Source organism: Perognathus longimembris, chromosome 3 (genome assembly GCF_023159225.1).
Source record: "Perognathus longimembris pacificus isolate PPM17 chromosome 3, ASM2315922v1, whole genome shotgun sequence".
Classification (NCBI taxonomy): Eukaryota; Metazoa; Chordata; class Mammalia; order Rodentia; family Heteromyidae; genus Perognathus; species Perognathus longimembris.
This window is the reverse complement of record NC_063163.1, coordinates 37283868-37399184: the sequence shown is the minus strand read 5'-3', so window position 1 is coordinate 37399184 and position 115317 is coordinate 37283868. Positions and strand designations below refer to the sequence as shown.

The 115317-nt window shown below is 38.7% G+C and overlaps 2 protein-coding genes, 1 long non-coding RNA gene and 1 other non-coding gene across 7 annotated transcripts; 2 read left to right on the top strand and 2 right to left on the bottom strand.

Annotated features, from left to right (window-relative positions):
- Positions 1 to 9657: 9657 nt before the first annotated feature.
- On the bottom strand, positions 9658 to 27605 carry Wbp4 (WW domain binding protein 4). 2 transcript variants are annotated; one of them, XM_048341277.1, is made up of 10 exons: positions 27461 to 27605; positions 26060 to 26132; positions 23764 to 23826; positions 23558 to 23681; positions 22829 to 23002; positions 21283 to 21329; positions 20673 to 20748; positions 18487 to 18677; positions 14651 to 14811; positions 9658 to 9992 (listed from the first exon to the last, which is right to left on the bottom strand). In XM_048341277.1, the coding sequence occupies exons 4-10, from the start codon at positions 23616 to 23618 to the stop codon at positions 9782 to 9784; spliced, it is 921 nt and encodes a 306-aa protein (XP_048197234.1). In that variant the 5' UTR covers positions 23619 to 23681; positions 23764 to 23826; positions 26060 to 26132; positions 27461 to 27605; the 3' UTR covers positions 9658 to 9781. The 2 variants fall into 2 exon arrangements, with proteins under 2 accessions (XP_048197234.1, XP_048197233.1); XM_048341276.1 differs by lacking the exon at positions 27461 to 27605 and adding an exon at positions 27053 to 27204.
- Positions 12153 to 12744, bottom strand: LOC125348227. Its single transcript, XR_007210329.1, has 2 exons — positions 12342 to 12744; positions 12153 to 12307 (listed from the first exon to the last, which is right to left on the bottom strand). It is a non-coding gene; the product is annotated as an uncharacterized LOC125348227 (long non-coding RNA).
- A 158-nt stretch (positions 27606 to 27763) lies between the features above and the next one.
- Positions 27764 to 113053, top strand: Elf1 (E74 like ETS transcription factor 1). Of its 3 annotated transcripts, none has more exons than XM_048341275.1 (9): positions 27764 to 27932; positions 79576 to 79870; positions 93751 to 93949; positions 98219 to 98323; positions 101001 to 101165; positions 104612 to 104695; positions 105953 to 106145; positions 107165 to 107617; positions 110967 to 113053. In XM_048341275.1, exons 2-9 carry the CDS (start codon positions 79799 to 79801, stop codon positions 111559 to 111561), a joined length of 1866 nt encoding a protein of 621 aa, XP_048197232.1. In that variant the 5' UTR covers positions 27764 to 27932; positions 79576 to 79798; the 3' UTR covers positions 111562 to 113053. The 3 variants fall into 3 exon arrangements, with proteins under 3 accessions (XP_048197232.1, XP_048197231.1, XP_048197230.1); XM_048341274.1 differs by lacking the exon at positions 27764 to 27932 and adding an exon at positions 51771 to 52542; XM_048341273.1 differs by lacking the exon at positions 27764 to 27932 and having other exon boundaries at positions 79571 to 79870.
- On the top strand, positions 27963 to 28034 carry Trnae-uuc. The gene has a single exon. It is a non-coding gene; the product is annotated as a tRNA-Glu (tRNA).
- Positions 113054 to 115317: the final 2264 nt, after the last annotated feature.

Sequence of the window (115317 nt, the reverse complement as noted above, 5' to 3'; positions counted from 1 at the left end):
TTTCTCAACCTGATACATCCTTTCTTGACTCAGAAGCAATCCTTTTCCACTGCACATAATTGTGTTAACTGTTGCCTTAAAGTTTATGTAATTTCTAAATTTTGGCTGTGTAGTTTTGATGTTTGTAGAGGATTCTTCAGAAAGTAACATTCTTGTTGTTTTGGGTTTTGTTTTTTTTTTGGTTTTTTTTTTGCCAGGCTTGGGACTCAGGGCCTGAGCACTGTCCCTGGCTACTTTTTGCTCAAGGCTAGCACTCTACCACTTGAGCCACAGCACCACTTCTGGTGCTTTTTCTGTTTATGTGGTGCTGAGGAATTGAACCCAGGGCTTCATGCATGCTAGGCAAACATTCTATCACTAAGCCACATTCCCAGCCCCTATGTCTTGGTTTTTATTGCTGCTGTCTGTGGACTTTTTTTTATTTTTGACATAAGGTCTTGCTATGTTGCTCGCCTAAAACTCTTAGGCTCAAGTGATCTTACCTCAGCCTAGTTGTAAATGTGGTATGCACTACTATATCCAGATAGGATTTTTTTTTTTTTACTGTTACATGAGGTAAAACTGTTTGTTAAAATACTTGTAAAGCTAAAAACACTATTTTATTGAGATCAGTATTCATATTTCTTAACCATAAAATCAAGTGGTATAGAACTTTAGCATTGTCTTATTATGTGTTTTTGAGACTGTACTCCAGACTGGCCTTGGAACTCATAATCCTGTCTTTGCCTCCTGAATGAATGCTGGTATTATAGGCATGTCACACCGTGGTTGGCTTTTCTTAACTTTTTTTTTTTTTTTTTTTTTGCCAGTCCTGGGCTTAGACTCAGGGCCTGAGCACTGTCCCTGGCTTCTTTTTGCTCAAGGCTAGCACTCTGCCACTTGAGTCACAGCGTCACTTCTGGCCGTTTTCTATATATGTGGTGCTGGGGAATCGAACTCAGGGCTTCATGTATGCGAGGCAAGCACTCTTGCCACTAGGCCATATTCCCAGCCCCTTAACTTTTTTTTTTTTTTTGCCAGTTCTGGGGCTTAAACTCAGGTCCTGAGCACTGTCCCTGGCTTCTTTTTGCTCAAGGCTAGCATAGCACTTTGCCCCTTGAGCCACAGCGCCACTTCTAGCCGTTTTCTATATATGTGGTGCTAGGGAATTGAAGCCAGGGCTTCATGTATATGAGTCAAACACACTTGCCACTAGGCCATATCCCCAGCCCTTTTCTTAACTTTTTATTTAAGTGGTTAATGTTCTCCATTATCAGCTTAACAGTATTTTTGTATTAAAAGTGAACAGTTGAAGAACATAAGTGAATGATGGCATTTGGGGCCAGTAGTAAAAATATTTCCTCTAAAATACTTTTCTAGTAGTAATATAAATGTCTGTTTTACTATGGTATTTGTATATGTCCCTTGTTTCTTTGTGAATTACATTCGGTGTTTCTCTAAGAGGTTTTTATTTTTCTGTTACTATAAGGGAAAGTCTAGAGATACTAAAATCTTATAAAACTGACATTGTTTAGATGGAAGAAAGTGTTTTAAGGGTTTATTACAGAATTCTTTCATGTTACTTGTACATGGTAAGTGTCCAGATGTTTATGAAGTAAACATTTTCTATTCCCAGCTAGTGTTATTTTCCTAATCTTTGTTGAATAATATGCTAACACCTCTTTAGTGTTTATTCTGTAGTTACATCTTGACAGAGTTCAGAGGAATTTTTTTTTTTTTTTGCCAGTCCTGGGGCTTGGACTCAGGGCCTGAGCACTGTCCCTGGCTTCTTTTTGCTCAAGGCTAGCACTCTGCCACTTGAGCCACAGTGCCACTTCTGGCTTTTTCTGTATATGTGGTGCTGAGGAATTGAACTTAGGGCTTCATGTATATGACGCAAGCACTCTTGTCACTAGGCCATATCCCCAGCCCCTGATGGTATAACATAGAAAACTGTTTCTCAATTGTGTTATTGTGAGACCAACTTTTTTTCATTCTTTTTCGTGTGTGTGAGTGTATGTGAGCGAGAGAGCGAGAGAGAGAGAGAGAGAGATAGCTATTGAGATTAAAAATGGCCTCAGGTGTGCCCTACTACTGAGTTGCATTTCTAGTCCAGCTTTTTTTCTTTTTCAGTATGGTTGAAAAGGAAAATGTGAATTCGTTTCAACCAGATTACTCCTGTCTACAATTAAAGACTGTACCTTATGTGTAAGAGAAATTCTCCAATTTGTCATTCTCAACCTTTGAGTTGGAGCCTAGGATAATACAAGTAATCTCTGTGTTTACAATGAGGTTTTCTTGGGGATAGTTTGTTTTGTGATATATTTGTGAATTAGGGAATAGGTGTTAGCAATTTTTTATTGATAAGTGATTTGTATGTGGTTAGTTATGAATAAAACTGGTACCGATACTCAGATTTCCTGACTTTTAATTCAGCAATTCTGTTAAATATGTGTAAATTGTGCAGTGCAATGACACGTTTTGAAATCCTTGATTGTGCAGTGACATAGTAAGTTGAAATCCTCTTTGGACAAGAAAGTTGTCTTATGTCCATTTTCCAAGTTATATATATAAATTTAGGATGATCTTCATTAACTTTTAATTGTGTACCTGTTGTCTGAAGAGTTCAAAGAACCCAAATTATTGCAAGTTCAAATACTAAGTGTCATAAAGGGCTCCAAAAGGGTAAAGAAGAAACTAAGGTATTAGCTTGTGTAAATGTGAGGATGAGATTGAAATTAGGTTACAATGATGCTGTTTTAAAATCATTTTACTTGAGCAGGGATTTTTATTTTTTTGTATGTGTGTCTTATTAAGGATTTGGGAAGAACACTGCATATATTCATAATTTTTAATGTTTGACACTTTTGAAATTCATCTGGGTCTTTTCTTCACATACTGTATTTAACTGCAACTTCCATTTCATTATTGAAGAGAGCTTTAAAAAAATCATATAAGCCAATTATTTTAGTTAAAATTTTTCTCTTTTAAGTTGTACAGAGGAATTGCCATTTAAGAAAGTAGTCACCCCTTTCAACATTCTCACCTATCTTTCCCCTTCCCTCACTCTTAGTTTTGTAGGCTATACATTGGATTCTTTTTTTTTTTCACCAGTATAACCATGTTTATTGCAGCACTATTCACCATAGCTAAGGCATGGACTCAGTCCAGATGCCTCTCAATGGACTAATGGATTTTTTTCTTAATGTGGCATATGTACACAGTGGAATTTTTCTCATCTGTTAGAATAATATTATACCATTTGTAAAGAAATGGAAGACCTGGAAGAAATAATATTAAGTGAGGTAAGACAGGCTCAGAGAAATAAAGGATGTATATTTTCCCTTATATGTAGAATCTATCTTTTTCCTTTCACATTGTATTCTTTAAAATTTTTAAAAAAAATTATTGTCAAAGTGATGTACAGAGAGGTTACAGTTTCATACGTTAGGCCTTGGGTACATTTCTTGTACTGTTTGTTACCTTCTCCCTCATTTCCCCTCTCCCCCTTTACTTTTCCCTTCATAAGTTGTTCAGTTGGTTTACACCAAATGGTTTTGCAAGTATTGCTTTTGGAGTCATTTGTCTCTTTATCCTTTGTCTCTCGATTTTGATATTCCCTTTCCCTTCCCTAGTTCTAATACAAGTATATACAGTATCCAGTGTACTCAGATAAGATACAGTGATAGTGTGGGTACAACCACAAGAAGGGGATACAAGAGGTACATTGGATTCTTAACTGCATTCTTCCCCTCTTCTCTTCTTTGTCCACTCCTTTCCCCTTGACCCCAACCCACCCCTTTTGTGTACCAGCTTCTTGGTGTTTTCTTTTGCTGAACTTTGATTCTGCCTTTCTAAGGAATTACACTGAGATCTCCCTTGAATCTACCATATTTCAGTTAATGTTTTTATACACTTGTATAACAATGTATTTATGAGTTTGAAAACAAAATCTAGAAGCTTACAAACATAAAAGGGAAACCGTACATCCTTTGTCTCTCTGGGCCTGACAACATAATTTTTTCCAAGTCTTCCCATTTCTTTTCAAATGGTACAATATCATTCTTTCTAATGGATGAGTATACCACATTTTCTTATTCCATTCATCTACTGAGGGGCATTTGGGCTGATGCCATACTTTAGTGAATAGTACAGCAATAAACATGGTTGTACTGATGTCTTTACTGTATCCTGGCTTGTAATCTTTTGGGTAATTACCCCAGGAGTGGAATTCTGGAACACAGGGTAAACAGTTTCTGAGGAAACTCTTAACTGCTTTCTAGAGTGATTGAATAGTTTACATTCCCACCAACAGTGTATTAGGGTTCCTTTTGAGCTGTATCCTTGCCAGCATCTGTTATTGTTAGTTTTCTTAGTGGCATTCTAATTGGTGTGAAGTAGAATCTCAGTATCTCAGTGTTGTTTTGGTCCACATCAGTGGGAGGGAGGGGTCAGGTAAGACAATTGGGTAAAATGTTATTAATCATGAACATGTTGAAGATGAGGTTATTCTACCAGAAATAAAAATATGCTTTAAAACATACTATAAAAACAAAATAATTAATAAACACTGAGAAAGAAACTAGGTTACACATAAATTGGCCTACACTCTCACTATATAGCAATCCACTTTTTGTGGCTTCACTGTATCACGAGTTTAAAAATAAAATCTAATTCTGTGTCACTGAGTTTTCTCTATATCGTGGGATTTTGCTATATATAGGTATTTATATAATTATGATTTTAATCATTTTTTCCTAAAAATTTAAAACAAAAATATAAAAAGTTAATTCAAACACATTAAAAGAATAACTCAAAATACAGTATATATTTCATCAGCAGATTAATACCATACTGTACACAATGGAAATGTAGTATGCCATTACTGCTGTGCAAGTTTGCCAATGTGAGATTGTATACAACACACTATTAGCTGGTGGAATGGGAGGTGACCAACCACAGCACCGTGTTCTGTTTCCTAGGGGCTGATTGGCTCAGTGTAACACATAGCTGTGGAACACTCATCACTCATTCAGCCCATGGATCAAGACACTATTTGGTGCTCTACATGTGAAATGCCCTGCAAAACTTGGTTGAAGCTACAGACTCAGATGCAAATTTCTTGCTAAAGGTGTAGAAGCATTACTACAATATTGTATCGTGTCTCCTAAATATTCAGAGGGCCATAAAGGAGATGAAGATTCAAACAGTAAATGACAGCTGGAAAAAAATTGTGGCAGAAGTGGTCCACAAGGGTTCATCACTCTGGTAGCTAAGGCCATGAAGTTGGTAAAACTACTGGGAGGAGGCTTCACTGATACAACTCCTGAGGATGTGTATGATCTATTGATGTCCATTCATAACCGTTGATGAATACCTGAGGGAGATGATGAAGTCAGCAAATGAAGATGAGGATGAGAAACAAGATGAACAATGGGTTGGAGAAGAGGAGAAGGTTGGCCTAACACTCAATTTTCTTGCAACTATGTTCAGAATGGCCAAAGAACTTCAGTGGCTGAAGAATGAGACCCCGAGGTGCACTTTGTAAATACAATTGAGAGTGGCATGTCAGTTTATAAAGTCTTACTCAGAAGAGAAAGCAGCGCCAGAAACTCTCCATAATTATGTTTATCACTCAGACCAAGAGACCAGTTAAACCTATGCCTTTAGCAGAAATAGAAGTTATGGCCCAGGGTGAATGAAGATACTGCACCACCTGATGAAGCGCCTGGTGCTTTAGAATAGCTGTAATGCTGTGCTTGGCAGTGCAGCACATTCATCTCATCATCATCATCACCTTCATTGCCATCAATACTGCACAACTACAGAATTCATGATCTTCATCATCCAAGTTGTATTGTAGTATACTTTACTGGTGAGTACCCATATAGAATCTTATATGTTGTTAAAATTACATAGGTTTAAGATTGTAGAAAGTGCTTAAGAGCATATGGAATGTTTATGAGTATGGGAAAGGTTAATAGGTTTATGAAGCCATATATATGCATATATATATATATAATGCTACTTCACGGATTTTCACCTATCACTGGGGGCTCTGGAAGGTAACTTCCACAATACATGAGGGATCACTGTACATATAAGTAATCATATTACACAGTTACATAACCACATTATACAGCTATATATATAAAAGTTATATTTACATTATCATTACTTAACATAAATACCAGTGTTGTTTCCTAGTATCATTTGCAGAATTTGTTGTATTAGGAAAAACAACGCCCCCCCCTTTTTTTTTGCCAGTCCTAGGGTTTGAACTCAGGGCCTGTGAACTGTTCCTGGCTTCTTTTTGCTCAAGGCTAGCTAGCACTCTGCCAACTCTGGCTTTTTGTATATATGTGGTGCTGAGGAATCGAACCTAGGGCTTCATGTACAATGAGGCAAGCACTCTTGCCACTAGGCCATATTCCCAGCCCTCCCAAACCCTTTTTTATAGGTGTTTTATTCTGTATTTTCTCTACTTTTTATTCTATGACAGATGTTTTCTTTGTTAACTTATATTTGCTCATAGGCTAAAACAAAACTTTTGACTAGACCATTCTTTTTTTGTATGATTTCATCAGAGTGTACCTCATGGACCCAAGTGTCATTGAAAGTTAATTACATACAAGCTGGGTGCAGGTGGCTCACGCCTGTAATGTTAGCTACTTACGAGGCTGAGCAGAGGATCACCGTTCAAAGCCAGCCCCAGCAGTCTGTGAGAACTCTTTATCTACAATTAATCACACACACACACACACACACACACACACACACACACACACACACACACACCCCAAAGAAAAAAAAGCTGTGGCTCAGATGGTAGAGCACTAGCTTTGCACTGAAAAAGCTCAGAAACAGTGCCCACTCCCTGAGTTCAAGCCTAGGACAGGTAGAAAGGAAGGAGGGAGAGAGGAAGGAAAGAGGAAAAAAACCATCTACATCCAGTTTTCACATGAGGGTAAAAACAAACTCCACAGTACTCATAGGGGAGGGACCAGAGATTTCTGTGTTTATGGGTGTGTGTGTGTGTGTGTGTGTGTGTGTGTGTGTGTATTTGTGTACCAGTACTGGAACTAGAACACAGAGTCTCACACCCTCAGTTGACTTTTCACCCAAGCAATACCTCTACTTCTGGCTTTTTGCTGGTTAATTGGAGATGAGTCTAACTTTTCTGCTTGGGCTGGATTCAAACCTCTATCCTGATTTCAGTCCTTTGAGTAGCAAGGATTACAGGAATGTGCTAAAGGTGGTCGGCTAGTTTTATTTTTAGTACGCTAGCCTTGAGCTAAAGAGCTCAGGGGCAGCAGCCAGGTCCAGAGTTCAAGCCCTATGACTGACCAAAAAAAAAAAAAAAAATTACATATAATTTGCCAGCACATGTACAAACTGTTTATATAAAATAATAAGCCAGGCACTGGTGGGTCACATTTGTAATCTTACTCAGGAGGCTAACATTTAGAAGAGAAACTGGGTGCTAGTGTCTCATGCCTATAATCCGCTAGAGCTGAGGATAAAGGTTAGAAACCAGCCCAGGCAGGAAAATCTGTAAGACTCATCTCTGACTGACCACCAAAAAGCCAGGTGGCTCAAGTGGTAGGTTGCCAGCTTTGAGCTAAGGCCTGGAGTTCAAGCCCCAGTACCAGCACAGAAAAAAGAGAAGACTTAAGAGGATAGAGGTTCATAGCCAGCCTGGGTAGAATAGACAGAGACTCCTTCTGCAGGTGAAGCCCCAGCAGAGTATGCATGTGTGCACACACAGCTCTAGGATTGATTCCTACCTAGCCCTGCAGATACAATGCTCCCACCCAAAGAAACAAAAAACAGTAGCAATTATCTTGAGGCCCAGCTCTGGTGGCTCACACCTGTAATCCTAGCTACTCAGGTGGCTGAGATAGGAAGATCATGGTTTGAAACCACCCAGGAAGGAAAGGCTGTGAGACTCATCTCCAATTAACCACCTAAAAACCAGAGTGGAGGTGTGGCTGAAAGCACTAGCCTTGAGCAAAAAAGCACAGAGATGGCACCCAGCCCCTGAGTTCAAAGCCCCATGACTGGGAAAAAAACCAATCTTGATATCCTATACTTCTCACAAAATCCATGTAAATCAAAAGCTGATATTCTTTCTACATTTTCAAAGCTCTGTCAGGCTAAATACTACTTTCATGACTTTATATACAAAATTTTGGTGTTTAACAATAAATCTTCTTTGGTAATCCTTAAAATCAGATTCAGTTTAAGATTTACCTTGAAGTTAATGAGAAAACTAGTTACAAAGGTACTGGAGCTTGTTAAAAAAATACTATCAGAAGCCTGTGGATATAGCTCAGTGATAAGTTCTTGCCTTGAATGCACAAGGCCTTGGATTTTCCAGCAGCACTGATAAAGGAGAGGGGAGAAAAGATACAAGTAGACAAGCATTTCTCTTATAATCTTTTAAACTGAGAAATGTCAAGGACCCATTGTGTACTTCAGTTACATGAGAAATGATCAACCACAAACTATACAATACTCAGGTATAGTGGTGTGTGCTACTAGCATTTGGGAGGCTATGGAAGGAGGACCTTGAGTTTGAGGCCAGCCAAGAATACAGAGCCTATCTCAAAACAAAGCAAAACCAACTTATAAAATACTTTTTAATAAAAAAGTTTAGGCTTTCCTTCATAAAATACTCAAGTGATTAAACAAATGCAAAGACAAAGACAGATCTCCAAATACCATGCTGCTAATGCTAATTGACTGATCAGTATCAGAAGAAAAAAAACCCCAGTATTTCACTTTCATGAAGTTTTTAATAAACTACTGTTGTCTTACATATACACTAGTAATCATAAAAAGACAAATATTTTCTACCAAAATTTAAATACTGTGCAATTTGTGAAAAATATCATTTTAAGAATATGCAAAAATAAAGTGAGATATCTACCTCAAATAGATTAAAGTTCTACTTTTTAAGAAATTTTACCAGTAATAGGGAAATTTCTAAACTTAAATACTGAAAACTTGCACTGAAGTTAGAGACCTTACTATTTTAGTTCAAGCTTTTATCTAAATACATTTAAATAAACCTTACAAGGATCTTCCACTAATATAAGGCTGTTAAAGAGTGAATGACAAGGGAACTGTGAACTGCTGGGTAACAGGGATGTTTCTTTCACCTTTATATCCCTAATTCCTACTATGACACCTGGCTCAAAAACTAAAATGCTTAAAGCAATGCTTTGTTGCTTTCCAGATTGACTAGGGAAAATCAACACTTCAGCCTTTGGTCCAGTGGTTGCTCCATTTTAAGCTTTGCATCTGAAGTACCTGAGCTGCTCTTGGTTCTGGCCTTTGATTGTAAATTAAGTAAGATAAACCAGTATATACACATTTTCTACCTTAACCCGATAGGATTCTCAAGTCCTGTCACCAGGGCTGTAAGTCTGCTCTAGCCTGATTTTTCCTTCTCATATCACAGTTAATAGTTATGTGCAAAAGTAATGCATTTTCAATGCAAGATAAATAGGTTTATATGCATAAGAGTGGAATAAAGGTCTAATTTTCCCATGTTTTAAAATAACAGATACATAGCATCTTAAATTATTACATAATTAGCAATTTTTAGACATTGAACAATACACTGTATTACAATGCAATGCGATAGGTTTCCATTTTAGGAACAAAAAATAATTTCACATGAAAAAAAGATTTATTTTAATCCACAAAAAATACATTTAGAACAAATCTAAATTTTTAGCATCCAAGTTTTTAGAAGTAAACACAGAGAGAAACTTTGAGGTTTTAGCCTTTAGAACTACTGATCATCATCACCTCTCTGCCTTAAGTTTCTAGATTTTCCATTTTCTAATTTTCTCTTTTTGAAGACTGGGGCTACTCCATCTGCTGCAACTCCAAGTGAAGTAACTGTTTTCTCTTTAAATACTACTTTGGGTTCCACAACATCAGCTTCTGAAGTTGATACATATTCATTTTCAGTGCTTGGAAGTTCTAAATCTACCTCCTCACTGGAATACAAGGCAAAGATAAAAACCATTACTTGACAGAATAGAACAAATATTCTCATATGATCCATAACCCATCTAAGCCTCAAGATCATCTTTTTCACAATAATGGTATAAAGTTAGAAAGTGGTCATTCTGGAGCAGAAAATGATGTTAAGTACTGATTTTTTAAGTTTTAAGATTTTTGAACTCAGTGAGGAGCAAGTATGGTCCTCAGTGCTCAGAAGGCTGTGATCTTAGAATCATGGTTGGAAGCCAGCCCTGGCAGAAAAGCCTGGGCAGACAAATCAAAGAAATTCATATCTCCAACTATAGCTGAAAGGAAATGTGGTTTAAGCAGTAGAGTGCCAGCTTTAAGTGAAAAAAGCACGAGGCCCTGAGTTCAAGCCTCAGTACAAGCACACACACAAAAAGAACTTTTAGTAAGATGGTCACACATAAGGAAAAGCCTTATTCTTTTATGTCTGTTGTACAAAGTACACATCATCTTAGAAAATGTGTTTATATATAAACAACAGAAGTACAAATAAGGAAGAATGTTTAGAAACTGATTTTGTCATGGACTGACGGTTCTGATGATCACCTAACGTAAGATAGAATCTTGACACACCTGTAATCCTAGCTACTCTGGAGGTTGAGATCTGAGGGTCATAGTTGGAAGCCAGTCCAGGCAGAAAAGTCCCCATAAGATTCTTATTTCCAATTAACCACTCAAAAACCAGAAAGGGAGCTGTGGCTTAACGCAGTAGAGTGCTAGCCTTGAGTAAAGGAGCTCAGCAATAGTGCCTAGTTCAAGCCCCACAATTGACACACGAACGGATGGATGGATGGATGGATGGACACATGGACACATACACACCATGGTTATGTAGAAGACAACACAGCTGATGTATGTAATCTTTCAACATACACATGGTTCTTTATAAATAATCCACGACTAGTCTTAAAACCAGTAGTTGATTAATATGAACCTATCATAGGATTGTACCCACTCATCAGGGATGGGGAATGTTTGGCCTGCAGGCTGTAAAAGGCCATCAAAATCATTTGCTACTTAATGGGGCAGACTCTGACTCTTGTACTGAAAATTATATATGGCCTGTGATTGACCCTTGGAAGAGGAAAGATTTCCCATTCTTGCTTAGGGAGTTATGAGGAAGGCTCATTACACCACCCATCGATCCCAGACAGATTTTTGAAGAGAGCAGAATGATCATGGTGTTTTATTTTCCTTCAGCAGCTGAGAATATGTAAACCTATCAGGAACCAGATAGCATCAATTTGGAAATAGGTGTTTTGCAGAGGAAGAGAAGTGGGCATGCAGAAAAAAACACATAGAAGATAATTTTTTTTGAAATCAAATAGTTTCTAGAACTTTTCATAGTTGTGTTGAAATAAGTATTGTCATTTCGTTTTACAGCCCTGTTTTTCTTTATGACTGCTAGCAATCCTGTCTTTGTGTGCGTGCATGTGTATCCTGGTACTGAGGCTTGAATTCAGGACCTTGAGCTCTTTTTTTTCTGCTTAAACACTGGAGCTTTACCACTTGAACCACACCTTCGTTTCCACTTTTTGGTGGTTTACTGAAGGTAAAAGTCACGTGGAATTTTCTGTTTCAGCTGGCTTCAAACCAGGTTCCTCAGATCTCAGCCTCCTGGGTAGCTAGGATCACAGGAGTGACCCTGGCTCTCTTGTCTGGCAATGCTGCTTTTGTTTTGGTGGTTATGAGGTTTGAATGCAGAGTCTTTATTTCCTAGGCAGATGTACCTGAGCCATATTGCCTGCCTTTTTGCTTTAGATTTGTTTGTTGTTGTTGCTGTTGTTTTTTGCTCTGGCAAGTCTAGACCATAATACTCCTACTTGAGAAGATAAGGCTAGTCTTGCTTTTTTCCCCACAGTCTTGTATATTCCCCAGGCTCATCTCAAGCACAAGATTCTCCTGCCCCAGCTTCCTATGTGCTTTTGTTTGGTGCTGGTTTGGGGGCTTGAACTCAAGACCTGGGTGCTATCCTTTAGCTTTTCAGCTCAAGGCTGGTATTCTACCACTTGAGCCAGCTCCATTTCTGGATTTTTGGTGGTTAATTGGAGAATCTCAGGACCTTCCTGCCCTGGCTGGCTATAAATATGATCCTTAGATCTCAGGCATTCAGCTGAACAAGATACTTTTTACCAAATTAGGCAGTATTTAAAAGCTCAATAATAATTAATGCTGGGAGTAAGTGTTTAATGAGATATTAAATTTTATAAACTGCTGAGGGAAAATCAGCTGGCATGCTTTCTGGAAAGTAACCAGATACTGTTATATTAAGATCTTAAGCCTAGCACAGTGGCACACATTTGAAATCCTAGCACTTGGGAGTGATGGAAGCAAGAGGTCAGGACTAGCCTGGTCTATAAAGTGAGACCATGTTTCAAAAAAACAAAAGAAAACAATGCCAAAAACCAAAAAGAATGGCTTTTCTGGTTAACTAGATATAATAGTCTCATGGACCTGCCTTGTCTGGGTTGGTTCTAAAATGTGATCTTCAGATTTCAGATTCCTGAGTAGAATTACAGTGTAAGCCATTAGCACCCACGTTATAACGTTTTCATAGTTGTCTCTAGTATGTTATGTTAATACCTAAAGAATCCTAATTAGACTAGTGCATAGACTATTCAACACTTTCATTACTCCCAAGTTCTTCTTAGTACTTAGTTTTCATGTAAGGTGCATTTTGGGTGACATGGCCATAGAACAATACTTGTATGTCATGAGAAAATATGTCCTTTTCTTTCTTTCTTTCTTTTTTTGGCCAGTCCTGGGGCTTTAACTCAGGGCCTGAGACTGTCCCTGGCTTCTTTTTACTCAAGGCTAGCACTCTACCACTTGAGCCACAGCGCCACTTCTGGCTTTTTCTATATATGTGGTACTGAGGAATTAAACCTAGGGCTTCATGTATACGAACGAGGCAAGCACTCTTGCCACTAGGCCATATTCCCAGCCCCATCCTTTTCTTTAATGAACAGTATTATGAAGTAATTTGCTAGGCTGGGGATATAGCCTAGTGGCAAGAGTGCCTGCCTCGGATACACGAGGCCCTAGGTTCGATTCCCCAGCACCACATATACAGAAAATGGCCAGAAGCGGCGCTGTGGCTCAAGTGGCAGAGTGCTAGCCTTGAGCGGGAAGAAGCCAGGGACAGTGCTCAGGCCCTGAGTCCAAGGCCCAGGACTGGCCAAAAAAAAAGAAGTAATTTGCTGTAAAAACATACACAAAGCAAGCATTTTATGTTATCATTTGAAATCACTAATGTTTTGGAGAATAGCTGCTTTACGCATGTCTTTTTTGTTTTTATTAAAACAAAGTTTGTTTAAGCATTGAAGAAACATGGAGCTAGGGGCTGGTGGCTCATGCCTATAATCCTAGCTACTCAGGAGGCTGAGATCTGAGGCTGAGATCAAAGCCAGCCCAGGTAGGAAAGGCCATGAGACTCTTACCTCTAATTAACCACCAGAAAACCAGAAGTGGCACTGTGGCTCAGAATGGTAAGAGTGCTAGCATTGAGCAAAAGAGCCTAGGGACAGTGCTTAGGCCCCTAGTTCAAACCCCATGATCACCGCCAACACAAAAAGCAACATGGAGATATAAAACATGGAGTGTCTTTCCTTTCATGGTATAAATGTTTCTAAGAACTAAATTGAACAAATAAATAATATAAATCACGTTATATTATTAACACAACTTTAACTGTTAACAAACATGTTTTGTGAATATTGGCTTAAAAACTCTGAAGTGTAGAATTTTCAAAAGAACAGTGCAAAAGCATTTATCTGAAAGTGCACATTTATTTTTGAGAATAATGAGCTCTGGGAACATAAATATGTGAGTGTGTGTTGTCATCAAAAATATGTTTTGGCAATGAAACATGTGTTAAGAAGGGAGGGAGCTAAAAAAGAGGAATTGGGGAATTTAATTGAAATATATTTTTGTTGGTTTTTTTTGCCAGTTCTGGGGCTTGAACTCAGGGCCTGAGCACTGTCCCTGGCTTCTTTCTGCTCAAGGCTAGCACTCTACCACTTGAGCCACAGTGCCACTTCCTGCTTTTTCTGTATATGTGGTACTGATGACTCAAACACAGGGCTTCATGCATGCTAAGCAAGCACTCTACCACTAGGCTAGATTCCCAGCCCCTTTAAATATATTTGTACATGTTTGGAAATGTCACAATGAAACACCTCTCTACTAATGTATGCTAGTAAATAAAAAAGAAGTATAATGTTTTGGTAGGAACTAAAGCTTAGTTTTACTACTACCTTGCATTTAAAAATAGTTAGAAAAAAATAAAAAAAAATCTAGAATTAAAAGAAACGAATTATACTTTATTATTTAGTGCCAGTCCTGGGGCTTGATCTCAGGGCCTAGCTGTTGTCTCTTAGCTTTTTTGTTCAAGGATGGTGCTCTACCACTTTTGACTTTTTGGTAGTTAATTGGAAATAGTCTCATGGACTTTCCAGCCCAGGCTGGCTTTGTACCTCCATCCTGATCTCAGCCTCCTGAATAGCTAGGATTATGAGTGAGCCATTGGCACTTGGCTGGTGAGATATACTCCTAACCGAATTACAGAAATACTGGAATGTATAGTACTTGTAATAATGGTGGTATTGAAGTTTCAGGTACTTACTGAGATTCAACCTCTTGTTTAATTTCTTGCCATTCTCCATATGGGTTTGGTTTTTTAGGAGGTTTGGATTTTTCTTCCTTTGGACTTGAATTCTGTTTGGGGGTAGTTTTTTCTTTCTTTGTTTCTGGCTCTGTTCTTTTGTCACTGCTTTTATTTTTTTCCTGAAATGTAAAAGCCAAAAAGTAATACATGACAAAAACAAATTTCTTCCTTTTTTGCGGGGAGGGAGTACAGGTAATATGGCTTAAACTCAAGATCTCAAACTCTTGCTTGGCTTTCTTGCTCTTTACCTCCATTTCCAGCTCTCTGCTGGTTCTGCCTAAGCTGGCTTCAAATTGAGATTTTTAGACCTCAGCCTCCTGAGTAGCTATGATTATAGGAGTTGAATTACTAATGTCTAACACAAAACATTTTTAGGTTCTTAGAAATGTTTTGTTACAGATTTATAAATGATACAGTTTACAGTTACAAATAACAATAAATGTAAACAAGCTTTAACAAACAATCAGTTTTTTCCTTATTTAAGTTTTAAATTTTTATTCACTATTTATTTTGTGCTGGTTCTCTGGCACTTGAACTCAGGGCATGGGCTTTTTTGCTCAAGGCTGGTACTCTACCACTTGAGCTGCAGCTCCACTTCTGGTGTTTTGGTGGTTAGAGAAACGTCTCATGGACTTTCCTTCTTGGGGCTCACTTTGAACCATGATCCTCAGATCTCAGTCTTCTGAGTACCTAGGATGACATGAGCCACCAACATCTGGCTTCTGCTTCTTTATAAAGAGGCTTACAGGTAGGTGTAAGTCACTGGTACCTGGCCCATGACTTTCCTAATAGAACATTTTTAGAGAGGTCCAATTGGTTATGAACTTTCTACTTTTGATTTGTATGCAATGAAGATCCCTTCCCCTGGAGGATCATATCACTTCTAACCATTCTTCCTTGTATAATCCAATGGCCTCTGGCCACTACTCTACTGATTCACTCATCACTCTGGCAACTAAGGCACCATCTGTACTTAAATTCTTGTAGTTGTTGTAAAAATCTTAAGAATACTCTGGCTTTTTTGGTGACTCCCAGCTCTTAATTTCTTTCTTTTTTTTTTTTTTTTTGCCAGTCCTGGGGCTTAAACTCAGGGCCTGAGCACTGTCCCTGGCTTCATTTTGTTCAAGGCTAGCACTCTACCTCTTGAGCCACAGTGCCACTTCTGGCTTTTTCTGTATATGTGGTGCTGAGGAATTGAACCCAGGGCTTCATGCATGCTAGGCAAGCACTCTACCACTAGGCCACATTCCCAGCCCCCAGCTCTTAATTTCTTTATGAATAAGAAAACTGAGGCTAAAAGGCATGATTGTTTCAATTTTCTTTCTGATACCAACTTTTAATCATAGATTCTCACAGAAAATAAATACCCTACTTTCTTATAAAAATAAATTCACTTCTAGTTTAAAACCAACCTATCCATCCACTCTGATTGATATTCTTGTTTCTTTCCTTTAAAGTCCGTCATAAGAAAAAAACTCATTATGATTCAATACCTGGTCACTATCCTATTATATGATTTTTACATATTTCTTTCTCTCTTTTTGGAGGGGGTTGGGGCCATAAACTCATAAATCTACTGTGTTAGCTTACCAACTGATAGGATTACAGACATGCATCATCAAATCTATAGACCTATTTTAAATTTCATGTCCAAGCTACATACTGTAAATTACCCTTTTTTTTTTTTACCATCTATAATCAGTTTCGCCACCCAAAAATCTAGAGAAACTTCTAAAATACTTCCTGTCAATCCAGTGGATGTATTTCCTTTTCTTGAGTTAGTTAATCCTCATTATACTTTGAGACATTAAGATACTTTTGAGAAATAGAAGAGTGGCTCAAGTGGCAAGTGCCAGCCTTGAGCTTAAAAGCTAAGTGTGAGAATGATGCCCTGAATTCAGGCCTTACTGCTAGCATACATACAAGAAAATGCTGTGTGAGCCACCAAGCTCAGGCTTATAATCCTAGTTGCTCATAAGGCTGAAATCTGATGATAACAATTCAAAATCAGATTGGTCAGGAAAGTCCATAAGAATCCTTCTCTTTAAGAAATGAACAAAAAGTTGGAAGTGGAGCTGTGGCTCAAAGTGGTTGAATGCAAAACCAAGCGACAACTACCAGCCCCAGGACTGGTACAAAAATAGTAATTTCTTTTTGCCGGGCGCTGGTGGCTTATGCCTGTAACCTTAGATACTCAGAAGGCTGAGATCTGAGGATCACGGTTCGAAGCCAGCCTGGGCAGGAAAGGTTCTGAGATTCTTTTCTCCTCCAATTAGCCACCAGAAAACTGAAAGTGGCACAAGTGGTAGAGTGCTAGCCTTGAGCTGAAGAGCTCAGGGACAGAGCCCAGGCTCAGAGTTCAAGCATTACGACTGACAAAAAAAAAGAAAAAGTAATTTTGTTTTTCTGCATACTTCTGATCACTCTTTCCCCTTCTACCTTGCTCCTTTTCTGCTTAGTAAAAGCTATGTCCCTCATAGTTCTCTAAATTTAATCTCCTAGGCTATGTCATCTCTTCTGAAAATTAAAGTACCACTAGTGGGCCAATGATAAGCAAATTTGTATTTCTTGTCCAGATGTGCAGAGTGGCCTTTGTTGACAACTCTCTACTAAAGCCTTCTCAAATTTAGGACTAAAACTGAAGTGCCTTTCTCTCAAGTAGATAAGCAAATGGTACAACCATTTGTCCAGCTGTAAGAATACAGTACTCTTTCCCCTTTATCTTTGGTGATTATGTCTCAGGATTCATGGTGGATGCCTGAAACCATCAAGAGAACTAAACTCTATGTATATTTTTTATATATACATTCCTGTTTAACTTACAAAATAGTCACAGTGCCAAGTGTGGGTGGCCATGTCTATAATCCTACTCAGAACTCTGACATCAGGATTGCAGTTCAAAGCCAGCCCCAGCAGACAAATTTGAGAGATTCTTATCAATAAATAATCAGCAAAAAGCTGGAAATGGAGTTGTGGCTCAAGTGGTAGTGTCAGCCAAGAGGGAAAAAACCCAGCAAGAGCATGAGGCTCCCTATGTTCAAGCCCCAATACTGGCAAAACAAATTAAATAAACAAAAAAAATAAGGCAAAGTAAAAAACAAAAACAACAAAGTAATAAAATGTAACAAGTATAAAAGACTTCAAGCCAGGTACCAGTGACTCACACTTGTACTCCTACCCAAGAGGCTGAAACCATAAAGATCTTGGTTAAAAGCTAGTCCAGGGGCTGGGAATGTGGCTTAGTGGTACAGTGCTTGCCTAGCATGCATAAAGCCCTGGGGGTTTGATTCCTCAGCACCACATAAACAGAAAAGGCCAGAAGTGGTGCTGAGGCTCAAGAGGTAGAGCAAAAGGAAGCCAAGGACAGCACTCAGGCCCTGAGTCCCAAGCCCGAAGGATATGCCCCCGCCACGCCAAAGAAAAAAAAAAAAAAAAGCTAGTCCAGGCAGAAAAGCTGAGAAGAGGAACAATAGGCATGGTTCAAGCGGAATAATGCCAGATGTGAGGGACAAAGCTGAGTGTGAGGCCTCAAGTACTGGCTAAGAAAAAAAGACTTCAACATGACACTCAGAATAGCACAGAATTTACAACTTATAAATTATTATTTCTAGAATTTTCCATTTAATATTTTCAGACCTTGTGTGACTACAAATAATCAAGAGCAAAGAAAACAAAACTAATAACTATGCAATACAAATTTGTCTTAACTTTACTTCTGTTTTATTACAAAAGACTGAGAAAGTGCTACCAAGTTTTCTGGATAAAATTACATGAAAAGTAAATCAAGAACCTACCTTAAATGTTATTTTTAGCTTTTCTCTTTCTGTTGGGATCTCTCCTTCGGCTTCTTGTTCTCCAGTGGAGTCATTATGTGAAGCTGAGGATTTGGATTCTTCTAGGGAGTTGACCGACTTTTCATCGACTGTACTAGAAAGCACATCACCAGCATGTGGAATAAAGTCATCAGGTTTTTCCCATTTGGATTCTGCCCAACATATTTTAATGTCATGTTATTCAGTTAGTAATTCTACTTAAGAAGTAATTTCTATGTAACAGTCATTTGCAATTATTAATCAATAATACCTCATCTATTTTATACCATTATTTGCCAAGATTAATAAGATTTTCCAAGTTTCTTAATTTTGTTTCTTTCAGAAATGGATTTCAAACATCCTAGATTTACTGATTGTATAAACAACAACTCTAGTGGGAAGACAGACTTGAGAACTGAGTGATACTGTTAAGGACAATCACAATTTATCTGACAACAAATTCAGCAAAATTACTAATAATGCCCATACATAGATTTGACATTTACAATGGGGGTAAATCTTAGTTGATTGAACTCTACTGCCATCTAGTGTTTCACTGGGTTTTTAGTAAAATAAAACCATTTCTAATTATTCCCTATTTTTAGTTTAATGAAAACGAGAGATACCATGACATTTATTGTGCAACTGAGATAAGTTTTAATAGTGAATTGGCTATTAAAAATTTTATTTGTCCAGGCATCAACTGAAATCATTCAGGGTCAATCAGTATACAGAGTCCCTTAATTAATACATGTAGGCACTAATGAAAAATATTACTTTTCCTTATCTATATTTCATACAAGTTGGGGTGAAGATAAAGTTGCAGAGTATCTGCATATCAAGTTATGAGGCCTTAAGTAGCACTACTAAAAATGTATTCATATAAGTTATAAAAAGCATTTTCAAGATATAACTTATTAAGCCATACTATGTACCAGACACTTTTCTGGGGATGTTACTGATATCTAGCCCTCAAGACAATACAGGCTACATGTAACCATCTCTCTCTCTCTCTCTCTCTCTTTTTATTGAAGATAGATTATATATTCAGACTTCACTGGTAAAGAAATGCTGTAAACTGTGATTCTAAAGCCCTATTAGAATTTTTTTTTACATTTATAATCATTCAGCACTTCAATTTTACTGAGATAGAACTACTGCTGTTACTGGTAAAGATACGAATCTACATGGAAATTAAAAAGTCAACTGGAACCACTTAGGGAGATGTCTCAACACTCTCCCATAAAAAAAAACACAAAAACCCAACAATAAAAATAAAAGTTCAAGGAGCTAGGGAGAGTTCAATGAGAGTGTCTAAGTATGTGTGAGGACCTGGGTTTGAAATCCAAACCAACAAAAAAGTTTAAGTGATCTACAAGGTATCTTTGAACAAAATGATTATTACATCTCTAAAATTATCCTAATAAAAACTAAATTATTGCCAGGCACCGGTGGCTCATGCCTCTAACTCTAGCTACTCAGGAGGCTAAGATCAGAGGATCATGGTTTGAAGCCAGCCCAGGCAGGAAAGGCCTTGAGACTCTTATCTCCAATTAACCACCAGAAAACCAGAAGTGATGCTGTGGCTCAAAGCTGTAGATTGCTAGCCTTGTATGAAAAAGCTTGGGGGCAGTGTCCCAGCCCTGAGTTCAAGCCCCATGACTAGCAACCCCCCCCACCTCCAAAAATCCAAACCCAACCAACCAAAAACTAAGTTATTTTAGCAAAAGTTAAAGATGCAATGCAAGTATTTGTAAATGCTTTATTGAACACAGCATTGATTACATGTAGGAATCATTTTTTTGCTTTTCCACTTTATTAATGTTTTTAAATTACAAAAGAATGTTTGCCAAGGAAGTGTATTTTACAGTGATGTTCCCAAGTTCAGATGCTACCTTTCAGTTTCAGTACAATTTAGACAGTTAAGAATCAAAGGGGCTGGGGATATAGCCTAGTGGCAAGAGTGCCTGCCTCGGATACACGAGGCCCTAGGTTCGATTCCCCAGCACCACATATACAGAAAACGGCCAGAAGCGGCGCTGTGGCTCAAGTGGCAGAGTGCTAGCAGCCTTGAGCGGGAAGAAGCCAGGGACAGTGCTCAGGCCCTGAGTCCAAGGCCCAGGACTGGCCAAAAAAAAAAAAAAAAAAGAATCAAAAGCAATCCTTACCTCCTGTCTCTGTATTGTAGTAATAGGTATAACCATCTTCACTTAAACCTTCTACCCAAATGGCCTTTGTTGCTGCCTAGTGGAGGAAAAAACAAAGCAAACATGACACATCCTCAAAAAGGAAACCTAGTAACTGAAAATATTGAGACTGGCTATAGTAAATGACTAAGATAGATTAGATCTAGCCACCCTTTCTTTTCCATTTGACACCTGGGAATTAGGGGTGGTAGTATGGATCATGGCCAGGCAGAGACTTTTGCAATCAGGTGCCAACTTTCAAGTTGAGAATTCACCCTTGAAAGCCAAGAATTTCATCCAGATGGTGAGGGATGAGTTGCCACACAAAGGATTACAAACCAAGTAATAATATTTACCCCGAACAGAATTTTTGGATGTAATCACTGCTTCATCCCTGCCCTGACTTTGTTATTTTCCTACCCAGCCTTTTAACATGAGGATTACAGACAGGAAGAAAGGAATAAAGATGGGATAAATAAGGGGAAGATTCTTCCAAATGGAAGAAGAAAATTTTAACAAAATACCATAAAACCACCACAGTTTGACCACTTTAAAAAATAAAGCAAAAAGCACACAAATGTGCTTCAGTTACCTTTTTTAAGTTTCCTTCAAATCCTTCTGGCTTCTCCCACTGAGAGGCTTAAAAAAAATTATTGCATTTATGAAACGTTTTTGCTTAAAAAAAACTCCAACAATTTTTTCCAAAATTTCTAAGACAATCATTGTGCGTTTTATTGAAACTGATATCTGACACTAATACAAAGAAAGAACTTCATGGTTTCACAAAAAAAAAAAGTTTCTGAGGCTGGTGTTGTAGAACACCCTTATAATTCTAGCATTCACGAGCTTGTGGCTAGTCTGAACAACAAAGCATGAACCTGCTTTCAAGAAACCAAATCAAAACAAACCAAACAAGTAAGACTGGAGGTGTAACTCAAATGGTAGAGTGTTTGCCTAGTAAGCTTGAGGCCCTGAGTTCAAAACTCAATATTGCAAAAGCAAACAATCTCAAAACAACAAAAGACAGTTTCTGGCTCTCAGATCACTTCTGTACAGAGAAATCTTTCACAGAGCACTTGATTTCAAGAATACTTAAAATATCTCAGGAAGTTTTGAAAAATCTCATTTCAAATTAGGCTTGGTGGTGCATGCTTATACTCCCAGCACTCTGGGAAGCAGGAGAATCATGAGTTCTATTCAGGCTAGTCTGTGTTACAAGTCTCTGACTCAACCTTCCTCTCTAATGTCTTATTTTCATGTAAAATGTTTTGTTTTTGTGTAGTTGATACTTACAGAAGATTTTACTGGGAAAAGAAAGCTTGCCTTTGTAAGAAGTTCATTAATAAGACTAAAGTATGACAGACATATTAAGGACACTACTTCCCCCCCCCATATTATTAGCATCAACTAATTATACAAGATTTCGTTTTGACACATCCATACATGCATACAAAGTACCTTGATCACTGTCCCTCAAACCCTACTCTTCTGACCCCTACCCTGCTCCCTACCAATTTCCAACAAGCTTCATTGTTCCATTTTCATACATGACAGGTATTTTTTTTTTTTTTTTGGCCAGTCCTGGGCCTTGGACTCAGGGCCTGAGCACTGTCCCTGGCTTCTTCCCACTCAAGGCTAGCACTCTGCCACCTGAGCCACAGCGCCCCTTCTGGCCGTTTTCCATATATGTGATGCTGGGGAATCGAACTGAGAGCTTCATGTGTAGGAGGCAAGCACTCTTGCCACTAGGCCATATTCCCAGCCCAGGTATTCTTTTTTTTTTTTGGTCAGTCCTGGGCCTTGGACTCAGGGCCTGAGCACTGTCCCTGGCTTCCTTTTTTTTGCTCAAGGCTAGCACTCTGCCACTTGAGCCACAGCGCCACTTCTGGCCGTTTTCTAGATATGTGGTGCTGGAGATTCGAACCTAGGGCTTCATGTATACAAGTCGAGCTCTCTTGCCACTAGGCCATATTCCCAGCCCCCCAGATATTCTTTTTTAAAGGCAAAATGACTTAAGTTTTATGGCAAAATAGGCAAAGTAACAGGTTTGCATTGCTTAAATATAAGTTAAAAATCCTAACAGAAACTGTTTTACTATTGAAAATATTCTCTACTAGTTCTATGAATAAATGACTTACCTCCTGTGATGAGATCATAATAGTAATGGTAACCCTCAGAAGTTATACCTTCTACCCATCTACCCTTTGGAGGGTCTTTCTTCTTCTTTTTCTTCTTCTTTTCTTTCTGTTGATTTGATGAAGAGATGGGTGGGGTAGTGCTGGTTACTGGTGATATGCTTGGCTCTGGAATTTCTAGAAAAAAGGTGAGAGACATCTGAAGCAGGGCTGGGGATATGAGTTAGTGGTAGATTGCTTGCCTTGCATGCAAGAAGCCCTGGGTTTGATTCCTCAGCACTACATAAACAGAAAAAGCCAGAAGTGACGCTGTAGCTCAAGTGGTAGAGTGCTAGCCTTGAGCAAAAACGAAGCCAGGGGCAGTGCTCAGGCCCTGGGTCCAAGCCCCAGGACTGGCAAAAAACAAAACAAAACAACAACAAAAAACCCCAAGACTTAAGTAGCTAAAATAACTTTTCTTTTTATATGTTGTCAGAGAATTCCATTTTAGTCAGGATCCTCATAATGCCCAAAGCAGTGGGGCACACTTGTAATCCCAGCTACTCAGAAGGCATATGAGGATGATTTTTAATTTGAGACCAGACTGGGCAACAGTGAAATCCTGTTTTTTTAATTTATTTTTTAAATTAAAAAAAAAATTCCAACTGATCACTGGTGGCTCATATCTGTAATCCTAACTACTCAGGAGACTGAGACCTCAGGATTCAGGTTCAAAGCTAGTTGCCTTTTTACCTGATTCTAAGCCCAGTCTTTTCAAATCCTCCTGGTATGCTTTCAGGGCAGCTGCCTCCATTGCAGCAAACTCCTTTGATGCTTTTTCTTCTTCTTTTGCCTTATCCAGGCTTTTCTGTTTAATCTGTGTAAGACATATAAAAGTGAAAGTGAGATAAAGGACTGGAATTAGTCAAAAGTTAATGAAGAACCAATTTAAATTTTACCTCGCTGATCCTTTTTGCCACATTTTCCTTATGATTCTTTCCTCTTTCATGAAATTCGATACTCTTGAAAATAGAAAAAGTAGCATTAAAAACCACAGCAAAATAATACAGTAATATATGAGAATGGAACATAAGAGAATTAAAATGGAAATACTCGCAGAAATTACTTTAATGCAAGTTGGCTATTTTTACCACATGATGGTAAGGAACTGAACTACAGCCTCTTATTAGATTTCTTTTAGTTCTTAAACCACAATGATCATGTTAATAGGGTAAAAGCACAAGGTTTTTTTTATGCCTAATCTGGTAAATATGATTAACAAGGATTCAAGATGCAAAGATCAAATTTCTTGAAATTACTATTAAGTTGTTGTACAAAGGGTTTGCAATCCCATAAGTCAGGTTATAAACACAATGCTTCTTGGGAAATTTATTTCCCAGGCCCGGGACTTGGACTCAGGGTCAGAGCACTATGCCTGACTTCTTTCTGCTCAAGGCTAGCATTCTACTACTTGAGCCACAGCTCCACTTCTGGCTTTTTCTGTTTATGTGGTGCTGAGGAATTGAACCTAGGGCTTCATGTATGCTAGGTAAGCACTCTACTGCTAAGCCACATTCCCAGTCTGGAAAATTTATTTTTAAATCAACAACTGTGAAGATAAAATGTCAAACCATTTCTAGCTACTCTACAGTGATTGGGAAAATCCTGCTTAAGGTCAGCCTAGGCAAAAAGTGAAGAGACTTTTTCTGAAAAATAAAACAAACAAAAAAAAAAGGTTTAAGGCATGGCTTAAGTTTTCAGTAGTAGAAAATAAATAGTAGGAGGTCATGAGTTGAATCGCCATTACTGCCCAAATCCCCACATTTCCAGTTCAGTTTCTAAAAACTGTGGTGCAAAAGAGACTATCAATATACTAGGTCCTATATCTATATACACGTGGAAATGACAGGAGGGTAGACAATGAAAAAAAAAGCTAACATATATAGGACAGTTTCATGGCAGATAGGGTATAGGCAAGTGAGCATTATTACCTATTGAAGCCATCATAAATTCTCTCTAAATTATAATATCTAGCTATCAGAAGCAAGAAATTCCTGGAAAGCTCTGCAAAATAAGTTCTGTCAATCAAATCTTATATGATGCATTAACTGAGCTATTCTAAAATACTGTGAATTCCACTTTGAAGTATAGCTTTGTAAAAGGGATAATCATCTCTATTTCTCATATATTAGGTTTCTAAAGTTACAGTTGCACAAAGATTACAATATTAAAGAACCACCAAAATTAAATTTGTTTCTAATTAAAGGTTAAATCAGTGTTTTAGCAATTCAAGGAAGATGAAGCAAGTCTTCACTGGATGGGATCATTTACCATTGATAACATGTATTTTCAGTGCCTAGGTATCTTGAAGGAAGGGAAACTTTTATTAGTGATTTGTTTGGTTTAAAAAAAACTCTCTCATCATTTACTGGTGGTGATACCTCAAATAAAATAGGCAAGAACTTTAGCAACTATTCAAAACAAAAAACTATTCAAAGAAAACTATTCAAAACAAAACAGGATCTTCTCCCCCCCAACCCAATACTTTATGAATAATTAATTTTTATTGGTGGTGGTGGTGTTTGAATTCAGGTCCTTGCAATCTAAAACAAATTATCTACTAAGGAAATCTAGCACAAAGATAGGACTAGGATTCTTTTGTGTATCCAACTCTACCAAGGAAGGTAATGAATACATAAAGATAATCTAGTAGTATGTTACACAGTACTATGACATGCATGTTTCTATCTTATGCCTTAAATATTGGATTTAGTCTATAACATAGAGATAAACATGCTTCATAGAGTTACTACAACATTAACATATAAAAATGTACTTAAGGGGGTTGCTTTTTTGTATCTCAAGAGTGGGAATAATGTTCTTTCAGTGTCAGCAAACATTTCAATTATCTCTAGAGGAAACAAAACTACAAATGTTTTTATATTCTAAGAGCTTTCTTGTCTGTCTCTGTACAAAAAGTATTTTAATGTAGACCTTCCACAAACATGGATGAGTTTACCCAGTCATTGTCCTGTTCCTCAATGGTCACAGGAGTAATTTGGTTTTACAATCAAATTTAGGTCCATGAAAGAAGGCACATAATTTTCATAAAGGGAGTAAGAAATCTTTTGATGTTGTGAAGAACTGAGAGCAATGTATATTGAAAATGCTTTATGAACTCCGAACTATGATTAAGAAAAGACACCAGGTCACACGAAGACACTATTAAAATCTGAAGAGTGGGGATGATCATACAGGCCTATTGTCTGCTATCCAGCACTTGCAGTAATCACAGAATTTCTTTGGTTGTGATTTCCAGTAGTCGGCCCTGAAAGAGAAAAGTTTTAAGTTTAAAAAAATCTTAAAAGGTTTAAAAAAAAAAACTTGCATACTCCTCATCTTTATGGGGAGGGGGCGTGTCAGTTCCATTGGCAACTCAATGCTTTCTTAAGCCTCGTTTTATTATTGATGTGACTGAAGCAGTCAAGGAAATTCTGTTGCCAGTGAAGGAGAAAAAGTCAGCACAGATTTATTATGCACCGCCTTAAATAAAACAAAGCAACAACGAACATCTCAGAGAGGTGTTTTGACTGTGTGTGTCTGTGTGATGATGCTGTAAGAGGCCTGCAAAAACTAGGTTCGCCTCAAATCCAGTTATTCCTACCAGAACAACAAAGCCTGGGACTATTTGGGGGAAGGGCTGGCTCCTCGGAGACTGTTAGTCCAAACACATTTCTAGGAGTCTCAGGCCCGGGGATTCGGGACCAGCCCAGGGACCTCAACAACCACTGCCCCAAAGGAAAAAAACAAAACACAAAAACCAGAAAACCCCCAAACCAAGCAGGACGCTATGACGGGGTTGGCCGGTTTGGGAAGGCGGAGGCCGGGACGTCTGGCAACCCAACCCCAAAGTTTCACAATACCCCAGGATTCGGGCGCTTCACAAACGCGAGGGGCTCCCTCGAGGCCCGACGGCGCCGCGTCCCCGGCCGCCATCCATCCACCCATCCATCCCGCCCGAAGCCTCCACAGGCTGCGGCCTTCCCACCCCGGATCTCGGGCCGCCGGCTCCGCGGGAGCTCGCTCGGGGAGCCGGCCCGGCGGGTGCCCCGGCAGGTCCCGTCGCGGGCCCCGGTTCCGAGCGAGTTAAGAGCGCGTATGTCCCGCCCCCGGCCGGAGGAGGGCGGGAGGACGAGGCCTGCTCCGGGAAACAACACCCCCTTGTTGAGAGGCCGAGACCCAACTCACATGACCGCGCGGTCGCCCGGGGTCCGACGCGCACTCGCGCTCCCCCGGCCTCAGCTAGTCTAGGCCGGCCCGGACCCGCGCCGAAGCCCACGCCGAGCCTCCCTTCCCGAGCCGGGAGGCGTGGGGGGTGGGGCGGCAGCTTTGCGTGGTTCCCGGCTACGGGTGCCCCGACGGCCCAATCCGCGCTCGCGCTCCCCTCCCCGCCCCTCCCCCGCCGGGGCGGGACTCTGGGCCCCGGGAAGGTGGGGTCGATATAAAGAGGTGGAGGTCACCGAGACGGGGCGTAAAACGCGACGGGAGCTGAGTCGCCGTGGCAGACACCCCCTGCTGTCTCCCACTCGCCGCCCCCCTCCCCACCTCTCGACCCCGCGCCCGCCCGTCCTCTCGGCTGCCCCCGGGATCCAGAACCTTCACTTCTTCTAGGTTCGCTGGCCCCGGGCCGAGGAGTCCGCGCGCCGCCTCCGCCCGGAGCGCAAACAGCTGTTCCCGGAGACGTCGGCACCCTCCACTGGGCAAACCGACCCGCACGCACGCACGGTGACCAGCGCCGCCGCCTGGACCTGGGGGCAGGGAGCCGGCGGTGGGCTTACAAACAAACAAAAAGCAAAAAAAAACAAAAACAAAAAGAAAGAAAGGTAAAACTGGTGGGGCTGCGACCAGGCGAGGCGTGCGGTTCGGTCTCGGAACTTTCCTACGGCGCGGTCCCGCCCTTTCTCCTCCCCTCCCCGCGTCTCTCCGCGTTCCCGCTCGTGGGCGGCGGCGGCGGCGGCGACGACGACTTCAGCGGCTGAGGAGCGGCGGCAGCGACGGCGGCGGCGGGAGCGGCGGCGGCGGGCGTGAGGGTTGGAGCTAAGGCTGCTGTGGCATTCATGCTTGTCAGGTGAGTGGCGGCAGTGCTTCTCGCAGTACTTCCCATATGGTCTAGCGGTTAGGATTCCTGGTTTTCACCCAGGCGGCCCGGGTTCGACTCCCGGTATGGGAACGTCGTGATCAACTTTTTAAAAAAGAATTGTAGAAGTTGACATTTTCCCTGTGTCCATGGGTGGGTGGAGTTCTTGGAAAACAAACATTTGTGAAGTTGTTACTGGGTTTGGGGCTCACCACCCCCCATTCCCCTAGTTCTGCTGGGGTCCTCTTTCGGTTGCTGGGCTGCACGGGGCGGGGTAGAATGGGAAGGAATTGCTGTTCCCTGCCTCTCGGTCAGACTCGTAGTTTTCCAAGCGCTGTGGAGGAGATGATTAACTCTGTCCGGGCGTTATCTCCTCCCGGACCCCCCTTCGCGCCTACGCCCTGTTCCACTGCCCCTTTCTGCTGCCACGGGGAGAAACTGGGGGTGGGTGCGTCCAGCCCCAGGAGGCAGGCATTTTTGTTATCGGTACTGCACACATGGAGGCGACCCCCTCCTCGCTCCATTCCCCTCCCCTCCTGCACTCGATGAGCGCCCCCCCCCCTCCGGGGGTTCGGGGAGAAGCGCGATTGCCTGGGAACCCGACCGGCCGCGTGCGCTCCGCGCCTGTCCGCGACGTCAGCCAGCGGGACACCCGGGGCGCCCGTTGATGGCTCTCCAAAAGTACCCCCAGCCTCAGGAGGGTATCACCCCCCTCCAAGAAAAACAACCCACGAATAAACCTCCTGCTTTTAAAACACATGACTCGCCGCGGAGAAGAAAAACAGCTCTGTGCTGGGGATGTCTTTAAAGAAGAAAATTGACTTCCCTAAAGGCTGATTGAGTGCCCGATTAAAAAATCCTGGGATGGGGGTGGAGCTTGGGAGAGAAAATTGGCCCGAGACTGGGGAGGGGATGTTACAACAAAGTTTCACTGTATTTTTAAATATAGAAGCCCTGTGTTTATTACAAAGAAGGGGCAGCTGTGTCAGCAACATGTGAGCTGTAAATGAAACAAAAGCGTTATCTTAAATGCATGTTGAAATTAGAAAATAGGGGAAGCTATATAATGTTGAGTCTACTGGGCCTCAGGGAACAAATAAAGAAGGAAAAAGTGACTCCCATGGATGGGTTTCTGGTGTGCAGAGCTATTACTAAGCCAGAGTTCTGTTTGTTAGTACGTGTGTTCCCAAACTTAAAAAAAAAATGCTTTAGCTGCATGGTTAAGTTTGAAAATAACCTGATGTGTTCTGTATCATTAAAGATTATTGGTTTTACGCTGATTTTTTAAACTCACAACTAAAACTCCATCTTTATTCATTTAAATATTTGAGTGTTTACTCACTCTAGGCCTCACCAGATGCTTTTGAAGTTAGTAATGTTCAGGTTCTTTGTATCAGCTGGTAGTAGAAAGAACATTAAACAGCAAGCTGGTAGTAGAAAGAACATTAAACAGCCACTTTTTGGTTCTGAGAAGCTATGTGACCTTGTGGAGGTTTTTCACCATCCCAGTTCTCTTGGCTTCAGAGCCATAAATTCTTCTAGTACGAATTACTCACAAACTTTACTTAGGATTGCAAGCATTGCTGACTAGTTCTTGAATAGGTAATGAGTGGAAAAGTTCCATTTGAGACTTTAGTGTTGTGTATTGTGTTATTGAGACCTACTTACTAAAGAATTAGGTTTGAACTTGGAAGAAATGATAACCTCCTTCTGCATTGTCTCCAGAGAGGGCTTAATGTTTGTAATGATTTGGATCAAATGATACTAAAATGGATGTTAAAGTGAGCACTCAATGGTTGCAATTAGTTGTATGGTATTCTTGGGGTGAGCTGAGTGGAGTGGTTGGATGACAACATCCTTGTCCAAGACAGAGATGTCTTATGCAGTTAGGGGTGAAACACAGAAGTGAGTAATCAGTTCTGCTCAGGAAAATGGACTGGAGAATAGACAAGGAGGGAGTGTGTTTGCCCTGGATCTTGAAGAACTGGTTGTCTTTCTCCTGGTGGGGAATGTGAATCATAAATCTCAGGTGGGGGGGAACGCATACCAGGCCCACAGGTAGTCTGGTTTGGCAGCACAGAGTGCCTGAGGGAGAGCTGTAGGACATCAGGTTGGGGAGGTAGAAAGGAATTTTGACTTCGTAAATTTTTGCTAGACACCAAGTTATTTTTTTTCTGGGACTGACTTCTTATGTTATTTGAATTTTAACACATTTCTTTTTCCCTTTGTTTTCTCTCTTCCCCCACCCCCCCCTCCTCTCTTGTCTCTTTTTTCAAGACTGGGTCTCACTATGTACCCCAGAGTCATCCTCTTCCTGCCTCAGAGTCTAAAGTATTGGGATTACAGGAATGCATTAGGACCCCAGCTTTGATGTGTTAAAAAGTCTTGTTTAAAAGCTTCAAGGGCTGGGAGTGTTGCTCAAGTGGTTTAAGACCTGTCTAGTGAGCCGGAAGCCCTTAATATAGAACCCCAATACCATCAAAGGGTGGGCATCCAAAAAGATTCAAGATTCAAACTACCCATTTGTTGAAACGTAGGATAGTTTATATTTGGAATCTTTCTCTGTCTTCCTCTTTCTCTTTTTCTCTTTCTGTCTTTGTGTCTGTCCTGGGGCTTGAACTGAGGGTCTGAGTGCTATCCATGAGCTTTTTAGATCAAGGCCAGTATTCTACAAGTAGAGCCACACCTCTACTTCCAGATTTTTTTGGTGTTTACTTGGAGATAAACTGTCTCATGAGCTTTATTCACAACAACAATCCTGAGATCTCAGCCTCCTGAGTAGCTAGGATTACAGGTATAAGCCACTGGTACCTGGCTAACCTTTCCTTTTTAAGTTAACATGTGCATTAATAGGAAACAAACAGAAGAAGCAAAGAACAGAGTCATTCATGCCACAAGCAGTTCATTTGGATGGCGGTCTAGATTCCCCGTGTCCACATCAGTCCCTTTTAGGTGACTGAGATGATATGGTGTGTGGTATGCTTTTCCAAATGTGTGAATAGGGCTGGGGATATAGCCTAGTGGCAAGAGTGCCTGCCTCGGATACACGAGGCCCTAGGTTCGATTCCCCAGCACCACATATACAGAAAACGGCCAGAAGTGGCGCTGTGGCTCAGGTGGCGGAGTGCTAGCCTTGAGCGGGAAGAAGCCAGGGACAGTGCTCAGGCCCTGAGTCCAAGGCCCAGGACTGGCCAAAAAAAAAAAAAATGTGTGAATAATCACCAATCCAAAATCCCAAACCTACAAGAATACTTTCATATCTGAGAATATAGCACACCAGAGTTGAATATTTACTACTAATGGAGAAAAGCAGTCAGTTAATGAATTCACTAAGAATGGAGTCTAGTTTTCTTTTTTCAAATTAGGTTACATTAGTTATGAAGGGAGGTTCATTGTTACATCTCTACACATGTCTACACTGAATTCTGAATAACCTCATCCCCTGAGAAGACCTGGGGCTTGAACTCAGGGACTTGGCACTGGCCCCTCAGCTTTTATGCTCAAAGCTAGGCACTTTACCACTTGAGCCACAGCACTACTTCTGGCTTTTTGGTGGTTATTTGGAGATATGAGGCTCTTGGACTCTCCTTCTCAGTTGGCTTTAAACTGAACCAGGATCTTTAGATCACAGTCTCCTAAGTACCTAGGATTACAGGTGTGAGCCACCAACACCTGGCCAATTCTGGGATTACAGGTGTACCATCAAACCTGGTGAAATCATTCTTTTTTTTTTGGCCAGTCCTGGGCCTTGGACTCAGGGCCTGAGCACTGTCCCTGGCTTCTTCCGCTCAAGGCTAGCACTCCGCCACTTGAGCCACAGCGCCGCTTCTGGCCGTTTTCTGTATATGTGGTGCTGGGGAATCGAACCTAGGGCCTCGTGTATCCGAGGCAGGCACTCTTGCCACTAGGCTATATCCCCAGCCCGGTGAAATCATTCTTGTCCTCTAATATTCAAGTGATAGACTTAAAGTGGGAGCTCCCATGACACTGCTGGTTAAAATGTACAAGTGTGGTCAATATTGGAAAATTTTGGCAATTCCTTGATGAAAAGTTGAGTTTCCTACGATGAGGCATTTCTATTGCTATGCCTATACTCAGGAGAAATGAAAACATGCCTACATTGTAAGATGTGCACAAATGTTTATATTATTCACAAACAAAATGTGGAAACAACCCAGTGTCCATGAATGGAGAGTAAATGCATTGTTTATCAGTGGGTAGACATAAGCTTGGCATATTACTTGGGAATAAAAAGGAATTAAGTTACATATAAAACTGTAACCCCTCTGTACTTCACTTTGACAATAAGGAAGAAGAAAAAAGGAATTTAGTAGTAACGCATACCACACATGGATTACTTTCAAGAATATGCTAAATGAAAGAATCCAGGCATAGGGCATACATTTTATACCAGATTGTGCTTTACCACTTGGTCCCACACCTCCAGTTTCAAGAAGACCATATTTTGTATGATTCCACTTATATAAAATATCTCAAATAGACAAATCTGTAGAGAAAGAGTATTCATGGGTGTCTTAAATTAGGGGTTTGGAGGGTACCTAATAGTTTATTAGTAAGCACCCTGAAATATCCTAAAATCAGAGTTTAGTGATCTACTTACTTATACTATTGCAAGTATACCGAAACAACAGGAACTGTTCACTTTATTCTTTATGGTATATCTCAAAAACAAAAAAGAAATATTACTAGATTTTGCTTTTATCATTTGGATATTGCATTTCTTAATAGAAGACTGAAACTCTAGCTTCTTGGTTAATTCCAGAAAAGGTGCAAGTTCTGGCTAGAGTTGAGTAAATGACTGAGGTCTGATTAGTGTACAAGTAGTTACAGTAATAGTGTAATATGTGTTCAGAGGAGAATAAACTTAGGGTCTCCAGAATTTACATCTGGGTTTGAGGGAATGGGAATGGGAATGGTCTCCTAGGGAGGCAACATTGAGGTGGACTTTGAAATTTCCTTTAGGCTTTTGTTGACTGAGCTGGTGGAGTGGGCTGGGCTTTGAGAGGAAGCACACAGGAGCAGTTGGTTGGGTTCTAGTAGGATGGGATTGGGAAATAGGACTGCAAAAATAGATTAGGGTCAGTAGGAAACAACGTCTGTTCTCTGGCAGGTCTCCTCCCTCCACTGCGCATATGTTTCCCATGGCTCTGGCAGAGAACTGTACCATCTAACTGGAAGCTCTGTCTGGTGTGTAACTTTGGACTGAGGACTTGGACTTACTTTCCTTTGTATTGCCAGACTTGGAGCCGTTTGTGGCAGCTTGTGAGCATTCAAAAATATTTGAAAAAAAATGAATGAAAATCAAAGAGTTAACAAGATCTGTTGAAAGTGAAGTCCACGTGGCAGCTGGGTGCCAGTGCTCATGACTGTAATCCTAGCTAAAGTAGAGTGCAGGATGTTTGTGGTCATATCCACCTTCCTATTCTATTTCTACTCTCATGTTATGCTCTGGCCAAGGTGTTCTCCATCTCCTGTGGTACATACAGTATTCTCTCTTTTTTCTTCTTCTTAAATGAGTTTCTCTTTTTTTAATTAGCTTACATTAGTTACACGTGTGCATTTCATTGTTATATCAGTACTTTTTTTTGGGGGGGGGTGGTCTTGAACTAAGTGCCTGGGCGCTGTCCCTGACCATTTTTGTTCAAGGTTAGATAGAGCTCTACCATCTGAACTCCACTTCTGGCTCTTTTTAGTGGTTAATTGGAGATACGAGTCTTAGGAACTTTTCTGCTGGGGCTGATTTCGAACTATGATCTTCAGATCTCAGTCTCCGGAGTAGCTAGGATTACAGGCATGAGCCACTAGCACCTGGCTTTTTGTATTATCTTAATAGCTTTGCTTAAGTCTAGTCTCTCCTTAAATAGTGTAGCATGGAAGAATGGAATGGATCAGGCAAGATAATTCATAAAAGCAAACATTTAAGATGTCAAAAAAGTAAAACTATTCCTAACAGTACTAGGGAAACTTTTTTTTTTTTTTTAAGAAAAGGCAATTTTGTTCTTAGGGTTGGCTAGATAGTGAATTTATTGTCCACCTCTGTAGGGGTGTGTGTGTGTGTGTGTATGTGTATGTGTATGGTTTGGGGTACTTATTGTCCAGGGACAAAGTTAAGACTGTGAGACTGCCACCCTGTGGACAGAATAAAATTAAACACCTCATGAAGTATAGGAATATTTATAGGAAAGCTTCATTGATTTGGAAATTCACTATTTTATAACTGTGGCTCTTTCACATTAGTGTATGTGGTTGTGCTTATTAAGTAGAAACTTTGAAATTAGTTTGTGTTCTGAACACATACAACAGAGTTTTAAGGGAGTAGTTTTAAAACAGTTTCAAAGAAGGCTGGGAGTATGGCTTAGTGGTAGAGTGCTGGCCTAGCGCGCAGGAAGCCCTGGGTTCAATTCTCAACACCACATAAACAGAAAAAGCTAGAAGTGGTGCTGTGGCTCAGGTGGTAGAGTGCTAGCCTTGAGCAAAAAGAAGCCAGGGACAGTGCCCAGGCTCTGACTTTAAGCCCCAGGACTGGCAAAAGATATAACAAAACAAAAAAACAGGTTCAAAGAAATTCAACTATGGTTTTAGGTGGTGTGTGTCTTTGCTTCAGAAATTTTATATGAAAACCTTTTTTTCTTTTGGTGGAAGTAGAGTTTACATTCAGGGCCATCACTCTTGTTTGGCTTGCTTGCTCAGATGGTGCGCTGGCACTTGAGCCACACCTCCATCTACCTTTTTGGCTAGTTGTTTTTTGGGGTGGAGCCTAGTGGATTTTTCTGCATAAGCTAGTCTTCACCTCAGTCCTCTGGATCTCAACCTCTTGAGTAGATGGGATTACTGGTGGTGACTCAGCAAAAGAATGGCTGTTTGTTTTGTTTTTTTAACCCTGACATGTAGATTTGGTGTGAAATTATTATATTAGTCTTTTAAAGTCCTATTTTATGATACATTCGTATTGCCCTTGAGAGTAATATTGTTTTGAATAATATGTAAAAACTTGTCTTCTTGAGGAAGGCAGAAGGATGGGAGGTGAAATAATGACCTTGTTTATTTCCTGGATTTGCAGTTTACAACTTTGTGTTTTCATTGCCAACATTGTACTTACGTAAATGAGTTTATATTGTGTTATTTATTTAGAAGGATACTATTCTTACATACTAAACAATGATAAACTAGCTTGAAATAAAGATTAAGTGGTGATTGTCCAAGATTTACTTGCTCTCCGCAGCTCAGGAAATGCTTCGTTCTTGGACTATACAAAAATAGCTTTTTCAGATGAGTGTTTACAGCCTACAAGGTAAGTGGTTCACATGCTTAAATTTCCTGAGGTGTCAGAGGGGTGGGGTAGCCAGTTAGCACTTGAAATTTGTGTCACCACCAAAGCCCAAGTGGAATTAAGTGGCATTCTGAGTCAGCAGTTGTGCTGATATTCAGGCTGTTGAGGAGAGTCAGTGAAGTATTAACTGGATCCCTAGCCCCTTAAATTACTTGATACTTTACCATGGGGACCCTACAGTTTGGTACTGGAATAATTGTCAAGAGTAATATTAATAGTTTCTAATATTTAAATATTTGAGTTGGGTGTTTGTTTTTTTTTGAAGTATAGCATGACAAACATAGAAATGCATTTTGAATGGCTTTATTTAACATTTCAAGGTAAATGTGTGAAGACTGGGTGATTCTTTCAAATTATCTTTTTGCTACAATCATATATACTTTGTTATTTTAAGTGTTATAGACTGATTGAAGTAGATTGTTTCCTTTTTGTCAATCTTGTTAGAATTGTTTTTCTGAAAAATTCCTGCTTTGGCCAGTGGCTTGGCCACTGTTAATTACTTAGTTACATCCCTTTCCTGCTAGACTTTAATTTGGACATCTTGTTAGAAGGTCCTTGAATTTTAGTTACAAAGTTAATTAAGTCACATTGTTGTGCAGATTGTGAACCTGAGCTGAGCCAATGTGGGAACAAGGGCAGGGCCTGTTGGGTTAGGGATAAAAAGAAAGCATCCTGCCTGCTCTGTGTCCTTGTTTGCCAGATTTTGACTGATGGCACACCCTTCAAAGAGTTCCTTTGGAGTTGGTATTCTTATTCCTCTTTGGTATCCCAAAAGCTATTTCTAACACGGATAATGATACAAAGATTTATATGGGCACAGGGTCCACAGTAACATTTCCCCCCTGAAGAGCTCTGTAGCTTGAATGTTTTCAGAGATATGGATGATGAGATCTGATTGCTTCCTGCCCACAAGGTAGTGATGGTGGTTCAGTCTTGCTCTTTCTCTGTGCACAGGGAAATTAATTAGATAATCCCATGCATAGATAGCTATTTGGTTTTTGGATTGGCAAGACTATAGTTGTCATGCAATGAAGCCACTGTCATATCTAAGGACAAAAAGGTGCTATTTACCCTGAAGCCCATTTCCCCCCTTTGGAGATTCTAGTGTTTAAACTCACAGTTTCTCAATTGCTAGTCAAATTCTGTAAGAGGTAGAGCCACACTTCTGGTCCTCTTTGGAGATAGGGTCTCACTTTCTGCTAGGCATGCACCTGGTACATGATCCACTTTCTCCAGGTTTCCCATTGTTGCTGGATGATAGGTGTTCACTACCCTAATCCGGCTTCCCTAGGTTGAGATGAAGTCTCATGGTTTACTGCCCAGGCTAGCTTGGAACTATGATCTTTCCAATTTCAGCCTCCCATGTAGCTTAGGATGGATAGGCTTCTGAAGTCCATTTTGAAATTTAATTCTGTCTGCCTCAAAACACTGCTCAGGTTGTCTTGTTATTGTACTTCCCTTTTGGGCAGATCCATGTCACAACACATACACAATTGAGGTGTTCCAGATGTTCCTTTTAAGTTCTTGAATAGGATGATGTTTTCAGGTGCAGCAAAAGAACCATGAAGAGTGGTTGATAGTAGTAGAGAATGATTTATTAGGAATGCAGAATTATACTTCCATAGATGAGGTGGACAGTTTTGCTAGGGACTGGATATCTCAACAGGAACAGTACACATCCAGTGAGACAGCAGGTTAGGTAAAGATTGATTGCCACCCCCAAACTTTGCCTGCCAGTCTTGGCTCCTGGTTCTTGTACTTCTGACTGCCTATGAGTCAAGTTTCATACCCATCTCCCCAACCCTTTGGTTCTATACTAGCTGAGAAATTTGAGGAAATATTTTTATTATAAAGCTACTAAAAAGGCTTTCAATAAGAATTGTGTAGGTTGAAATATGGGAGAAGGGATGTGGAGCTTCCATGTCCTGTCCAGGAACCTCCATGTATTCTAGGATCCAGAAGTTCTCTGAACTCTGTCCTTTGGGTCTTCTTGAGATGCCATTGTCTGTCTAATGCTGATAGACTTAAATAAAAACCCATCAAGTAACAGCTCTATGCTTTTAAGATTCTTTCTACTTTGTGGGTTTAATATTAGTCATACTAGTCAAGGGTAGGTCAAAGAACCTTCTTTCTCTCTTTTGCTTCCTTCCCTTTTTTTTACTTTCTTTTCTCTCCTTTGTTCCTCCCTCGCTCCCTTCCTCCCTTCCTCTTCCTCCTTCCACAGCACCACTTCAGGCCTTTTCTGTTTATGTGGTGCTGAGGAATCTAACCCAGGGCTTCATGCCTGCTAGGCAAGCATTCTTCTTTCCTTTTCTGTGCTGGTCTTAGGAGCTCAAGGCTTGAGTGCTGTCCCTGAGCTTTATACTGAGCCACAGCACCACAGCCAGCTTTTTCTGAGTAGTTTATTAGAGATAAGAGAGTTAGGGACTTTCCTGGGCTAGTTTCCAACCTCATCCTCAGATTTTAGCCTCTTGAGTAGCTGGGATTACAGGTGTGAGACACTAGCATCTGGCAAGAATGTTCTTTATAACCAGTTTAAGACTGGTAGAAGATAGGAGTTCATACAAAGACAAATTCTAATTTCTAAGAGTCAGGAACTGTGAATGCAAACCAAATACATTTTGGAGCTGGGAATATGGCCTAGTGGCAAGAGTGCTTGCCTCCTATACATGAAGTCCTGGGTTCGATTCCTCAGCACCACATGTATTGAAAATGGCCAGAAGTGGCGCTGTGGCTCAAGTGGCAGAGTACTAGCCTTGAGCAAAAAAGAAGCCAGGGACAGCTCAGGCCCTGAGTTTAAGGCCCAGGACTGGCAAAAAAACAAAAAACAAAAAACAAAAAACAAAAAAAACCCAAACCAAATACATCTTTCACAGTGTCGGAACTATGCAAATTGTTTTTGAGTATAACAAGCATTTTTTAAAAATTAATTTATTTTATTGTTATTATAGAGGTGATGTACAGAAGGATTATGATTGCATGAGTCAGGTAATGAGTATATTTCCTTTTGTATAGTGTCTCCTGTTTCCTCATTCTCTCCCAGTCCCTCCCTCCTGTCTCCACCCATGAGTTGTATAGTTCACTTTCATCAATATCAAGTGACATTGTACTTTTTAATGCTTTTTCCCTGGAGTTCTGTGCTCACCCCCCAACCTCCCAAATATATACATGTGAGCACAACATGTAAAGAAGGTAAAGAAGACAGAATCATCAGTAACTAAAAACTAAAAAGAAAGGCAGTTTTTTGTTTTATATCTTGGAGTTTGTTTCAGTATGTGAATATTTCATATAAATATGAAGCACATAGGCATTGGGTCTTTGTGGTTTTTCTCCTAAAAAGAGTATTCTCTTTCGGTCTCACTGTGTGTGAATTTCTAGAATCCTGTATAATTTTTCATATCCCAGCATTTTAAATCTTAACTTCCACATTTCAGAGAGTATGTGTGATATTGTCTGAGCTTGGCTTACCTCACTTGATGTGATTTGTTCTAGCTCCATCCATTTCCCTGCAAGTGACATTATTTTATTTTTTCTAATGGCTGCGCAAAAATTCCATTGTGTATAGGCACCACATTCTTTGGATTCACTTGGTTATTGTGGGGCATCTGGACTGTTTGTATCTCTTGGCTATTGTGACTAGTATAACAATGAATGTGGCTGTGCAGGTGTCCTTATCATATCTTGGCTCAAGATGTTTAGGGTAGCTGCCTACGAGTGATATGCCTGGGTAGTAAGGAAGGTCTATGTTTAGTTTTTTTTTTTTTTTTTTTGGAGGAACCTTCAGACTGCTTTCCAGAGTGGTTGTACTAGTTTACATTCCCACCAGCTGTGTGGTATGGTCCCTTTTTTCCCACATTCCTGCCAACATTTGTTGTTGTTCGAATTCACAATGTTGGCCAATCTTACTGGGGTGAGATGGAATCACAAAGCTGTTTTGACTTACATTTCCTTTATTTCCAGGGATGATGAACATTTCCTCATGTGTTCCTTTGCCATTCTTATCTCTACTTTTGAGAAGTCTCCCTTTAGCTCCCTTACCCATTTAGTGATTGGTTTATTAGATTTGGGAGGGGTTAGTTTCTTGAGCTCTTTGTTTATATTGGATATTAGGTATTTGTCTTACATATTGCTGGTAAAGATCTCCTGGCCTGTTGGCTGTCTTTCTAGTTCTGTAACTATGTCGTTAGATGTGCAGAAACTTCATTTTAATGTACTCCTACTTGTCAAGTTTCTCTCCTATCTGTTGTGTCCCTGGGACTCCTTCATAAAGTTTCTACCTATACTTGTAAATTCTAAACTTTTTCCTACTCTTTAATTGTAGTTTCAAAGTTTCAGGTCTGATGTTGAGGTATTTGATCCATTTTGAACTGATGTTAGTGCGTGATGACAAGTAGGGATCCACTTTTAGTTTCCTGCATATGACTGCCCAGTTTTCCCAACACCACTGTATTTCCTTGGCTCCCTTATCAAATATCAGATAACTATAAGTGTATGGTTTTACTTGTGGGTTTTCTAATCTATTCCATTAGTCTATTTTTTGGCAATATTAAGCTGTTTTGTGTAACAAGCATTTGTAATCAGAGTTGGTTACTACTTTCATTAGCATTTGTAGGATAAAACAGTGGAGAAAGCAGACAAATCCTTGTGAAACTTCCATTTTAGCAAAAGAGATAGACATTGGTTGAACAAGTTAAAAGGTTGCTTTCACTGTTCTGTGCATAAAGACCTCTAACAAGCTGGGAGAATGGGCTGTATGGAGAAGCCTTCCTTAGAAAGTGACATTTGGTAGAGACCTGAAAGAATAAGCTTTGGCTAGAAGAGATGAAGTCAGGAGACAAAAAGAGAGGGGAGTTTGGGGGAGTAGCATTTTGCAAATGATCTGAAGCTGGAGAGAAAGGTATACTTTGGGAAATGAAAGACCTCCTTGGAAAAAGACTATAATTAGGGAGATAAGATGAAAGATGAGGATGGCAGATACTAGATCTTCTAAGGCATTGTAGGGCATATTAATTAAGGATTCTGAATAATATCTTGAACAGAATGGGAAGATATTGATAATTTGAAATAAAAAAGTATAGAATGGTATGGGAGTAAGAAAAAATGCATTTTGTAAAATATAGTCTTTAAATATAAGTTACCTATTTAATCTAGTGTGTGAACATTGGAGGGAAACAGTTGAGTTATTCAGATGACATACTAGTCTCTGATGTGGCATGTTAATATAATAAAATAATGTACGTACTTGGAGAGTGAATGTAAGGGACTTGTCAAGTGTAATTGAGCTGAGGTGGTTTAACTTGAATCCTCTGATTTGATTGTTTGAAGCTCTAGAAATTGTTAAGGAAGAGTCTGAAGTGAGAAGAAAGCTTTTTTTTTTTTTTAGTGTTTTTTTTTTTTTGGCCAGTCCTGGGCATTGGACTCGGCCTGAGCACTGTCCCTGGCTTCTTTTTGCTCAAGGCTAGCACTCTGTCACCTGAGCCACAGCGCCACTTTCTATATATGTGGTGCTGGGGAATCAAACCCAGGGCTTCATGTATACAAGGCAAGCACTCTTGCCCCTAGGCCATATCTCCAGCCCCAAGAAGAAAGCTTTAAATGATTTGAATCTCCAGTGTTGAAAGACAAAGAGTCTGGCAGGAGAAACTGAGGAAGAGTAGTCTAGAATTGGGGAAGGATCTAGAAAAGAATATGACTCCAGAAAGGCCAAAGTAGTAGTAGGACTACGAAAATATTAATTGCTTTAGCTCTGTGAGGATGTTGACTTTAGTTAGGACAGATTTAGTGAAGGAGAATTTGACTAGCTTATTGTCAGATTAAGAATGAGTTGGAGAAAAAGAAATATATAGAGTGGGTGAGTATAGAAAAATCTTTGAAGCAGTTTGGTTAAATGAAGAAAGTGAGAAGAAATGGTAATTTGGGTCAGTGTATGTGTCATTGGGCTGTCAAATCTTTTTATTTTTAGAGAAATCAAATTTAAAAAGTATCCTCTGGGGCTGGGGATATGGCCTAGTGGCAAGAGAGCTTGCCTCGTATACATGAGGCCCTGGGTTCGATTTCCCAGCACCACATATACAGAAAACGGCCAGAAGTGGCGCTGTGGCTCAAGTGGCAGAGTGCTAGCCTTGAGCAAAAGGAAGCCAGGGACAGTGCTCAGGCCCTGAGTCCAAGCCCCAGGACTGGCCAAAAAAAAAAAAAAAGTATCCTCTGGCCCAAGACTGCTGGCTCATCTAGCTACTTAGAAGGCTGAGATCCGAGGATTACAATTTGAAGCCAGTCTGAGCAGGAAAGTCTGTGAGACTCTTACCTTTAATTAACTACCCAAAAGAGCCAGAAGTGTAGCTATGGTGTAAGTGGTAGAGTACCAGCATGAGCAAAAAAGCTAAGGGATAGATAGTACCCAGTCCCTGAGTTCAAGCCTTAATACTAGGCAAGAGAAAAATAAATACCTCTTTTGAGTCCATGAAATATATGAAATATTATACACAAACAGGAATCTGTTGAATACAAATATAACCTCCCATTATAGTATAATTACAGTGTCCTAGGACTCCATAACAGGTGCCATCAGACTTGATGAGGTATAAAGGTCTATACTATCTTTGGATCATCTGGGAAGAAAACAGTGCTGGGTCCCCCTAAGACCTAAATATGAAGAACTTAGGTGAGTGTTGTGTGATTATCGTGCATTTAGTCTGTGAACTGGCCTTTAATTAGTATATTTCTGCCCAGATACACATTTATATCAGTGACTAGTGTTTCAGATATTTAACTTATTTTTCTTGAAAATAAAACATAAAACTAAATATATGAAACTTCTAAACTTAAACATTTTAACATAGAGCACACAATTGGATATTTGTTTTGTGTTTCTAGTTTTTGTTTTTCAAGATTTAGTCCTGCACAAACTATTATTGAACTTGGGTGCCCAAGTAATCCTATCATAGTGTCCTGAGCAGCTGGACCTAAAGGTACAAACCATCATAACCTGGTCACTCATTTTGTTGTCGTGCCAATACTGGGGCTTGAACTCTCAGGGCCTGGGTGCTATCCCTGAGCATTTTTCTGTCAAGGCTGGTTCTCTACCACTTGAGCCACATCTCCACTTCCAACTTTTTTTTTTTTTGGCCAGTCCTGGGCCTTGGACTCAGGGCCTGAGCACTGTCCCTGGCTTCTTCCCGCTCAAGGCTAGCACTCTGCCACTTGAGCCACAGCGCAGCTTCTGGCCGTTTTCTGTATATGTGGTGCTGGGGAATCGAACCTAGGGCCTCGTGTATCCGAGGCAGGCACTCTTGCCACTAGGCTATATCCCCAGCCCCACTTCCAACTTTTTGATGGTTAATTGGAGCTAAGCGTCTCATGGACTTCCCTGCCTGGGCTGGCTTCATACAGCAATCCTCAGATCTCAGCCTCCTAAGTACGTAGGATTGTAGGTGAGATCCACGGACACTCAGATAGTTTTGATTTTTTTATGGTTATTATAAAGGTGATATACAGAGGGGTTACAGTTACATAAATCAGATAGAGAGTACATTTCTTTTTGGACAGTGTCACCCTTTCACTCTTTCTGTTTTCCCCTCCCACCTCTACCCATAAGTTCTATAGTTCATTTTCAACATAGTGGCCTGTGAGTACCTTTCTTTGCTGCATTTTTTCACCCTTGTCCCTCCATTTCTGTGCCTCCCTTTATATTCCCAAAGACATATAAATAAACAGAACAAAAAGGAAAGAACACAAAGACAGCAAAAAAGAAAAAAACCTTCTTGTTTTCATTTCCTATAGTTTATATTGATAAATTTTATTTTGTACGATCATATGCACATAGGCATTGTGATTTTCTGTTCCCCTCCCAAGAGTGTCCTCCTTTGGTCTCACTGTGTGTGAATGCCTAGAGACCTGTATAATTTATTATGTCTGGGTATTTTAGATCTAGCTTCCACATAGGAGAGAAAATATGCATAGTTTTGATTTTTTTTTTTTGTCAGTTGTGGGGCTTGAACTCTGGGCCTGGGTTGATTTAAGTAGGGCAAAAATTTTACTTTCTATAAAGCACTTGCTAAAATGTGACAAATATGTTTACATGTGTAAGCTAAAACTAAATATAATTTTTTTCCAAGAACATTTTGTTTTTACTTTTGTTCAAGTTCCTGTGCTTTAGTTTTGGCTATGTTTTTTTTTTTTTTTAAATGTGGTCAAATGTCACTACTGTCAGTGTGTGTAGTAATAGATCTCTTTAATATACTCCTATTTAATCTGTTACTACAGTTACTTGAGATAATTTGGTAAGGTATAGCCTGTTTTTTTTTCTATTACTGAAGGCTTTGATGCTTATGCACTTTTTAAAAAATGTATGTTAACAGAATCCTGAAGGATTGGGAGAAAAAAAAGCAGTGGAGACACAGTAGTAGCTAAAATAGATTAGTAAATCTTCAGGATTTATTCCATTAATTTCTAATGTCCAAATTGTGTATCTGTTCAGCAGATTGTACTTATATATTATGTCATCCTTAAATATGGGAGATGTCTTTTGAGATTGTTCAAACTGAATTCTAAAGTTCAAGTTATATTTGAGGTTTTAAAGTTTTGAGATGCTATAGAAAAGGGCATAGGATTCTGGAGTAAGAAGTAGTGTTTAAATCCTGGCTGTATGTTTGCTTACTGGAAGCATAGTGAAGGTAGAAGGTAGCTTCACTGGTAGCTGGGGCCTCTCTCCATGTGGCTTTCCTACCCTTAGCTGTAGGAAAAGGGGTTTTTAGCAGCAAGCAAGGACAAGCCCATCTGAGCACTCAAGCTTCTTCTAGTGTTATATTTTTTTGTTAGTCCTTTGGGCCAAAGCAAAATTGGTAGGCCAATCTTATACATAGGGTGGGTGAAATTGCTTCTCCTCCTTGATCAGGGGCAAAGTCATGTTGCATATAGGGAAAAAAGTGAGCAAACTAGTAAACATTACTGTGCTAGTTTATTTACCACAGGAAGTAGAGGAGTTAACTCTGTGGATGTCTAACAGAAAAACTCCCTACGCAGTGAGAACAGCCTGTGCAAAAGACCTAAGGTGGAAGAATTCTTGATGTGTTTGTTCAAGGAACAGTGAGGAAAGGTCCATGTGACTTGAAGGAAAGGAACTGGGAGTAAGCAAAAGAGATAAGATCAAAGAGGTTAGGGGAAAAGTCTTTGTAAACAATTAATAAAGTTTTATTTTTTTGTGAAAAGTAGATTTGTGGGGCTGGGACTATGGCCTAGTGGCAAGAGTGCTTGAAGAGTGTTGAAGCCCTGAGTTCGATTCCCCAACTACATATGTAGAAAATTGCCAGAAGTGGTGCTGTGGCTCAAGTGGCAGAGTGCTAGCTAGCCTTGAGCAAAGAGAAGCCAGGGATAGTGCTCAGGCCCTGAGTCCAAGGCCCAGGACTGGCAAAAAAAAAAAAAAAAAAAAAAAAAAAAGTGGATCTGTGGAAGAGTTTTGAAGCGGGGATATGATGTGATCTGACTTGTTTTAACTGGATTACTTGTGGCTGTTCTTTTTGAGCCTAGATGAAGTAGGACGTGTTAAAAGCAGGAAGGCTATTTAGACTGCTACAGTGATATAGGGTAGGAAAGAAATGACTGTGGAATGAAGTATGATTTAGGCTTTGAATTTTTTTTTGAGACAAAGTCTCTAATTATGATAGAATTGAAGGCAAGTGGTTATAGAGGTTTTGATGGATTGTCTCGACACGATTTCTTTTTTAAACAGATTTGTGTGTGTATGTACATGCACAGATGTGTGCGTGCGTGCGTGTATGTGTGCACATGTCTCTATTGGAGCTTGAATTCAGGGCTTTGTACTCTCTCTTGGCTTTCTTTTTTTTTTTTTTTTTTTTGGCCAGTCCTGGGGCTTGGACTCTGGGCCTGAGCACTGTCCCTGGCTTCTTCCCGCTCAAGGCTAGCACTCTACCACTTGAGCCACAGCGCCACTTCTGGCCGTTTTCTGTATATGTGGTGCTGGGGAATCGAACCCAGGGCCTCATGTATATGAGGCAGGCACTCTTGCCACTAGGCCATATCCTCAACCCTCTCGGCTTTCTTGAACTTGTCTGCTGCTCTACCAACTGAGCTATGGCTCTAGTTCCAGCTTTTTGATGGTTAATTTGAGATAAAAACCTTGTGGATTTGTCTTCTTGGGCTGGCTTTGAGCACTCAATCCCCAGATCTCAGTCTCCTGAGTAGTTAGGATTATAGGTGTGACCTGCCATTAAAAAAAATATTGACAGTCCTGAAATTTTGAACTTATTTTCCTACGTTTGTTAGGCTGGTGCTCTACCAGTTGAGCCATGCCACTAGCCCTTCCTTTTGCAGATTATTCTAGAGACCTTAGTGAACTTTTCTGCCTAGGCAGAAATCTAAAACTGAGATTATCCAGCTCCCAACTTGAATATAAAATGATTCACACACCCCTCCCGCTTTTCCTCCCCATACTTTCTGTGGTCACACTAACACTCTAATCCATGTTCCTAACAACTTATGAGTAGAATTTTGTCTCTTCAACAAATATTAAATAAATGGAGTCATACTATATGTAACTTTTGCCACTACTTCTTTCATTCAGCGTGATTTTGAGAGTCATCCAGGTTTTGTTTATTAATTGTTTGTTGCTTTTTATTGCTGAATAGGATGCATATACTATACTATATGTCATCTCTCTTTTGTGTTAAGTATTTGAGAACACATTATTTGTCTTGGCACCATAATAAATGGAAGTTCTCTTACAGAAGTTAAAGCAGAGACATTAAGTTTATGTAACCTGTCAACAACTAGTTGACAGAATTGAGACTCGGACCTAGGTTGCTTGCTTCAAAGCCCATGCTTTTAATCATTAGGCTACAGGACTAGTTGTTGCTTTTAGCTTACTTATATCTTTTTTTTTTTTTTTTTTGGCCAGTCCTGGGCCTTGGACTCAGGGCCTGAGCACTGTCCCTGGCTTCTTCCAGCTCAAGGCTAGCACTCTGCCACTTGAGCCACAGCGCCGCTTCTGGCCGTTTTCTGTATATGTGGTGCTGGGGAATCGAACCTAGGGCCTCGTGTATCCGAGGCAGGCACTCTTGCCACTAGGCTATATCCCCAGCCCTACTTATATCTTTTGGTCAACTGTATAAGAGAACATGAAGTTCTTTTTTAAAAAATAATATCCTAAGATTTTTTCTTTATGTTTATATTTCAATTCTTTTTTTTTTTTTGAAAAAAATGCAATTATTTTAATGTTGCTAGATTTTGATCTTAGGGGCCAAAGGTTCTGTGGTTCAAGCTTAAACAACAAAAAGAAGCCAAGCCCTTCTTTCTCCCCTCCTCTCTGATAAGGAGAAACTTTGATAAGTTTGATAAGTTTCTTATGTTTGTAAGAAACTGCTAGTTTATTACAGATAGCTGTACTGTTTTATGCACTTGACTATATGAGTGATAGTCTATTTGTACCTAGCATAATTTGTACCTGGCATTAGTGTGTGTGTGTGTGTGTGTGTGTGTGTGTGTGTTTTGGTCATCCTTATCAGCTTTGGTAAATTCAGATCTGACCCTTTGAAGGGTGGGTAGTTTTTCTTTTTTCTTTTTGTTGTTGTTGGCATTCAGGCTTGAGTTCTGGCACCTCTGGTAAGAGTGGAGGCGGGGGTACTTTCCTGTTTGGGCTGGCTTTGAACTGTGATTCTCAGAACTGAGCCTCCTGAGTAGGCATGAGCCATCAATACCTGGCAGTTTTCTGTTTTTGATTTGAGAAAGTTCTTTATTTGGGTTTACTTTAATTCTCACAATAATCCTTTTTGGTGTAAGCTGTTAGCCTATAGGTAAAGAAACGAGGGCCTGGTTTAGTGCCCAAAATAACACTGGTAATAGGTAGCAGAGCTGGGATTTGAACCCAAGAAGACTGATTGTAGAAATTATGCCAAGTTGTTTGCTCTTCTTTTTCTTTCTTTCTTTCCTTTTTAATGTTCTAATATATATGGATCGATTTGTTTTGAGAGGTGGTGCTCTGAATAGAATGGGAATGCAGGTCCTTTAGAAGTTACCATATTAATCCATGTGCTCCTGGGGAAAGGCAATATTGTATAACAGCAACCCTGGAATTAACTCCCTGGGAGGACCTGTTTGTTTTAAAGAAGTATGATATTTTTACTTCACTGCTGGTGATCAAAAGTACTTCCAAACCATATCCAAATAGCTGCTATTATCAAGTAATGAGCTGCTTTGTATGAATGTATTTGCTAATAGCAGATTATCTTTTTATATACTTATATATCATTTAAAATATCTGAAACTTTAATGCTTTCCAGTTTTATTTTTTGTGATACTGCGGCTTGAACCCAGGGCCATGCACTTGCTACGTAGGTACTATGTCCCTTCAGCTCTTTTTGCTTTATAGTTACTTTTCAAATAGGGTTTCATGTTTATGTCCAGGCAGAACTGGTTGTTGATTTTCCTGTTTACACTTTCTGTGCTGGGATGACACACACATTGAGATGGGCTCTCAAGAACTTTTTGCCCAAGCTAGCCCCAAACTATTAACCCCTCCCCCCATCTCTAGCTTTAGCTGATAAGTCTTTTAAAACCCTTTGACATGCTAGGCATTGTAACTTATTCTTGTAATTGCAATTACTTGGGAAGCAGAGTTTCTTTGGAAGCCAGCCTAGGCAAAAAGTTATTAAGACTCACTATCAATCAGTAAGCTGATGTGATCTGTCAGGGCTGTGACCTAATGATCTGAGAGACCATTGGTGGAGGATCACTGTGGGATGTTGGTGGGACATAATTGAGAAACTGAAAAAACAGCAAAAACAACAAGAGCTGGGCACTAGTGGGTTTTTACCTGTAATCCTAACTACTCTGGAGGCTGAGATCTGAGGATTGCAGTTCAAAGCAAGCCTGGGCAGAAAAGTCTGTGAGACTCTCATCTTCAGTTAGCCACCAGAAAACCAGAAGTGGTACCGTGGCTCAAAATCGTAGCATGAAAAAGCTCATGGCCAGTGTCCAGGCCCGAGTTCAAGCCCCACAGGAAAGGTTGGAGGGGTATGGCTTGCCTATCAAACATAAGACCCTATACTGTCAAAAATCCACAAAACATCTATCATACCAGTGCTGACATTAGGGCTGTTAATGATTGGTAATACATTTGGGAAAGTATGTGCAGTAAATGGTAATATGTTTAGGGAATATGTACAACTCACTTACAGAATGGCTTCAGATCTTAGCACTTTATTTTGTGGGACTTTGGTCTGACCCCAGGGTTTTATGGATGTTTGTCACCAGCCACATTCCTGGCTCCAAACACTTTAAAGTTATATTTATATGTAGTTTTATAGTCTTTTTTCGTTATCAACTCTCATTTATTCTGCTACCATCCTTCCATTATTGCACTCTTCTTATCCTTTGTAATTTCTTTTTTTTTTTTTTTTTTTTTTTTTGCCAGTCCTGGGCCTTGGACTCAGGGCCTGAGCACTGTCCCTGGCTTCTTCTGCTCAAGGCTAGCACTCTGCCGCTTGAGCCACAGCGCCGCTTCTGGCCGTTTTCTGTATATGTGGTGCTGGGGAATCGAACCTAGGGCCTCGTGTATCTGAGGCAGGCACTCTTGCCGCTAGGCTATATCCCCAGCCCCCTTTGTAATTTCTAACTAGTTAAAGAAGACATTCAGATTATTAGGTTTACATGGATATTCTCCAAAGTCATCTTTAGCTGTGGAAAGTGACTGAGGAGGAAGGGGGCTTTCCATTGAGCAGTGGACTTCCTATTGACTGCTCAGAGAAATGTTTTCTTGGTACTTGTGTTTTGAGAAGATTTTCTGGATTAGAGAGCTCTAAAGCAAGTTGTATGTGGCATTTGGCAATTAAAAATGATGTACATTTCTTTTGAGTAATTGTTAATTTGTTAGACCATGAAGATTATTTGAGTAAACGAAGCAGTGTTCAGGGGGAATAGATACATAGCCTGAGAGTCAGTTCGCAATCATGTTTTATAGCAGTTTGTAAAGAGTGAGAACTGTCATCTGTGCTGCTACTAAAGAAGGATAATTATTCCTAAATAGTTAACTAAAGGTAGAAAGCCGTACTAAGTTCCACTATTTTCTATTACTACTGGAATTTGAACATGGTTTAGCCCTCTACTACTCCAGCCCCTTTTTGTACTGATTGTTGTTTAGTTATGGCTTTGCTTCCCTTGCACAAAGGGACCTCCATCCAACTGTTTTAGGCTTCCCATTGTAGCTGCGAAGGAGGGCATGTTTTATTCTCATTGAGAAGGGATCTCAAAAGGATCTCTCAAGAGATTCAAAAGGGATCTCTGATCAAAAACTTTTCTGCCTAAGCTGGCCTTGGATTGTGATCCTCCCAATTTGATGACTTCCAAGCAGCCAGGATTACAGGCTTGAACCACTAGTGTGTGACTCCACTATCTACTTTTCAGCAAAATATTTTTTTTTTTTCACAGTTTAAACACCATTTATTTTTTATGTGTCCCAATTTGTTTGTTTTGCTTTCTGGGGGACAGGGTCATGGGGCTGAAATTCTGGGCCTGGGCACTGTCCCTGAGCTCTTTAGCTCAAGGCTAGTGCTCTACCACTTGAACCACAGTGCCACTTCTGGGGTTGTTTTTTCTGGTGGTTAATTGGAGAAGAGTGTCACAGACATTCCTTCCGGGCTGGCTTTGAACTGTGATCCTCAGATCTCAGCTAGGATGATAGGTGTCAGTCACCAGTGCCCAGCCGAATTCATCTCTTGGTATGTCACTTTGGAAAACAATTGTTTTTCAGGTAGGATTGTATCTTAGTCTGTTTTGGGAAGTAAAACAAAGAGCATGAACTAGCATTTTGTTTATCCTAGTTTTGTAAGCAGGGAAGTCCACAGTCAAGGCACCTTCAGATCTGGTGTCCAGTGGAGATTTCACCACGGTCCTGTTTCTTGTGCCCTGACATGGTAGCCTTGTTATTCCATTTTCTCCAAGTAATTTGCCATGCTTCTGGAGTTCAGGATGGCAGTCAAATAAAATGTCTGATGGTATAGTGGTTAATTGGGAGAAAGGATAGACTCACGATATGTCGACCGAGGGCTATCAGGGTATCATCGCCCGCAGGAGTCAACTCCCACCAGAACTGCCATTTACAAGCACATCTCCTCCCTTCTTACCATTCCAGCCATGACTGTCGACAGGGATTCCTCATGGCTCTCGATTTTCTTTTTTTTTTTTTTTTCTTTTTTTTTTTTTTAATTTTTTTTATTATTAATTAAGCAAAAAAAATTTTTTTTACAAGGTGTTGTGCAACGAGGGTACAGTTACATAGTAGGGCAGTGTGTACATTTCTTGTGATATCTTACAACCTGTTTTTCCATCCCTTGTCTAGGTCAGGTAGACCCATATGCAATTTACAATGTATCAAGCACATATACAGTGTTCACAGACTTGGTCTCTACTGTCTCTCCATCTCCCTTTGTTAACAGTCATATATCAGGGAGATCATGCCCCTTTGTTTTCTGTGTTCTAGGCTTGTCTCGCTCAACATTATTTGTTCGAGTTCTGACCATTTCCCTGCGAATAACAGTATTTCACCATTCCTAATCGCTATGTAGTATTCCATTGTGTATAAGTACCATATTTTTTGGATCCATTCATCTGTGGAGGGGCATCTGGGTTGTTTCCAAATTTTGGCTATTGTGAATTGTGCCGCAATAAACATGGAAGTACAAATGTCCTTTTGATATCTTGGGTTTTGCTGTTTAGGATAGATGCCTAGGAGTGGTATGGCTGGGTCATAGGGTAGGTCTATATTGAGCTTTTTGAGAAACCTCCATACTGTTCTCCAAAGTGGTTGTACTAATTTGCACTCCCACCAACAATGGAGAAGGGTTCCTCTTTCCCCACAGCCCCTCCAGCATTTGTTGTTTCCTGAGTTCAGAGTATAGGCCATTCTAACTGGGGTGAGGTGATATCTCAGGGTTGTTTTTATTTGCATTTCCTTTACTAGCAGGGATGTTGAGCATTTCCTCATGTGTTTCTTTGCCATTTTTATATCTTCTCTTGTGAAGTCTCTCTTTAGCTCTTTTGCCCATTTCCTAATAGGTTTATTGGGCTTGGAGGGGCTTAGTTTTTTGAGTTCTCTGTAGATGACAGATATCAGGCCTTTGTCTGTTTCAGCAAAATATTAGAACAAACGATTCCTATGCATTTGCACTTCATTACTACAAATAGTTTTTGGAAGTGCTAATGCTTCAGGCCATTTTTATTAACTTATGTGCTTAGAAGGAATTAATAAATGTTTACCAAGGGGCCGTGGAAAATAGTTGCAATATTCAGTGGCTTGGCACCTTTGTTGGGGACTTGGAGAGCAGAATTTCACTTGCCACAATTGTTTGCCTCTTGGATTGGTTTATGCACAGTGTAGCAGAGCTGTAGCAGGGTGCTTGCATAGGGAAGCTTGCAAAGTATGGAAAATTTTGTTTTGAATGTAAAACTATGGCTTTCATTTGGAAATAGAATTATGCTTTATGATCACATTGTTTTTTTTTTCCTAAATGAAGATTTGTCAAGCTTGTAATTCTTTTTGAAATCATTTTACTATGTTGGACTTCCTGTGCTGGATTTTTAAAAATAATTCTATTAACCATATTAATTCACACTTACTTTTCCACTGAACTTTGGCTTTTCTAGTGGATTTTATCTGTTTAGAGGATTTATAAGTCTGTATCTAGCATTACAGTTTGCTTGCTTTTCCTGATTGCATAGCTGTATATCTCTTACATATAAGGGTTAATGAGTAGCCAGATTAGACTTACCCAAACCATTGTTACATGAAGAGCCATGGCTCACTGACTTCCATCATCATACTTATTCCCCTTTACTTAATAGATTAAAATAGCTTTTAAAAGTTGAGGTTTTATTTTTAAAAAAACAACAACATATAATTTGTAGTTTTGCTTCCCTGAAGATTCTCATATTACTGTTAATTTTCAACCGTGGCAGTTAACATGTGTTTAGTAATGGTTTAATCTGCTTGCCTCCAGTCTTGTACCTCTTTCCCGTTTTTTACCTGTGGATTTGCATGTTTGACCTAGCAGAATAATTGGGTCCACAGCAACATGGGCGTGCCGCCCTTAGAAACACTTAGTTTCATGTATGACTCATAAGCTGAAGCACAGACACCACTTCCCCAATCTACAGGAGCCATTTTAACAGCATAAAACTTGCTGGGTTGCTTTTCATTTTCAAGCCCAAGGGACGGCGTCTAAAAAGAAAGAAAGTTTGAAGGTAACTTGTTCTTATTTTGTGTGTTTGCTTCTGGCTTATATCTTGAGCTAATACACGGAGGTGGTTCTTACCTGTTGAAGAACATGGCTGATTGTGGTGTTTAACTCTTTAACTCTGATAAAAATGTACAGTCAGTCACATGCCTGATGGCACTTAACTACTAGAGAGAAACAAAGCATTCAGAGGCTGGAAAGTTTTGGGTCTCCTTGGGAGGTGCTTTTGATGTTTCATGTATTTAGTCTTATTTCTTTGTTTTGACCTCAGAATAAAGGAGATTTTTTTTTTCTTTTTTTGTGCTACCACAAAGCAAACAGGTCAAATTTCAATTGAAAAAAATCTAATTGTACTTGTAGTCCTGGCTGGGAAGTTACAGTTAAGTAATCCATCCTGTTCATTTTGTGATATGGATAAGAAAAATATTTAGGGGCAGTGGCTTTGTTTTGGTATTTAGTGAAGGATAAAGTTTTGGGACAACTCAATCATAAGTGGTGTTAACTGGCCATGCTGTCCTTTGTTTTCTTTCCTTAAAGTTAATAAACTATAGTTTTTATTTTAAAAACTTTTAATTGTTATTGTAAAGATAATTTACAGAGGCTGTTTTTCATTTTAAAAATGGAATAGAATTTGAAGTGAAATTTCTTAGATAACTAAAAATGAATATTAAATAATTGGAAAAGATTAGAATGATTTATTTACTGTTTGGAAAAAATGAAGTGTTACAATTCACATGGAAAAGTTATTTTCAGTAACAACTTTACAAGCAAAGCTGTCCTAGAAGATGTATACTATTTTGTGTAAAAAGAAAAGTGAAGTATCACCCATTTTCTTATACTACTATTCTTAGAATTTGACTTTTTAAACCTAAAAATATTAAGTATTAAAGACTTACTGTAAATGGGAGCTTGCTCAGTCTTTTTCTGAAATGCTTGTCATTGAAATTGTGAGATCCTGGCTGGCATATTCTGTGTGCTTTGAAGTTGTAGGTAGTATGAGAACAGTAGTAGTTTACTTCTGAAACATATTCATGAAGCTAATATTTGGATAAAAGTAAAATTTGAATATGCAACAACTAAAAGTTAAACTTTTTGGAAATAAAATTTTCCAAGTTATTTATTGATTTTGTTCAAAATATAATTTTAGTGTTATTATTAATGTACAGAGGGAGTTGCCATTTCATAAGACAAGTTATTTATTATTGACCAAACTAATTACATAGCTACTTTGACTTCTAAGTGCTTGAAATGCTATCAGTTTTGAAAGGGAGGATAGAAAGGCAGTTTTAATTTCATACCTTTTTGATATTAATAGCATTTTGTAGTCTTACAAGACAGACACAGCAGACATTTTTGCCAATTCAGCTCTAAGCCGTTTGCTATCATCTTTGTATATTGCTGGGTTAGTCAGCCTGTGCGTTAAGCAAAGGTGGTATTTACTTCAAGCCTAGACTATGAAAAATACAGTGAAACTTTCCTTTGTTTTTTGAGGTTGGAGAGGGAAGAAGAGGGGTTTGTGAAGTTTTTACAGGCCAGTGATCCATAAGAGAAAAATGAAGAGGTGTACACATAAGCCACAAATTGAATTTTTATTGATTCAAACTGATTAAACCTGTCCAGGCTAGCTTTGAACTACTTGAGTCACTGTCCTCAGATCTCAGTCTCCTGAGTAGCTAGGGTTACAGGTGTGAGCCATTGGTGCCAGCTTTGGCCCAGAGAAGTGCTGTTACTTACTCCAGATTAGACAGAGCTTCCAGTGTGGAGTTGCTCATGCTAGCCCACCATGATGAGAATAAATAAAGAGCGTGGCACCAGTGGCTCACCATGTATTCTAAGTACTCAGGCTGAGATCTGAGGATCATGGTTCAGCCCAGGCAGGAAATTACATGAGATTCTTATCGCGAATAAACTACTCAGAAAAGACTGGGAGTGGCACTGTGGCTCATATGGTAGGAGTGCTAGTCTTGAGCAAAAGAAGCTCAGGGACAGCGCCCAGGCCCAGAGTTCAAACCCCAGGACTGGCAAAAAAAATCCTTAATTAACCTTAATTAGTTAGGCTGTTCAGTAATAATTTTGGTGGTGAGTCAACTAAAAAAGTGGTTTTCAAAATCTTCTCAGATTAGTTTGCTTTTCAGCAGTTTGTGGTACTGCCTGTGTAAGGGTTCTAGATGTCTATATAAAGAATTGAACACCTAGATATGAAGATAAGTTTATTTCTTCTGTCAGTTTTACCTAATATTTAGGAGCATAAATGTCATTTGGTATAATATCTACCCTTTTAACGGGTGTGTATAAATGCTCTAGTCTTCAGCGTTACACATTTTAAGCCTGATCTTTATGAATTTATTTTATTCCATTTGTCTTTGTTCTCTAATTCCTTTGTTTGAGTGCTGTTGGGTATTAGGTTGGAAATTGGCTATAAATCTGCTTATTTTCTTGGTCTGAGATTTAGATATTAAGAAAATTACTGTGTATAAATGTTTAATCTCCTAATTTATTTATTTTTTTTACCAGTCCTGGGGCTTGAACTCAGGGCCTGAGCACTGTCCCTGGCGTCTTTTTGCTCAAGGCTAGCACTCTAGCTCTTAAGCCACAGTGCCACTTCTGGCCTTTTCTATATATGTGGTGCTGAGGAATTGAACCCAGGGCTTCCTGTATGCTAGGCAAGCACTCTGCCACTAGGCCATATTCCCAGCCCCAATCTCCTAAATTTTTTTAACTAAGATGTTTTATCAAATCCTCCACAGCATCGCCATCATTATGCTAGAGCAACAAACATCACAAAGCCTAGAAACATGGGCTCTATGCTCACACGCTTTTAATTTGTTGGGAAAATAGGCATAGAGATAGGAATGGAACCAAACTACCAATTTAGTTCAGATTTATGCTACTTAAGATGAAACATTGACTGGATTTTTAAAAAGGAACATTCATCAACATTTAAAAAATTCTCTTTAAATAGTTGTATAAAGGGATTTCAGTTCAACACACTGATTTGTATGTACCGTCCATCTTGATTGGTGGGAATTTTTTACCTTGAAGGGATTACTATATTGACAGCGAATACCTTTTCCTTAGGTTAAGGAGATAGTGTTCACCAATAAAAAGCTCATTGAAATCAGATGTATTTTATCTTTTGTGACTTTTTCAACCCTGACACAATTTCAAGCATATATAAATAAGTAGGCACATATTATTCATTGGCTCAAACCCTTGGATATTCTTTGTTACTACTTCAAGTGACAAATTCAGATGGCCAGGTCCTGCTCAAGTCAGGAGGGGCAAATCTTAGAAGGCTGACCTCAGCTCTTATCTCTCCTTAATATCTGCGTATTTCTATGGTATCTTTAGTAGTTAAAAGAAGAAAGTTAACACCAGTTGCTATTATTCCTTTAACAGCAATAATTGTCAACCTTGGGTATAACAGAATTACTTTGCTTCAACTTAGATTCTAATTCATTAGGCCTCATGTTTTGTTTAGTAAAATCAATAATTTAAAAAATCCCCTAGGCAATTGTAATGTAGGCACTTGTAGGGTGCACACTTTGAGTTTTACAGATTTAAGGCACTGAATGGCAATTTGTGAGTTATTTAATCAGTTATTTATTGTTTTAATGCTTGAATTTTTAAAGCAACAATGATATTTTCAAGACCATAGCCTCTATGAAGGAAGGAAAATGACCAGAGTACTTTAAAACCTCTGTAGTCTCTCCTCCTTATCCAAGTTACCCTTTACTCTATTCTATTATTTGCTTTTTTCCACTATGGAGGCCCTACCAAATGTGCCAGATATTATAGTAGAAGTGACTGTTGAGCTCTGTACTCTGCAAATGTCTTTTCTGATTATGGCTCTAAACAGCATGTTCCTCTATTGGAGAAAACACATGAATACTGTTTGCTTTGTTGGCAGAGAGGGAGAAATTATCCATCTGAGCTTTGGGTGTCTCAAATTTTATGCAGAAAAGTTTTGATTCCTTCTCTTCTAGATACAAGTATCTGAATTAATAGCATTCTCATTGTAGAAACATGGCTTCTGAAGTTCTCTTTTTACTTGCTCATTTCCCAGTAAGCATCCAGTTGTCTTTGTCTCTTAATTGCTGAGTGGTTTGTATCAGTTCTTTTTCTTTCCATATGATGTAGGCCAAGAATGAATGGAAACCATCCCCTTTTTTCCTGCTTTCACCCTAAATTCTGCTACTCAAAGGCCATACTTCTTAGAGAAGTCTGTTGTGGGGAGGGGTCTGACCTATTTTTAACCAGCATGTTAGCATGACCTGTAGATGCTCACTACACAATGATCATTGCTCATAAAAGTTGTATAGCACAACTTACAAAATCTAAATGTAATTAGTTTAAAGAATGTATAGGTTACTTTCTGGGTTTAGAAAACATTGAAGCTGGAAGTGGAGGTGTGACAAGTGGTGGAGTCCACCTGTGGGAGAAAAAGCCAAGTGAGAGTGTAAGGCCCCGAGTTCCAAGTTCCCAGTACCAGCAATTAAGAACAAAGAGAGAAATGGAAACTATGAAATTCTACAGTGAAACTGTGAAAGTCAGGAGTTGGTTTTGTAACTTAATTTACATGAATTTTATTTTTTATATCCAAAAGTCCAATGAAAGGTTAGTGTTGCAATTTTTTTCTTCTTACATGTGGGAGAGTACATAAAATATAATAGTTTAAATATTTATACAGTGTTTACCCAAGTCACAATAATCTAGATTAGCAAATAGATTATATCTGTTACTTCTGAAACCAATTGCTTCTGTCCATATTTGTTTCCCTTTATAAAAATTATGACTATCCTGACTTTTTTTTTGGGTACTGGGGATCGAACACAGGACCTTGTACTTGCTAGGCAAACACTTTGCCACTGAGCTACATCCCAGCCCCCTATTTGACTTTTTTTTTTTTTTTTTTTTTTTGGCCAGTCCTGGGGCTTGGACTGAGGGCCTGAGCACTGTCCCAGGCTTCTTTTTGCTTAAGGCTAGCACTCTGCCGCTTGAGCCACAGCGCCACTTCTGGCCATTTTCTGTATATGTGGTGCTGGGGAATTGAACCCAGGGCCTCATGTATATGAGGCAAGCGCTCTTGCCACTAGGCTATATCCCCAGCCCTCCTATTCTGACTTTTGTAGTAATCTTTTCTTTATAGTTCTTATCTCTTTGAACTTTATGTAGATGGAATTGAAACATATGAATTCTATAATGATTTGTGATTTCTTTCATTCAACTTTGTGTGATTTATTATAGCTTAGTGTTCCATTGTTTGTCTATACCAAAGTACTGCATATTGTTCTCTTGATGATGTTACATTTTATTTTGAAAATATTCTTACACGTGGTTTCTGGGACATATGTGCAGGAATTCTTTTTTTTTGGCCAGTCCTGGGCCTTGGACTCAGGGCCTGAGCACTGTCCCTGGCTTCCTTTTGCTCAAGGCTAGCACTATGCCACTTGAGCCACAGCGCCACTTCTGGCCATTTTCTATATATGTGGTGCTGGGGAATTGAACCCAGGGCTTCATGTATATGAGGCAAGTACTCTTGCCACTAGGCCATATCCCTAGCATGTGCAGGAATTCTTTAGGGTAGAATCTTTATATAATGGTATGTGATGACTTTACAAAGAATATGGAAGGAATGGATAGTTGAAGGAAGTAATCTTTAGTTTTCATGAAGAATATTGAGTGAAACAGCCCTTTAAAAATGTAAGTACCTAGTGGTAAAACAAAAACAAAAAAACAAAAAAAAACCCCAAAATTTTGTAGAGTGGCTTGATGCAGCTTTTCCCAAAGAAGTAAAAGTATTGACTCTGAATGATTATCTCTAGTAAGTTCGTGCCTTTGTGACTGAGAAAAGGGAAGTTGAAAGGCAGAACAAAACAGTTACTGGCTTCTTTTAGTCTAAGGTATTTCTGTACATTAACTTTAATTTTCATAGCAAATGAAGTCAGCAGTTATCATTCTTATATGTTTTAAGTAATAGGTGAAATGTACCTTTAACAACTTCTAGTAGCTTCAGTTTCTCGTTTTCTGATGGTTACATTTGTGTGTGTGTGTGTGTGTGTGTGTGTGTGTGTGTGTGTGTGTGTATGTTCTTAAAGAAGAACTCTGAGTTATTCTCCTCTTACACTGAGGTGAACCCTCAACACTCCCACAAAAAGTTTGAATTAAAGAAGTATTTTAAGCAGGTAAGAAAGAGACTGTTAGGATTAGACATTCAGGCTTCCTGTTAAGACCCTCCACACACATGGTGTCCCTAAGGTATATTATCTCTTTTCTGCATGAGATACTTTTTGTGAGAGGCTTTTGGAGATAGGCTGCTTTGTACATTTCAGAGACTTCTGTGTTATAATGGACTTCTTAGAATCATTGTTTTCAGTGAGGTTTAATTTTTTTTTTTTAGTACTGAGTTCTAAAGAATGCTTAAATGTCATATCTATAAAAATTTCTAAAATCCCTTTCCTGACATTTTAGGTTTTAAACTTGTTAGGGTATGCTGGAAGAAGTACCATCTACTTATGGTTTAAAAATTATTTTATTGCCATTATTTTGCAATGCTGAGTAAACACTGAGCCACCAAGCTAGGTTTTCAACCTTTTACATATAGGTTTAGTTTTTTAAATTATCTTGAAAAACTTGTACAGAATGGTTTTAGTTTACATATGGTTTTAAAATAACTTAAGATGCATATGTATATTGAAACATAAAGAGAAATAATGTGAAGAGTTTAGATTTTAAATTACAAATATTAACTGAAACTAATGTTACCTCTGTTTTAGTGTGGAGGACAACTTGAAGCAATTTGTATTTAAAGTATGTTCTGGGAACCATTTTACTCAGTGTTTTCACGATGTGAACATTGTAAGATGGACATTATGTTTGATCCTTTAATCTATGGATCAGAGACAAACTTGTATATTTATAGGATAGTTTATAATCTGGTAGCCCTGGGAATAAATTGAAAGGAAGGGATAATATTCATCTGATCTTGGTAGACTAGGAAAGTTGCACACCATTGTTAGCATATTTGTTAGGTAGGTTATGGTTGTTAAGTCCTCTGTTGCTGCTCTGAGACTTTCATATTATTCAAGGTTATTCCACCAAACATCAGTGACAGAGGCTGTGGGAAAAAAACTAAGACATAAGGAAATGCCTTTTCCTTAAAGGTTCAGGGAACACTTACTCTTCTTTCCCTAGATATTAGGGACAGCTGAGAAAATGTTTATAAAAAAGAGTAAAAACATACTAAATATATTCTAGGAATGTACTAGTAACTCTGACTCTGATTTTTTTTTTTTTTTTCCAGTCCTGGGCCTTAAACTCCGGGCCTAAGCCCTGTCCTTAGCTTCTTTTTACTCAGGGCTAGCATTCTACCACTTGAGCCATAGCACTACTTCCAGCTTACTCTGTGTATGTGGTGCTGAGGAATCAAACCCAGGGCTTCATGCACTCTACCACTAAGCTACATTCCTAGCCCCATAACTCTGACTCTTGAGAAGAATGTGCTAGATTCATATTTGACAATATTAGATAAAATTGAATTCCTTTTCTTTCCAAGACACTCATTTAAGAAATCTCTTTTGGGGGCTGGGAATGTGACTTAGTGGTAGAGTGCTTGCCTAGCATGCAGGAAGCCCTGTGTTCCATTCCTCAGTACTCCATAAACAGAAAAAGCAACAAGTGGTACTGTGGCTCAAGGTAGAGTGCTAGCCTTGAGCAAAAGAGTTTGCTCAGGGACAGTGCCCAGGCCCTTAGTTCAAGCCCCAGGACTGGAAAGCAACAACAACAAAACAGAAGTGGAGATGTGTCTCAAGTGTTAAGAGCACTAGCCTTGAGCAAAAAGAAGAAATCTCCTTTTAGCATCATTGGCCATGTTTAAAACTGAAGAGTAGGTAAATGCTGAGTTCTGCTTAGGAAGAGAAGTGACAGGAAGCTCAAGATGGACTGATATGCAGTAAAATACAGAGTTATTTTAGACAGTCACCTAGAATGAAGTCACACGCTTGGTAAAATTATAGTTGTAACTTACATTTCTAGCTAACTTAAGAAGTGACCAATATTGTCTGGTGTGGTGGCAGTAGACCAACACTGTAGGCGAAGGTCCCTAGCCAGCCTGCGTTACCTAGACCCTGCTTAAAACAAAGAACAACAAAATAAAACCAAACCCCAGCACTTACCAGTATGACTAGAGAAGAAAACCGAATTTTGTCCTTGTTTATATAAAATATGAGGCATAAAATGAACGATGAACTGAGGTTCTTCTGAAAAGATAGTTTGGGGGGAACTAAGAATGATAAACAGTAATCACAATATTTCTCATAATAATTGGAAGTTTGCTTACATGGCTTGAAGCAGCTGGATTAATTTATGGAGAATCGAATTCTGTTTGGTTTATGTACAGTTGAATGTTGAGTGCATAAATGGACAACAAGAACCAAGTTTTATATGGCCAGGCAGTAGAGATAGTTTTGTTGGGGCGGGGAGTCATAAAAAATAATAATCTCGGAAGAATGCTGGCAAAAGCCATGTAAAAACAACCAAAGGCTAAAGAGGTAAGTTATCAGTGCTGCTTTGAGAGTCAGTGGTGTGAGTGTGGAGGAGAGGAGAAGATGTGAGAAGGGTTGGGGGAGTTATCTGTGTCAGGCAGTAGTCATCTGTTTTGGTAGGTAAAGTCAAGGGTAGGGAGAGTATCAAGTGTTTCTCATGAAATTAGTAGGGGGTATATTAGTTTCAGGACACTTTCATTGTTTAGACACTTGATTTTTAGTCATAGTAGTTTTTCAAGTTTTCCTTTGACATTTATTCCTAGGAATACTTCGATATTTTTTTGTGCATATTGAATCTCAACATCAAAATATTTCATTGGCTCTGTTTTTATAGACACTCTTTACCATTCATATATTTCTGCTGCTATGCTTCAATATATTTTCATATAAATTACTGAGCTATTTATAAAACAAGACATAAAGATGTAGCAAAGACGGCAGGAAATGCTTGACATTTTGCATGTCCTATCTTATTCTCTGCTTCCTGTCAGTTAAACCACGATGAGGGGAACAGAGAGACACAGATGTACAAATGCCGCTTTAATTTCCCATCAGGGAGACCAGATAAGCACAAAGCATACTTTATTAAACTTTGTACTTATTGTTTCTAGTTGTATTATAAAGTTATTTGTATTATGTGGATTGTGTAGATTATCTGGCGGCAATCAAACTGTTTGCAATAGGAACTAATAGGAAGGTGATAACTTACATATTAAAAAATTGTTTCCTTTTGTGACACTTTTACAGGTTGCCAAAGATTGACAGTGAAATTTGTATATAAAGATACAAATTTACTCTGAAATGATAAACAGATGTTTTAATCTTGTAATTTTAATAACCAAACATTAATTTATATATCATTATATTAGGATTCTTTAAACTTTTATTGAAATATTTTATGATTCATGAGTGTGTATTTATTTAGACAATATTTGGCTTTGGAGCCCAGACTGGCCCCTAATTCCAGAACCTTCTGTTTTCAGCCAAAGTGGCGTGGGCCACCAAACCTGGCCAGCGAGAAATATTAAGAATAACTTTAAGATGAAAGATGAAATGGAAGATCATGGAGGTTGACTTACACAAGAAGACATCTTAGTAAATGACAGGGCTAGAACTAGGACTTGAGTACAGATTTTCTGATGCTAGATCTTGTGTCCTATTAGGACAAAAGAGTTCTTTTTCATTATGGTTTAACCTATTTCTCAGTGATTTAAAATTTTAGGATTGCCTCTACTAAATAAAGGAATATCCTTTGTCACTTGTAATATTTTCTTACAGATATGTACTCCTTTTTCTTCCTTCATTATTTGATTGACTAATACATTTATATTGCTTTTAGAGATCCCTCAGTTTCTTTTCTTTCTTAGTGAATTATTTATTGATAAAGAGCATGTCTTATTTGTCCTTCCTCTCTCCCCTCAATCCCTCCCTTTTGGCCAGTCCTGGGGCTTGGACTCAAGGCCTGAGCACTGTCCCTGGCTTCTTTTTGCTTAAGGCTAGCACTCTACCACTTGAGCCACAGCGCCACTTCTGGACATTTTCTATATATGTGGTGCTGGGGAATTGAACCCAGGGCCTCATGTATATGAGGCAAGCATATACATATACAAGCATATACATGAGGCCAGCACTCTTGCCACTAGGCCATATCCCTAGCCCTTATCTTTATTTTCATATTCCCAGTACCTATGCTTGAACCTAAGTGCAAACCAAGTAGAGTAGGGTTGTGGAAAATAGTTTTGTCTTTTTTAATGGGGTTGTTGAGTGTCCTTTTTCATGTAGGACCTTCCTTTTTTGTGTTATTTTCAGGGAATTTTGGAATATAATGCATTTGAATCAGAAAATATATGCATAGGACAATTTGAGAATACTGAAGCCTAGCATAAGATCATTTGATTTTGGAAATTCAGTGCATCTTGTGAAACTCTTTAAAATGCCAAAATAAACACATGAAACCACCATCTTTAACCATTTTAATGACAGTCATTTTTTTTAATTAGCAATAGCAAGTGTTCTTTCATCTTGTGACCTATTTTTATTTTCAACACAAAAGGTATTCTTAGTATTCTTATAAATTGTGGCCTGTTTTGACTTTTCATGCAATAGGTTTTCTTAGTATTTTTATAAAAGTATTCTTAGTATTCTTGCAAATATATCAAAAACATTTTTATATGTGTTATGTTCAAGTAGTTTATAATATTAAGAGATAGAACATAGTAAATGATTACTGAACAACTTGGGAAAATGAGCTTTGTATCCAGTTCTACCTTAACGTGTATATTTGTATTTGTTTCAATTGATAGATTGTAGTACTCCTAAGGACAGTCTTTGCCACCTATCTTCCCTACTTTTTTCTTCACCAAAGTTAGTAAAAATGTGTCTAGTGAGTTTCTTGTTGCAGAAAGAAAGAATGTAGATAGTACTGATAAGATTTCTGAGGACCATTTAGTATATAGGAGAAGACAATATAGGAAGAATTCTCTTTCTTGAGGTATTTTTCCTTGTAAAGGGCACACTTTTATAAATACAAGTACTTTTTGGTTGTGAAATTTCATTTTGTTTAAAATCAGATTAAAAATTAAAGCTTAAGGTAAGCTTAAGTTACCCCTAGGTAAATCAACTTTGCTTAGAACAATCTGCTGGTCTGCCTTTGGATTCAATTGTATCTAATTTTCTGCCAGATATTCCCCTTCCTATCATGTCTGCTTAGGTTATTTGGAAGGTAAGTAGTTTATCCTCTACTTCCCACTTAGGGTCGGAAAGTTCGTATTTATTTTATATGTCTAATTGATGAGAATTGTTTTGCAGCTGAGAGGTAGATATTGAAGTAGTGCAGCAGTACTTTGTATTTATGGGTTGGAAGGTTGCATCTGTAATGCCTTATGATAGGTATTTTAAAAACAATATCTTGAGGGGAAGCATCATGTGATTAAGATCACTAGATTATAAGCCATTTGAAGGCAGAAATTTTGATCCATTTATTCAGTGTTGTATTCCTATGATATAAAATAGGATCTGGCACTATTGTAGGTGCTCAATGGATATTTGTTGAATGAATAGGCAGATTAATGATCTTGAACTGAAGTAAAACACAGGCTCAGGTCCCCACTATACCTTTGAATAGTTTGTATATTTGCTTAACAAATATTTGTCATGAACTCTACTGTATAAGAGACTGTAGTGACCTCATGACAATCCCTGCCCTTACTTGGTCCGCTATCTTATCTTTGTATACTCTTATACATGTGAGATGGGTATTTGCGTTACTAAATTTTTTTTCTAACCATTTGAAAAAGTATCCGATTTTTTTTGTATGTGCAAAACCAAAAGGAGTTCTTAGAGATGTTCAAGGATTAAGTAAAACAATATTTATGAGTTTTTTTTTGTTTTATAAAAGCAAGGTAGTACTTGTTTCACTTTGTTTTATATGTGAAGCATTTAGTAAACATTAGATGTAACACAAACTTCATTGTGTTATAGCATGGGATGTGTCTTTATGCTAATTTTTTTAATTTAGTGCTTGTTAGATTTATGGAGGCACCTTGGGATCCGTGAAAAGACAAAGCTATAAAAAGAAAATACTTGTTATAAAAAGTCAGGTTTGAATAAAGTTTAACTTCTTCAAAATAACCATTTTCATCAGCCCTTTGGGGGGGCGGGAATCATGGGGCTTGAACTCAGGGCCTGGGCATTGTCTCTGAGCTTTTATCCTCAAGGCTAGTGCACTACCACTTTGAGCCATAGAACCACTAAGATAACCATTTTCTTTTCTTTTCTTTTTTTTTTTTTTTTTGCCAGTCCTGGCCCTTGAACTCAGGGCCTGAGCTCTGTCCCTGGCTTCTTTTTGTTCAAGTCTAACACTCTGCCACTTGAGCCACAGTGCCACTTCTGGCCGTTTTCTGTATATGTGGTGCTGAGGAATCGAACCCAGGGCTTCATGTGTATGAAGCAAGCACTCTTGCCACTAGGCCATATTCCCAGCCCTCTAAGATAACCATTTCAAAGGAGCATCTTCCTTCTACATATCATTCAGCAGATATATTTCTCTTTGTAGGTCTTGGGCACCCAAGGCCTTGTACATGCTAGGCAAGGATTGTACTACTGAGTTACACTCTCAACTCAGAAAGTAAAGATGTCTTGATAGTACTCTCTATTAAGTACCTAAGGGGGGCTGGGAATGTGGCTTAGTGTTTGCCTAGCATGCATGAAGCCCTGGGTTCAATTCCTTAGTACCACATAAGTAGAAAAAGCTAGAGTGGGCTAGCTTGCCCAGTGGCAAGAGTGCTTGCCTTGTATACATGAAGCCCTGGGTTCGATTCCCCAGCACCACATATATAGAAAATGACCAGAAGTGGTGCTGTGGCTCAAGTGGTAGTGGGCTAGCTTTGAGCAAAAGAAGCTCAGGGACAGTGCCCAAGCCCCGAGTTCAAGCCCAGGAGTGGCAAAAAAAAGTAAGAAATTTAAGTCTTTCATATACATTACCTCTTTTTTTCATTGTCTGAGTCATTTATTCAAAATTCTTAGGTAATAAATGATAAGATCCAGTTATACATAGATGTAATTGGTTCCTGTATTTTAACTTTTAACTGGTATCTCAATAACTGAAGGATAGTTTTGATGTTCAGTTGACTAACTTGTAAGAAAGATGCAATTCCTAGCTACTGGGGAGCCAGAGATAGGATTGTGGTTTGAGGCCAGCCCCCAAACAAGCTGGACGTGGTGATGCTCAGGGGGCAGAAGTAGCAAGGTTTGAAACCCTATCTGGAAACTAAAAAGCAAAAAGAGCTGGAGATATACCTCAAAGGTTAGAACACTAGGCCCTGAGTTCAAACCTTATCACTGCAGAAAAAAAAAGGATAAAAAGATGAAATAATAAATCATACCTTTTAGAAAATCTTGTCTCCTCTTCTAATCCTTTGGTGTAAAAGAACAAAAACAAAATTTATTGATTAGGTGATTTTGTTTTAAACTATAGACAAACTGAACTGTTTAAAAATTAGTTGAGAATCTCTATTATAAGTAGTGAGGAATTTAACAAGTACAGTCTACACTAAAATTATCAGTGTAGCAAAGCATGGAATGATGAGCCACTATCACTTTTGGATCATAGTTCCCAGATCCCCTTCTTGCATTGTGTGTTTTGTAGTCATAGAGCCAGTACTCTGTTGTTAAAATCCTATTTGAAAATCTTTAGAACCTTCTGGAGCCACTGCCACAAGCTTTGCTTTTTTGGTGTTATTTTGGTAATGTAGCCCCATGGACTTTTCTGACTGAGACTGGCTTTGAATTGCAATGCAAACCTCTGACTCTCAGTCTCCTGAGTAGCTAGTGTTACCTGTGTGATCTATTACCTGGTTCCAGCTCTGCTTTGTCTGGTTATTCTGGAGATAGAGTCTAGGGAACTACTCGCTAGGATTACAGGTTTGAGCCACTGGCACCCAGCACTTTATTTTAGATCTTCAAATTAGTTAAAGCTGACTTCCATCTAATGTTTGGAGAATAGGAAATATGAAGTTTTGTGTATAATTTATAATATTAAGCATCACCATTTTACGTCTATCTTTTAAAAATACTGAGTTTATGCTGTTTGCTTTCTCGTTTTCCATCTAGGGTTTTTCTATGTTTTGTTTGTTTGTTTCATTGAATTTAGAGACTTACGTGAGTACCAAATAGGAGGATGATTCCAAGAAGAATCCCAATTTAAGCTTCCTGACATGGAATAACAGAATAAATTTGTTAGATCTAAACTTAGAAAAAAACTTTCCTTTTTAAAAGAAGAACAGGGCCTACTGTGAGAACAGTAGCTTGTTCAGGGTCTTCTTACACACGGTGTACAGGAAGTTTTGTGCTTAATTATCTTAATGTTTCACATTTATTCACAACTTGGGAAAAACATGGAAATGGTCTATGTTCCTGGATTTTATATGCTTAAGTCGGGTTGTACCAAGACTTGGAAGAAGACCCTAAAATATCACAGGAATCAAAGTTTATCCTTAAAGAATATGTAGAAGGGTCTTGATTTAGCTTGGCAATATGGGTTCTTCAGATCAGGCTTCTTTCTTTAATCATGGAGGGTGAGGGTGGAACATGGGAATAAAAAAGCACAGATATGCTGGAATATGTGTTTTTGAAATGGTGTTGTAGTTTGAATCTTGAATGCTCATGTGTTAAAGGCTTGATGTCCGTAGTGCGGCACCGTTGGATCCTTCAGGAGATGGGACATAGTGGGAGAAAGTTAGGTCAAATGTGCCTTTGAAGGAGGTATTGAGACCCTGACCCCTCCTCTTTCTCTTCCCAGCTCACATGAGTTGTACATGTTGCTCTCCCAGGCACTTCACACCATAATGTGCCACCTCACCACAAGTCCAAAGACAATAGGGCCAAATGGCCGTGGGCTTGAAACTCTAGGCCAGATAGACCTTTTCTCCTTAGCTTGTTGAGGTACCACTGGTATTTGTTATAGTAACAGAAAACAAATAAAATAGTGAAGAATGATACAATTTGAAGTCTACTTTAAAAGTATAGATTAAGTTTATTTACTTTTTTCCCATAGGGTCTTGTGGCCTCAGCTGGCCTTGACCTTGATACATAGCCCAGTTAGTTTGATTTTACAGCCCTCCTACCTCATCTTCTCCAGTGCTGGGATTACAGATTTGTAACCATAGCCAGTGAGCTAGCAAGCACGTGCCCGCTCTCTTGCTCTTGAGCTCGTGCGCTCTCTCTCTCTCTCTCTCTCTCTGTAACAAAATAAAATTTTTTAAAAGCACTTCTGGACTCACAACAAAATTCAAAGTACAGATATTTCCTGTGAACCTTCCTATACCTTCAATATGCATGGACGCCTCTATTTTTTGGTAACTAACGAGTGTTATGATTTATGAGCAGATACTGATACATTATCACCACTGTGAAGGTATGTCTGAAAATTTTTATTTAGTAATATTTGTTTAAGGTCCCTCTATGTCTTTCTGAGCTTGATAGTTCATTTCCTTTTAGTAGTGAATTATCTTTTATTCTCCAGATGTACCAATGTTTTTTCCTCTATCTGAGACGGGGACTCAAACTTGATATCTGATGCCTTTACACTTACTGGAAAGTGACCTACCACCAGTGTCATGCTTCCAACCCCAGACTCCTTCACTTTTAATTGTTTTTCAGATAGAATCTTAATTGCTAATTTTGCTATGCTGGCCTTAACTTTGTTCCTTCTTCCTCCATTTTTGTAATATCTGGGACTACAGCATGTCTCACCACTAACCAGAGGATCTTGCTAAAGTTTGTTCCTCTGGCCTTGAACTACCATTCTTCCATACCTACTTCCTAGTTGGGATTAGAGATATGCTTCACTGTGCTCTCATCCTTGAAAAATATGTTAGTTCTAAGTTTTAGCAATATGAATGGAGTTTCCATAAATATTTGTGTGCAGTTCTTCCATGGTTATACGTTTTCACTTTGTGTAAATGAGTATAACTATTTTAAGGTGTGTGTGTGTGTGTGTGTGTGTGTGTGTGTGTGTGTGTACATGTGCATGCCAGTCCTGGAGCTTGTATTTAGGACCTGGGCACTCTCCCTGAACTTTTGTGCTAAAGACTAGTACTCTACCACTTGAGCGCTATAGCTCCACTTTCGGCTTTTTGTGGTTAATTGGAGATAAGAGTCTCAAGGACTTTGCTGCTCAGGCTGGCTTTGAACATCAATCCTTAGATCTAGGTCTCCTGAGTAGCTAGGATTACAGGCATGAGCCACTGGTGCCTGGCAATTATGTTTAATTTTGTAAGATACTGACAAACTGTCTTCCAGAGTGGCTTGTCTCATGTTGCATTCCAACTGGCATTGAATTAGAGTTCCTATTGCTCTATCTCATTCCTAGTATTTGATTGTCAGTGTGTCATTGCCCTAGATTGGACCTTGGTAAAAGGTATGTAGTGGTATCTTATTGTCATTTTAATTTTCACTTCTGCGGTGGTGACATATGATATGAAGCATTTCCCATATGCTTGTATATTTTTCATATACTCATTGGTGAAGTTGTCTGTTAATTAAAGTAAGGCCTTATGATTTCTTAAAATCATGTTACTCAGTTTTAATTCTTGTAAGTTTTGGGAGGTTTTGTTTATTTTGGATAGCACTCTCTTAGCAGGTGTGTCTTTTGCAAATATTTTTTCTCTGTAGCTTGTTTTCTCATCTTTTGATATTGTCTTTCATACAGCAGAAGAATTTTAATTTTAACAAAGTTAAATTTATCGGTTCTTTCATGGATTCTACCTTTGTGTCATCACCAAATTCATGAACTTCTGGATTTTCTAATATGCTGTATTCTGGGAGTTTTAACATACTATATTCAGGTCTGTTATCCATTTTGAGTTTGTTTCCAAAGTGTGTTAGGTCTGTCTAGTTTGTTGTTGTAATGCTGGGGTTTGAGCTCCAGGGCAACTGCTCTACCACTTGAACCTTTTTGCTTAATGCTTCAAACAAATTCTGTTTTTTTCACTTAGGGCTTGTCTGGACCTCTTATTAATGCCTACTATGTAGTTGCGATGATAGGCATTCACTACCATACTTAGCTTTATTGGTTTCTGTTAGGGTCTTGCTAATTCTGTGCCCAGGAGGGTCTCTGCCATATAGATCTCCACTTCCCAGTTAGCTGGGGAAAAAGGTGTGAGCCACTGTTCCTGGTTTGGATTCATTTTTCTCCACATGTCGGATGATCTTTTTTTTTTTTTTCCCAGCACTATCTGTTGAAAAGACTGTCTATTCTTGCATTGCTTTGCTTCTTTATCAGAAGTATTTGTTAGTCTATTTCTGGGTTCTTAAACCCAGGTATTGGGTTCTGGGTTCTTAAACCCAATACCCTGTTCCATTCTTCTGCTTGTGTCTCTCACCAAAACCTCACTGTCTTGATGATTGTAGCTTATAGGTCTATGTTTAATCTTGATCTATGGGATATTCCTGTTCCTTTTTCTAGTCTAGGTACTCATATATCCTGTCTTGCAAGTCCCGAGTGCAGTTTCCTGATACCTTTGCTACATCATTAAAGAGCCATGTAAGTGCCACTAATGGTTTGGAGCTTTTCCTAGTGGTAGTGGAAGCTGTTGGTTAGTTTTAAGTACAGAGTATGATGATCACATGTTCATGTTGAACTTCAGCTGAATATAGTGGTTCATGTCTATAACCTCAGCAGTTCATGAACATTAGTGATTTTATATGACATTGAAATTTTGCTTTCAACTGACCTTAATATATAATAGCCCAGGCTAACCTAGAACCCTTGAGTCCTGGGATTAACCTCATCTGGCTCTGGAGGTACTAGTAAGCAAAATATCCCTGGCATATCTCTGTCAATGCCAGAGCCTAAGTGATATCTCAAAATCTGCTATTATCTCAGATGAGACAATCATTGTACTAGGGTTAATTGTTTCTAAAATGAAAATATGAACGAGGGAAATAATCAGCCACAAAAATGAAACAGTTTCCTTGCAAGTTAATTCTTGTTTGCTGCAGAGAGAAAAAAATTTAACTGCCTGAACAGGTTTTGCTGATACGGATATTTGAATGTGTGTGCCTTGGCTAGGTAGTTTTTTGTTGTTCTTGTTACTGTTCATAATTTGGGTACTGGAGGAAATAAATTTCTATAGCCAGTTAATTTGTATAATGAAAACACCAGTCAATGATATTTTGATAGGTTTAAACTTTTAGCCTTTTTTTTCATAACCAGATTTAAAACAGTATCTGAGTAATGTTTAATATTTCATTTTTACTTTTAAATTCTCTTGTTTTCAGAACATGCTTGGAAAAGAGTTCATCTTGAGACCACAGGTATGGACAGGTCTAGGTATTTGATCTGTTCTGCTGTTTTGCAAGGTGCTATAAATGCTGCCTGAGTGTAATCTGATACCAGGCAGGCCTTGAGTGGCTGATAATGGAAAGTGGAAAACTATGTGAAAGAACTGGAATTTCAGGTTTGGGGAGTAATTGCAGCCTGCCCTCAGAGTTTTGAAACTGTTCACGAGTGTCAGCAAAAAGGCAAAAGCATGGAGAAGTCAGCTTGTTTGTTTGATCATACTGATATTTCTTTTTAAATTAGTATGGTCTAAGTGAAGTTAGCTTAAGTGAAGTTAGCTTAACCCGAAAAGACCTGCTTGAGCTTTGCAAATAGGTCATCAGAAACCTGACTGAGACTTTGTATGCCAAGAGTCAATTTGTACTTCCTTTATATGAAATTAAACCTTTTTGTGTTTTTTATTTTTTAACTGGCCTACATTTAGTTCTAAGATCAAACTCTCACTTCTATCACTCTCCCTTACCTAACTCTTCCCCTTCTTAAAACAATTTCAGTAAGTTTCATTGTTCTGTTTTCATTACATTCTATACAGATAGGCTACTTCAACCTTTTAAATCCTCATTTACCCTGTCTTAAGGTTTTTCCTTCCAGTTACTTTCCTGTGATTCTTATTTTGTTAATGTATATTAATTGTACCAAGGGATTTTACCATGATATTTCAGACTTACATATATTTATTTTAATCAAAACAATCCTCTCTATCCCTCCTCCCACTCCCACCTACTAGTCAACAGCTTTCATTGAGATTCCTGGTTGCTACCTTCATATATAAACCTGCATTCTTTATGAAGTTATAGGTACATCACTCCCCTGTGTGCTCAGTCTTCTACTCCAATTGAAAAATACTTAAAGAAGGTCTAATTTAAGTAGCTATACTTAATAGTGTAATACTAGCATTGGAGAAGAAGAAGGGTCAAGTGTTTGAAACTAAGCCAGTCACCTGTGGCTCACTCTTGTAATCCTAGCTACTCAGGAGGCTGTGATTTGAGGATGGCAGTTTGAAGCTAGCCTGGGTGGGAAAAAAATCTGTGAGACTCTTCTATCTCCAGTTAACCAGTGAAAAGTGGATCTGAAAGTGGATCTGTGGTTCAAATGGTATGGTACTAGCCTTGAACAAAACTCAGGGACAGGGTGCAGGCCTGAGTTCAACCTCCTGGATTGGCACCAAAAAAAGTATGAAGCAGCTTCAGACTACGTAGTGAATATTAAGACCACCCTCGTCTACCTAGGAAGACCCAGTCTCCAAGATAAAAAACAAATTTTAAAAATATTTAATTTTATAAAGTTAGTTATACCAAGAGGTTTCAATTCCAGAAATCAGATTGTGAGAACAGTGCATTTTGACCATTGTCACCCCTTCTGTTGTTCTCTCTCATCTTTCCCCACCCATCATTACCCTCAAATTATGAAGCTGAATTTTTACAGAATCTTCATTGAATATAATGACTATATTTGTTCACCCTTCCTCCCTCTATTCCCCTCACCTTACCCTTACCCCAACCCAACGTGTTTCAGCTTCTTGTTACTCATTTAATTGTTCAGCTGAGTTATACCATTGGACTCCTAAGTATACCATCCTTTAGTTAGTTCATGTGTGCATATGCATGTAACACTGTATATGTTATCATAGTATTTTAGATCTAACTTCCACATATGAGGGAAAACATACTGTTTGTCTCTCTGAGCCTGGTTTACTTTACATTTCCCTGCAAAGAACATAATACTCTTTCTGCTAATGAATTAAATTCCTCTGTATATATGTACCACATTTTCTTGATCCACTTATTCTTTGTAGGGCATCTGGGCTGTTTCCATAATGTGGCTATAGTAAATAGTGCATGGATGTAGACCACTCTAGTCTACTTATAAAGACCCTGTCTCAAAAAAAAATTTTTTTTTTGCCAGTCCTGGGCCTTGAACTCAGGGCCTGAGCACTGTCCCTGGTTTCTTTTTGCTCAAGGCTAGCACTCTGCCACTTGAGCCACAGCGCCACTTCTGGCCATTTTCTGTATATGTGGTGCTGGGGAATCAAACCCAGGGCTTCATGTATATAAGGCAGGTGCTCTTGCCGCTAGGCCATATTCCCAGCCCCTCAAAAAAAGTTTAAATGAATTCCTTCCCCCCCCCCCAAAGGATTGGAGATACTGGTGGTGTCCACACGGTACATATATGAATTTCAGACCTTTTTTTCCTTTGAGGCTGGGGATCAATTCCAGGAACTTGGCCGTGCAAGTCAAGTGCTCTGCATGCTTACTTCCATCTACTAGAGTTCATATTTTTACACGTTCTTAAATTCCTTGAGTATTTGAAAAAAAATCAGAAAGGTTGGAGGGGGTATAGAACAATTTTCTTTTTGATTGGGAATGCTGAATGGAAGATTTGTTTACTTTGTGATACTGTTGTTTTTTTTTTAATCTTCTATTTTGTGTACATAGTACATGGTTTTGAGACAGCCTAATGAGATTTATTTTCCAGTTGGTGTCTTTTTTTCTCCCTTATTCAGCAGGAATTGAGACTGGTGCTATCTTTGTTAGGGAAAGTTCAAGTCTGACGACTTAATTGTGTCTGCATTATGGTGTATTTCTTGTGCTATCCATATTCACATTGTGTGTGTGTGTGTGTGTGTGTGTGTGTGTGTGTGTGTGTGTGTGTAATACTACATACAAGAACTTGAAAGAAAAACATCAGTAAAAATGATTTGAGAGGGCTGGGAATGTGGTCTCATGGTAGAGTGCTTGCCTCGTATACATGAAGCCCTGGGTTCGATTGCTCTGCACCACATATATAGAAAAGGCCAGAAGTGGCGCTGTGCTCAAGTGGTAGAGTGCTAGCCTTGAGCATAAAGAAGCGAGGGACAGCGCTCAGGCCCTGAGTTCAAGCCTCAGGACTGGCAAAAAAAAAAAAGAAAGAAAGAAAAATGATTTGAGAGTTTAATGAGTTAAGTAGTAAGAGCTTTATAAAAAGGCTTGTAACTATTTCCTTTTCATTTTTTAGGCTAAATGTCTAAGATGGTATGATAGGTTATGAATGAGCAGTAATAGTAAAAAAGATTTAATTATAGAGAAACTTATAGCCCTTTCCTACAGTTAGTCCTAAATAATGTGATTGAAAGCGATCCATTCCAGGTATCAACTTGTTGCATAAAATACTATATAAAAACATTTCAATTAGTATTTGTACTGAAGTGTGGCTGGATACTTTTGCTATAGAAACTTATATATGGGATTACTTCTTTTTGATGGCCAGGACAAAAAATCTTGAGACCCTACTTGAAAACTAATGAAAGCAAAAACAGACTGGGGTATCTAGCTAAAGTAGCAGAGAGCCTACCTAGCAACTACAAGGACCTGAGTTCAAATCCCAGAACTATCAAACAAGTCTGTAAGGCCCAACAGTGGTCTGTTAACACAAGAATTCTAGTTTCTAATTTGTAAGTTATTACTTCTCATTTTTAATTTATTTATTCTTATGCTCTTTAAATTCCTGTTGTATTTTTCCTTGATATTTTAGATGTCTATATGTTGAAGAATACCTTTAATTAGGTTACCATTTCTTATAAGACTACTTCCTAGGTCGGGAAGATGGCCTAATGGTAAAGTGCTCGTCTCGTATACATGAAGCCCTGGGTTCCTGGGTTCGATTCCTCAGCACCACATGTATAGAAAAAGCTGGAAGTGGTACTGTGGCTAAAGTGGCAGAGTGCTAGCCTTGAGCAAAAAGAAGCCAGGGACAGTGCTCAGGCTCTGAGTTCAAGCCCCAGGGCTGGCAAAAAAAAAAAAACCCAACATGAATACTTCTTGTCAGGCACTAAATATTGAGACAGAATTCCAATTGTTTATGTATTTCTACTTAACAAACATGTATATGTGCATAAACACAAGCACTGTATATTAATGCTAGGGTAGTTATTCAGCCACTATTGATCTTACCTGGTATATTTTGCCCTCTTTGAAGTAGAATTACTTAATCTAACACTTTTTTGTTTCCTTTGTCTATTTCCATTAGTGAATTGATACTATAGTAATTTCCCAAGGAAAGCAGTATTTATTTATGTATTTATATTTGTTACTAGTATTGGGGTTTGAACTCGAGGCTTGGGTGTTGTCTTTTATCTTTTTCCACTTAAAGCTTGTGCTTTACCACTTGTGCCATAGCTCTACTTCTAGCTTTTTGGGTGGTTAATTGGAGATGGAGTCTCACTGACTTTCCTGACCTTAGCTGGCTTGAAATGTGGTCCTCAGATCTCAGCCTCTTGAGTAGTTAGGATTACAAACTCAGTGTTTATTTTTGAGGTAACATTTCAATTTATGCCCCAAGGGCCTGGACTGTGACTCCTCAATTTGTGTTTCCTTGTGTCTTTGGGGTGTCTGTTGTGCCCAATATTTGTGTTTCCCTCCAAAATACCATTTGCTCTCTCTGGCGGAGATGGAGGGTCATGAACTTTTTATGCCCAGCCTAACATGCACCTGCTACCTATTTTGTACACTGTGCTGGGAGCTATAATTAAACTAATTTTTTTTTTGGGTCAGTCCTGGGGCTTGAACTCAGGGCCTGAGCACTGTCCCTGGCTTCTTTTTGCTCAAGGCTAGCACTCTGCCACTTGAGCCACAGCGTCACTTCTGGCCATTTTCTATATATGTGGTGCTGAGGAATCGAACCCAGAGCTTTCATGTATATGAGGCAAGCACTCTTGCCACTAGGCCATATTCCTAGCCCCTAAACTAATGTTTATTGAGTACAATTTGTCGGGCATTCCTCTTCACATGTTCCCTCCTTCCCCTCTTGTAACTGGGGATAAAACCCAGTACCTACCTGTACATAGTAGACAAAGTACATGCAAGGCACATGCTGTACCACTAAGTTACATGTATTTTGCCCATGGCTCTTTCATATGTATTTTTTATGTAATCCTGACAACTTTAGATTTTGATGTTATTTGTTTTGTACCCACTTTACAGAGTGAGGAAACTTGAGACGTATATTTGTTTATGGAAAGTGAGATTGAGATACTACATAAGCCAACTTGTTCAAGATCATATTGTAGAAGATTGGAACCCAAGTGTTTTGACTATAGGTCCTGTTTTCTTTTTTTTTTTTTAATATTATTTTTATTTTTTACTATTTTTACCTTGAAGTGGCATGTCTCACTAAAGAATAGGAATACAATCCTGACACAGTTGGAAGAGCCAGGCTGGGGAGGGTTTATTATCTGGTGGATAGTGAACTGATTTTCCAACTATGCAAATAATATGTCTGTGCCACTCAGATGTTTTTCATTACAGCATTGTAAAAAAATATGCTATAAAGCGCTATTAAATGCAGCAGGGTGTACTTGTTGAATATCATATGTGTAACTCAGTAACGGGTAATTTAAACTGTGAAGTCTTTTTTCTTTTTGTTTTTGGCCAGTCCTGGGGCTTGAACTCAGGACCTGAGCACAGTCCCTGGCTTCTTTTTGCTCATGGCATCCTACCACTTGAGGAACAGCGCCACTTCTGGCATTTTCTATGCATGTGGTGCTGAGGAATCGAATCCAGGGCTTCATGTATACGAGGTGAGCACTTTGCCACTAGGCTATATTCCCAGCCCCTAAACTGTGGTGTCTTTTTGATAGGGTTTTATTTGTAGCCTAGGCTGGCCTTGAACTCAGGAGTTTCCTGTTTTATCCTTACAAGTGCTGCAGTTACAGACAACTGACGATCTTAAACTTTCTTAAAATAGTATGGGAGGCTTTTGTTTCCCAAAAGGCATTCCCACATATTTCTATATTAGGTCTAATTTGAAGAATCATGGTGATGAGTTTTGGCTGTTTTAGACATACTGTCTCTGAGCTGGAGTAGTTTATTGACTGGATTTGGAGATAAACTAGTTTCCCCCTTAACATTGACTTAAGACATCCTGTGGCACAAAGGATGTAGGTAGATTTGGAAACAGGAGTGAATTATAGTAATAGAGTTCTGATTTAGGAAATTATAATTCTATTAACTTATTGGCTGATTGATTTTTGGTCATGGGGCTTGAACTCAGGGCTTGGGCATTGTCCCTGAGCTCTTTTGCTCAAGGCTAGCACTGTACCACTTTGAGCTACAGCTCTACTCCTGGTTTTCTGGTGGTTAGTTGGAGGTAAAACTCTCACGGACTTTCTTGCCCAGGCTGGCTGTGAACCACATCCTCAGATCACAGCCTCCTGTGTAGCGAGGATTACAGAATCTGTTGGGCTTACAGACTCTGAGATCTTGGACACCTCAGTTTTTTCAATGAAAAAAATGAACCAATGATATAGATTTTGTCTGTGACTAAAAAGTTTTAATATGCCTAGACTATGTTATTTAAATAACATAATAACCCTGACCTATACAGATCTCTATATTAGGAACCAGAAAATTTATTTTCAAGAACCACTTTTATATCATAAGATATATAACTAGAGATAAGGAAGAGGAGCAGGAAAGGCAACAACAGGCTATCAGAGAGCTGATGAAAACAATAAAATGCTCTTCTTTACTTACACATTTGCAGCTTTGAACTTATACCGTACATAAGTTAACAAGAGTTATGGGCGAAGTTTATTCTTTTCCTATCTCAGCAAAAGGCTTAGTGATTGTGGGGACCATTCCAGCTGCTTTATTACTATTGTTAGCATGTGCTTTGAGGTGTGGATCTGTTGATTGGTTGTCCTTAATTTTTGAAAACTTCCAAAGACTTTTACTAAACCCCAGTAGCAGTGTGGAAGTGCTAGTGAGAAAAGGTACATGGTTATAATGGAAAAGAAAGTGAAACTTTCAGCCAGGCATCAGTGGCGCATGCCTATAATCTTGGCTACTCAGGAGGCTGAGATCTTAGGATCACAGTTCAAAGCCAGTCTGGGCAGAAAAGTGTGAGACTCTTATCTTCAATTAACCATCAACCCCCCTAGAAATTGAGCTGTGATTCAAGTAGTAGAGCACCAGCCTTGAGCTGAAAAGGCTAGGGGACAGCGCCCAGGCCTTGTGAAGCCCCAGTATGAGCATTTAAAAAAAAAAAAAAAAAAGGAAAAGGAAAAGATATTATCGAGTGTTGAGAGATTAGAGGGAGTTTCCAGGAAGAGGAATAAGTTGAGAAGGAAGGCAAGAATCGATGTAGTTTGTGTGAAGAAACGTAGAAGGCAGGCCTACTATAGAAAAAAGTAATAACTTAAGGGAAAAGATAATACAAGTAATATTTGTCTAATGCCATATATATGTCTTACCTTGAAATATTTGTGCTCAATTTAAAGCATTTTCATCTAAGTAATGGTACATTGCTCAAAAAAACTACTGAGATACACTAAAAATACTCACTACCTAAGTTGAATTTGCTCTTAGGTCAAATCAGTGGCAGCAAAAAAACATTGGATTGGAACCTGAATTGAAGGCTTTATCTTCATGTTGTTTTGTTTTCAGTTGTGGAAATCACAGTGATTGATGTGATCCCTGACTATGTGGTCCCTAGAACCTAGAATACATAGAGAATTTGTTTTCCTGAAACTAAGAAACCAAGCCTCTGATTTGGCTAGCTCATAGTAGCTGGGTTTAAGCTCTATTTACCTTGTTAGTTTCTTTCTCTCTCTGGCTTTGTCTTTCTTTCTCAATATCAGACATCTTTGGAAGTCATTTTTAAAGCATTTCTTTTTCCATTGTGAAATTGTTTTCGCTCTCAAGTCTCATTTCTGTTTTTCTACCATTGTAAAGTGCAGTTCTTTGCATGTTCTAATTTGCCATGACGTGGTCAAGGGCTGTTTCCTTCCTGTTGCTTTTGAGCCCTGTGCTAGAGATAAGGATGCATTTCAGTGCATTAAAAAAAAACAACACAAAAAAACAAAAAAAACACCTACTGAAGACACTCTTCAGTATGGTAACTCAGTTATTTTACTTACCTGAAGCTTTTTAAAGAACAAAAAGGGTAGACTTTAATTCTGATTATTTTTAAAACTTAAAATAGTAAACTTGAAATGTACTAGATTCAGTGTGTGTGTGTGTGTGTGTGTGTGTGTGTGTGTGTGTGTGTTGAGCTTAACAGGGATGCTCTCTGAATGTTTCAGTTAAAGGCAAAAGTATACTTTAGGAAATTATTCACAGTAGCAATTTTAGTTAGTGGAAAGAAGGAAATTGTTTATATGTCCTTTATTGAGGTTACTAAACCTCATTACTTTTGCTAGATTTTTGTTTTTATACTATTCAGCATTTAGTGCAAGTTAACTGAGGGAAGGAAGTGACTGTAATTGATTCATTTTTAGTAATGAAGGGAAGTTTTTTTTTAATCTTAGAATGAAGTCTTCAGAGAAGGTAGGCTGGGAATATGGCCTAGTGGCAAGAGTGCTTGCCTCGTATACATGAAGCCCTTGGGTTTGATTCCTCAGCACCACATATACAGCAAATGGCCAGAAGTGGCACTGTGGCTTAAGTGGCAGGGTGCTAGCCTTGAACAAAAAGAAGCCAGGGACAGTGCTCAGGCCCTGCGTTCAAGGCCCAGGACTGGCAAAAAAAAAAAAAAAAAAAAAAAAAAGAAGGTAGGTCTAACAACAACAAAAATAGAGTCTGTTCATTTGTCATGTTCATCTTAGTCAACAAAACAACACTTGAGATACAGGGCTCTGAATTAGTTGTTATATTTTAAATAACAAATACTTGTTTTTCAGGCCCAGAAGGTTGAGAGAAGAATAATTTCAGAAGTACTGCCTTGGTTTGTTTAGAATCAACGAATCAAGAAGATTTGAAGTATCTTCCCTAAAGAAACGTGGGTATCCTGTAATTTTACAGACTTGACTGAGGGGTTTTTCCCGAACTGATCGCTGGACTCTACTGCCTGATACTTGAGTCTGTTTGGATTGTTCCATGTGGATCTAAGGGGAATGTTTTATTATGGCTGCTGTTGTCCAACAGAACGACCTCGTATTTGAATTCACTAGTAACGTCATGGAGGATGAACATCAGGTATGAGACCTTCAAGTTAGATTTTAATAAATATTATGATTTTTTCATATGTATCAGAAAATTACTTTAAGAAATCAGACTACTAAAATAAAAATTAAACATTTGAAGGTAAGTGCACTTGTACGTACTAGTTAATTTATTAAACATAAATCTTATTCTTGGCTTTAATGGTGAAACAAGGAATACTTCGGGGTTTTAACTTGTTTTCTTTAAAATGAGAGTCAGTGGCAACTGCCTGAAGTAATTACCTTAAATCACTTCGAAAAGATATAGTTAACAATACATTTTAATGTCTATAATTAATTTTTGTGATTGTGGGAGGTTTCTTCAAGCAGATGAATTGACTTCAGCAGTATTGGGATACATTTCAGTCCTAAACATGTGACTCTGAAGGAAGTACTTGCCTTCTCTAGACCTAGATTTTATCATCTGCAGGGGAATTAGGTAATTTCTAAGTCAGCTTTTCTTGAATTTATGCATGATTCACAAATTACTGACTTCAAAATGTGGAAAAAAGACAGGAGACAAATAAGACTATCTCTAGCTCCCTCAACTTCCCCTGTCTATAGGGCTAGGATTTTATAATTTTATTTTAAACAGATTATATAAGCAGTGTATGATATGATGTGGGAGAAATAGCGGTAAGTGTTAGACTCACTAGGAAAAATATTTTGAGTAGTAGTTTCAAAAATATGCCTAATACGGTTGATTTTGTTTTTGAAATATATTTAATCCTAAAATTTAACTCTACTAGGCAGTTTTAATGTCATGTATTCTAAAAACAGTTACTGCAAATAATAATTTTTGTTATAATTATTGAGTTGTCATAATTTCTTAACTTTCTGTTGTCCATTGAATTGACAGAATTTTAAAAAAATGGCAAAGGGTAATTAACTTGCCTTAAACTTGGATTAACTTGTCCTAAAATCAAGATGAGCTCCCATTAGGGAGAAAAAATGTTTGAAGGGAAGCATTTCTGTTCCCAACTAGCAAAATATTAATAGTTACATGGTTTTACTCTATAGACAGTAGAAAAGAGAAATTGTTTTGAATTTAAAACGGAAGATTTGTGTATATATTAAGGTTTAAAAACGTTGTGTTTGCTATGCTGTTCTCTTGGATAAAAGGTCCTATGATAGATCCCAGGTTTAATGTGGTGAGATTTGATAAGCAGAATTTGACAACAGAGAATAGTCCTGTAAAGACTCTCTCTGGTATGCAGTGACTTTGGCATGCTTGACCACATGAGAAATACATTTTACATTATGGTTCCACATTTATATAAGTACGCATAGCCTTAAAGTTATGTAAAGCAGCACTTTTATTTCAGTTTTTGTTTATTCTTTTAAAAATATTTTATTGTTATTATTAAAGTGTTGTACCGGAGGGATTACCAGATCATACGTCAGGTAATGAGTACATTTCTTCTTTTGGATAATGTCACCCCTTCCTTCATTTTCTCCCGTTTTCCCTTCCATCCCTGCCCCAAAATCGTACAGGTCATTTTCCACATACTGCATATAGAGTACCGTGCCAACATTTAAATTTTTTTTTCTCTCCCTTTCTGTACTTTCTTTCTCCATCCCCCCCTTAAAAGCCCAAGTTAAAAAAACTAACCACATTACCACCAATAACAATGACAAAACTTGTGTTTCCATATCCTGGAATTAATTTTGATAAATAGTATTTGAAAATTTCAGAGAAATTACACCTTTGCTTCCCCTAAGGGTGTCCTCCTTTAGTCTGACAGTTTGTGTGTGAATGCTTAGACTCCCATATAGGTTATCATGTCATTATATTTCAGATCTAGCTTCCACACATGAGAGAAAACATGCACCATTTTCACTCTGAGCTTGGCTTACATTACTTAGCATGTTCTAGGTCCACCCAAAGCAGTACTTCTACTGTTTATGATTCACTTAGTTTATCTTGGAGAGGTTATTTATGTATTTTTGTCTTTGGAAAGAGTGTTAGCTTAACGTCAGCATGTGTATGTGCATGTGCATTCTTTAGTTTATTTTCATTGGACAAATTTAACTTTTGTGAAATTATTATAAGGATTTAACATATTTGCCATTTGAAGTAAATACTATTATCTTCATTTTATGATGAGGAAGCTGATACATAAAGATGTTAAGTGACCAAATCAAAAGCTAGTTAAAAAAAACACAGGTAAATAGAGCTACAACTTGAACCTTGTTTGGCTTTCACTAGGGATATTGTATGATCTTGCAGTGGTGCATGCCAGTCTTACTGTCATGTGGTAAAGCCACAATAATCATGGTCAAAGAAATTAAATTACTTTAAAAATAATTATTGAAATCATAAATAGTGTACTTAGAAATGTATAAACCCTAACTTCTATATCAAGTTTTCTTAGGTTGGTAAAGTAGTTTTCCTGTGGTTGCATTTTGAGAATGAAGTTATATATTGTAGACTGAGACTGTTGGGAATGTGAACTAGTGTAACCACTATAGAAATCACTAGATGAGGGAGGAGGTAACAAGTTGGGTAAGAAGTGTACTCACTGCCTTACATATGAAACTGTAACCCCTCTGTACTTCACTGTGACAATAAAGAAAAAACAAACAAAAAGCTAAAAATAGACCTACTATGACCTACCATAGCAATATTTATCATAGATCTGAAGGAGAGTAAATCAATACACAAGTAAAATACTGCATGCTTATGTTTATTGCAGCACTTCACAATAGCTAAACTATGGAACTGGCAGAGGTATCCAACATCAGATGAATGGATAAAGAATACTTTATATGTGTGTGCATGCACGTACATATCCACAGAGGCACACATAGTGGGATATGCGTAGCCACAAAGAAAAAATGAAATGCCATTTTCAGGAAAAGGAATGGAATTGGAAAACATAATCTTCACCAACAAAAACCAATCTCAAAAGGCCAAATATCTTATGTTTTCACTCATATTTGGAAGCTAGACTTAAAGGACATGCATATTGGCTGTGATTGTGGCTTAGTGGTAGAGTGCTTGCCTAGTATGCATGAAGCCCTGGGTTCAATTCTTCAGGACCACATAAACAGAAAAAAAAGGAAATGGTGCCATGCTCATGCCTATTAAAAGGATATGTCCCGGCCATCCCAGGGGACCATGCAGAGATAATCACAGTCAGGAGAAGAAGGTTTATAAGGAGGTTTATTAGTGGGGCCATAGTTCCCATGGGAGAGGGAGCTACATGGCGTCTGCACCTTACCCAGTGGCAGCTTCTCTCTCTGGGGGTAAAGGGGAAGTAGGTAGGTAGTGAGTAGGAGTGGCTCATTAGGTATGGGTGGATTTGGGGGCTAGTGGGAGGAGCTGAGGACCTGAGGCTAGGGAAATGCTAACATCTATAATCCTAGCTACTAAGGAGGCTGAGATCTGAGGATTGAGCTCAAAAGGGGCAAGAAGGTCTATGAGACTCTTATTGCCAATTAACCACCAGCAAACCAGAAGTGATGCTGTGGCTCAAAGTGCCAGCCTAACCTTTAGCAAAAAAGCACAGAGATGGCATCCAGGCCTGGAATTCAACCCCCACAACCAACAACAACAACAACAAAAAATAGACAAATCTGGGCAAAGATTAAAGGCTAAAGAAGACAAATTGTCCTGTAAGAGCTGCAGTGAGATAGACTGTAAATGACTCCAAGGGGATTTACAATAGCAATTGAAATGTTATCTTGGGGGAGTCTGGAAAAAAGACCATTTACTTAGATCTTTGTATTGTTGGTGTTGCTGTGTAATGGAAAAGCCAATCTTCTTCAGAAGCACCCATATCATCTGGAGCCAACAGAAGTAAAACAAACTGCTTTAGTTGTAGCTTTTAATAACAATCTATAATTTTTTTAAAACTTAGCTTTAATTCAAATGAAGTTTTCATTGTGGCTAAGGTTTATCTGTAGGATCTTGTGTGGATAATCTGGTAGTAGTGAAGCTCGTCAACTCTGGGTTGAGATTTCAACTCTATAATCATTGACTTTAAGTGATAACAGTGTGACATACTGTGTAGGGATTCAGTGGGGTAAGTTATGTGCACTACCTAATATAGGAGGAACATTCATCTTTTTTTACTTCATTAAGACTACTATGCTTTCAACATCATGGTTTATTCTATGGAAATCTCAAAGATGAGGACTCGTGAACACTTCTTCAGTTTCCTTTTGGGTTTTTTGTGAGACAAGGACTCACTATGTAACTGTGTCTCAAGATCTCAATCTGTAACTGGCCTGGGACTCTGTGTCCCTAAATCTGACCTGGAATTCTCTATCCTCCTGCCTTAGCCTCCTGCTTCTGGCTGCTGTTACATATATGCACTACCATACCTAGCTTAGAGAATACTTTCTACACCGCACTGTAGTAATTTCCTTCTTAGTCTTTGATTGTTTCAATCACCAAAGAGACCTTATTTTCCTTTCATATTAAGGCATACAACAGAAGGCATATAACATATACTATGATAATTATAGCAAGTATATAACCGATAAAATGTAGTGAGGAGATTAAGAGAAGTATGAATTTACTTTGGGAGGGGGGAGGGCTGGGTTCTGTCCCTGAGCTGCTTTTGCTCAAGGCTGGCACTCTACCACTTGAGTCACAATACCACTTCTGGCTTTTTCAGACTAGATTATTGGAGGTAAGAGTCTCACAAACTTTCCTGCCCTGACTTGCTTTGAACTGTGATCCTTAGATCTCAGCCTCTTGAGTAGCTAGGATTACAGGCATGACCCACAGGTACCCAGCTGAATTTACAGTTTTAAACTCAGTGATACTCTCTATCCAAGAATACTTTTCTCTTGAGTACTGGATAAAGAAAGCACTGCCTAATAGCCCATATACCCTTTGTACTTATAGTTCTGTGTATGATATAGTATTGTTCCCTATCCTCTTCCCTTTGCTTCTGAGGATTGAACCCAGGATCTTGAACACACTGAACATACTAACATAACATACTGAGCTGCACTTCCAACCAACCCTCTTTCCGTGTTCCTTTCTTTTTGTCTTTTTTCTCCTTTGCCCCTCCCTCCCTCCCTCTCTCCCTCTCTCCCTCCTTCCTCTCTCTATTTTTGGGTAACAGGTTTTGCTGTGTTGTTCAGGCAGGCCTTCACCTTGCATTCTCCTGTCTCATCCTCTCAAATGGCTGGAATTACAAGCACACATCACCATGGCTGGCTTGATTTCCCATAGTATAACATTACCCTGAACTTACTGCTGGATAACTAGATGCTACGACAGTGTTAAAAGGTACACATAGTAATCATTCTTCAAAATAACCTAGTTTAATGTATGTCTGGATCCCAATTCTGAATTAAGTACTCTTTAAAAAGAATAGCTCCTAGTAGGAAATTTGCCTCATTGTGCTCTATCACTTTAGCCATAGTTCCGCCAGGCTTTTTTGGTGGTAGTTCTTCCTATGTTGGCTTCGAACTGAGATCTTCAGATCTCAGCTTCTTGAATAGCTAGGATTACAGGTGTGAGCCACCTGCACATGGCCTGACATGTCGTACTGTTCTTGATTTGATTATATTCTCTACTAAGGGATGCTGGTATGAAGAACCAGGTAGGGATTTTATACAATATTTGGACCACTATTTTGGAGATGTTTGTAATCTAGATTTTATTTATTTATTTATTTTTTGCCAGTCCTGGGCCTTGGACTCAGGGCCTGAGCACTGTCCCTGGCTACTTCCCGCTCAAGGCTAGCACTCTGCCACTTGAGCCACAGCGCCGCTTCTGGCCGTTTTCTGTATATGTGGTGCTGGGGAATCGAACCTAGGGCCTCGTGTATCCGAGGCAGGCACTCTTGCCACTAGGCCATATCCCCAGCCCTGTAATCTAGATTTGATCATTTTGTTTGAAATGAAAATGCACAGGTAGGGGCTGGGAATATGGCCTAGTGGTAAAGTGCTCGTCTTGTATACATGAAGCCCTGGGTTCGATTCCTCAGCACCACATATATAGAAAAAGCCAGAAGTGGCGCTGTGGCTCAAGTCACCGAGTGCTAGCCTTGAGCAAAAAGAAGCCAGGGACAGTGCTCAGGCTCTGAGTCCAAGGTGCAGGACTGGCAAAAAAAAAAAAAAAAAAAGAAAGAAAGAAAGAAAATGCACAGGTAACAGAGAAACAGAAAATTAAAGAAATAACTCCCACATAAATAAAACTGGTAGGTCCAAATATTTTCATAGGTGAGCTAATTTCAACATTAATGGGTTACTTAAACAGATTCAGATAATTTCCTAAGTCATTTTTATAAGGCAAACATTACATCCATTTTGCAACTTGTTAAAATGTTAGTGTACACCATATGAACAATAGGATAATCTCAAAATGTATATTTTGTTTAAATAAGGGCAAGTACTTGTCTGTTACCTTGCCGATCTTATATATGACATAATTTTTGTTTTGATCATTAGAATTTGTTACAAGGACAGAACTTATTGTCCTCATGTGGTGTGTGTGTGTTTGTGTGTGTGTATGCACGTTTGTGGGCACAAATGTGTGTGCTGGTACTTAGAGCCTCAAGCTCTTGCTTGGCTTTTTCACTCATGGCTGGGGCTTTGCCAGTTGAGTCATACCTCCACTTTCATCTTCTTGTTGATTAATTGGAGATACAAGTGTCACAGACTTCTTTGTCTAGGCTGGCTTTGAACTTCAGTCTTCCTGTCTCAGCTTCCTGGGTAGCTACGATGATAGGTGTGAGCCATCTGTGCCTGGCCATTGGGATATTTTTAAAGATTTATTTTACCTGTTTTTTTTTGTTTGTTTGTTTCAGAAAAACTTACTGCTATTCTCATTAAGCTATTTTATAGAAGACTCTGGCAGGATGTTTCACGATCACTATGTAACAGATTGAAAGCTGCCTGGGAGAGAAACTTTAGAATTATTATTATTATTATTTCAGAACTTTTGTGCTTTTTCATAAACTAAAATGGACAAACTTATTTACTAATCAAGTTGGAATAGTGACCCTATAGTTTCTTAAATACCCTTGGATTGTGTTGTATTAGGGAGGAGGATATTTTAATAGTCAGCAGAAATAACATACTGTACTGTCTACCTTGGTTACCCTTACTTTCCATTTAACTTGATGGTATTGCTTCATATGTGTGAACACAAATGTAAACTATGTAGGGAACAGTGTTGAAATTTGTGGAATTGTGGTCTCCTGCTATCTACTAAAACTTGTTTTAATTTTTATTGCTGCTGCTAAAATGCTGAAAATTTGCTTCCAGTGTATATATTAACTATACCTATAATTAAAAGAAAAGAGAATTGCAATAGTATTTTTATTTTCTAAAACCGTTAAGTCTCAAGTTAAACTCAGGGCCTAGACACTGTCCCTGAGCTTTTTTGCTCTATGTTAGCACTCTGTCTACCACTTGAGCCACAGCTCTACTTCCACCTTTTTTAAATTTATTTTTTAAGTAGTTAATTGGAGGTAAAAGTCTTGTGGACTTTCCTGCCCAAGTTAACTTGGAACCAGGGCCTTCAGATTTCATCCTGCATAGGGTAGGATTACAGGCATGAGACACTGATACCCATCCTGCTAAGACCTCTGAAATGGTTATAAAACAGATGAAAGTCAGTTCTTATAGTGAAAATTTTTTCTAGTGATTTATGATTTGAAATCTATGATAAGTTTAATTCCAGGAAATCTTCCTTTTCTAGTCCCCATGGTTTGTGACTTATTTTGGTTCTATCTCCAAAACAGAAGTGAAAATAATCTATGCCAGATAGCAAAAGATCTCATAATATATTTGTTGAATTCTAAGTATTCCAAATTTTGGCATGAATAAGAGTTAATTTTGAGTTTTGAGTATTATTAATGCAGTTTTGAATAGTCTTAAATGTTTATTATTATTACAAAGGTGATGTACAGAGGGGTTACAGTTACATAAGTCAGTTAATGAGTACAGTTCTTTTTGGACAATTATTGCCCTTTCTTTCTTCACTCTCCCAGTGTTTTTGTTTTGGTCAGTTGTGGGGTGTGAACTCAGGCTTGAGCTCTTTAGCTCAAGGCTAACATTCTATAACTTAAGAGTCACAACTCCACTTCCTGTTTTGAGTGCTTAATTGGAGGTAAGAGTCTCACGAACTTTCCTGCCTGGGCTGGCTTCAGCCTCCTGAGTAGCTAGGATTACAGGCAGGAGCCACCAGCACCCGGCTCTCTCCGAGTTGTTGTTGTTGTTTTTAATACTCCTTAAATCAGTGTCTGAACCCTAGATACAAATTAGACTCATTAGGGGAGCTTTAATAATAGATGTTGGTCATACCCTCAGAATCAGTACTGGTAGGGCATAGTGAGGTGTTTTTGTTTTTGCTAGGCCTGGGGCTTGAACTCAGGACCTGAGAGCTCTGTCCCAGAGCCTCTCCTTGCTCTCAAGGCCAGTACTCTACTACTTGAGCTACATCATTACTTCTGGCTTTTTCTGTTTATATGGTACTGAGGAATCAGACCCAGGGCTTCATGCATGCCAGGCAAGCACTCTACCACTAAGCTACTTTCCCAGCCCATTTATTACTCAAATTAAAGGTAGAACTAGGAATGTTGTTCAGTGGTAGAGTTTTTGCCTAGCATGTGGGAGCCCAGAGTTTGTTCATTATCTCAGAAAAAGAAGAAGAAACCAAAAGTTGTGAAAGATGTTGATTTAATAATCTCAATGGGAACTTTCAGTTTTATTTGGAGAGTCATTTTATAAAGAAGTAGCCAGATGAATGGAATACGGTAATTTTGTTAAGGAATCATGCAAATTTTGTTGACATTTTAATTTTTTTAAAGGAGGTAATAGGACTGGAGACATGGCTTAGCAGTAGAGCTCCTGCCTAAGGAGCACAAGGACTTTAGTTCAAACCCCCAGTATTGCTCCAACCCCCAGAATCTTTTGGTATCAATAGTATTTTGTGAATAACCGTGACCTCTTAACATTTTTCTTAACATTGTTCTTTTGGAGGTGGGACAGTGTTTCCAGCCTGGCTTCAAACTGCTGAGGTCAAGTGAGCCTCCTCTTTCAGGCTCCTTGGTAGCTGGGACTATACTGTGCACAGTGCTCTGACAGCTCGCCCTTCCTTCCTTCCTTCCTTCCTTCCTTCCTTCCTTCCTTCCTTCCTTCCTTCCTTCCTTCCTTCCTTCCTTCCTTCCTTCCTTCCTTCCTTCCTTCCTTCCTTCCTTCCTTCCTCCCTTCCTCCCTCCCTCCCTCCCTCCCTCCCTCCCTCCCTCCCTCCCTCCCTCCCCTCCCCTCCTCTCCCTTCCCCTCCCTCCCCTCCCCTCCTCTCTCCCTCCCTCCCTCCCCTCCCTCCCTCTTTTCCTTCCCTTCATTCTTTCCTTTTCCTCCCCTGCCCCTTTTGGGTGCTTGCCGTAGGATAGCTTTCTTGCCCATGGGTGACTTCTGTGCCTCCAAGTCTCCAGTTGGGCACTTTTACTGGTTAATTGAGATGTAGGAGACTTTTCTGTCTGGGCTGCCTTTGATCTGTGACCCTCTGTCATAGCCTTCTGATTAGCTAGGATTATAAGCATAAGCCACTGGCATGCTCTGGCTTTCTTGAAGCTTCTGTTTTGAATAAATTGAGGAAAGGAATCTAGTTGATACAATGTAGGAAAAAAACCTCAAGTAAATAAGATTTGATAGTCTTCAGCAAAGAAACCTGAATAATGTCTAAATTCTATTTAAAAAGTAGTAAGATTTTATGTATCCATGGCTATAAAATCTTACTACTTTTAAAATATACATACATTTAAAAATATATATAGATAGATAGATAACATAAGTCCTAGTATTCATTCTTTTAAATCTAAGACTTAAGAGATCAGGAATATTAGAGATGTGGGTCATTGATAAAACATTTGCCTAGCCTGTGTGGGGGCCTGAGCTTGATCCCCAGTACCAAGGGGGAAAAAGGTCCAGGACTAGTTCTCTGTGAGAAATTTTGCAGTGTATTGTTACGATGGAGTTTAAATTCCTGATGATTCATTCTTTAGTCATTGCCAGTCAATCCAGTTTAAAAGGCAGTTTATCTTGAGTCCAGACCAGCTACTAGAATTACTAGACTGTGTATTTATTGTCTTTCCATTTATGGTAATACTTAACTAATGACAGTGTTTCTAGTCACCTGAGAAGAATTGCCTAGATTTTTGCATATACAGATTCAGTCTTCTTACCTGTAAATTAGTCTGTTTCTTATAAATGGATTTATAGCACCTTGGAGAAAGTAGAGGTGGAAACTTTAAATGTGTATCTACATTTTAATAGGCTAGGTGTGGCCATTGCTTTTCATGAGATCAGCACGTACCTCAGGAGAAGGCTGTGTGACTAAATTGGGGATGATCTTAGGATATAGCTAATGGATTGAGAAGAATTGACAATGGCAGGAAAGTTTACTTATAGAGTCAGAGGCATAAAGCCCTGGGACAGATAATGTTAAAACCATACCTCCTTTTGCAAACATAGCTGCTTACCTACTTCATTTCTAGTTAAAGCCATGTTGACAAAGCACCCTGAGTAGATGAGAGTTACTAGTGTGTGCTAACTTGTTTTTGAAATAGGGTCTCATTGACTTTTGTGGGGGTAGCCTTGAACCTTGGTCTTCCTGTCTCTGCCTCCTGAGTGTTGGATTACATGCATTGTCAGACTGGGCTGGAGTTATTAAATAGTTTGTTGGAAGTGGAGTAGAATGTATTTGAGTATAGACAGTACCTGCTGGAGATAGAAGGAACTGGTAACTATGGTTGGGTTTGGGATGGCATCGGAGTAGCAGTGGCATTTGCTGTAGTGCTATTTGACAAGGTGTTTTCTGAGACCTCATTTCTGGGAACAACTTCAATTAAAGTTCAGTAGAATAGAACAAGGAAGAAAATAATAGCTATCTGTAGCTATTGGAAACATAAGAGTTTTATATATATATATATATATATATTCAGAAAAAATATAGAGGCATCCTTTGTAATAAGTGCACTCTTTCTTACAAGTCTCTGTCCCACAAGGTTTTAAAATGGAGGAGTCCTTTGGTTTTATCGGAAGATGAGCTTGTAAATTCCATTGGCATGCCTCTATCTCAGACTTAGTAGATGACCCACTAAGAGCGCATAGGGTTATAACAACATAAAAGGAGACCATGTGATCTCTGGTCTTTCCTTGTTAAAACAGTAAGAGCTTAAGTGGAGCTCCTGGGAGAAAAGAGAAGGCAAAGTGTTTTAACAGGTAGATATTTGTGCTAGGTTGAGTTATATGTGTAATAACTTCTCTAGAAAGGAAAAAGCAAGCCCTAATGATTATACTCTGGACATTTTATATTCTCCCCTCTCTCTTTTTCCTCCTTCTCCTTCCTCCCTTTCTTTTCCTCTCTTCTCTTTCCTCTTCCCCGTACTCCCCCTTCTTCCTCCCCCTTTCTCCCTCTCCCCTCCTCTCCTTTCTCCTCTCCTCTTGTGAATAGTGTATGTTTCACAGCATAATTTTATACTGTTTTAAAATTAATTTTTCAATTTCAAAGGCCAGTTACTTCTTGCTAACTTCTTCTTTTCTGAAACAGGAAGAAAACATTTTGAAATAAACTATCCAAATATGCTTTAGGGTTATTGCCCATAATTTTAGAGCATAGCATTCTTGAAAGCTAGGAATCTGTTTAGCACTTCAGAAATGTATTAAATTTAGGTACTTGAATTCTGAAGTTAATACAGTGTATAATTCTATTAGTGTGCAGTTACATTAACGTATTTATTTTAAAAGCTTGAGACCGCTTAGTATATGATGAAACCATAAGTTACTTTTTCAGTACAGCTGATTTAAGGAAAATAATGTAGCTGATGTTATTTTCTGTGAGCCATAACATTTCCTTGTATTTAAGAAGATGTACTTTGTGGAGAAATGCTGAGTTATTGTGCAGAAGGTATATTTTCACAAAATACTTACAAAAGGAAAAACAGTAACTTTATGGGGCAGAAACCAGGTAGACATTGCCTTAACCCAGTGATCAGAGTTAATATCCCCAGGAATGGGACACGTGGGCCCCTTGACATGTGATGTGTTTTAAGGACTATAACAGTACTTCTTTGGTATTCTTGACAAATTGAATGTAATTGTGAGGAAATATCTAAACCCAATTGAGAGAGGTTAGTCTAAAAAAAAAAGACCTATTATCTTTTTTTTTTTTTTTTTGGCCAGTCCTGGGCCTTGGACTCAGGGCCTGAGCACTGTCCCTGGCTTCTTCTTGCTCAAGGCTAGCACTCAACCACTTGAGTCACAGCGCCCCTTCTGGCTGTTTCTATATATGTGGTGCCGGGGAATTGAACCCAGGGCTTCATGTATACAAGGCAAGCACTCTTGCCACTAGGCCATATTCCCAGTTCCAAGACCTATTATCTTTTAAATTTAGGATATTTTAATTGTACAACCAAGTTTCATTATGGTATTTCCCTAACTACACTTGTTGTACTTTGATCAAATTCACTCCCTCTGTTAACTTTATTATGTCCTCTCCCATGTGTTAAAGCAATTTTTAATAGGTCGTTATTTTCATACATGCATAGAAAATATTTTTATAACATTTCTCCCTCTGTTACCTTTTCACTTTCTACTAGTTTCTACCTTCAAACAGTTTGTTTTGCATTTCTGTTATTAACTGGGTGTGATAGCATGTGCTGGTAATCCCAGTACTCAAGAAATTGAGGAAGGAGGAATTCAAGTTTGAAACCAGCCTGTGCTCTCCATGGTCAGAATTTGTCTAAAGAAAAGACATCATAGTTGCATCATAGTTATTTCAGATACTTTTGTGATTTTCCTAAGTTTGAAATTACTTCAGAGTAAAGAGTTATTTATTGGAAGTAGTAGCTTGATACAGTCTGTTACTACTGATTTTTAGTAAGTTAAAAATAAAACACCTCTGATTTATTGTCCTGATCTATAAAATGGGGTGGCTGGACGAGGTTAAAATTTTAGGGTATTCTTATTTACAAATTCCTTGGCTTTATAACCAGACATTTGTAGCAGTAATTTTTACCCTGAAGATAGCCATTCTTAAGCCACTTGTAGAAAGTGGAAGTTAAATGTTTTCGTGTGAAGCAAATGATGTTAAAAAATAAAGCTTATGGTATGAGGAAAAATGGGGAAGAAAGTTGGAAGGGGTGACACTGATCAAGATACATTATACTCACAACCTGACTTTTGGAATTGAAACCATTTTGTAGAACTATTTAATAAAAATAAATATTAAAAAATATAAGACCTGTGTGCCAGATGACAATGTAATATTTATTGAACTCAGGTTTTTTCTTAGAGTTTCATTGTATATTTTGCTTGTATATCATTTGTTGGTTTTTGCTTAGAAATTCACGATAACCTTTTTGTTTTCTATGTAACAATGTGGATCTGTTTAACAATGTGAATTATTCATTGAAAATTTACTCCACATCCAAGATTCATAATGAAAATATATGTGGTATAGATCCATAGTCTCTTAAGTTTAGAAGGATTGTCAGTATATAAATAGGGGAGCTGGGCAAAGAGGTATCCACCTGTAATCCAATTACTTAGGAGACAGAGGCAGGAAAATCCTGAGTTCTAGGCTAGCTTAGGCTACATAACAAATTCAAGACCAATTCCAGGCTACAGTAAACTTGGTCTCATATAACTGTGTGAGAAAAGATACAAGTAACTGGTGAATATAGAAACTAAATTGATATAAAGTATAGTATAGATTTGATGTGTAGCTCAGTAGATCAGACCTAATGTTGGCCTAACATGTGCCAGGCCCTGGGTACAGTCCTCAGCACTGCAAAAATGGAAGCAAATGAAATAAAATGTAACATACTTTTGGGTTATGTCTAACAAAGTAAATGTTGATAACCCTATCTTCCTCCTCACCTCTCCCAACCGGAATCCCAGCTTGGTGATCCAGCTATTTTTCCTGCTGTAATTGTGGAACATGTTCCTGGAGCTGATATTCTCAATAGTTATGCTGGTCTTGCCTGTGTGGAAGAGCCTAATGACATGATTACTGAGAGCTCACTGGATGTTGCTGAAGAAGAAATCATAGATGATGATGATGATGATGACGACGACGACGACGACATCACCCTTACAGGTACGTGTGTCTTCATGTGACCTTACTACAAAACAGTTTTAGGCAATGCCCTAGTCCTGAGGATTTTGAGTCACAGAAAGCCCCCCGCCCCTTTTTTTAAAAAATAACTTCATTACTTGTCTTGTTCTATATCATGTTTTTCTTTCTCTCTTTTTCCTAAATATATTGAGATAGAAGTGACACAAAAAAGGAGGCACTCAATCTACAAAATTCATCATCTTGACAAACTAAGTTTTTATATGCCTACCTCTGTATTCATGAGAACAAAATGAGAAACTGTGTAGGGAAAGAAATAGGTATGTTCTTTTCTTACTGCTCCCATAGGAAACAAAATAGAAGGCCATGACCTTAATGTATGATAAAGCCCTGGGATGAATAGAGGATTTCTCTTCAGGTTCAATCAGAACTAGGAATATTTTTCAAACTTGAAAAATAGGTTCCATAAATGTAAGCTAGGGTAATGTTATTTTTATCAGTTGTAAACATTGGTACATGTGTAGTTTCGTATATTCACACTCAGGTATCTTGCCTGCATGTCAGTAATATTTGAGAAAAGTTATTTGTAAGAAAATAATTGTGGGGCTGGGAATGTGGCCTAGTGGAAGAGTGCTCGCCTAGCATGCATGAGGCCCTGGGTTCGATTCCTCAGCACCATATATATATAGAAAACGCCAGGGGCTGGGAATATGGCCTAGTGGCTAGAGTGCTTGCCTCGAAGCCCTAGGTTCAATTCCGCAGCACCACATGTACAGAAAGTGGCCAGTGGTGCCATGGCTCAAGTGGCAGAGGGCTAGCCTTGAGCAAAAAGGAAGCCAGGGACAGTCCTCAGGCCCTGAGTTCAAGGCCCAGGACTGGGAAAAAAAAAAAAAAGAAAATAGTTGTGCCATTATTTTGTTGGTGGCATTGTTACTACTCAGACTCCTCTATACCTTCAGGTCTTGCACCATGCTCAGCACCTAGTATGAATTCAGTGAAAAAAATTTTTGTTTTGGTCAGTTGTAGGCCTTGAACTCAGGGCCTGAGGGACTGTCCCTGTCAATAAATAATTTCTTGCATCAAAAATTTAGCAAAGGGGGGCTGGGGATATGGCCTAGTGGCAAGAGAGCTTGCTTCGTATACATGAGGCCCTGGGTTCGATTCCCCAGCACCACATATACAGAAAACGGCCAGAAGTGGCGCTGTGGCTCAAGTGGCAGAGTGCTAGCCTTGAGCAAAAAGAAGCCAGGGACAGTGCTCAGGCCCTGAGTTCAAGCCCCAGGAGTGGCAAAAAAAAAAAAATTTAGCAAAGGGCTGTGAATTTGGCTTAGTGGTAGAGTGCTTGCCTAGCATGCAGGATTCCTCGACACCACATAAACAGAAAAAGCTGGAGATGGTGCTGTGGCTCAAGTGGTAGAGCGCTACTAGCCTGGAGCAAAAGACGCTCAGGGATAGTGCCCAGGCCTTGATTTCAAGCCCCAAGACTGGCACAAAACAAAGAAAAAACTTAATGCTACCAAATACTAAAATGTTTGGAGTGACAGTAACATTCAGAGGTACTATTAGTAAAAGAAAGTTGGATATTAGAATTCAGTGTTAAGGCTAGATGCAGGTACTGGTCTATTTCAAGAAGTTTGCATATGATCTAGTGACATTTTAAATTAGAAAGGAAAGGAAGAATGATTGTGTATCCCATTTGGTGGGAAGGGGAAGAAAAAGAAATTAGAGTCCTACCTTAATCATACTCTAAAATATCAAAGTAAATCCCACATGGGTTAAAATTTTAATGTGACAAGCAAAATCACCAAAAATAATTTGGAAAGTTGACTATGTGATTTTAAAGTAACAGGATATTCTAAGCATGAAAATAAAGTACAAAATGGAAAGATGGATGACAGTGACAAATACTGAAAACTTCCCTCAAAAACAATGTAAATGAAAAAAAAGCAAATATCAAGTAGGTAAAAATTATTAGAAGCTATATGATAGATAAAACATTAATATCCTTTATATAGAGAGTGCTTTAAAAAACCGGTAACAACCATAAATGGATATAGAATTGGAAGTCTTGTTCAGTAAGCAAAAAGAAAACTTCAGATGTCCAATTTGTTTGACTAAGAGAACTTTGTTTAGTAAAAGAAATATACTCTGAAAAAATTCTCACCAACATTGAAAACATGATGAAGGGCAATAAAGAAAATATGATTTGGTTGTGGCATAGACTTAGGGCCAAAGGATTAAGTATTGGTGTAGAGCTGATAATGTTTTAGGTAGGGAATGAGCATGAAGGTTCATTAAACTGTGTCCCTTTACTTAGATTTTGTTTGAAGTTTCCAATAATAAAAATCTATAGTGACTATGAAATTTGAGGCTTATAGTAGATTACTACTGTCATATAAAACCTCTGACTTCAGATTTTCATGCTCATCAAAATGATATTGAGGGGCTGGGAAGTGTGCCTTGGCGTTAGAGTGCTTGCCCAGCATGCGTGAAGCCCTGGGTTCGGTTCTTCAGCACCACAAAGTAGTGCTGTGGCTCAAGTGGTAGAGTGCTAGCCTTGAGAAAAAAAAGAAGTCAGGGACAGTGCTCAGGTCCTGAGATCAAGCCCCAGGACTAGCAAAAAAAAAAAAAAAAAAAAAGATGTTGATTTATTCCATATCAGGGTATAAACTTGAACTTATAAAAAATGTGCAGGGCTGGGAATGTGGCTTAGAGGTAGAGTGCTTGCCTAGTATCCATGAAACCCTGGGTTAGATTCCTCAGCACCAAATAAACAGAAAAAGCTAGAAGTGGTGCTGTGGCTCAAGTGGCAGAGTGCTAGCCTTGAGCAAAAGAAGCCAGAGACAGTGCTCAGGCCCTGAGTCCAAGCCCTAGGACTGGCCCAAAAAAAAAAAAAATGCAACGAAGAAAGACTACTGTTTAGTCAGGCACTGGTGGTTATACAGAAGGCTAACATCTGGAACATTGCAGTTCGAGGCCAATCCAGGCAGGAAAGTCCTCAAGACTGTTTCCAAATTACCAGCAAAAAGCACCAGCTGTGAACAAGGCTGAGTGAGTTCAAGGCTTTAAGTTAAAAACTCTAGTACCATCAGAATAAAAAACCTACTTTTGGCAGAACAGGAGTTTGAATTCAGGGCTTAATGTGTGTGAGACAAGTATACTACCATTAGAACCACATTTCTAGCCCCCCCAAATGTTGCATTTTTATCTGTTTATTTCTAGGTAAGTTTTATCTGGATATAGGATCGTACAGCTAAAATTTTTTGAAAATTTTTGACTTCACTCGCACCTATGTGGAACATCTTCTGTTACAAATGCTACATTTATATTTACTGTTTTTGTGTATGTGTATGCCCGTCTTAGGGCACTGTCTACCTATGAGCTTTTTTGTTCTCAAGGTTAGTGCTCTGTTACTTGAGCCACAGCACCACTTCTAGATTTTTTATTTGGAGATAAGACTCTCATGGATTTTCCTGCCCTGGCTGGCTTTAAACCATGATCCTTGGATCTCAGCCTCCTAAGTAGCTAGGATTACAGGTGTGAGCCACCAGTGCCTGGCTTATAATTACTTTTTATTCTTGTGAAAAATTAAAAGGTTTAGATTCAGTTATATATTGTCAATCCATCCCTGAAGAGTCTATAGATACAAAATAATTTACCTGGTATAAGCAAGTGTAGTAACAAGATTTCTGTCAAACTAGGACCCTTTCCATTCCAGTCTAATATCCATCTTTACTTACTCTGGAAATGTAAGAATTACCAAATTAATTGGTTTTCATCCAGAATATGAACTGTATTTTACTTATCTCCAGCATTTTTCAAAGGGTTGGAGTCTTTTTTGGTTGTTGTCTTGAGTGTGTGCGCGTGAGTGTGTGGGTGTGTTACTGGTACTTGAAGTCAGAATCTCAAACCCTTGATTAGCTATTTTGTTCAAGGCTGGCAGTCTACCACTTGAGTCAAATCTCCCCACTTCTGACCTTTTGCTGGTTGACTGGAAATAAGAACCTTTCAGAGTTACCTGCCTGGGCTTAGCTTTCCTGAATAGCTTGGATTACAGTGTAAGCCCATCAGCATCTGCCTATAAAAGTTACTTTTAAAATAAAAATAGACAATTACTTAATAGCTATATTTAGTACTGTTTCCTATGTTCATAAAAATTATACATATTATAATTTCTGTGTGTATAAACTTAAAGAGTATAAAGTGATACATCTTGGTTCAGCTAGCAATATATGAATTTTAGAGCAACATATATGTTGTAGCTAATTGTATTTTTTCTTTGTATGTGTTTAGTTGAAGCTTCCTGCCATAATGAGGATGAAACTATTGAAACTATTGAAGCTGCTGAGGCACTCCTCAATATGGATTCTCCTGGTCCTATGCTGGATGAAAAACGAAGTGAGTAGTTGAAATCGCTCATAGTATGTACTTTGCGAAGTTATTCTTGCCATTTCTCTCTCTATTAAATGGTAAATATCCAAAGACCAGTGACTATGTTTATATTTTTTAGTTTCTAAGCACATTTTGTTAGGGTACTGTTAGTTATCTTTGTTAAAATCTTCAAAGAAAACTTTTTTTTGGATGCTGGTGTTGGGTCTTGAACTCTGAGCCTCTCACTCTTGCTTAGCATTTTTGCTCAAGGCTGGCATTCCACCATTTGAGCTACATCTCCATTTCTGGCTTTTTACTGGTTAATTGGAGAAAAATTCTCTTGGATTTGTCTTCCAGGTTGGACTCAAACCAGGCTTCTCAGATCTCAGTTTCTTGAGTAACTAGGATTACATGAATGAGCCACCATTGCCTAGCATAGAAAACTGTACTTTGGGGAATGAAGCCTTCAGGAACAAATAAGTAATAAGTTATCATATATTACATTGACGAATTTCCTCTCTCTCTCTTTTTTTTTTTTTTTTTTGCCAGTCCTGGGGCTTGAACTCAGGGCCTGAGTACTGTCCCTGGCTTCTTTTTTGCTCAAGGCTAACACTCTACCACTTGAGCCATAGCGCCACTTCTGGCCTTTTCTGTATATGTGGTGTTGAGGAATCGAACCCAGGGCCTCATGCATACGAGGCAAATACTCTACCACTAGGCCATATTCCCAGGCCAAAATTTCCTCTACTTAATGGCTCCATTGGTGAAAATATTAAGGTATTTGAAACCAGATTATTATAATTTAGCCATCTCTGGATAATCATAATGGAGCAGACAAAAATCCACAGAAATTTTTACTAACTTTGAATTTTAAAAAGAATTTATTGTTATTGTAAAGATGATGTACAGAAGGGTTACAGTTTTTGCTAACTTTTTAATGGGATAAAATTTATTACTGTGTTATTAATACTTTTTTAAATCCCTCTTCTCCTCTGGGCTTTTCTGACAAGGAAGGACTTAAACTCATAAATCTAATTACTAAGTCATTACAAAAATATTTGCTGTATGCCTAGTAGCGTACAGCAATAAAAGATGTACAGATTGTTAGGCAATAACAGGATAATAAAATGAATAATATTTGTCCTTTCCTTGATCTTTAATTTTTTTTTTTTTGGCCAGTCCTGGGGCTTGGACTCAGGGCCTGAGCACTGTCCCTGGCTTCTTTTTTGCTCAAGGCTAGCACTCTGCCACTTGAGCCACAGCGCCACTTCTGGCCGTTTTCTGTATATGTGGTGCTGGGGAATTGAACCCAGGGCTTTCATGTATATGAGGCAAGCACTCTTGCCACTAGGCCATATCCCCAGCCCCTTGATCTTTAATTTTTAAAGTCAGTTACTTATGTAAATAATTGTAAATGCCAAAAATAAGGACACGGAGAGTAACAGCAAAGTGTTCTGAAAGCAGTGAAGGTTCTAGGTGAGAACAACAGAGATAAGCATTAAGAAGGAGTGCTTAGTTAGAGTTATATAAGCTTCACTAGAAGATGGAAGAGTCAGGAAAGAACACTTCAGCTAGAGGGAATTGATCAACCAACACAGACCTATGAAAAAATAAAAATTTGAGAGGAAAATGGTTTGTTGTACCTGAAGTAAAAGCTTTACAGTGAGTGGAAAATGAGATTGGAAAGGTAGTATTACACTGTGGAAGCTTTGAAAGGCATATTACAAAACTTGAGTTGTTCTTATATTTTTTTTTACCTAGTAAATTATAGGAAGAGATTTTTCCTATAATTTTTCCTTCTAATTTTATGTGGAGGGATAATTTGGTCAGGCAAGATAACTCCAAAGCTAGATGCCTGTGGCTCATGCCTATTATACTAGCCATTTGGGAGGCTGACATGGGGAAGATCAAAGTTTAAGACCAGGCCTGGCAGAAAGGTTTGAGAGACCTCTTTTTAGCCCATACTTTACCACACTGGTTTGTGTCTGACATTCCAAGCTACTTACGTGGGAGGTTGAAATTGGAAAGGTGGTAGTTCCAGGACAGCCTGGGCAGAATCTCTGCAGAATGATACTGCCTGTTATCCCAGCAACTACAGGAATTCTGAAGTTGGTGGATCACAAGTGAAGTACATGCTGGGGCGGGCAGTAGGTGAGACCCTGTCTTAGAGTCAATGGTAGGGCTTGTGAATGTGGCTCAGCAGTAGTGCAGGAGTCTAGCCATGCAAGGTTCTTGAGTTCAAACCCCATTACCACTGAATAAAAAAAATAAAATGAGGTAACTAACATAGAAAGGAGAAAGAATATATTGGTGATAAGAACAAAAGAGAGATAATGATACAGTCCAGACAAGGTTGGACTGGTTTAGGGTGTTATTTTGTTTTGTTTGTTTTTTTGCCAGTCTTGGGGCTTGAACTCAGGGCCTGAGCACTGTCCCTGGCTTCTTTTTGCTCAAGGCTAGCACTCTACCTCTTGAGCCACCACGCCACTTCCAGCCTTTTCTGATTATGTGGTATTGAATTGTATGCATGCTAGGCAAGTACTCTTACCACTAAGCCACATTCCCAGCCCCTAGAGTTCTTGATGGAAGGCAGAGAAAACACAAATGAATAGCAGTTTTCAATTTCTACTCCTATCTTCATAGAATTAGGAAACTCTTGATTTATAATACATTATTGATTGTAATTTTTGTTTTTTTCCATTAGGTAATAACATATTTAGTCCTTCTGAAGATGACATTGTTGCCCCAATCACCCATGTATCTGTCACGTTAGATGGGATTCCTGAAGTGGTAGAAACTCAGCAGGTGCAAGAGACCTATGCAGACTCACCAGGAGCCTCATCCCCAGAACAGCCTAAAAGAAAGAAAGGTGTGTGGTTAATTTGTTTAGGTCCAATAATTAAATCTTGATGTGCAATCCAAAATTTTTTATTCAAGCCTATGTCTACATCAATTAAAACATGTAAGACAAAAATTGAGGGCATAAAAGAAATTTAAACATTATTTCATATAACAGCCACTAAAGTTATATAATCTAACACATTTAGAATATTTGTGGGTTGTTTTACAGAAAAGATTATGTGTCAGAACCAGGCTCACACCTATACTCCTAGCTACTCAGGAGGCTGAGATCTGAGGATTATGGTTCAAAGCCAGTCTGGGGAGGAAAGTCCCTGAGACTCTTTACCTCCAACAAACTACTCAGAAAAAGCCAGAAGTGGCACTATAGCCAAAGTGGTAGAGCACTAGCCTTGAGCACAAAGAGGCTCAGGGACAGCACCCAGGCCCTGAGTTCAAGCCCCAGGACTGACAAAAAAAAAAAAAAAGAAACACATGTATCAGCTTTCAAAGTCTTAAAAGTTTTACCTAATCCCTTTCATACAAGCTCAAAAAGAGCTGTAAGGATAAAAGCAGGTCAGTTTCTTTCCAAGGGGTATAATTTGAAAGCTGACAGTCTGCTAGTAATTCCTTAGATAAGACTTCACATAGGGCTGGGGATATGGCCTAGTGGCAAGAGTGCTCGACTTGTATACGTGAAGCCCTGGGTTCAATTCCTCAGCACCACATATACAGAAAACGGCCAGAAGTGGCGCTGTGGCTCAAGGGGCAGAGTGCAAAAAGAAGCCAAAAAAAAAAAAAAGACTTCACATAGATAACATCACAATTGAAAACCAGCAGGTATTAAGAATTCATTGTATATACTGCAAAAGAAAGGGAAGGGGGAGGTCACAGGAGTGAGAATGTTGAAAGGGGTTACACTGATCAATGTGTATTATAGTCATAAACTACTTTGTTAAGTGGCAATGCCTTTGTATAGCTATTTAAAGATAATAACAATTGCTTTGGAAATAGTTTGTTTCTTAAATATTGTATATTGAATCGCCATTCTACTACTGAGTATTTAAATAAAAAGAAATTAAACCTTATGTGCATCGACAAAAAACTATGTATGAAGGGTCTTTTTTTTTTTTTTGTCCAGTCCTGGGCCTTGAACTCAGGGCCTGAGCACCATCCTGGCTTCTTTTTGCTCAAGGCTAGCACTCTGCAACTTGAGCCACAGTGCCACTTCTGGCCGTTTTCTATATATGTGGTGCTGAGGAATCAAACCCACGGCTTCATGTATATGAGGCAAGCACTCTGCCACTAGGCCGTATTCCCAGCCCCTGCATGAAGATTTTTAAAAGCCCTATTTGTAGATGTCTAAAATTAGAAACAACCCAAATATCCATCAACTTCTGATTAAATAGATGAATTAGTCAAACAATATATATAATTGAGCAACAAAATGTAAGTGTTGATACAACATGCAACAGAAAGGAATGAATCTCAACCTAGATGATAAAAGAAATAATGCTCTCATACAACCTTAGGACACTTATTACTCAGTGACAACAGATGAGTCCTTGCTTGTGGATTGAGTAGTGTGGGGAAGGAGGTGGTAACTAAGTACAGTGTTAATCTCCTCAGGGCAGCATTCTTGTCTTAAAAACAGGCTAGGGGCTGGGGATATGGCCTAGTGGCAAGAGTGCCTGCCTCGGATACACGAGGCCCTAGGTTCGATTCCCCAGCACCACATATACAGAAAACGGCCAGAAGCGGCGCTGTGGCTCAAGTGGCAGAGTGCTAGCCTTGAGCGGGAAGAAGCCAGGGACAGTGCTCAGGCCCTGAGTCCAAGGCCCAGGACTGGCAAAAAAAAAAAAAAAACAAAAAAAAACAGGCTAGCAAACTGTGGGTCTAGGTGAGTTGCAAAAGATCTCAGGGCTGTAGAACGAACAGTTCAGCAACTCAGTTGAAGACTGGATGGACTTTATAATTTAATTATTGGTGATGGATAACTAAAGTTTGTTTGATTAAAAAGAGATAAAGAAAATAAGATGTTTAGGAATACATATGAAAAAGCGCCATTTCACCAAAGCTTTCCCTTATATATTCTCTAAATCTCTGGAGTTTGGGAAGTTTCTAATATCTGCTAATTAAATGTATGAAGAAATGTATTTAATAGAAAAGTGGAAGTATGGCTCACGTGGTAGAACACCAGTCTTCAGTGAGAAAGCCCAGCAAGAGTTGAAGGCCCTATGTTCAAATACCACTTTTAGTACAAACAAAAGAAAGACAACATGTAAGAGACAAGCCCCAGTAAAAACTTTAAAGATAAGTATGTTGAGCTGGGTGCCTGGTGGCTCAGCTCACTCTTATAATCCTTGTTTCTAAGAAGGCTGAGATCTGAGAATTGCAGTTTGAAGGTGGCCTGGCTAGGAAAGTTCTCCAGTTTGTCACCAAACAGCTGGAAGTGGGGCTGGGATGTAGTTCAGTGGCAGAGTGCTTACCTAGAAAATGTGTTCTGGGTTTGACCCCCAGTACCAAAGGAAAAAAAAAAAGACAAAAATAGTTACAGTTGAAAAGCAAAAAAGCTGTAAGTGGAAGTAGAGTTATGACTCAAGTGGTAGAGCACTAGCCTTGAGCAAAAAAGCAGATAGCACCCAAGCCCTGAGTTGTAGCCCTAGTACTGGCACGCGCACACATACATGCGCACACACACACATACACGCACACACACACAAGCTAAAAGCCTCCTTGGTTTGTACTCAGAAATTCTATATGTTATAAGCAGACAAGCTAATATAGCTATTTTTTTCCCAGTATGGCTAATTTTTATTTTTTATTTTTTTGCCAGTCCTGGGCCTTGGGCTCAGGGCCTGAGCACTGTCCCTGGCTTCTTCCCCCTCGAGGCTAGCACTCTGCTTCCTGAGCCACAGCGCCCCTTCTGGCCGTTTTTCCATATATGTGGTGCTGGGGAATCGAACCGAGAGCTTCAGTGTGTAGGAGGCAAGCACTCTTGCCACTAGGCCATATTCCCAGCCCCCAGTATGGCTAATGTTAAGCCCAGGTTTTATCTGTGTCAAGTATAGTCTCCATAATTTTAAGAAATTACTGTTACTTTGTCCCAAAGACAAGATAGAATATTTGAAATTTAAGTTCATTTTAAAATACAAAGTGTCATTTCTTACATAAATGTGTTTATGATCTGAATTACTTAATGTTCAATTTTTTGTGTGTGTGTGGTTTGAACAAAGAGCCTTGTTGTGCTTGTTAGGCATGTATTCTATCACCTGTGCTTGTAAGGCATGCATTCTATTGCCTGAGCTACACCTAAAGCTCAGCTAATTTTCAATTTTTAGTCATGTTATTGTTCAGTGAATGACATTTGAAGAAATTGGCTTGTATGACTTACAAGTAAAGAATTTAGCACTCAAAATTTTCCTTTCTTTTTGAATGTTGATGACAAATACTTAGGCAGAGCTATATTAATTACAGGGAGAAAAACTAAACCACCACGACCAGATTCTCCAGCTACTACTCCAAATATATCTGTGAAAAAGAAAAACAAAGATGGGAAGGGTAAGTTATTATAATTTACTTATAATAGAGGCCAAATAATATTCAGATTGCTTTATAATCTTTCATATTATAAGTGGAAACCATATTTTCTTGATGTGTTGAAATAGAACTGTTAGAGCTGCCATTTAAGATACATTTTTTGTGAAGAGACTGGTCACTAAGCCAAAGAAATCCGTTTGAAATATTTTTCACTTACCTGTCAAAATAATCGATTCTTCTATTCATGACTTGGGTTCTTGGAAGAGTTCAACCTTTAGAATTACAGTTCATAAGCAGTTTTTTAAATTGTCTTAAAATTTTAATGTCTTCATAACCATTGGTTAAATTTCATGTAAATCTTTATAGTTAATCTCTGGCTCTGATTTTTAAAATTAGATCAAGTTTTCAGAGGTTTTATACAAGTTTTTCATATTTTTTCAAAGTAATGGTTCTTAAAGAAAAATGAAGATCTCAAAGTGGTGTAGTGGGTTGGGTGGTAGAGCGTTAGCTCTGAGTAAAAGAAGCTTAGGGACAGTGCTCAGGCCCTGAGTTGGTCTGGCAAAAAAATAATAATAATACAGATGGCTTTGTCTTGAAGTCATCACATAATTACTTGACAAGATTATCTTTACTTATACATTTTATGAGACTAATAAAAAGGTATTTATTAGGCCCTAAAAATTGACTACAGTATTTTGTAATTATTGTGTGTATGTTAATGTAGACAGAATTTGTAAGACTTTTGTGTTTTACTGTACTCTTTTTTTGTTGGTGGTGGTGATCATGGGGCTTGAACTTTTGAGCTCTTTTGCTCAAGGCTAGTGCTCTACCACTTTGAGGCACTTCTGGCTTTTTTTTTTTTTTTTTGCCAGTCCTGGGCCTTGGACTCAGGGACTGGGCACTGTCCCTGGCTTCTTTTTGCTCAAGGCTAGCACTCTGCCACTTGAGCCACAGAGCCACTTCTGGTGCTATATATGTGATGCTGAGGAATAGAACCCAGGGCTTCATGTATACGAGGCAAGCACTCTTGCCATTAGGCCATATTCCCAGCCAACACTTCTGGTTTTCTAGTGGTTAAATGGAGATAAGAGTCTTCCTGACTTCCCTGCCCAGGCTGGCTTCAAGTGGTGATCCTCAGATCTCAGTGTCTTCTCCTGTGTGTTTAGGATTACAGGCGTGAGCCACCAGCCCACATTTCCTGTACTCTTTAATTTATGTATTTACTGTGTTCTATTAAAGGAAAATTTGATCACTTGAGAATAAATTGTTTTCTTTCAGGAAACACAATTTATCTTTGGGAGTTTTTATTGGCTCTTCTCCAGGATAAAGCTACCTGTCCTAAATATATCAAGTGGACCCAGCGAGAAAAAGGCATTTTTAAATTGGTAGATTCTAAAGCAGTATCCAGGTTGTGGGGGAAACACAAAAACAAACCTGATATGAATTATGAAACCATGGGAAGAGCACTCAGGTATGTGAAGTTTTTGTTGGGTAAGAGTATCATTTCCCAGATGTTGAAAATAAAAAGGTAGGGCTGGGGATATGGCCTAGTGGCAAGAGTGCTTGCCTCCTATACATGAAACCCTGGGTTCAATTCCCCAGCATCACATATACAGAAAATAGCCAGAACTGGCGCTGTGGCTCAAGTGGCAGAGTGCTAGCCTTGGCAAAAGAAGCTAGGGACAGTGCTCAGGCCCTGAGTCCAAGCCCCAGGACTGGCAAAAAAAAAAAAAAAAAGAAAATAAAAAGGTAACATTTTTAAAAATTAAGATAGTAAAGAAGTAATGAGTTACACTTAAAAAAAAAAGCAGTACTAAAGATTAAACTCTGCCCCCACACTTGCTAGGCAAGCTTTCTTTGACATGAGGCATGTTCCTAGTCTGTTTTGCTGTAGTTTGTTTTTCAGCTTAGTTTGTTTGCTTACACTTTTTGTCTGGGACCACCCTTGGACTGTGATCCTCATACCACTTTTCCCTCTTCTTCCCATCAGTCTTTATATTAGACATCAGGAAAATTTTTACTGAGAGTACCTTTTGTTTAATGTCTTCCCTGGGGCTTGTCCTCAGGGACTGGGCAGTGTCCCTAAGCTTTTTTGCTCAAGGCTAGTGCTCTACCACTTGAGCCAAGCTCCACTTCCAGCTTTTTAGTGGCTAATTGGAGGTAAGTCTTATGGATTTTCCAGCTTGGGCTGGCTTTGAACCACAATCCCCAGATCTCAGCCTCCTGAGTAGCTAGGATTATAGGTGTAAGCTACCAGCAATGCCTAGCCCCTTTTTATTCTTAAAACTTTTGTTTTTTCTGTGTCACCAGTATACAGTATTTAAGAAAGACTTTTCTATCTATAAACAAACATGTAAGTATATTCGATATAACTTTGCTACATTCTCATTTGTTTGAATACAAATTTAACATTTTATGAGTAGGAAAAATTAATTTATTATTGTCTTTTGCTTAATTGAATAACATTGATCAACTATCTGCTTTGAATAGGTACTATTATCAAAGGGGTATTTTGGCCAAAGTGGAAGGTCAGCGCTTGGTGTATCAGTTTAAAGAAATGCCTAAAGATCTTATATATATAGATGATGAGGATCCAAGTTCCAGCATAGAGTCTTCGGATACATCCTTATCTTCAACAACCACTTCAAGTAGGAATCAAGCAAGCCGTTCAAGAGTATCTTCAAGTCCAGGCATAAAAGGAGGAGCCACTTCTGTTCTAAAACCAGGGCATTCTAAAGGGGCGAAACCCAAAGAACCTGTGGAAATTGCACAGCCATCAGAAGTTGTGAGGACAGTGCAGGCCTCACAGTCTCCATATCCTACCCAATTATTCCGGACTGTTCATGTTGTACAGCCAGTACAAGCTGTCTCAGAAGGAGAAGCAACCATAACCACCAGCACCATGCAGGAAGAAACATTAAGTTCTACTATTCCAAGTATTAGGTGAGAAAACCAAAGTGATTGATTCATATCATGTAATATTTTTTATTAGAACCATTATTTAAATAGGTCAAGATTCATAGGTAAAAACTTCAAGCTAGAACTTTTGTTGACAGATTTCTTCAGGAGCAATATATATTAGGATAGTCATCTGATAGTATCAAGGTATCTTTAGTTTTAAACTTTGACTGTATTTTATGTAATTCTCTTACTTTATTCCACTAAATTGATCACAGGAGGAATGACTCAAATGTATAAAATTCCAAACAATAGTTTTAGGTCATTTTCCAGATCATCAGAATCTGTAAAAATTCAGCATTAATTGACATCCTATGATATTTAGAAAGCTTTGAGTTCTAAGCAATGTTATTTCTTGGGAAGATTCTATTTTGAAAACTAAAGTTCACACAAGGACTGAATGTATGGCTGAAGTGGTGAGAGTACCAGATTAAAATTCAAACAGGTGTGGAAGCCAAGAATCTAAGGTCCTTTCTTTTAGATAATTTCAGTATGTCAGAAGTTGGGAAAGTATTTTTTTAATCAGATTTTCCTCAGAATCATGGGAAAGATGCTGAATAATCAATTGACCAAGAAAATACTGAATCATGGGATAGATGCTGAGTACCAAATTCACCAAGAAAATACTAAGGCATTAGGTTGGTCTTTTGCATAAATTGAGACTGGTACTGGTCTCATCTGATTTAGAGTGGGAGCAAGGGAAGGAGGTAGAAAATTAGATGGATATTTGTACTGCTTACTTTTTTTGTTACTGTCATGATTTTCCAGAATATGGACTTAAAAGTAGCACATAGGAGCCTTTCCAAAGACAATAGAAATATTAAGCATACTTCTACAATTGTATATCCCAGAATATAAATGCCAAGGTTTTGTTCTATTGCCCTTGATATAAGTTAATATTTCTTAGAGTAAACACAGTCTTCTTTGTATAGTAAATTAAAATAAAAATGTAGTACTAGGGATTCAATGGCTTCTAGGGCCCTTGTATGTGCTAGGTAAGTGATCTACCTCTGAGTTACAGTCCCAGCCCAAGTTTAAATGTTTTAAATTGTGAAAATCTTCAAATGATAACCGGTGGAGATGTAGCCAGGCAGCCAGCTTTATTTGAACAGGTAGGAAGGAATTATGTAAAAACAATGATTGTGGGTAGCTGAGTCTATGAAACTATGTAGCATGGATTTAGAAAGATCTGAAGGAAGAAAACCAAACAAATCTACTTGAGAAAAATGTCTTGTAGGAATGTTGAGCATCCTTAATCCAAAAAGCTGAAATGCTCCAAAATCTGAAACTTCCAGGCATAGATATGGGGCCACTAGTGAAAATTTTCATACCTGGCCTCATCACAGTCAAAACCAGGTACACTATAAATATTGTAAAAATTTATTTTTAGGCTATGTATGTATTTTTTGGCCAGTCCTGGGGCTTGGACTCGGCCTGAGTACTCCCCTGGCTTCTTTTGCTCAAGGCTAGCAATCTACCTCTTGAGCCACAGCGCCACTTCTGGCTTTTTCTGTTTATGTGGTACTGAGTAATGAACCCAGGGCTTCATGAATGCTAGGCAAGCACTCTACTGCTAAGCCATATTCCCAGCCCCAAGGCTATGATTTTATGAAACAAATGAATTTCAGATTTAGGGTAGGTCCAACCCTTAGTTTATTAGTTATCTGTAAATACTCCAGACCCCAAAAGCAAAATCCAAAATTCTGAAACAGTTCTGGTTCTTAGTAGGACCAGAATGAATGTTTAACTTGTATATGTAGTTTTATCAGATAAGAAATGTATTATAAATGGGCAAAGAGTCCATGGAACTCTTTTTTTTTTTCTTGCCAGTCCTGGGGCTTGGACTCAGGGCCTGAGCACTGTCCCTGGCTTTTTGCTCAAGGCTAGCACTCTTTCACTTGAGCCACAGCGCCACTTTTGGCCATTTTCTATATATGTGGTACTGGGGAATTGAACCCAGGCCTTCATGTATACGAGGCAAGCGCTCTTGCCACTAGGCCATTTCCGCAGCCTCCATGGAACTCTTGTTCCTAGAAATGAGGATTGTGTTTACCAAGGACAGTTGGAAACCCACGGGGCTATACTTCTGAACTTTCCTTCTAACTTGTGAATTGCACTGAGTCATGGTTCAGTTCTATCTCGTCTATTGATTTTGCCCTCCAGAATTTTGGTTTCTCATATGTGAAAGGCAAACATACAAAAATTAACATTAACCCTAGCCATACTGTAAATTTCATTTGAACTTTTCAAATTAGATTGACTGATATCACTTGTATGCCTTTTTATGTAATGATGATCAGCATATAATCTGGATCTACTTAAAAGGATTCATTATATTATAGCTTTATGACTAAAACTTGTAAAAAAAATTGGGCCTGGAAAACTGATAAAACATGTTTATTTTTTTTTTTTGCCAAAACTTGCCCTTTTTTTTGGCCCTTTTCTGGCATGAAACTTAGGAATTAATTATAGTAATTGTTTTAAGTATGGTAGGGACTATGAGATATTAAAATTCTTGTAATTCTGCTATGTGTAAATTGAGGACAACAGAAGTTTGTTTTGTTTTTTTCCCCAGTCCTGGGGCTTGAACTCGGGGCCTGAGTACTGTCCCTGCCTTCTTTTTGCTCAAGGCTAGCACTCTACCACTTGAGCCACAGCGCCACTTCTGGCTTTTTCTATATATGTGGTGCTGGGGAATCGAACCTAGGGCTTCATGTATACAAGGCGAGCACTTTACCACTAGGACATATTCCCAGTCCCGAGGACAACAGAAGTTGAAAACATTTATGTGAATTTTACTCATTGTTACAGATGAACATATTAATGACACTTTATCCCACAAATGCCAAAAAAGGGTGAATATGCTTCCAGGTGTCTGTGGCTCATGCCTATAATTCTAGCTACCCAGGAGGCTGAGACCTGAGGATCTCAGTTCGAAGCCAATCTGGGCAGGAAAGTCCAAGAGACCAACAAAAAGCCAGAAATGGAGCTGTGGCTCAAGTGGTAGAGCACTGACCTGGAGTAAAAGAGCTCAGGGACAGAGCCCAGGCCCTGAGTGTGAGCCCAAGGACTGATGCAAGTATGTGAGTGTACACATATACAGATACTTTTAAATTCCTCATCTTCCTTCAAATAGCTCAGACATAGCTTCTTGCTAAGCATTTTTATATTCTTCCCACTTGGGTTAATATGGCATTATATACATACTATCTATACATCACTCAAATGGTATCAAAAAGTCTGAAAAGCTTTGTGTTGAGCCTCTATGTTTGAAGTTTCAACTGATGTAGAATATGTTAATCATAATACCACTTTTATTTGGTAATCTCAATAGGACTATTCAGGCTTCATCCCAAGTTCCAGTGGTTGTGTCTCCTGGTAATCAGCAGTTACATACAGTAACACTCCAGACAGTGCCACTTACAACGGTTATAGCCAGCACAGATCCATCATCAAGTGCTGGAGCTCAGAAATTTATTTTACAAGCCATTCCATCATCACAACCCATGACAGTACTGAAAGAAAATGTCATGCTACAGTCACAGAAGCCGAGTTCTCCTCCAATTGTTTTTAGCCCTGCTCATGTACAGCAGGTTCTTACAAGCAATGTTCAGTCCATCTGCAATGGAACGGTGAGTGTGGCTTCATCTCCCTCCTTCAGTGCTACTTCTCCTGTGGTGACCTTTTCTCGAAGTTCACAACTGGTTGCTCACCCACCTGGCACTGTAATCACTTCTGTCATCAAAGCTCAAGAAACAAAAACTCTTGTGAAAGAAGTGAAAAAGGAGGTTGAAGATGATTTGGAAGAACACACAGAGAAAACTGAGCAGCCGCCACAGCCCTATGTGATGGTAGTATCCAGTTCAAATGGATTTACCTCTCAGGTAGCTATGAAGCAAAACGAGCTCTTGGAACCCAAATCATTTTAATATACCAAAAAAAAATGGATAATTTTTTAAATGGAACTGCAAACTATCTGATTAAACCTAAGATAAACCTGCAGTTTCCTAATTTTATAATTGCTAAAAACAATTTAATTTTGACTTCGTTAGATGAGGAAATCCTAGGTGTTTCTCTTTATTCTCCAAATGTTTCGGAATTCAATTTTGAAGGAACAGGCATTTTATACTATGAAGACATTCTTCTTGCGATTTTTTTTCCAGTTGCTATATCGTAAGCATTTTTAGAATTTCTTTTCTAATTTTACATTGTATTAGTTTTTCTGCCTCTTTTGTAAATACAATACTTATATAAATCAACAAGAAATTTATGTAGGAACTATTTTCATTCCACTTATGTTTAGTTTTGGTTCTTTCAAGTGCAAGAAATTTATTTTATACTTTGTCAAAATTATGTCATTTAGATTGATTTTAGTTGGCCACACTGTATAACCATGAATATATAAAATAACATTAAAAATTGGAATGTATACATGATACAAATATCTGAACCTAGTTCTGAATAATGGTTAGGGAATTGTTTTTCTGCCAAGGGCCATTTTGATATTTATATATCATCATCCTTGTACTATACAAAATTAATGTAAGCAGATGGGGGCTTGCCGGCAGTCACTGGGCCATCTTCTGTCATGGAACAATTGATTTTGAAGCTTTACATTGCCTGTAGGCTGGACATTTCCCACCCTTATAAAAGCAATGGCCTAAGTGGCTTTCCTGCTAACTAGCTGTGTAATCTAAGGCAAGACATTTTGATCTTACGGGGCTTTAGTTCTTTCATAAAAAGGAGTACATTGGACTAGACAAATTGATCTCAAATTTCTTTCCTACTTCTCATTTTTATGATTCTAACACCTATATTTTAATATTATGTCAAAACATCAGATTATTTCCTAAATAAATATAAATATAGGTAAAATATTGTAGAAAAATAAGTGACCCTCTTAAAATTCATTCTTAACTCTTTGTTCATTAGCATTTTAGTCCACTGTGTACTGTGATGTTAGTAAATTTATATTACTGAGTTCTGAATGATATACTGCTGTTCTGAGAAATCAAGGCTTCTACGGGCCAAGAAAAGAACTTGAGTTTTGGGCTAATCTGGCTGAGTAGTCAGTTGTTATAAAAGCACAATTGGATTATATTTTGGATCATTTTTTATTGAGAGTGAGTGGAGAGGGAAGTTGCATACAAAAAAACATATATTCAAGTTTCTGAAATAAGTTTTTAGATTATTTTTCAACTGTATATAATGTACATTTAATGTCACAAGAAAAATTGTTATCTGAAAATTTTCTAGAATAGCCAAGAGGAATTTTTGTAGATGAAAAATGATTATGTTTAGAGGTCTAATGTTATATGTTTTCATGTTACAAACTGAATTTGTATTTAAACAAAACTTTAAATTTTGGAATCCTCTAAACGGTTTTGTATCTTTATTATTAAATAAATCATGTAAAAGTTCTCAATATTTGTTTTCAGGTAAATGTTTCTTAAGTATGCACAGAATGTTGCTAACGTTTACAATGCTACTAAATGTTCCTATGACAAACTATATTTAGTCAGAATTATGTCATTCTCTTTGCATTTTACCACGCTATATTCAGGTTTCTGGATAAAACACAAAGAATGTCAAGGACTTAATCCATTTTTTTGCTACAGACTGAGTAACTTATTTCTCACAGTTGGGAGGCTCTGAAGTCCGATATCAAGGTGCTGCCATTTTTCAAGAGCCTTCTTGCTCTCTCATTCCAGGAGATGCAATAATGCATCAGGTCATATTTCTGCTCTGTCCTCATAATCTAATCACCTCTTACAAGTTTTCATTGTTAAAGTAGCAATTGAATTTCAACATGTTTTAGATGGGACATTCAAACCATAGCAATCAAGCTCCAACAATTAGAAAAGAAAATATTGGGCTGGGGATATGGCCTAGTGGCAAGAGTGCTTGCCTCCTATACATGAGACCCTGGGTTCAATTCCCCAGCACCACATATATAGAAAATGGCCAGAAGTGGCGCTGTGGCTCAAGTGGTAGAGTGCTACTAGCCTTGAGCAAAAAGAAGCCAGGGACGGTGCTCAGGCCCTGAGTCTAAGCCCCAGGACTGGCAAAAAGAAAAGAAAATATTCTCAGCAGTAATATGAAATTTGTTTTTTTTCTTGCAAGATAGGATTCTTTATGTAGCCTGGATAGGTCTTGAATTCCTGAATGTTCTTCTGCCTCAGCCTCCAAAATGCTGGGACTAATGGTATGTATCACCACATTGAGCTTAAACATATTCTTCAAATAACAAGTCTTCTAATAAGAAAGTTGCCAAGCTAATTACTAAACTTGTAAAACCTGGCATGAAAGAAAATTAAAACCTATAATTTAATACCTCTTACCCAATGATAACTTTCACTTATATACTAGAACATTAATAAAAATGAAAACATATATAAAGGTGTATTATAATAGTTCAAGAAAACTTTTAACTTGGTTAGCACTGTAGTTTTCTGTTACATAAATGGTAGTGAATATATAATAGCTCATTTGTGCTGCTGTAACAAAAGACTAGGTAATTTGGGGGAAGGGATTGGTGTGGCAGGTTTAGGTTCTGGCAGGTTTAGCAATTCTAATTCCTAGATGGTGTCTTGAGCACCACACATGACAACAAAAGTTCCAAAGAGCTTAAGGGAAATTAAAATATTTTCAAGAAATAGGATTGGGACAACTAGATATCCAGATGAGAGATCAACCACCTTGTCGCTACAGTCACACCTTTCACAAATTAACTCATCTAGAAGAAAAGATTTTCACAGCCTTGGAAAAGAGCCTTCCTTATGGCATTTAAAAAAAGGGGGTGGGGCTGGGAATATGGCCTAGTGGCAAGAATGCTTGCTTCCAACACATGAAGCTCCCAGTTCGATTCCCCAGCACAACATATATGGAAAACGGCCAGAAGAGGTGCTGTGGCTCAGGTGGCAGAGTGCTAGCCTTGAGTGGGAAGAAGCCAGGGACAGTGCTCAGGTCCTGAGTCCAAGGCCCAGGACTGGCCAAAAACAAAAAAAAAGCCCTGGTTATAAGATAAACTACCTTAAAACAAACCAATTATTTAAAAAGTTTTAGAGGATAAACGAGAAACTGGGAGAGGAGACATCTGCAATAAATACATCTGACAAATGTCTTAAAGACCACATGAGTTTTACTGTTAAGTTGGTAAGATAACACTCTTACATGATTATGCAAGGATTTGAGTTCTTTACAGCCTTAGTATCTTCACATGTCCTGTGCCTCTAACTCTTTACAAGTACTTTCAGCTGAATACATGCATAGGAAAACAAACTTTAACAATTCTCAGTTTTTGCATTCATTTACTGGTGTAATACCTGAAAGAATATGTCCCAGCCATCCCAGGGGACCGGGCGGAGATAGTTATGGATAGAAGGTTTATAAGGTGGTTTATTAGTGGGGCCATATCTCCCATGGGAGAGGGAGCAACATAGCCTCTGGCTTCCGCACCTTATCCAGGTGGTAGCTTCTCTGGGGCTAAAGGGGAAGTAGGTAGGTCTTAATGGTGAATAGGAGTGGCCCATTATAGTTCTCGGGCAGGGAGTTTAGGTATGGGGGGAGGGGCGCCCGCAAATGGGAGGAGCTGAGGACTTAAGTGGGGGGAGGATGCTAACAACACCTTTCATCAACTATGCAAACCAGATACAAATGATCTGTTTAACTTAGCAAACACTACA

Bases quoted from the DNA above. Each gene is read 5' to 3' on its own strand.
- Wbp4 (XM_048341276.1), bottom strand. The intron at 23,827-26,059 runs GTATGATCATCC...TCTATTTTCAAG, and splicing joins GGATAGCAGACAATAGGCCT to AGTATCGAATTTCATGAAAG. The intron at 9,993-14,650 runs GTAAGTACCTGA...CTTGTATTCCAG, and splicing joins AAACAAGAGGTTGAATCTCA to TGAGGAGGTAGATTTAGAAC.
- Elf1 (XM_048341275.1), top strand. From the start codon at position 79,799: ATGGCTGCTGTTGTCCAACAGAACGACCTCGTATTTGAATTCACTAGT. The intron at 101,166-104,611 runs GTGTGTGGTTAA...TATTAATTACAG, and splicing joins ACAGCCTAAAAGAAAGAAAG to GGAGAAAAACTAAACCACCA. The intron at 107,618-110,966 runs GTGAGAAAACCA...TAATCTCAATAG, and splicing joins TCTACTATTCCAAGTATTAG to GACTATTCAGGCTTCATCCC.